A 136,611-nucleotide genomic window follows, 5' to 3' on the forward strand; every position below is an offset into this window, starting at 1 on the left:
GAGGTAAAGTTCAGAATGCACAAGATACTATATAAAGTCTTCAACTAAATCAGGTAGTAATCTGGAGCCGAAACTGTGAGAATTCGACTCTTTCAAGCCCTTGGTGGCAAAAGATAATATGATTGCTCCTAGAAGAATTGAGCTGTTTAACATTTGACTCATCAGCGAAGTATTCGATATTAAGAGGCAGAAATTCAGAAGTAGCCAGGTAGGGAAGTTATTTAGATAGACTTATCTGGCTAACTTGTGCAGGGAATCCAGCGGTGCAGGCATGCCAGATCATTTTTTAGTTAACCGAATATATCCGGCTAACTTTAGACCTGTTCAATCGCAGGACTAACTCATCCGGCTACCTTAGCAGGATAAGTAGCTTCTCCCAGTAACGACCCCCGTCTCACCCACCTCTTAGCTGGCTAACAGCCCGATAAGGAGTTATCCTGTTAAGTGGTGGCCCCTAAATGTAGTCGGATATTCAGATGCTGCCACTTAGCCAGATAAGTTGGAACTTATCCGGCTGAGCGGTGCTGAATATCGACCGCTGCTCGTCCACAGTTTGGTGACATCCAGGACTGAAATCTCTGGCGGATTATCTTGTGCAGTGTTTTCCATTCTCCCTGGAGGCCTTTTGCTGCCCCATGCTTTGTTTCTTAGACAAGAGCTCAAGATTTTGACTGCTATCACAACTTCTTCTGGCAGGATTGCTCTTGGAGCCTGACAAAAACCTCCCTGTGCATTCTTTTTTTTAATTCTATGATAAAGAATGTACGGGTTTCAAGATAGGAAGGGAGCCAGATGTTTCCCGTGTGACTCAACGTAAACAGAAAAGTGTTTTTTATTGATGCTTATTACTGCTGCAGTTCAAATAGGAGCAGCCGTTTGGCTCCTTCGGGATTTATCGTGTTTGTAGGGATTTAATTTCTCTTATTCAGCGGCTTGTGGCTTTGCTGGTGCGCAGTACATTTTGTTCCCTCCTCTTTCTTGTGTGCTGTAGCTTTCTCTTTTGTTTTTTTTCCTTTTCATGGCCTCTGCACCTATTTATAGATCACTGCCTGAGGTTATGATGATTTTCGTTGTTTATTTAATTGAATATTTTTGTGTAACCTCTTGTAACATGTTTGAGCTTTACTGTTGTCAAGATTTAATAAAAATCATGTTAAAACATAATATAAAAAATGTAAAAGACCGGGCACGTCGGTCACAGTGTTCACAAGCCACCTCAGCTTTCGACCAGGCCCTGATCTGGTGACTCTGGCCCAGGATAATCTCTTGGGCCTCAGGCTGAGCCCCTCACTCCCAGTCACTCCCATTGTCCCTGTCTGGGCCTGCTGGCTCTGGTTGCCAAATGCCCATTTGTTGTTTTTTTACCAGGTAGCCCAGTTTTCGCCTGTGCTGTTCAGTGTTCATACAGGGGCATGGAAGGGTAGGGATGCACATGGGGGGCAAGGGAGGTGAGACAGCGAGGGGCACAAGGGAAAGAGAACAGGACACAGAGAGGGGGGGGGAAGGGGGAGAAAATGGAGAGGCAGACACATGGGGGCATGGGACGGAGCAGAGAAAGAAGGGGCCACGAGGGAGAGAGACACGAGGAACCAGGAAGGAAGGGAGGGGTCAGAACAGTGGTTCCCAACTTTTTTTGCAGGGAACCCGGGGGAAAGACTGAAGAGGAAGATTTTGCTGATAGCAGTGGCAACGGCTGTGACTCGTTCCCGTCTTCTCTCTACAGGGAATCGAAATTTGGCAGCGGGCCACAAGGGAGGGAGAGATGAAAAGCTGGAAAGCGTTAAAAGAAATGGGGAGAGAGCCAGGTGGGGAGAGGGAGAAAAGGACAAGACGACTGAGTGGGAGACTGGAGGGCTGGGATGGGGTGATGGAAGAATAAGATACGAGAGATGGGATGAAAGGTAAAAAAAAATTAAAAGAGATAGAATAGACAGGGAGGAATGGCATGGAAGGGAAACAATGTCTCCTATTCTACAACTGAATATACCCGGATAAGTCAGAGTTAGCCGGAAATGTGGTATCTGCTTTAACTGTAGACCTGCCCTATGGCAGTTACGTGGTTAACTCTGCTCCTCCCCAGAACGCCTACCTCCCACCCCAGGAACGCCCCCGACTTACCCAGTTAAATTCTAGCCGGATAATCCTCTTAAATATGCGGCTAAACTTTTGAATATGTGCTCCGTTCTTTCTCTCTTTCTTTCCATACCTTTCTTTTGTATTATTCTTCTCTTCTCTCCCTCTTCACCCTTGGATGAGGAATGACCAAGCTCTTGCGGCTGATAGCTGAGAGATGCCGTGGCGTGGAAACAGCCGGGCAGACCCATCACGCCTTCCCTCGCCGACGTCTTCTAGTTTTACGATTTTTTTCTCCCTCTCCCTCTCCCTCTCTCGCCCTCGCTCTACCTCTGCTTCTCAAGGCTTCGCTCTTTCTCTCTCCTTTCCTCTCTTGCTCTGCCACCAGCCCTTTCTTCTCTCAGCCTGCAGCAGCCAGGGGTTTCTCTCGTCCTCACCTCATCCTCTTTTCTGTTGAGTGACGTGCAGGCACCTTAACTTCCTGGAGACTCTGACCGCAGCTCCGAGTGCGAGGGCTGCAGAGCGCGGAGGCTGGAAGCCACATTCACACAGGGAGGGAAGAAAGCCAGAAGAAGGCAGGATTCTTTATAGAGGACATCATCAGTGAAAAGGAAAAAAAATATTCTAGAGAGCGGGGAGAGGATAAGCGAAAAAAGAAAAACCCGCAAAAGGAGCAGGCACAGAGAGGGGGATAAAGAGGAGGAGAACGTGGAGTGAGGGGACGTGGAACGGAAGCCCCTCTTTTCCTGTGGGTGAAGAGGTCCATTTGCGGAGCATGTGATGGGTGGGACCCTGGTTCCAGTACCAGCCGTGCTTCTTCTCGCCATTCTTGCCGCAGCTGCGCCCAGAAAAGGTAAAAAGGAGGGTCCTGGTGCTTGGGGGGGTCTGGCTGGCCTTCGTTTGCTTTACTGTGCTTCACCTTGAAACTTAGCAGGCGGAAGGATTGTTCCTTCCTAGAATCCCATGCGTGGAGGAATAGCGTTTGCTTTATCACACACATGTCTTAGAGATATAACAGAACATTTCAGGGCATCTGAAAAGCCGCAGCTGATTCTGGTCGTCAAAAGGGCGCGCTGGCAGATCAGGCCTTCCTCTCCAAGGTTTAGCCGATTCTATACTTCATCCACTTACTGACCTCATATCGGAAATATTTTTTTAACCAGGTGATCCAGGTGAGCTGTGCCACAAGCCTTCAGATCATCACTACCACCCTGTTGTAAGGCTGCTAAATGCCGTTCCTCACCATAATATATCCGTGGGTTACAGGCCTCTCTGCTATAACAGTTTTTATTATAAGGCTGTGGCACCTCCCGTCTCCTATTCATCTCACTCTAATGTAAGCTCATTGAGGGCTTGCTCTGTTATAACACCCTCTTCTGTAAGGCTGCTTCACTTCTCATCCATCTTTCACTCAGTCACTCCTTTTTCTCTCTCCGCCATGACAGAATTGTCATTGATGTGAAAGCATTGAGTTTACTGCTTGGTGGTTCTGGCGACGCTCCCAGAACAGTACAGGAGATCTGAGTATGGCTTGAGGAGACACTAGCACGGGCAGCTGGTATGGCTAGCAGAAAGAGGCTGGCATGAGGCCAGGAGCTTTTAGGGAATCGGGTCCAAAAAAGCTGCACCTCCAGGAGCAGAGGAAACCCAAAAAACAGTGACAAAAATATTTTAGACAAGTGTGAACTGTAAACATGTATGGGGCATTTTATCCTGAAAATAAAGCTTTACATCATAATTTGTGTATCACACACAATAAGACGGCCAGGAAGTCCTGCCGTTTTTTTTTCACCTTTTTTGCAAAGAGAAATACCCCCATAATTGAATGTGGCAGAGTTCCCTCAGTAAAAGTCCGCATCTCCTCGGCAGTCTGTACAGTTTATTGCCCTTGTACAATATACTGATGTCCTCAATGGACAGTTCATGTTGCAGCAGGAGCAGTGGCCTCTGTTCTCAGCACTTGTCCTTACTGCGCAGTGCGTATAATGCAGAGCTAACGGCAAAGCCCTCCGCGAGAGCAGCAGGCTGTGGCCTGGACAGAATGAAACCCTCAATACGCCGGGTCGTGCTTTATTTCCATTTAAAACTAGCAGTCAGATTTATTTAAAGCTTTTCATATTCCGTCCAATCCCAGACATGTAGCTCTGGGTGAATTACATTAATAAAACATCAAGCATTTAAGGTGACAGACAAAGCCAATAACAGACAACTTGCAAATGACTGAAATGTTATAAATAAGTTTATTTTTATTACTTTTATGCAATGGCAAATATTTGCAGGCAAACATTATTCAGTAAGCGTGCAATTCAATTATTTTGCTCAAGGTTCAAACATAAAGAAGAGACATAATGGGGTCTAAGTTAGGAAAGATATCTACTAATGCAATCCACATATAGTCTGTTATACTATGATAATACAATAAAGAGCTGAAATGTTTTTATTCTATGTTAGAATTAATGTACATCAGGTTAAACACCCATCTATTTTCCAAGGTCCTAGAAGCGTGCAGGATAAAATCAGACGTCCGCTCCCTGTGTAAATGCCCCTATGTGTGTGTGTGGTTTTTGGCGTAATGTTCACGGACATCTCAGCAGTAGCAGTGGCGCCTGTGAACGGGAAGCCTCTTTGCCACAGGATCATGTGCCTATGATCCCCTAAGGACAGAGATTGAAAGAATGAGTTGGGACACATCAGCTGTTTGAAAAGGTCTCCGTGCAGGGCAGGTAAACCCGTAAGCCTGGAGTCACCGGGTGCACTCTTTTACCTGCAGGCGGAGAGCAAGGTGCACACATAGTGGATTTTCCAGTGCAAGCGCAGAGCTTTGCCCACTGCACAGACGTAGCTGGGGTAATGCACAAACACTTTGAAAATCTACCTAAAGTTAGACGGGCACAAACAGAAACAACCCGGGTAATTTCTGCCTGAAAATTCACCTAAGGTTACACGGGTGCAAAGTAGCCACAGATGTTGCCGCTAAGCAGCTTATTCACAATGCAAATTCGCTCAGGTATTGCTGGCAGGCCTGCAAGCAACCGTTTGGCTCTGTTTGCTTAATTCTAATTTGGCCTCTGGAATAAAACAATTTTGCTCCAGTGATTCCACTTTTCAGCTGGAACATGAATGCCCTAGACCATCCCAAATCAGTTTCCTTCCTCTGTTAAACTCTGGCTACATTTTATTCCTGACCATCCCAGCCTCGCCCGTTCTGTCCCCAAACCTTGATCCCCCGCTGCTGCCATCTCAGGATTTGTATAGTGGCCTGACTGACATAACCTCTAGCAGAGCCAAAAGAGAATGTAAGATGGACAAAAATACGCGGACCTCCTCCATTACACGCTGGGCGATCCTCACCCGAGTCGCAGGTATCACAAAATTGATCTCTTACGAGAAATGTCTTGAACTTAGGCCTTTCTTCAGGAGATTTTCCTTTTTACTGCAATTAAAAGCAACAGAATGAGGTTTTATATTTCGTATTCGCAGTACACCATGCTGAGCCTCTTCTTGCTACCCAGTTGTCTGCAGTGTCCTGTACCTCACAACATCTCACGTCTCCTCGGAGCACAGCACAAATTGCTAAGGCACCGGTGCAGTCGCCCGTGATACACAGGAGATGTAGCAGGTCTGACTGGAAGAAAGCCAGGAAATGTATTAAAATAAAGTCGTGAGGAGTGCCAAGTTTATTCATGACATGCTAAAAATACATAGAAACATGAGGGCAGAAAAAGACCACATGGCCCATCCACCCTTATAATTCCCATCACTTCCTTATAGAAACAGAGAAACACGATGGCAGAAAAACATTAAGAACATATTTGTGCCACTCCTGGAACAAATATCCCAGATGACAATATATATATGAAAAATAAACATCTAATTAAATAATAACAAAATTAATTATGAATAGCAATCATGTCCATAAAAAGGATCTGTGATCTTGTGACTTTCAGGGAATTGGCAGAGCAAATATCATCCCCGGGGACTGTGAATTACTGAGATGTCTGTGCAGGAGATCCGACTTTTAGAAAAGTCTGTTCTTAGAGGAGGAAGGGGGGCTGTGAATGTAGGAGAGGTTTGTGCGTTGTGTGGCTGAAGCTGTGGCTCCGAGAAAGCGAAGCTTTCAAAAAATTAAATCAACCAGTCGAGTTGTGAGCTGGGGGAAGCAGCCTCCCTGACCCTTTGCTTAATGAAAGCAGAGACGAACGGCCATTTTTCAAAACGTTGTGTTGTCTGACAAACCTCAGCAGAAAAGGGAGGCTCGGGGTTTGGCCTTCAGCGATATTCCAGTCCTCAGAAGCGCTACGCAGTGAAATGAATTATTGTCACTGCTGATCCATAAAGGGCGCCGTCCAGTTACACTGCACGGAAAGAGAAAGCAAAGGAGATGAGATTTAATCCCATATCTCTGCAATGCAGAAACCCCGCTCACTTTTACAGGAAGAGAGGCCCGGCTTTACAACTCATTATGCCCACTTTCTTAATGTCTGGCAGCAAAACGGTTTCACGAAAGATATTCCAGAGGACACCCTGCCTGCGGCCTAGCAGTGACGGGTATTTTTTTTTTTATTTCACTTGGCCAGCGAAATTCACCGCATATTTCCAAGAAAAAGTCTCCGGCGTTCCAGAGTTAGGGATCAAGTGAAAGAAATGCGAAAAGCTGGTGCACACAATTTTGACACGGCGCAGAATTTTCTGGAAGGGGGAAATAATCCCCAGGAAAATGCGGGCAAGCAGAGGTCTGAGGAAAACGCCCTGAGGGACTGAAGGGTCAGGTTAGAAGTCCCCTGCTACTTTCTGTACAAATTTCACTTCCACGGTTTTTCCGTGGAGACTTTCCCTTCCAGAAGATGCAGAAGATTAAACCCTTGGGTGAAAGACGTGTCCTTTCAGAAGTGGTTTAAACAAAGCTCTTTCTGTTCCTTACTGACGTTTAAACCTGAGCCTTGTCCTTGGAAACTCTTTCCCGCACCCTGTGCACGGTTGCTGACATTAAGGATTGCGCGAAAAGCAACAGACAGTTCCTTTCTTGCAATGTTGGGAGTATTTGGCAAAATCTGCAGCACTGCTCTCTGGATGCTTTAGTGGGAGAATTTGCACAAAAGTTGGAAAATGCAAAAATAAATCGCTGGATCCAGGGCATTTCACTGCTTAAAAAAAAGAGACATTTGTGAATAGAGGGTTAAGGGTGAATTCACCATTTTTCACCGGTTTCATTAAAAACACATTTCCCATCAACTCTCTGGCAAAAAAAAAAAAAGGAGAAGAGCTGACAGGAGGCATCACCCCTGCACTTTATTACAGGGGCGAAAAGCCCAGTGTTTGCATTTTGGCATTTCACTGGCTGAATGCACTAGCCATGTTGCCCAGCTTGCCTTTCCTTGCCGTATCTGTGGCGGCGAAGGCCTGCAGGAGATTGGTTAGGACTCGGAGCACAGCATCGACCCGTCAGCAGTCAGACCTGGTATGCACTCACCCTGAATCTTGCATTTGACATAGAAATTTACATTAAATAAGTGCGTAAATAAATAGGAACACTATGAGTGTTTTTACATTTTTTTTTTCATATTTCATGCCTTGGCTTTCATTAGATAATTGCCCTTGCTGCTTCAGATGCCCTTTGGCTCAGGATATCTATTGGCATAGGTATCTCAGAATAACGCCCATTGCCAGGGTCAGTACTGCTGAATTAGTGCCAAGAGGTGATCGCTGACGGCTTGCAGTAAGATGAGCACTCGGCCAAAGCTCTCCCGTGTGTTTGTAGGAGGTCACGACGTGGCAGAGACAGGTGCCGTGAGGACCGTGCTTGAAAACCCTTTCCTGCTCCCCATGCCCCTTCTCGTAACATCTGAAGATATTTCTTGACAGGAAGGGCGATGGGAGGTAGGGAACAGCCTCTCGATAGAGGTGGTGGGGGGCAAGCACGTGGGATCCTTAGCAATGGGGGAAGCAGAGCGGAAACTCTGAGATGAAGCAGGGTCTGAGGGGTAGCCAAACATGCTGCCTAGATGGGCTTGATAGACACTGGTGGCCATTATCTGCCAAAGTACAGTGCAGTATCTGCTGTTTGCACGTATAATACGAAGGAACCTGTGTCGGAGGAGGAGCAGTGGCTGGCTGGACACCTTGCGCTTGAAATGGCTCTTATCGTCTGTCTGTAAGAGCTTGGCTTGGCAGTCGTTATCTGACAGTGAATGCCTGCTACAGCTCAAAGCTGCCTATGAAGTTCAAACTATCAAAACAAGAAGGAGTAGGAATGTAAAAAGAAAATCTTTATTTTACTGAAAGTGCTCATCCCCTTGTCAGCAGTAGGAATGTGCGAAATGTACCTTACTAGTTGTTGGTTATTTATATATATATATATATATATATATATCTATACCGACATTCGATCAGCGATATCACATCGCTTTACATTCAGGTACTGGAGGTATTAAGGTGTTCTGTAGCTTTGGTGGCCAGAGAAGGGCGAAACTCTTTTCTCCCAAAAACAGAAGCCAATCCCTTATCGTGAGAGCACAGAAATGTGACGTTAACAGCAAATTCCTGCGAGAAAAGAATGGCTTATGGATCGCACGCTTCGGTGAATTTGGGGGCAAAGAGTAAAAGCAAAAAAAAAAAAAAAACAACCAAAAGTTCATTTCAAAAAATAATAATTCAGCAAAGTGTGAAACTGTCTCTTGTGGCTTTTTGGTATGAAACCTGCCAGCGGGATCCCCCCGTGGATCTGCCAGCCGTGAGCAGAGCCTTCACAACGGGTGGGGAAGATGAGCAGCCATCCTGGAGGCCCGGAGGGGTCTGTGAGCATGCAGGCCCGAAAGGGAAGGGGGGTGTGTACAAAGCAAGCCTCCGAACCTACCATCACCCCTACAAGCCATGGTCATGCCGAAGCAGGTGATGAGAAAATGGGGGTAGAAGTCAGAGAGCAAAATGGCCACGTCAGGAACAGTCCAAAATAGTCACATTTGCAAAACCCGCTGCAAGTTTCTTTGGGAGAACTGGCTCATGGTATACGGCGAAAAAGTCAAGTTTCTTCCACTTTTTAAGAATGATTTATGTGCAATAAATTAATAGCAGTTTGTGCCGTTGTACATTCATTTGCGGCTGGCTCTGTTCCTAAATGTGTCTTGGAGATTTATTGTTTGAAAATCACATGGTCACACCTGCCAGCCTGTTGAAGGGTCGTAACCGTGACTGTACGAGACTCTTTTATGTCCGTCTTACGGGCACCAGCAGCAGATGAATGCACAGAGACACAAACTGATATTTATATATTTTACATCAATCATTTTAAAAAAGGAATAATCTTTTCAGGTTAACAGGTGTACTATTTAAATAGCTGATCGTCTTGCACAACTGGTCGGGTGTTGAGTGCGATTAATGTATCAGAGATACATGAGCGCAGCTTCCATTCCTTAGAGAGATGTAGTAAACCTGACCGTGGTGATGGATGTTTGAATGTCATATTAGGAAGTACCCTTCGCGCTTTACATTGCCTTTCTCTTTAAACCTTGTCATTGCAAGCACTGGCTGGCCCGTAATCTCCAGGAACATCATACCAACAAAGCAGAAGACAAACAGAAAGAGACTGCCCAGCCTGGCCCCTAATGCCTGTCCACACTGTTAAGAATAATCCCAGCCAGCAGCTGTAAACTATCACTCCTTATCCTTCCTACTCTACCCTCAGGGGGAATGCGCATACAAGATCCCCTATGGATTGATTGATTGATATGATATTTAATACGTGTTTAATCATATAAGTATCCCAATTTTTTTCAATTTGCAACTTGTATTTTATCTCCCATTATTTATATGTGTTTTGATCATTTAAGTATCCCAATTGTTGTTTTTGATTTAACTAGCTTGTATTATTTTTAACTATCTCAACTGTTCTTTAGATATAACTAGTTTGTTTATTATTCCAATGATCTCAATTGTTCAGTTGTAAGGCGCCGTTGCTATTCGTTATGTTAAATGGAAACCGATGTGGTGTTACTAAACGAATGTCGGTATAAAAAAAGCTGCAAATAAATAAATAAATGATGCTTTATAAGGTTGTCCCTCCGGCAAGGGCCTCACCCAGCACCCCTCCTTTCCCATGTCTAACCACAAACAGGCCAATGCCATACCATCGCGCCTGCACGCGCGTCCATAACCCCCGATGCAAAATGGGTTAGCGCATCCAAAACGCACGTCCAACCCAGCGCATAGCCTAATAGCGCTCATCACATGTCAATTCACGTTGATGAGTGCTATTACCTATTTCCTCCCGATGCAAAAAACACAATTTAAATATTAAATCGAGCACCCAGGAGAGGTGGATCGGCGCGCATTAAGAGTGCGGACACTCAATCATGAGCGCCTGTTCACACCGCACCAATATTGCATTGGCCTGAACGCTTGTAATCATCTAAATAGCTACCAGTACTAATGTGACTGGTGCCGGAACATTTCTGGATGGTACCCCTCCGGCCTTGATCCGGCTGGTCTTCGGGGAGCTGTAGACGATACCAACCCAGGTGCTCCCATGGCCTGCTGTGTTGCAAGTTCATGTTTTCACTACCGCCTTACTTTTTAGCAACCATTTTTAGCAACTGTGCTTATCCTGTGCTGAACTCCGTTACTGTTTTAGCTTCCACCATCTGCTCTGATCAGTCGTTCCACACAGCCACCGCCCTTTCCTTGAAATGAAACTAATGAGAAACTGTTATCAAGAGAAATCGCATTCACTCTCTTTGGGTTTTCTTTCGTTCTTTTTTTTTTTTTAGAATTTCCTGAGATTTCTCCAGGATTGCCTTAGAGGTTACCCTTTAATTTCTGGAGACTCTGGGACACTCCTAGAGGGCTCGTAATCCTAATCAGAAGGCTAACACTGGTAGCCCATAGACTGACATGCTGAAGACGTGAAAATTCTAGCCCCTTTTCCTCTGTACAGACCTCTCCTCCCAAAAGTTCTTTGGAGGTTCTTTTTATGTCTTTTTCCTTTATTATCTTTGAAATTGTAATGATCTTTCCCTCCCACTTTCTTTCTGCTCCGAAGATTTAGAACAGGGCTCAGTAATGTTTATTGGCAGAGTCCCAGAAAGCTGCCGCCTGTTGGCATGCGGTGGTGGTGGTGAGATATCGTGTCCTGAGGGTGTCCTGCCTCCAGGGGAAGGGGGAAGCTCAGTGGCATCCAATCTCTGGATGGGGGTCTGGATTTCCCCCCATGAATCCTGATTTGCTTTCCTGCCCGGCACGCTGCTCCGACTGTCCTACAATGCCGGGGCACGGCGACCATTTTGAAAATGCTCACGGGTGCCAGCACTGAGGGTCAATGCAGAGCCAAGCAGAATGGGCCGGAGGGAGGCTACCAACCTTTGATTTAAGAGATGAAGCTTATTCCATCAAACAATACTCCCCAAAAAATAAAAAGATAAAAATACAATTGGAGCGGTTTGCAAATGCAATAAAAAGGCAGAGTTTTGCCCTTGTCTGCCTATTTGTCAAAACATTTTGCATTAAATTTTAGAGTAAAAACCCTCATGGAAAATGATATTTTTTCTCTTAGATCTTCTGTAGTTACATTGTAAATGCCTGCGTGAAATCTTTACCCCCATGTAGGAGAAATGCAGAACGTTTCTTCACAAAAGTGTTTTATGCGTGGACACTGCTTCTTAAGGTTCATAGCAAGAAAAAATCTGTCAGTTGAGCTTTCAGGAAGGGGTCAATACAGTCTCTGCATGTGGCTGAACTGTGCGTTGGGTCGATCCACGTTTTCTGATGGATCAAGTTGTGACTTGCATCTGACATTCAGCCACAGGTGGCACTGAGGTCTCTGTAAAGGGCCTCTGTTGGGTTGGAAGCATTCACGTTGCGTTAAACGCTATGGATTTCTGAGACAATGCTGCATAACCTTGAGGATTTTTTTGCTCACTGAGATGACCTTCAGTATCTCACTTCTGCCTAACCCAGTAATAATCCTTAACCTTCTACACGGAGGCACCAAGAAAGGCCATTTCTATCATCGGTTTATTTAAAATAAAAAAACGATAGAAAATGGATGGAAAAATGTCATTTTAAGGAGGGCATGAAACAGGCTTGATTGGCTCTGTTTTCCTGGATTATTCCTGTTATTATTACATAGCACAGCTTGTGTTTATCACACTGCACAGAATAATTCACATGAGTACAATATCCCTAACCCTTATATTTGACGCAAGGGAGTTAATGTAAGTGACTTGCTGAAGGTCACATTGCCCTCTACGCTGTGCCGTAAAGAAGCATGCAGTCAGGCACAGGGGAGATCCAACAAAATAGATAGTGGATAACGGCACTAGTTTGATTCAGTTGCTATCTAATATGGCCTTGTTTTGGAAAAGTAGAGGGCTAGATATATGAGGGGGATGTCGTTGCCGGTGCTTTGGACTGGGGGTAAAAGTTAAGCAACGCCATTGTGTGTTAAAGAAGGAAGTCTCTTATACACAGGTATTTAAAAATCCAATGGCCGATATCATCTAAATGCTATGAAATATATTTCTACAGCCTGCATTCAATGACGTAGGGTCACTCTATTGACGCAGTTTCTGAAAACTTGGAGGATGTCTAATTGATTTATGTATTGTTGCCTCTTTTTACAACAGATGAAAAATTTTATACCAGTAATCCTCCCCGAAGAAGCCAGTTTGGTGAAACAAGGGTTGAAAGCATTAAGACAAACACATCATAAGGCAATTTTTTGTAACTCTTTAAGCATTTTCAGGCATAAGTATCAAAACAAAAAATAAGCAGCAATTACGTATCACAACGATTTCCAGGTTCTCACAATGGTGAACCATGCGGCCAGGAGTAACTGCCCCACTAAGGGCCGAAATGTAACAGGTATCAGGGAATCCTGCCAAATCCTCCGATTAAGATAAGAGATAGAATGTGATAATAATACGACGCTAGGCACGATTCGGAAAGGGATTGCACTTTACGCTAAAAACATGAAGGAGCTTCGTTTCCTGAGATACAAGATTTTACTTTGTGCAAGGAAAACATTTCTTAAAAAAATAAATAAATGAAAGAAGAAAAGATAGAAATATTTTTGTGTTGATTTCCTGCTGAGACCCAATTATAGTGGGATTATTTGTTACCGGGCTCCTTTTGGACTATATTTACAGGGTAGAGCCAAACCTCCCCAGAGCCAGCCTGAATGTGTCCAGACACTGACATAGCTCAGGAATTTTGCAAACCTAAGGCCTCAGTGAGGGGGGGTCAGATCCAGGTGGTGAGGTTCATCCTTGGCTGCTTCCGTTTGCTCCGCAGTTCTTGGGTGCCTCATACCCTACCTCGCAAGCCATGTCCTCCAGGAGCCTGAGATGAGATTGGGCTTCCAAAGTTCAGTAATCCTGGAGATAACTGAGTTCTCTGCCGGCTGTGATGCCCTTGATTGGACCAATGAAAGAATGATCCACATCTGTGACATCCCAAGAAAGGTCCCCACACATGTTCCACCTTTTGGCAGTACATATTTTAGTCTGGTACAAATACATCACCTTACTATCATACCTGGGACCCATCCCACGAGTCCCTGCTGATCCGCACACCTCAGGACTCATTGCTTCTCTCCTGTTATTTTTCAGGCTGGCTAAATATTACTGAGTCACCAATGTTTCAGCAGCCTCCTCCGGAAAGCACAGAAAGGATACTGCCTAGAGAATCAGGTAATGGTACCACTGCTTCTTGAGGTCCACACGAGAAAAGGGCTGTAGGGGTAAGGCTAAGTGGCCAGGGCTGCTCTCTAGCAACACAGCTGGTATGCAGGGAAATGGAGTATGTCCTGGTTATAAAGGTCAGTGCCTTCAGTAGCATAGCATCCCTCATTACCATGTTGGATGTTAGGAGACAGAGGTGACCTGGTTATGAAGGACAGTACCCAAACACTGTGCTGGGATAAAGAGTGTGCTCTGATTATGAAGGACAGCACATCCAGTGCTTCCAGCACTCCTTCATAGGGGAGTGCTGGAAGCACTCCCCTATGAAGGAGAGTGCTTCCAGCAGCACAGTGGCCTCTAATACCCTGCTAGGTACTGGGAGATAGTGTGTCCTGACTATGAAGGAGAGTGCTTCCAGCAGCACAGTGGCCTCTAATACCCTGCTAGGTACTGGGAGATAGTGTGTCCTGACTATGAAGGAGAGTGCTTCCAGCAGCACAGTGCCACCTAATACCCTGCTAGGTACTGGGAGATAGTGTGTCCTGACTATGAAGGAGAGTGCTTCCAGCAGCACAGTGCCACCTAATACCCTGCTAGGTACTGGGAGATAGTGTGTCCTGACTATGAAGGAGAGTGCTTCCAGCAGCTCAGTGCCTCCTAATACCCTGCTAGGTACTGGGAGATAGTGTGTCCTGACTATGAAGGAGAGTGCTTCCAGCAGCACAGTGCCACCTAATACCCTGCTAGGTACTGGGAGATAGTGTGTCCTGACTATGAAGGAGAGTGCTTCCAGCAGCTCAGTGCCTCCTAATACGGTGCTGGGAGACAGAGCGTGTCCCGACTATGAAGGAGAGTGCTTCCAGCAGCTCAGTGCCCTCTAACACCATGGGAGATAGTGTGTGTCCAGTTATGCAGGACAGTACCTGCAGGAACACAGCACCTTTAGCGCCAAGCTGAAAGTTTGTTGGAATTCTTAAGGTGACACAGACGGTTCTTGCTTTTTAGGTCACACTCTCTTATCTTGGTGACATTTTGATAGCAACAGACAGGAAGATGTGTGGGTGGAACATTAAATCTTCTTACACCTGCATAAAGTAGAAGGGGTATAAATATTTCTATTCAGTTAAAGCCTTTTGTTGGTTTTGAAATGCGCGAGTGGGTTCATTCTGTTTCCCTGCCTGGTTGTATCTGGCTATCTCGCAGATCAGAGAGACTGGGAGTAGAGCAGAGCGGGAGAGAGTAAATCAGATGGAAAATACAGGGCGAGTAACAGAAAGTAATGAGGTGACTGAATAATGTCTCTTAGCAATGGAGAGCAGTCAGCTCCAGGGTTACTCAAACGCCATAGCACCCAGCTAAGGGTGAGTGGCGTCCCGCTGACCCTGGCCCCGCCACCGGGAGTGGCGTCTGAGCTGAAACAAGTTCCTTCTCAGTAGCGCAGGCCTGAGCAGCACCAGGAGGCAGCGCACTCTCAGCTGAGCATCTCCCGTTGGTCATGAGGCTCCCAGGGACCGCAGCAGGATCCTCTCATCAAGGGGACACACAATATTAGAAAAATGCCTCACCTCTCTGTTTGTAGTCTTTCCTGTCTATCTGTGTCTCTGCTGTGCCAGCACACCGTGCCGCTCTGTCATGCTGCCTCTCATTCTCTTTCTCATTCTCTCTATCCTTTGTGAGCCTGGTGCTAGTGCCAGGCAAAATGGTACAATCTGCTCTTAAAAACCAAAGCACTGACCTCATAGACAGACATGATTTCATGGTGGAAAGTCAACCTGCTGTTTGCAAAGGGAAGTCTTGACTTACCAATATACTACGGTTTTTTTGGCGGCTTTAAATAAAGATGCGGACAAAGGTGAGCCGTGGACCCAGTGAGGGATTCCAGAAGACATTTGACAAAATCCCTCATAAGAGATTCCTCAGGAAACTGGGAGGTCATGGGATCAGAGGCAGTGTCCTGTTGTGAACTGGTAACAGAGGGGAGGACTAAGTGGTCAGTTTTCTGAATGGAGAAAGGTTATATTGGGAGCTGGGCTTTTTAGCATATTCATAAATCATCTGGAGAAAGGAACAAGTGACAGTAGGAAACTAGGTTTCTAAATGGCAGATTGAATTTAATGCGGACAAGTGCAAAATAACGTAGGTAGGAAAATGAATCCCAACTACAGGTACACGATGCTGAGTTCCATGTTAGGAGTCACCTCCCTGGAAAAGGCCCTCAGAGTCCTTCTGGTCAACAGGCAAATAAAATGTTAGGAATTATTTGGACAGGAATAGAGCAAAAAACTAAGAAGATCATAATTAGGGTTGTCAACCGGCTCCAGAGTTTCAGCACAGGTTGATCCAGTCCTGGTTTTACCCCACTGCATGCTGGGATGTATTCTGATATATCTATTGCATTCCCTCAGAAAATCAAGACTAAAAGTACCTGCATGCAGGGGAGTAAAACTAGGACTGGATCAGCCTGTCCTGAAAATCTGGAACTGGTTGGCAACGCTGATCCTTGCTACGGCCCCACCTTGAGTTCTGGATGCCATTCTGCTCACTCCATCTCACAAAAGATATAGCGGACGTATAAAAAGATACAGAGAAGGGCAACAAAATAGATAAAGGGGATGGAAAAGCTCCCTTATGGAGAAAGGCTAAACAGATTAGGACTCTGTAGGCTGGAGGGGGATATGACACAGATCAGGGGCAGTGGAATAACTTTCTTACATACTGTAATTCTTTGCATAAATCATAGGGAATAATTATTTATACCCAGACCAATCAATACAAATCTTGATGCTAGCGAACCAGACATAGTGGTAAAAGAGGAAAAAACCCCAGAATTATTAATAGAAGTGTTGGTGCTAAGCGACTGTTTTGTACTATGTGTGGAGAAAGAGAAGGTCAGAGTATCAAGAGATAGAACCAGAGACCGAGAAAATGTGGCCTAAAGATACAGAAACAGTTGTAATTGTTTGGGCACCATTCACCTGCTTACCAGCTCCCCTCGATATGCTGCCTGTATAACTGACACTGTGCAACATAAGAACTTGCCATGCTGGGTTAGATCGAGGGTCCATCAAGCGCAGCATCCTTTTTTCCAAAAGTGGCCAATCCAGGTCAAGTACCCAAACATTAAATAGATCCCATGCTGCTATAGTGCAGTAATAACCAGTGCCTATTCCCCATCTGTGCTTGTTTATTAACAATATATGGACTTCTCTTCCAGGAACTTGTCCAAATCTTTTTTAAACTCAGCTATGCTAATTGCCTTAACCACATCCTCCGGCAATGAATTCCAGAGCTTAATTGTGCATTGAGTGAAAAAGAATTTTTACCATTTGTTTTAAATGTGCTACTTACTAACTTTAAGGAGTGTCTTTGAAGTTTTTTAAAGCATAAATAACCAATTTACATTTATCTTTTCTATTTCACTGATGATTTTATAGACTTCTATCATATTGCCTTTCAGCCATCTCTTCTCCAAGCTGAGCAGCCCTAATCTCTTTAACCTTTCATTAAAAGGAAGCTATTCTATCCTGTTTATCATTTTGCTCACCCTTCTCTATCTTTTCCAGTGCCACTATATCTTTTTTGAGATGCGGTGACCAGAATTGCACACAGAATTCCAGGTGCAGTCTCATCATGGAGCGATACAAAGATATTATTGTGTCTCTTTCTCTGGAATAACTCACTGTGTTTTATCTTGGCTCCCAGAACAGTCTCTTGTGCGTCTGGTGAACGGGAGCAGTCAATGTGGTGGGACTGTGCAGCTCCTACACCAGGGGGAATGGTCACCCCTCTGCAGTGAGTTTGCAAAGCTCACCATTGTCAGCATCTTCTGCCGGGAGCTGAAGTGTGGGAAAGCGAAGAACTCATCGGCCGACATGGATGCGAGAGGACCCCACTTGCCAGGGAATGACACAGTCACCGTGTCCAAACACAGCTCAGCTTCCTTCCTGAGCATTCACTGTCCTGGATCTGAGGAAGGTCTTGAAAACTGCAGCACAACACGCCTGGGCCCTGGCTCCTGTCCCAGTGGGAGAGCTGCCGTTATCACCTGCACAGGTAAGGGAGAGAGCTTGATGTACAGGGACATGGGGTGGAACCAAGGCTCTTTGATTGGCCAGGACCGTCAAAGAGGGGATCCTGCTCTCTGATTGGTCAGGACAAAGACATACGACTCCTGCTCTCTGGTCAGGAGTCTGGAATGGGATTTAGGGTTGTCAATTCATCCCAGGTTGACTGAATAGGCTGATCTAGTTCTGGCTTTGCCTTGTTGCATGCATGGAGTTATAATCCTTAGGGAAAGCAATGGGACAATCAGAACTACAATTCCATGCATGCAATGGGGCTAAACCAGGCTGGAACAGCCTGTTCAGTCGACCTGGGTTGAGCTGGGAATCCTGTTTGGGGCACAGACAAGAAAAGAAAGACTCCCTTTACATTCATGTGGAGGACCCCCAAGATTTTATTTATTCATAATTTACATTTCTTAATCACTGCTACTGCCAAGCTCACAGCAAATTACAATCATAAATCAAGCAAACCACAATAAACACCTCAATAAAATCAAAATACAACCGATATCAATCGTGGATACAATATAACTATAACTCAATATTAAGCATCCAGGGATCTCCCATCTGCCTCCCCTTCATTACAACTCACAAAATAAATATTGCTGGTCTCATTTAATCCATCCTTCAATAAATGGCCACCTCCATTCTCATAAGAACATAAGAATTGCGTTACTGGGTCAGACCAAGGGTCCATCAAGCCCAGCATCCTGTTTCCAACAGTGGCCAATCCAGGCCATAAGAACCTGGCAAGTACCCAAACACTAAGAAGATCCCATGCTACTGATGCAATTAATAGCAGTGGCCAATCCAAATCACAAGTACCTGGCAAGTACCCAAACATTAAATAAATCTCAAGCTACTATTGCTTAATAGCAGTTTATGGATTTTTTTTCTCTAGGAACTTATTCAAACCTTTTTTAAACCCAGTTACACTACCTGCAATGAATACCAGAGTTTAACTATGTGCTGAGTGAAAAATAATTTTCTACAATTTGTTTTAAATGAGCTACTTGCAAACTTCATAGACTGCTCCCTAGTCCTTCTATTATCCTAGAGAGTAAATAACCCATTTACATTAGTTTGTTCAAGTCCTTTCATGATTTTGTAGACCTCTATCATATCCCCCCTCAGCCGTCTCTTCTCCAAACAGAACAGCCCTAACCTCTTCAGCCTTTCCTCATAGGGGAGCCGTTCCATGCCCCTTATCATTTTGGTTGCCCTTCTCTGCACTTTCTCCAGTACAGTTATATCCTTTTTCGGATGTGGCAACCAGAACTGCACACAGTACTCAAGGTGCAGTCTCACCATGGAGCGATACAGAGGCATTATGACATCTTCCGTTCTATTAACCATTCCCTTTCTAATAATTCCTACCATTCTCTTTTCTTTTTTTGACTGCCACTTATCATCGGGTCCATATCAGTGGCACACTTGCTGAAACAACCAGGCCTTCACTGCCTTAGGAAAAACTAAATAATCATCTTGATGCCTGATGCTCCTTGGAAGGCTATTCCCCAACTCAGGTGCCACCAGAGAAAGTGTTTGCCCCTGGTCCACTGCAGCGGGGCTACCTGTGAGGAGTGTAAGCCTCTAAGTGGGACATAGACAGATGATCTTGCAGTGAGATAATCATCATAAGTTGTGGGGCTACACTTGATAAAGACTTAAGTAGCGACCCTTTCTCCCATCCCATTAACAGGATGCTTTTTACATTATTCTTTCTGTCACCCTCTCGGTTTCTTATTTCCCTTACTTTTCCTCTCGCTCTGGTTTTCACTGCTTGCTTCTCTTTCTTGCTCTTTCACATTCTGTCTGTTTTTCTCTCTCTGTCTCTCTCATTTGTTGCAGAGCACCGGGAGCTGCGTTTGGTAGGGGCCGGCAGTCGCTGTGCAGGTCGGGTGGAGATTGAGGTCGCTGGAGACTGGGGGACAGTATGCGACGACGCCTGGGATCTGCGCGACGCCGATGTCGTGTGCCATCAGCTCAGGTGCGGCTCTGCACTCCAGGTCCTGGGAGCCAGCTATTTTGGGCAGGGAGCAGGCCCAATCCACCTGGACGAGGTGAACTGCACTGGAAATGAATCTCACCTCTGGGATTGTCCCGCCAAGAGTCACCATGACTGTGGGCACAAGGAAGATGCTGGCGTAGAGTGCTCAGGTGAGAAAATCTGTGCAAGGCATCTCTCTCTCTCTCTCTGTATGCTGTTTTACTCTTCAGGCCCAATTTTGCTTAGTTTTAATTTTAAAACATTCAAGGCTTGGGCACCTAAAATCCCAAATTGCTTATTTTGCATGGACTAACAAACAAAGTCTAATTGACTGCTTGCAAGGCAAATATTAAATGCATAGAATCTATACGCCTGGAACCTACAGAGTGGCCAGAAGATGACAGACATTTCAGCAGAAAGTGAGGCTGTGAATATCTAGCAGTTGTGTCCATTCCTAGTTACACAGGACCTACAGAGTTGGTAAAGCTTATGTTTGTGGCATGGAGCGATGGATTCTCAGAGAATCAGAGGAAGCATCCTTGTGAGAGCTCCTGACCCTCAGGGGGTTTCACTGAGATGGATGCGTGAGGAGCAGTTTAGAAGAGAAGGCACAAACACATTAAATCCTTTGCTGCAATTGTTTTATGAAGTTTGGAACCATTCATTTCCCCCTCAGATGCTGAATTTAAAGAGTCGTGAAACTGAAGCCACATCCTTTCAGTGGGAGCTTGTCCCATGATGGACCAGGGCTACGTCTGGTCCATGCATCACACTCCTGTCAGCCAAATGTAAACCCACTAGCTGGAACAGAAGCACCTTAAAACGTTTTCTACATTTTTACATTTTTGACCCCTTAAAATGCTCTGCCATGCTCCCCTGGTTTGTTTGTTGGAGGTAGGGATGGGAGAGATTCATATGAGGGAGATTGGGGAGCCTTTGCTTTATAAATAATCATTTAACAGAACCAGGTGTTGCTCTGTTACAAACAAAGCCCTAATCTCTCAATTAAGGGAAGTTTCTTAGCAGTAGTAGACGTAGGAAGAGGACCTGGTGAAACAACGCCAGATCTCGCTGATTCCATCAGCACAGTAGTGACTTACAGCAGCTGGAGCCCAGCGGAGCCCATGGCTTTAAAGTATGCAGCCACTTCCTTTTCTGAACAAAAAGTTGGTTTCGATTCTTCCTGTGCGGCTTTGGCTGGACAGAGCCCCTGGGGCTTCCCCGCAGGCCGGTCCCTCGACCCCAAAGCTGCCAGGCACTCCGAGCTGCTCCTTTGCTTTATGATAAGTTTGCAACACTAAGAATTCTGGGATTCGTAGTCTTGTGTGGGCAGAAGTAGGACAACAGATGAGAAAATGCTTAGAGAGGGGAGTTTTAGAAACTAAACTGACTCAATGTCCCTCTGACTCTGAAGTATCAGCCCTCAGCTGGTCTCTCTAATCTCCTTTCCTTAAACGTTTCTGGGTTCCCTATGTCATTTATGACTTGGAGATAGTTAGCAGCGCTAGGCCTGTTGGGGTGACTTTCTGGATCGAAGCCCTTAGGAACAGCTGACCCAGGCAGGATTTCCCCGCAGTGCGCGTGTGGAGAAGTCGTTCTGATTCAGAACTACCCACCGTGCCCTCGGATGTCAGCACTAGTTTGGTATTTGTAACCATGTTGCCCCCCCCCTACCTGTGTTCACTGTGGGTCTCCGTCTCCCCGCAGAGCACCGGGAGCTGCGCCTGTCTGGCGGGCGAGACCGCTGCACTGGCCGTGCAGAGGTGTATTTCAAGGGCACCTGGGCCACCGTGTGTGAGAACATCTGGTTCCCAGAGGATGGGGACCTGCTGTGCCGCTTCCTAGGGTGTGGGGCTGTGGTGTCGCGGCTTCGGTTCCACCACACGCTCCCAGGCAGGATGAGCTTCCTGTGTGCACAGGGCACAGCCTCGCCCTGGGACTGCCAACAATTCTTTAACAACAGCAACGTGTGCGGCCCGTCTGCGGCAGTGGGAGTCATCTGCGCAGGTAACGCAGGGCCCTGGGGAGGCCTCGTTCACTGTGTCTGAGGTAGGACCGGAGGTGTGGCAACGTTTTCCCGTGAAACAGCAAAAAAATGAAGTCTTTCTGCTTGCAAAAAATGCCCTAAACATTTAGACCTATTATTATCAAATCCATGTTGTTTGTTTTTGTGAAAATTCATAACTGGGCTTTAATTCTGCCTTGGGCTCACAAAAAAATTGCCATTTCTTGCAATAACGTTTGCCAGGTGTTGACTGCATAAAGATTTAACATTTAATCCTACAATGAAAACTGTCAAGCTAAATAATTTGAGAGTAAAAGTGAAGGTTTTGTATCCTGAGGGGATTATTACTCAGAGAGGATAAATGTGAAGTATTAGATCTCAGTCCCTGGCCTTGAAGGATTGCAGGGTGAATGTGGGACGCGAGGCATGCAGGCTGGGGAAGTTGGTGAAGAAGGATAGTGAGTAGGGTGCTGATGATGGATCCCCATCGCAATCATTACAATATTCTCCCATGTGTAAAAGGCTGGCCTGGTCAGTGGCAGTGAGAGCAGGTCAGCAGCATGGGGACACAGTAAACATGCAACCCTAGCATCTACAGCTGCTCTTCCTCGCCCTTCTGAACTTCTAGTTACAAAAGACGAGGGCATCATGGGGGAGGAACAGGGAGCACATAATCACCAAGTCCCCCACCTTGCTGCTCTGTGCCAAGTTTGCTTTTAGTACTGGGTCCCAAGGAACTGAGAGGAACTAGAAGGAGAGGAGGGTGTGATTTCTTTATTTGATTTATATTCCACCTTTCAGCCGCTTCAAAGTGGATTACATTCAGGTACTGTTTTTATGTATTAATTTAAAAGGTTTTTATACTGCCTAGCGAATAGGTTCAAGGCGGTTTACAGTAAAACATACAAAGCAACCACAGTAAAAATGAATAAAACAACAATAAATAAAAGTCATAAAATACATCATAAAAATGAGTAAAACATAAAGAAATAAACATCATACAATAAACGAAGAGCAGTGAGGAGTGAAATCAATCAACAGGACCAGCGGTAGCTTAAGGTGAAGGGCAGAGTCTGTATGGAGAGGAGTCGAGGAATTTGGGGAGCTGGGGGAAGGAAGAGGCGGGGAGGGCAGAGAGGAATCCAAGAAGAGTGGTAGAGGAAGATTATCTTGGCGGGAACCTTGCAAGGGAGGAAGGAGGAGGAGATGGAGAGTAATTTAAGGGGTGTGGGAGATTGGTGTCTGAGGGCGAGGAGGAGGAAACAAGGAAATCTGGTTGGGGGCAGAGAAGAGAGAAGTGGGAAGGGATAGGTAGAGAGGAGCTTGGAAGAAGCAGAAGAGAGGGCAGAGTGAGGGAGAAGGAGTAGTAAGAGGAGGATGCACACACAATATTTGATCCTCTTCTCGTTTTAAAATCTTACATTTGGCTGTGTGGGTCGTAGATGACATTTGTTCAAACTGTTTTTTCTGTGTGGGGCTGGACGACTGTGAGTTCTTGCTTAAGCAGGACACAGGACAATTTCTTTACTAACAGGAGTGTCCTGAATAAAGCAGGCTACGACCTCCCTAAGAGCAGGTGTTACCCAGTGTGGGTCACGTAAGGATGGCTGTGCAGGCCCTGGCTAGGGATTGTTTGGAATTTTAGGTGCCTGGGTCCTTTGGATATGTATCGCTTTATTTATTTCATTTCTATTCTGGGGACCACAAGTCTCAGCGGATTACAAAATTAATGGCAGTCCCCGTAACTCTTTCTAAATGTATTTGCTTCATGGTTTTTTGTTCTTTCCTTCTGTTTCTCTTCTCACTATTTCTCTATCTCCTTCTGAGTCCTGGTTTTACTCATCTTGCCTCCTTCGCTTTGTGCTTTCTTCTGCTTTTTTCTCTTCTTGCTTTCTCTGTTCCCTGTAGTTTTTTTTTGCTTTTTGTCTGTCTGTCTGCCTTTCATGAAATAATCTAATTTTTTCTTTCTCTGGTGAATTCCAGGGTCTCTGGGCTTGTTAAATATGACAACTGCGATGGAAGAAACTGAAGAAGTCACTTCTGGAGCCGGCCAGACAATAACAGGTGAGAGACAGGGAGGCTGGGATGGGAAGCCCCAACAGGTAAGGAGCTAGGATCACTATAGCATATTTCTTGAGGGTATTTGCCTTCTGCCTCACACTGCCCATTTGATATGCTGCAGTGACTGGGGGTGGCAGAGTGGGGGGTTTCTCACTCTGCCCCTGAGGTGTGCTATGGTGATGGGGGAGGGGTCTCTGTATCGCTCCATGGTGAGACCGCACCTTGAATACTGCGTACAATTCTGGTCGCCGCATCTCAAAAAAGATATAATTGCGATGGAGAAGGTACAGAGAAGGGCGACCAAAATGATAAGGGGAATGGAACAGCTCCCCTATGAGGAAAGACTAAAGAGGTTAAGACTTTTCAGCTTGGAGAAGAGACGACTGAGGGGGGATATGATAGAGGTGTTTAAAATCATGAGAGGTCTAGAACGGGTAGATGTGAATCGGTTATTTACTCTTTCAGATAGTAGAAAGACTAGGGGACACTCCATGAAGTTAGCATGGGGCACATTTAAAACTAATCGGAGAAAGTTCTTTTTTACTCAACGCACAATTAAACTCTGGAATTTGTTGCCAGAGGATGTGGTTAGTGCAGTTAGTATAGCTGTGTTTAAAAAAGGATTGGATAAGTTCTTGGAGGAGAAGTCCATTACCTGCTATTAAGTTCACTTAGAGAATAGTCACTGCCATTAGCAATGGTTACATGGAATAGACTTAGTTTTTGGGTACTTGCCAGGTTCTTATGGCCTGGATTGGCCTCTGTTGGAAACAGGATGCTGGGCTTGATGGACCCTTGGTCTGACCCAGTATGGCATTTTCTTATGTTCTTATGTCTCACTCTGCCCCCGAGGTGCTAAAGCTCTCCCTGTCACTGCTGAGTTCTCACAGTTATGAAAGGCGTGAGATACAGGGTGGAGCCCGGAAGATTTACAGGAGATGATGGAGAAAGTCCAAATATTTGAAGAATAGGGAATAGTGAGAATAATAATTAAATGTATGTGAACGGATTACAATAACCATTTCCTCTTTTTCCTTTTCTGATCTCGGTCTCGCCCTCGTGTTTCCCAGAAGGCTCTGGCTCGGGGAAGGAGGTCACGGGCTCCCCCAGGAACGCCGCCCTGCTGAGTATCTGCATTATTCTTGCTGTTCTCCTGCTGGGGACACTGCTGGCCTTCGTCTTCTTCGTCCTCCGGAGGCAAAAGAAGCCAGGTAACTGCTGAAAGCTGCAAGCACAGAAGTCCACCCCCCGTCTCTGACTCCTCTTCCCCAGTGACCGAGGCCTCCATCAGTCATGGGCCCACCCCAGGCATCGCTGGAAGTCACAGTGACCGCCCTCTCTCGGTCCCCCAGAGATAAACGCTGTGAATCTCATGACCCTGTGCACACAGCCTCTGGGGAGCCGGATGCCACCCCCATGCCCTGCGGGGTCTCCAGCTCATTTCTCGAGTCTCTCTTTCACTAGTTGCTCCAATCCTGGTGAACCACAGCCTGCAAACGTCCAACGTGTCCTCCACAGCGAGCAATGACTACGGAAACCCCACCAGCCTCGCTGAAAAGGCTGCAGGTGGGCGCTGCTCCCCTCTTCTCTGCCTGCTGCTTTCCTCTCCTGCCCTTCTCTGCTTCCCGCTCGCCTCTTGCCCCTCTCTTTCCATCTTCTTCTGATTTGCCCTCTGACCTTGATTTCTTTCCTCTTTAATTTAGTTCCGCAGTGTCCCTGTCCTCGGTTCCTCTTCTTGTCCCTCGCTATCGCCTGTCCTGCACTTTCTTCTCGGGCTTCTCGGCGTAACGGGTGCTTTTTCCCTTTCAGTGCCCGCCCTGGATCCCAACCAGCAGGACTCCGATTCGGATTATGAAGATTATGACTTCAGCAGTAAGCCCCCGCTGGCCCTCTCCACTTTTTACAGTGAGAAAATCCTCTCGGCTCAGGACGCTACTCGGGGGGCTCAGCTGGGTCTGGACACCTTCACCTCGCGGGTGAAACCGCAGTCTTTTTATGTTGAGAATTTTATACTCGGACCGGATAAAGAGTGGGAAGAAAGAGCCCTAGAAAAAATGTTTATTTTTAAAAATTTGTTCAGCAATAAAAACGAGAAAATGTAAGATTTTCTTTCATATTTTTCTTTCAGATTCACTTCGTTACAAACCAATAAATGAGAATGTCCAGCAGAGGAACGTCCCCATGGCTTCTCTTCCTGAAGGTTGGGAGCAATGTGCTACTTACTTAAGAGATAAAGAGAAGATGAGGCAGAAAAGGATAGAGAGAGGGGGAAATCTAAAACGATGACAGTGAAAAAAGTGAAGAGAGAGAGATTGGGAGAGGGAGCTAACCTAAGCAGATGAGAGAGATGGAAAGAAGCAACCACAGAAGTAGGAAAAGAAAGAGAGACTAGAGCGAAGCGGAAGCGAGAAATAATGTTAGAGGTAGATACAGAGCAAATCATAGGGCCGAGAGGAGGTACTGAGCCTGGGCAGTGGCAAACCTCAGAGAGGCCGGGCGGGCACTCGGGAACAGGAAGCAGCCAGCGTTCTCCCAGGGTTGGGCCCTTGGGTGTAGGTGGCCACAAAGATTTACTGCATGGAGGCAGGAAGCAGGAGACCAGAACTGAACAGAGCCAAGGACCCAGAAATGGAGCAGAAACCAAGAGACAGGAAAAAGGCTAAGCAAACAGTGGTATCATGGAGCAAATTCTGTTAGGTGTATCAGGCTAGGACTCCTTATATTCAGCTCGTTAATAAAGGGCAAGGGGTAGTGAATACTAATAAGGACATTGCTAAGGGCCCAATAGACTGGTGAAGTTGAGCAAATTACTTTCTGTCGGTTTTCCTTTAAGATTTCATGAAGGGCCGTTAGTTCCATCTGTGATAAATTCTCCCAAAAGGTTTCTGCCCCTAGCTACAAATCTATTGGGCAGTTATATGGCCTATGCGAAGGGAGAGTGTCCGCTCCTTTTTTTATCAAAGACATCCTGGTCTGCCACCTACTTTTTCGGCAGTTGTCCAGACCCGTCTTCGAATGCCAGGCAACATGGATTGCCTGACTTCCCACTTTCGGGCCCTACATCCTGGGCCTCTTCATTAGGCATAATATATCGATGGGGACATCACCTGCTGGGTTTTCCAGTTGATGTGTGGCTTACGTCATTCCAGCCAAGGAAGATCTAGAATGAGCAGGAAGTTTGGCCCTCTGACGAGGTCAAAATCTTGATCCTGACAAGGAGGAGCCATCAATAGTCTGTACCATGATGCTTAATTCTTTGTGCCATATAGGGACCAGGGGTTGCTGAGCAAATGTGAGATCCAGGAAACAAATAGATAGGGCCATTACAGAATCAATTATGGCTAGAGCAAGGATTCCATTATCCACTGGGGCCAGAATTTCCCTGGGAATGACCCTGATTCTGGAGTATTATGGAAGTGTCCTGAGAGCCCACAATAGAAAGACAGACCCTCTTGACAGAGTGGCTCCTCTTCTTCCTCAGAGAGGAAGCATTTAATGCCATTGACTAGCATGGGCTCCTTGGAGATTAGTGGTCTGTTGCTAGGGTCTAACTGTCCCTTCATGGTTCGTAAATCTTTTTCTTGGCTTTGTTCTCCCAAGTGTCTCTCAGCTCTGGCACATAAGGTGAGTAAGGCTTTTGAGTTAGCTGGGAGTTCTAGCCAGGCTAATTCATCATTGATATGAGCCACTAGACCCCCACTGGAAGTGAGGGGACAGGTTTGGTTCAGTCAAGTTCAGATCATTCACTAACTTGTCATACTTTATTTATTTAGCCATTTTGTTTTTTACCGCTGTTCCAAATAAAGATCACAACGGGTCATACTCCCTGGCATATTCAGTTATGCTCCACTGGCCCTGTTGGAGCCCCAAGATCTTGATTGACACCAACTGAATGTGATCTGGGTCACTGACAGCCTGGGAGAGGGCAATCCCAAAAGGTCTGTTTAGTTCAGGATTGGATTGTATCATTCCAAAAATGGTGTTGCCTACCCCGGGGCCTTCTTGGTGAGCAGGTCAATCCTAAAACTCACCTTGACAGATACAAGTGTGGGTACAGATAAAACCATAGCGTGCACTGGTGCAAGAAACCCTGCAATTGATTTCTATTTCTGCCAAGTCTTTTGGAAAGTGGCAATCATGGTTCTAGAGGTGGAGGGCCCAGTAAGGACTGCTCACTCTGATTGGGGAAGTCCACTTTCAGCTATAAAACGTGAAAGCTGATCCTGCATCCATAACCTCCTTTAGATATTTGGGTCTACAGGGAGCTGTTCCATTTTAGCATACCTCGGTTTGGGCTGGTCCAAGCTCTCACATGTCTCTTTGCCCTCAGCAGAGAGGAGGTGTCGTGCCAGGCAGGGGCATACCTCAGAGAGACTGGGAACTCAGGAGCAAATGTTCTGCATAAAGCAGCTGCCGTTCCCCATGGGTTGGGCCCTTGGGTACAAATGGCCACTGGGACTTACCTAGTGGAAGTCTGAGATTCTTGTCTCATATGGTTAAACTAATCCTAAAATCTAGTCTCCTCCTACATTCATCCTTGATTGGGTCATGTTCTGCTTATCTGCTGATTCTAGAAGCATGTTTGAAATCCTTTTGGTTAAAGTAATGCTCAACATCTGTTCTGGTCTTCACCCATTAGTTAAAATAATGCCTGAGAACTATTTGGTTACAAATCTCAGGCCTACTTTTTGATTAATGTCATAAATGGCTTCTTAGATCTGTCTTGATTAGTGATATTTGTTAGTTTCTTGCCACCTCACCTCAGGACATTCAAAGAGGCTGGTTTTTCCCATTGATTTCCCCAAGAAAATCAAAATGACAAATCCATGCCGGCAATGGGGCAAAGTCAGGACAAAATCAGTCGCTTTGGTTGACCTGAGGTGAGGCAATAACCCTTTTATTCATTGTCTAGTTCAAAGCACTTCTGAGACCTGTCTTTGCCACACCTTTAAGTTGAATGCATGCCCAAGTTAAGATTTTGTTAATTATTTATATCTCTACGAGCTGCTTAATATTGTTCTTCCTTTGTCTCCCTTTCTAGGTAACCAGGATGTTGATGGATCTGATTCTGAGGCAGCCTTGCCAAAGAATGTGCCAGAGCGAGGAGAACATTACCACAACCAGCCGAGCAGAACTGCTCCTCCACCTGCCTCTGGCCCCCACACAGCTTCCCCCTGTCCACCTTCTGCTGCCTTCCACCAGGGTAAGAGGTCTTCCTGTATAATCTCACCTGCCCCCTTTCTCATTAGTCTCATGTTTCTGTAATCATTAAAGTTCTTATTCTGTAATTTACAGTTGTGCTTGACATAAAGCAGACTAACGGCCTAGTTTGCTGAAGGTTATTTTTCCCCTTCTGTATCTCTGTACAAAAAGCTTAGTAAATCAGGCCTGAGGAGGATTAACATGCGCTTGGCTTGTTTCAGCCTCACAGGCTGCAGAGGACACGTCCAGCACCTCATCTGAGGAAGAAGGCTGGTATGAAAACTTCCATCCTCCTCAGGCTGGGAACGTGCCCCCCCTCACAGGTAAGAAACCCAGCTGGGGAAGAAGGGGTCTCAGCAAAGAGCAGGAATGAAGGGATAGGAACAGCCACAGTCATGCAGGCCGATTCCGTAAAATGTGCGGGAGAGCCGGCGCCCCTTCTCCCGACGTTCACCCAGGTACCCCTCCTGGGCCCGCGATTCTGTATTCGAATTAGGTGTCGCGCAGGTCTGACAACTGACGCGCAATTTTACCGGCGTCGGGTTTTCGAACCCGCTGACGGCCACGGGTTAGGAAAACGGATGCCGGCAAAACTGAGCATCCATGTTTTTTAACCCGCTGACAGATTTGAAAAAAATTATTCTTTTAAATTTTTGGTGCCTCCGACTTAATATCACTAGAATAGTGATTAGGGTGATTAGGAAAGCAGTATTTTCTGCTTTTCTGTACACTTTCCCGGGTTGCTTGTTCTTGGGCGGGCGTTAATTTCTGAGAGTGAAATGTGCGGCTTGACCACACATTTTACTTTCAGTATCCCGGGCGACTAACTAATAGGCTCATCAACATACATTTGCATGTGAAGAGCGCTATTAGGTTGGCTGCGCGTTTGAGGCGCTATTACTCCTTACAGTATAAGGGATAATAGATGCGCGTCAAAAACGCGCGGCCAAACGGGTACTAAACACTGCGCTCAGCCAAGCGCACTGTACTGAATCGGCCTGATGATGCGGGAAGAGCAAACTCTAGAACTGAATGTGTTCTTGTAAAATGGAGGTTTTTTAAAAATTGACCTTTCCTGTTTATAAAATCCTTCACGTGCAATAAAGTGAGGCCTAGAAGCTGCAGGCCACGATGTTGACGGAATTATTTTCTCTGCTTTATGTAGTAACCGCAGTTCCTTCCCTGGGCCGCAGCCCGCAGGAAGATTCCACAGACGGTGAATATGATGAAGTTGACTCTTCAACGTAATAAAGGTGATCATGGCAGGATGTCTTCCAGAAGCAGTGCCTAGCACATGGGTCTTCACTGTCTGCCTCCATTAAAGAGGGAATTTAACAGCATTGTAGGGTGTGCTTGTCTCCTCCCCTTCTGCATGAAGGACGTCACAGCCACCGTGCAATGCCTGGAGCCCCTTCCCAGCTACCCTGAAAAACACAAATACACACCCAGACAGCCCTCCCTTCCCATCTCCAAATTACTCACCCACTTATCAACACCCCTTCCAACCCACCTCTGAAAAGTACACCCCAACTCCTCTTCCCACCCCCCTAAACCCTGATTTCCCTTTCTTCAGTGTTCATGCTTACAGTTAGACCAATGTTTTCATTCTCTCCCCACCCACTCACTACCTGCAGTGCGAGAGAGGCCAGCAAGCCTGTCATGGATCGCACTTTGTCACTGGTGCTCAGACATCAGTAATTCATTGTCCCAGGACTGAGTCACAGCCCAGCAAGCTAAGGGTGTGAGTACTGAATCTGTCAGGTCTTAGGAGGAATGACCCAGTGGTTAAACCATCGGACTGTGATGCGGGAGATTTTTACACTGCCTGCCTGTGCCTGAGTTCTAATCCAGGCCGATGCGGTAAAGTGCACCAGCCTAGCACGGTTGAGCACGCGGTTTAGACACGAAAGACTAGCATCTGATGCAGTAAGGAGATTAGCACGTCCAAAACACATGCCCTATCAAACACATCCCCAATAGCACCCAACACAGGTAAATTCTATGGAAACAAAGACATTACCTATCACCGCCCTATGTAGGAAAGTGTGCGCAAAGGCTGGGTGACCTGCGTCCACTTTTGTACGCCAGAAACTTAACGCCAGCTCTGGAGGTGAAGTAAAATTTAGTTGTAGTCAAGGGTTCATGAGACAAAAAAATGTTGGACCTCTGTGCTGTGAAAAATGTGGCCCTTGTAGGGGTCACTGTTACTGGGATCGGGGTACACCACCCCAGGAGTTGTGTAGGACTGCAAAGCAGGACCCTGGGCTGAACAAGGCTCAGTCTTCTGTCTAGCCAGCTCCCTCCTCTGCAGGTTGAGCCTTTGGGTTTTGGGGGCCAGTAGGTCTTTGCTGCAGCAATACAACATGGTGAGTCCAGGCAGAAGCAAGGCTGGCACCATGGACAGAGACAGGCTGGAGCACGGCTGGACTGGAGATTGGAGCTGGACACAGAGCAAGGGCTGGGGCCGAGTACAGTCAGAAACAAGCCAAGGTACTGAGCATGGACTGGGAGAGACACAGGTAAGGCAGGATACTGGGCAGCAACTGGAACCAGATACAGGCTAGAAGAATACAATGTACTTGCAAGACAAGGGTTGAATATCAGGAACAAGACTGGGCTGTGCACGGCAAGACCAAACAGAGACAGGACTGGACAAGGCAAGACAACACAGAACAAAGAACATAGAAGCCTGAAGGCAGCAAGGCTGGAGGCCCATAGACCACTAGGCTATAGGCCCAAAGACCCTTAGGTATAGAAAGGCCAAGACAGGCCCCAAGACAGGATACAAGAGCAGAACAGACCTGGAAGCCACAAGTCAAGGAAAGGCCTAGAGTAGACCACAGGACAAGGAGCAAGAGAGCAGAAGGCCCAGAGGCCACAAGGCAAGGTATAAGACTAGAGTGGCCAAGTCACAGAGCCATTAGTGACTCCATGAAATGCAAAGTGGTTCTGGCAAGGTAGGGATAATGGGTATGGAGCTTGGATGTGGTGTGAGCAGTGAGAAGCTTGGCAAGGCTGGAGGTTAAGCTCACTAAGAACCTCTTGTGGAGTGGAGGCTGTACAACAGGCTGAATCAGGTGGCCAGTGAGGAGATGGCTTAGGTAACCAGGAGCTGAGCTTACTGGAGGCCTCTGCTGGTGGGGAGGTGCCATAGCAGGCAGAATCAGAGAATGGTGAGGCTGCATGGAAGACGAAACAGAGACAGTAGGATAGGGTTGTTTAGAGAGATTAGTATAAGATTTAATTATTTGGGGTTAGAACAAAAAATAAAAGCATGTATATAGGGAGTAGTGGAGCAGAGCATGATGATTTGCTAAAGGATATCTTGAAAACCATGGGTGATTCCTTTCCTTTTCTTAAGCAGCACAATTGCAGTTTTCTGTAACTTCATGTAAGCAATGCACTAGGAACGCTCCATATAGATGTCCTTGCGCCTGATGCAATATACTTCTGAGCACCAGAAACGTACATTTCTCCCTGACATGCTCCCCTTCTGTACACTGCTTCAATTTCTCTCTCAGAACATGGCATCGGGTGCACAAGAGATGTGGATGTGCACGTTAGGAAAAAGGACGCTCATGTTGAGTGCTCATTTTTGTGTACGTCTTATTGTATCGGGCTCTCAGTGTGGTCCAGGGCAAACCATGTTCTCTCCCTGAGTCTGAGTTCTAATCCCAGCTCTGTGTCTGATTCTCAGTGTCATCCTGGCCAAGCCATGAGCTCTAATCCCAGCTCTGCTTCTGACTCTTAGTGTGGTCCTGGGCAAGCCATTTTGTTGCCCCTGTACCTCCAGTACTCATAGGAAAACATGGTGTTTGTCTTAATGGGACTTTCCTGGTCAACATAGGTATTTCTTTTTTTGGGATTTCTGTGCACATCCAAGATGAAATGATTCTATCTTGTGACTGCATCTGCCAGTTTAAGGGCCTGAGTAGAGGAGCAAGAAACCAGCTGTGATTATCAGAGCCAGCAGTAAGAAGACGTCCCCCTTGCACCTCCTCACTTGACCCCCATCTCTTGCTTTTCTATCCGAGCCTTCCACTCCTCCCTGAGATTTTCATCAGAGGTAAAATACAGAAAGGAGCAGATGCTCTGCCATATTGCTGGAGCCTGGTAACCTGGGAAATGCCAGCCCTTTCACAGGTGGTCTTGTGTTTAACTGAATGGTCTACAGCATTTCTCACAGTAGGGTTCAATTAACACAGACATTTGTGCTCTGCTTCGTTTTACAGGCTACACCCTGAGAAGTCTGAATAGGGCACGAGGGTATTCCTATCCTTGCCTACTCTGGCCCACGAAGGAGAACAATCCTGAGGCAAGACCCTCACCAGCGCCCCAAAACCAAGATATAACCACATCTCTCACCCCAGCAGACTCCTTCCAGCTTTAAGTAACTTGCAGTAATCCTCCAGAGAGCAGCTCAAAGTGCTGGAGACAGGCACAGCACAGGACAGCTAATCAAGTTACAGAGCCGTCCGGCACCGGCTTTGCCTTCTGAATCCCTCGCTCCTTTTCCCTGGCAGCTGTGCCCAGCACAGGGGGCAGAACGCAGAGTGGAGGGGCCAGCATGGGGCTGCCCTCCTCACATCTGTGCTGAGTTCTGCCCGCTTGCATTTTTGTGCTCATTCTGGAGACTGGGATGTAAGGCGACTTCTGCAAAACTCTTCCACCATCTGCAGACCAGCAAATGGGCACCCTGGAGTACCCAGGGAGCGGCAAACTTGAAATCAAAGCCGGCTCAGAGAAACAGAAGAAAATCCTTTTTTTTTTTCTCTCTGATATTAAACTCATTTCTGGAGAATTTCCTTCCTGCTGTATTTTATTTCTGGGGGCTACAGCACAAAGAGCTTCCACGTGCTGGGGTCTTCCCGTCCCACTTACTGCAGTTATCAGAGCGATAGTCCTTCGGTGGAGAGGCACAGCCCACGGCTCCTTCCAGTCCCCAGTGTGAGTGCGCTCTTAGCCAGCGGAAGCTGCGTGATGACGCAACCAAAGAACGGTGAACGCTGCCTCTGCAGCATCTCCAGCTCTTGCTGGCCCAAGAGCTAGAAATCAGGCTTGGGAAGTGAACTCGCCGCTCAGCCATAAGGCCAGCCTACCGGGACACTTTTTGCCCGGCTGCTTTCTCCAAATAGCAGCAGCTGCAGCCTAGCACCGAACACAAGACTGCACGCTAGTCCCCACACAGGCTCCCTGCCTCTTCCCAGTCAGGCTTGGACTGGAAACCCATGCTGGAGGAGGTGGGGGCCACCATGGGGCCTGTGAGTGTTCACTCGCTCACAGTCTCCATGCTCTCTGGCAAGAGGGTGTGCCTCCCGCTGTTCGGAGATAGCAGCCAGGCCCGGGACCGTTTTGTGCAGCTCCACCACTTTTGGGAAAGAGCTGAGTGGATGCAAAAGAAGGACAGAGTGGAGGTGTATGGAGGGGGAGGTGGAGGGACTGGAGACGTGGCAGGAGGAAATGTGATAAGCAGGCAGTCGACAGATTGCCAGTAATTATTTTACCAATTTAAAGTTCCTGCTAGTCACTGACCTTCCTTAGATAAAAATAACCAGCCTGGCCAAATGCTAGCCGGTTGGCAACCCTAGCTGGTATAAGGGAGAGGGAAGCGGCAGAAGATGAGCAAATTGTCAGAAGAACTAGAAGGCACTTTTCAGATCTTACACACAGGTCACATTAATATCTCAAAATTGCAGAGATTTTTATTTTCTGAAGAATGTATCTCAAGCGACAAATAAATGTATTGTAAATAAGATGACTAATTTGGTGGGATTTATTGTGTATACATTTTTCTCTAATGTGTATAAACAGAGAAAGACTGTGAAAATAAAAGTTTGCAATGTTGTCTGCTGAAGGAGAAATCACTGATGGAGAATAAAACACAGGTCAGAGGCTAAAAGGGGATCTACCTTATACCTAGCTTGTCCATAGACACAGTCAACTTTATCCATCTGTCTGTCCAAAACCATGGTCAACTTAGTCTACAATCTATCCAACTGTCTGTTCAGAGTCATGATCAACCTACTCTACAATCTGTTCATCCATAGACATGGTCAACTTATTCTTCAATCGCTGTCAGTCCATCCATTCAACAGCCATCTATCCTTCCACCTATTGCATCAGTTTATTCTATTTATTCATCCATCATCTATCCACTTATTTATCCAGCTTGTTTAATAATCTTCACTTCTGGTGAGAATGGTAAAATACACGTGAGAGCTGCGGGATGGAGTCAAAAACAACCATTCCCTAAAATTTTAGGGAATGGTTGTTTTTGACTCCATCCCGCAGCTCTCACGTGTATTTTACCATTCTCACCAGAAGTGAAGATTATTAAACAAGCCATTTACAAATATTGGCATGTTTTACAAATACACAATGTTTTTCAATCCTTTCCACGGATAACTTTTTCCTGTGCTAAAAACTTATGAGACCAATTGGTCCCTTCAGATTTTTCCTCTTCATCCGATACCATGCTTGGGAATTCAGGTTCTCATAGATCAGCCAATCTTGTTCTGTGGGTGCAAATTCCATGATTGCTCATGATTTTTTTAGAATTACCATCGGGCTTTAAAATTTATCTTAAACATCTTCTTTCCTCAGGGAAATATTTCTGGAACTATCAGACAAATTCTTACTTTCTAATCATAAAAAAGGGAATTCAGACTTTTAAAGTACAAAGGCATTACGTTGCTTGGGTCAGATTCAGAAACAAAGGAAGATAAGAGGTTTGCTCTTTCAATAATTTCTGGGCCTGATGACTCCAAGAATTTGGTCAAATTAGCCCTGGGTAAACTTTCATTAACTTAAGGTGCCACTTGACCAGGGAATCGAGATGAAGTTGGTAAACAAGAAATCTTAGTGATTGAAGGAAATTTATCGGGCAAAACATGTAAAATGTCAACAAAATATCTTCTTAAGGTCACCAAAGGCAATTCCCCAATGACTTCAGGAAAATTCAGAAATTGTAGGTTAAACCTACGTGAAAAGTTTTCTAGAGACTTAGGGCCGGATTTTAAAAGGGTTACACGTGCCGGGCCTATTTTAAAAGGCCCGGCGATGCGTGTAAGTCCCGGGGCTTGCAAAAAGGGGAGGGGCGGGGAAGGGGCGGGGTCAGGCTCCCGGCACAGCGGCCATATTCTCCGCTTGGCCGGCTGAAGTAAGTTTCCAGATAAAAAAAAAGAAAAAATCAAAGTAAAAGGTAGGGGGGAAAGGGTGTGGGAGGTAGGAGAAGGGAAGGTGGGGTGGGGGGTAGGGAACGGGGGAAGGCAACAAGGCTCGGCGCGCACAAGGTGCTCAATTGTGCACCCCCTTGCGCGCGCCGACCCCCGATTTTATAACATGCGAGCACCTGCTCCAGTCACCTGTAAAAGAACAACAATAGATAGTTCATCCTTGCCCTTTGATGACCCCAGTGATTTGGGATTTCAACTGGATTCTCATTTGACCTTTAAACCTCAAATCAAGGCAATATTGAGATCTCATTTTTATAAGCTTAAAACGTTGGAGCACTTGACATATATTTGGAGAGGGGATGATATTAGAACCATGGGGTAAGCTTTTGTGTTAACTGCAATGCACTTTATCTGGCACTGCCTAAGGGTCAAATCTGAGCCTTTCTGATGCTACAAAACTCTGCCGTTTTGGGGATGAAGCCAAGAGAGCATGTAACCCTATTATTCAAGACTGCATGTCTACCTGTGTCACAAAGGGTTACATTTAAAATACTTACCTTGCTATTTAAAGCCATCAGGAAGGAAGGATTGCCTTATGTAGATAATCTTATTGCTGTATACATAAGACACATAGCAGTGTTACATGCAAATGTCCTGGGGCTGTGCGTGCATTCTCTGCCCTTATTCTAGTTGAATTCTAGCTTTTAAGTTTTTAAGTCTTAACCCCTGATTATCCCACTCACATTATTGATTTTAACCATTTATTTAATAAATGAAATTCCTACTTGCCCTGTATGTTTATCACAGCAGGCATGATCTTTTAAATGATTTTGTACAGTACTGTATACCGCTATAGAAGTATAGTAGAGTCAGCCTCTCTGTATATGGATGTTTCTCTACTTGTATGTCTCTTTCTGTCTTTGAGCATCTATCCATGTTTCTGTCTCCCCTTATTGTGGGTGTCTGAGATACCACAGAGGTTGATTTGTGAGGTCTCGGTGTATTTGTCCATATGTGCTTGTCACTGTGCCTGTGCCTATCTATAAGAACATAGATTGAAAGGAATGAGGTAGACCATAATAAATGTCTTGGATAACAAACAATATCTTGCAGACGGTCACACTCTATATGTGGCAGCTGGGATGTAGGCTTGGCAAACTGGACGAGCAAGTTGATCTTTTTCTGCAGTCACTTACTACTTTAGAAAATAACGGCAGATAAAGTCTGTAAGGCTGGTCAAGTCAGTCCGTTTGGCATTTCTGATATAATAATGCAAATTCTATTTGATCTCTGGATTTCCATCTGCTGGGAATCCTCTGAGCCTATCTCAGGCCTTCTTGAATTCAGTTTCTGCTTTTGTTCCCACCACCTCTCTTGGGAAGCCACTGCTCTTTCTGTGATGAAATATTTTTTAATGCAGCTCTGCATCTCATACCATGACCCCTGGTTCTAAAACTTCCATTCCACTGAGAAATGCTGGCCTTTTTTCTAATCTCTGTCCATCTCTGGAGTGGTTCTGTGTGCTGGATTAGTAGCAGTAAGGGGACCGACATATCAGGCAGGTTAAGGACTCCTTCTGTCTGTGCATATGTGTAGTGAAGAGAGGGGACCCTCCGTGGATCTACGGATATGTACTTGTGGCTGCATGCACGCATATCTGGCCACCCTTCAGAATCACCGCTATATGGCTCTACTTCCTAAACCCTTTTTGAGCTAGAAATAAGAGGTAGGTCGTAAAGGGAGGGGTGCACCATTTCAGAACAGCTCCTCTGCAGAGGTTTCTGGAATAACTAGGCCCCCTTCCTGGTATAAAAGCAGGTTGCATCAGCGCTAGCATGTGACATTTTTAGGCAGCAACAAGAGGAGAAGGAACTATTTTTCCTGAGTTGATTTTCTTCCTGTGCAATTGCACTAGGCCCCATTGGTCTGGAACTTGCATCTAATGGGAAGGGGGTCTAACTGCCTTGATGGGACTCAACAGTGAACGTCCTAGGGCTTCATAAGGGATCTTTGGACTTGTTATTGTGAGGATGCCTTCTGTGATTTCCCTGGTACTCCTATTTCAGAGGATTTTTGGGGGAATCCCTTCTCTAGATTAGATAAGGAGTGGAGGAGATTCCTCTGTTCTCTGTCTTACCCACCGTGAAGGGATCGAGGCGACTTGCTGCAGGAGAGTTCCACTTTTTGCCATTTTGAGAAGATTTATCTTGTGTTTTGGAGGGAAGGTTTGCTGCCACCCTTCCTGGCCTGAAGTGGGAAAGCAGAAAGCTGTTTTCTTCCTTGTTGCCTGAAAGCGTCTGTGCGTCTTCTGGAGAAAGAGAACTGTGAGTAAGATCTTTTATTTACAGTCGGAGGCCCCCACCCTGGGGAGAAAAGATACAAGTGGGAGTTTGGGCAGAGACTGAGGCCAAATATTTAGTCTGCCAGTATTTTTGGAAGGGGATTTTCCACCCACATTAAGGAAGCTCCTGTGCACCTGGGAAGCCTCCTTCTTCCATGCCTTGGAGGCGAGTGCTGTCTCTGGCCCAGCTACTGAGCTACGCTTGCACAGACAGAGAACATTTGGAGAACTGCGATTACCAACTGTTTGTGCCAAGAAGAACTCGTATGAAAAGTGCCATTACTTGTACTGAACATCTTTACAGTGAGGTTTTGTTTTGGACACCCAACTCGAGAGTCCAAAGCACTTTGTTGGCCCTCGCATTCCTTGATCTTAAAAATGAATTGATACTTCCCCAGGATAGTTGCCCCCACCACCATGGGCCAGATCCTGACCCCCCTGGGGCCTATGAACAGTGACTGTGAGGGAAAGGGTTGCGTATACGCTACACTTGAGTGCATATTCCTGGATGGAGCGGTACGAGGACTGACGCACTCGGCGGGTCTGTGGATGGGTAACAGCGCAGAGGTGATGTAAGTGGGATTATTGTGTCGGTCTGATACACCCACACACCCAGAACCAGCGTCTGCCCTCGTGTCTGGGAAAGTCAGTCCTTGAAAAACAACCTGTTGTCAGCAGCAGGCAGGAAGGAAGGGGTAGGGTCCCCCTCTCCCGGAGGCAAACCAGCATCTGAGGTTAACATTTGACCTTTTCTACAGCACCCTAAACCCTCACCACATATCTTCTCCAATCAAGTGCCTTCATCTCTCTCTCTTTCCACTTCTGTCTGAGATCAAACATCTGCCACTTTCTCAGAAGAAAGGGAGGCAGGCAGACTCAGATGAGAGCAAGAGGCAGAGCTGGGGAGGAGAAAGATCGACAAAGGGAGCGAGAATGCGACACCAAACAACGAGAGAACCTATTTATTTATTTATTTATACCGAGGTTGGAAGAACATCACATCGGTTTACAAGTAACAGGAGGGAGAAATACATAAACCAGTAGAACATTATGAATCTGGGTAGGAACAAGAGATATATAAACAATATAACCTAATAAACCTGTAAAAGGATCACTAAGAACAATGAGAGGGAAGGGGGGGAGAACAGAACAAGCTGGACTGCTACAGATCCCTACAACCGAACCTACCCCCTAGCAGAATCCCTCACATCATCCCTCCCCTCGCCGTGAGCCCACGCAGAGCACAGACCCTCACCAAACGCAGAACAAAGTAGCACAGACTAGAAACAGAAAATGAACTGCCAACCCCAAGAAAGATGTAGCAAAGTTAGAAAAGTGATATAGAAGGGCAGCAACAATGATACAGGATATTGAACAGCTCCCCAAGGAAGAAAGGCTGAACAGGTTAGGGCTCTTTAGAAAATCATGAGTGGGCAGGACACGGGTAAACTGGGAGTGGTTATTTACCCTTTCAGATAAGAGTAGGACTAGGAGACATCCCATGAAACTCGCAGGTAAGATTTAAAATAAACTGAGGAGAGTCCTTTTTCACTCAGTGCACAGTCACGCTGGAAAATGTGTTGCCAGGGAAGGCTCCTAGCGTTACTGGATTTAAAAAGGGGTTTGACAAGTTCCTGGAGGAAACGTCCATGGACAATTATTAGCCACCACTATCCCTGGGAGTCAGTAACAAGGAAATGGATCTACTACGCTTTGGGATCTGCCCAAAGAGAAACTATTGAGCTGGGTAAGCGCCACTTTCTATCAATTTAGCAATAGATTTTTCTTGTGACCCAGACTGGCCAGGGACAGTGGTCTGAGACCGGATGCTGGGCTTGATGGCCCTTTGGGCTGACCCAGCGTGGCATTTCCTATGTTCTTAAGAGGCCGGACTCTGCAGGCAGCGCAGCGCTGGCGAAATAGCATTTCCTCCTGCGCTGGGCAAACTACAAATGCACATTTCCAAAGCTGCCAGAGGAAATAGAAGCCTTCCCACAAAAGAATGAGCAGGGAAAACTCCTTATAATCCTGGGAGGGGAGGGGGAGGCAGAAATAACAGTAGAAATATGTAGATTCCTACCCCAGGTCAGAGAAGCATAACCAGAGGCAACACTGTTCAGCACCAAAACTTGGTAATTGTCCTTTCTTTACCAATAATCAGACATTTTTAGGTGGGTAAAGCCGTCTTTACCCGCATAAAAACACAGTCCAATTATTTCCCCTCCTCACATTCACAGCACGGTCTTATTATTGCTCCTCTCTTCTGCGCGTGGCCACAGCCTATGTATGTTTATCCACCAAGAAAAAGGGCAGAGTTAGGTTAGGGACAGGAATCAGATCATGCAATCTCCGTGTGTATTTTACGGTGCATATTTCGAGCCTCCTTCAAGACAGGCACAAAGTATGTAGGTACTTAACACTGCTTTCCATGTGATTCTGCTAGATTTTCAAAGGGAAACTCTGTAAGGGAGCTTCCCTTTGAAAATGAGCTTGACGTTTACTGTGAACTCCATGGAGAGACTCATTAGGGAACGATTAGGAAACGGAGGCTGCGCATCAGACACACACACCTGGCACGTCTTCCCAAATTCCTACCAAAACCAATCCTAATCTACCTGGTAAAAACTGTGAACTCCTCCCCACAGCAAGGTCACTACCCAGACCACATCAGGCCTACGCTAAAAGAAAAACCCTCACCGGACTCCTCAAAATGTACCACAGCCACCACCCAGAATCAAACCTGCCCAGAGTGGCCAAATTCTTGGAGTCTGTGGTCACCAAACAGCTGCAAGGCTATTTAGAAAAGACCAACAAACAGGACCAGGTCCAATGGGGTTTCCATACAGGGTTTAACATGGACACTGTTCTACGAACTTTATTAGATGATGGATTATGGCGGGTCAGGTCTCCTAATCTCTCTTGACTTCTCCACCGCATTAAACACAATCAACTACCAAATCATTCTGATTATACTAACAAACGTATGTATCCGGGAAAACGCAAAAAGCCGGTTTGAATCCTTCCTTCCTGCAGGACCCAGGAAACAGACTGGAACGCCAAACCCTGGCCTTTGAAACGGGCTGCTCCCCACTATCACCCTTCACGGCTGCTGGAAAGAAATGGGGATTTAAGGTACATATATCTATGCAGCTGACATTTAAATCCTCCTGCCAACATCAGACACCTGGGAAGAAACCACAACAGTGCTAAAAAACTGCCTGAAGGAAACAATCTGGATGACTAACAGTAGACTCCTGATAAACAGGTACAACACAGAGATCCTGTGGGTGAGTCATTCACTGGGGCGCAACAGTGCACCCCCACTTGTCTTGAACGATATCACCCTGCACCCACAACAGAAGCATCCTAGTGTCTTTGAATAGTGAAGCAACCAAGCCCTTTCCTGCTACCAGCTGACCTCAAAACAGTTATGCAAAGCAAACTACTTGCACGCTTAGACTATTGCAATGCCACCTACACAGGACGACCAAAAAAAAAACAATGAACAAACAGCAGGTACTCCTCAATGCCACTGCCAGAACAAAAAGCAAAAGCACGCCTCCCCCTCTTAGTCTCCTTTCCTGGCTTCTCATTTCACTACTTATTAAATTTAAGGTCCTGCTACTCATAGTCAACATTCAGTAGTCAGGTTATCACCACCTGTACACTCAGTGCCATGCTTTCATCCAGGCACAGCGGGTCAAGGTGGAGAGGGGTGGCATCCATTTCACAAGTAACATCTGGACCAGCCAGAACTCTACGCATGCCCACTCCTCCATGATGGCAGACTGGTAGCAGCTGGCTGAGGCAAGGGCGGGCACTTGCTCTAACAGGAAGAGTGCACACCCAGGTGATGGATATCAGCCATACTCTGGTCAATATCTTAATAAGGGATGGCAACTAGACTGGAGAGACAGGACAGTTGTTCCTGGTTTGGGGTTTTTTTTAGTTACAGACAGTGGAGCTAATACGAAAAAGGCAGTGGAGAATGAAGGCTATAAAGGGATTTGTTGTTTTGCACATTTGTTGCACTTGGCAGGAGAGGATACCCTGGGGGCCAAGGAAGAAAACTGCAGCTTATTCCTGAAGGAAAAGATAGGGAAGTGCAAGAAAATAGTGGGATTTCCCCCAGAACATGAAGGTTAGGAAGCTGTGGGGGCAGCTCTGCACCGGCTCATTCAGGATGTAGGCACCAGGTGGGATTCTACTTATCTGCGTCTGCAGAGGTTGATGGAGGAATGCACAGTCCTTCATGACTTGTCCCTGGAAAGCAAAAGTGTGGATGGCCCCCTGGGGTATCATAAATGGCTGCATATGGTGCAGATGATATGAGTCTTGAAGCTTTGCAAAGATTACACAAGAGCCACCCTGGGTGAGGTCTGCCCCATGGTCAATATGCTGAAGGCAAAGTTAGAGGGTTCCTGGCAGGAACAGGGACTGGCCCCGGAGATGATGCTGTTCATGAACTCCTTGTACATGCTAGCAATACTCTGTGACCCACAGGTGGAAGGGAGTATTACCCTCTGATCCTATAGTCTAATTCACTGGAATAAGATGCTGATGGCTAGGGTGTGACAATAGGAGTGCCGTAGGCAGAGAGACAGTAGGGGTGCAGAATAGGAAAACATGGGCACCTTATGTAATACTGTCAACATGAGCAGCACCCTGTGATCTACCACTTCCTCCATGACCTTTATCTGCCACCTTGTCCCTTCATGGCCACTGTGGAATAGGTTCTCCCAATGCAAACTATAGCTACAGCAGTTGGCAGCAGAGGAGATTATCCCCTCCCAGCAATGGAGACCTTAGCAAATATGACAGTCACACATTATTTCGTAGAGCCCATTGAGGACATGGCCACAGATCCATTGGCATATTGTGCACACGAGGCTGCGTTCTGGCTAGATCTGTCTAAGGTGGATCAGCATGTCCTCTTCTACCCACCAACCAGCATGACTAGTGAATGGCAGGGGTCAACATGAATGCATATCTTTCACAGCTGGCATCAGAGTTGGTGGTAAAGTTGGCCATTATGAAAATAAACCTCCCTCTCCTGGGTTTCCCTGAATTTGAATGTTAATGGTAGGAAGACTGAGGGTACAAAGAACCAATGCCACAGTTTTTTCTCTCAGCACCTTGCTGTGTTGTTGGCAGTTGTCCAGCCCCACTCCTCACACCCTGCCTCTCTCCCGGTTCAGCTCCTTGGTGTGTTGTTCTGCCATTAACTTACCCCCTTCAGTGGAGCAAGGTGTGCTGACATAACGTGTGTTTTATCAGCACTGGGATCCTGGTTAAAGTGCAGTAAAGTTTCCTGCTTTTAAAACAATAAAAACAATGAAAGTGTTTCATGCCCACAAAACATGATTTCTGTGCACATAAATACCGTCTGAGAGACTCTCCCGGCCATGCAAGTTAAAGTGTGTGATCAGCCTGTCCTGAGCACACCTTCTAACTCAGCTATGGGTGCACGCTTTTAGCTCTGAGTGCATCAGGAGTTCCTTGTTTTGTAGGCTCGTTTTAAGGCAGGGCTTATTACATTGGCCCCTAAAATTTTTATGTGAATAGCACAACCAAGCCAGTGCAGTACTTGACATTAAAAAGGCAAATAGTCCCTTAAGTCTCTTTTCTCATTTCTGGTTGCCTCTGCTTTTGTTTTCTCACTTTCAGAGTGTATTGTTTGTTTGTTTTCTCTCTTTGCCTCCTTCTCCCTTCCTCAGCCAGAGGTCAGCTGTCTTCTGCCTCCTGCAGGGTGCTAGCCTGTTAGTTAACTCTCCCCATAAGCAAAAGCACTTGAACTGAATTAACAGCAGATTCACCAGCAGGAGGGCGCCACAGTGACCAGGACCCAGCCACGGTGATTGCAATGAGAAGTAAGCCAGACAGACTGCAGAAATAGGTGAGAAAAGAAATGCTTGAATTACAAACGTCACCTGATCCGGGAACGCAGATCTTCATCAGATCCAGGTGGAAATGCGGGTAAGAGGGTGGATTCTGGTTTACTTTTTCATTCCCACACTCAGCTGTGTTGTTGTGTTAATCGCCACCTTCACCAGTGTGGTTTTTCTTTATTTTTTTTCTCATTTTTAGCTGCAGTCAATATTCGATTATGACTCTTGATCAGACGGCAGGAGCACGTTGCCCAGGGAGGGGCGTGAATTAGTTGCCCCTTTTGAAAGTTTCGTTTTAGCCTTTTCTCTCCTCCTGGTGCTCCTCTCCACTAGGCTTGGGTTGAAGTGCTGCAGTGTGGGGTAATGAGAAACTCAGGCCCAAGGAGCTGAAAAACTAGGCAGACCATGCTTGGTCCTTTTCCTCCCTCCCTCCTCTCACCTAGTGACAGGATCTGCAGGCCTGAGAGGAAGGAAGGAGCCGACAGAGGGTAGGGCCAGGGTGGGGTCTGGTGAATCCCCCCACCAGCCCGGAACAGCCACTGGCCCTTGACAGGTGTGCACAGTGTTCCTGTACCCCAAGGCTAACAAACATGTGGTATGCGCCCTGACCCACGACCTTTTCAGCTCTGCACAGAAAACCTTAATGCTGGAGCCAAGAACGGCAAGACACGAGCAATGGTGCCAGCTCTTCCCCTATTCTCGTGGGAGCAGAAATAATTTTGCATAGGGCTATATCTCGGGGGAAAGGGGGCGATTTGAAATACTTTTTTTGGTTTACTTTTCAGTATTAAGAACATTGGTATATCTGTAATTATTCTCCAAATGATCCATCTTCATAGCTTACGCCTCAAAACATCACTAGCATTTCAGGTCACATCAGCCAGGGTTACTTGCAAGTTTAACCCAAACTCCTTTTCCTATTAGTCCTTATTTTAAATGTAAATGTGAATAACCAGTTTAACTTTAATTCAAATCTGCTCACCATAAGAATTTTCCAGTTCAGGATGGAAAGTTTTCAGCTTTCCTTGCTTGTGATGGTTAAGGTGTTTTCTCCAGTGCTTATTATAATGCCCTCCAGTGATAAGATCCACCGTACACTTAGCACACAGGTACAGCTCTGTGCACTGGTATCAGACAGCGGGGAAAGAGATCAGCCTGTCCTAGATCAGAGAGTGAAACAGCTACAGGGAAGAATAATAATTACTTCCCATTCTTAAAACAGCATTTTCTGAACAAATCCATTCTTAGAATGGCTAATGCAACGATCTATATGCAGAAGACTGGACGGGATCTTTCCATATTTAAAGGTGGCAGATTACTGGTAGCAACCATAGCCCAGCTTTGAAATAAAAGATCTACCCTACCACTTTAGAAACGCTTTCAAAACATGTAACCGCCCATTGATCTTTCTGTTCCAAGGCAATCTCAGAACGCCTCTGGTATGACTTGGGGTCTTATTCGGAGACAGAGGTGCAGGGGTTGTACTGACCATGGCAGAAACGGGATCCTTTGCAGGTGGTGACAGGATGATCTAGACTTGCTGCAGTCCATGAGCTTGGCAGATTTGGGCTTACAATAACTCGCCCATGACATTTTTGGATTAGCTTTCTTGAGAGAGAACATGCTGGTTTTGATGCAATTAGTGACTGGAAATTTAAATACCCGAAAATATATAATAAAACAGTATCATTGTTTATTACAAAACTATATTATTAAACACATTAAACCCTGTACACATATTCTATTTTGGTTAAACTATTTATCCCACCTCCTTTTTCTCAAATATCTAACCCCCCTTGTTACTTAAATCCCTCTTGTATTGTGAATTAATTGTGAATATTGTTATCATGTTATAATGTAAAATAGTTATAATATTCCTTGTAAATAGTTATTAAGTTACCATGTTATAATGTAAATAGGGCGGACCCCGCCCTATCTCTCAGTTTCCTGTAAACCGATGTGATATTTCGATCGAATGTCGGTATAAAAAAGAAAATAAAATAAATAAATAAATAAATAAATGATATATATATTATATATATATATATATCAGTTCAAAAATATGTGCAAAGAAATTTGTATAAAAATTAAACGAAATTCTTTATCAGTCAAACAAAACTAAGAATACACAAAATCATTTTTATAAACAAATTATATATAGAGAATGAGGGAGACATTTATACACATATAATAAATAAACATAACAAAATAAATTAATATTTTTTTTTCTAAATTACACAATACATCCAGAACCACTGAAGGCCATAAAGAATCAATAGCGGACTTTTAAATAAATCCCATCACTGGAGATTTATTTATAAGGATGTATTGTGTAATTCATTTTTTTTTCAAATAGCTTTTGTTTTACTTTATTGTACCTGTATGTGTTTATTAAAAAATTGCTTGTGTTTTTTTGGTTTGTTGGGTTAATAAAGATTTTTGTTGTATTACTATTAAAATTATTTGTATAGATTTTTTACTTATATATTGTTTATAGATTTAATTAGATCTTTTTGCAATAAATGGTTGTACCACTTGGTTCTATTTTGGGGGAGTATGTTTACTTCGCCAAGTGCTTTGTTTTCAGCCGGAAACGTAGCCGGCCGTGAGCCGGATCCTTTCTTCCCGCGTCCCTCCGTGCGGGGCTGGTGTGAGGGCTCTTGCCCTACCTATGCCCCTTCGGTCGGCAGCTTCCCCTCGGCATTTGGAGATGAAAACGAATCTGCTGGCGAGCGAGGGAGTGAGGTGTGGCGCTGAACGAATTCAAAGAGCTGAACGACAGGCGAGGCGGCGGAGTGGGTGCCCGTCCGCCCCCGGCGCTTTGCTCTCACGTATGGGACGCTGCACCCTCTGCCTCCAGAATAGGACGAGGCTGGCAATAGCGACCTTTCTGCTCGGGGGTTACCTGTCTGCACGCACTCGCAGCCCTCTCCGGTCTCTGTCTGGGCTCTCGCTACACGTTTCCTGGGCTGTTGGCGATGGTCAGCAACACCCAATGGCTCCCCAGGGCAAGGGACGAGTGCCGTGATCTGAGGACCAGCTGGGCATTCCCTGCCAGGGTTTCTCTGCAGATGACAGAAACCCGGGATTCTTGCAGGCTGGGATCACCTGGCACCTGTTCAGCACCAACGAGATGCAAAGCAGCTGAGGCTTTTGAGAGCACAAAGCACGGACTCACTTCAGCTTCTGTGAGAGAAATGCAGTAACATTTATTGATTTTTTGTGTAATGAAATGCACCAATCATTTTCTGACAGGGACCAATTACTGGGATTTAACCTGCACTGCGCGGGTAAATTCTGAAAATCAGAGTCACAGAATTACTGCTGATTTTTCCAATGTTTGGTCTGTAACACACGTGAAATAAACGGACGTGCACCCACATGCACTTCATTTTCTGCCGGGAGGAAGGCGCTCTCCAATCACATGAACGCTAGTCCGCAGAGTTTGGGGGGTCAGGACGCTGCCCGGAGTGCGCCCCCCGATCTTGTGTAACTCTCACTCGCCCTCCCCTCGCTAGGCTGAAGGCTGCTTCCTCTCAGCTTTGTGGTTTGTGCCAGCGCTGCCCCTGCCTGTTTATATCTGAAGACGGTCATAACCTGTTCATTTAATTGTCCCCAGTTTTAGTTTGAGTTTTAAATCGATTTTTAGATTGTATTTTTTTGTAATTTTACCGCCTACATACCTTGTATTTGCTTTTTTTCTTGATTTACTTAATGTTATATTATTTCTTTATTAACTTCATGGGTTTTTTTTATTTACACTTTTTATGTATATTTCTTCTGGCCCTTGTTATTGCATTTTTTTATCTTCTTTATTGTAAAGTGCTCTGAGCTTTGTTTGGGAAGGCATTTTCAAATGCAAATAAATTATCCCTAAAAGAGATACGATTCGAATATTATTAAGTACTCGCCCTCACTTAGAGGTCCGACACCATTCTTAGGGGTGAGTGGTGTATCAAGGTGCACTAGGTTTGTGTGCTTAACTGTACTTGTGATTTCATAAGGATTTGGGTGCCCAAAACACATACACACAAATTAGCATGTAAATCTCATGTTAATGAAGGTGTTAGCTATTTTCGTAGGGAGGTGCATTAAAGCCTTGAAGGCTTAGCTCATCTTTTTGTTAGAGGAGAATGTTAACTCACAAGTTAATCTAGGGTATAGTTCCCCATTGTGATCCTGGACCTGGGTTTCTCAGTCTAGGGGTCCTGAACCGGATCCAGGATAGACCATTGGATCCCGGAATCTCAGGCCAGCGATCACACTGGCACAGCACCGGAGACTACTAGCCCCTGAAATATGACTTAACATTATTCCATCTCTGACCCAGGATTTAAATTTGCAAGCCTAAAAAAAAACAAACCAGGCTAAACATGGGGTGCCAAAGTCTAGTAGAAAACCTCTATCCCCAGGACCCCCGACTCAGAAATTCAGAACTGTGTGTGCAACTGTCTGTGGTCATATAAGCTCTTTGGGGTAGGCATTTATAGTAGCACAATTGTCACCACTGTAGCAGCACTGCTGTATACCCAATTGTCTATCACTGTCACCCCCATGCTTCTCCAGATGTGTCTCATTTCGGTGCATGAGACCCACCATCCTTCCACCATGCTCCTGCCATGCAGCTCCTGTGTGGCCAGCACTTCTGCTATTTATTTATCTATTCAAATTTTAAGTACCGCCTGCCAATCATGTTAGCCAAGCTGGGGTACAAAAAAACAAAACATACTGGGAATAAAATAAATTCAATAATAATTAATAAAGCAGGGGATACAATAAAGCATGACTACAATTAAAATAAAATAAAAAAATGTAAAAAAGAGTAATATAATAATATAACTACAAATAAGAAAAATATAACTTTAGTCACAAATAAGGTCCATACAGCTACCAGCTGTTTGTCCTTCAGAAGGATCTGGAGAAGCTTGAGGCATCAGTGATAGACAGCTGTGCATACAGCCAGGGCCGCACGATGCTGACAAGTGCCTGCCCCAAAGGCAAGCCTGTCTAGCGTGCCTTCTCATTCTTATGCACGCATACTAATGTTTGGGCGTTCTTTTTAATGCTATAGCAGTTTGTATTGGCAGTTAACTCATTTTTCAGCCCATGTGCAAAACAATGTGCACCAAAGTCTGGTGTACGTTTTTTACTCACATTTTATTACATCGGCCTCTGAGCGCTAAAGGCTTTAGGGAAGGGAGCGTTAACATTTTATAATTTCCATCATCTCTATCCAATCACTGTGCTGGGTTTTGCTAACTTTAATAATATAACTCCTGATCATAGTTTTGCACATTTTAGCATATCCCCTTCAGTGCTTATAACAAAAGGCATTTTTAATCTTAGTATTTACAACACCTGTAATGAAAATGAGAAAAAAAGCAGCAATAATTTTCACTTAAGTATAACTCTGTTTTCATCCTTTAAATGGCTAAAAGCAAAATGCAGATTTCTTTTTTCAAAAATGGAATAAGCAAGGCTATTGCCCAGGGGGGCCTTACAATGCAGTGCAATTAGAACCGGCACCGGGCAGAATTCTGGAGTAAGCTAATTTATTTAATTCATTTATATATTTATTTAACTGTTTTTATATACCGACATTCGATTGAGATATCACATCGGTTCACATGAAACAAGAAACCAATAAGGCAGGAACTGCTTATTTTACATTGTAACTAGGTAACTTACATTGTAACATGGTAACTTATATGGTAACTAGGTAACTTACTTGGTAACTAGGTAACTTACATTGTAACATGGTAACTTACATGGTAACTAGGTAACTTACTTGGTAACTAGGTAACTTACATTGTAACATGGTAACTTACATGGTAACTAGGTAACTTACTTGGTAACTAGGTAACTTACATTGTAACATGGTAACTTACATGGTAACTAGGTAACTTACTTGGTAACTAGGTAACTTACATTGTAACATGGTAACTTACATAATGGTTGAGGGTGGGATATTTGATAACTGATTAGTAAAATGAACAACAAAACTTAAAAACACAGTAACTTGAAGGATACATGATAAATAGATGTTAATGTTTAGGGTGGAGATCGTGAGGAACATTTAAGGAACATTTAATTTAGATTTAAACCCTAATTAGATGGTTTAAAAAAAAAACAACCCTAAAATGTATCCAGCGGGCGGTGAAAGGCTGTTTTGTTGTAATAATGTTATTGGGGGTGAGTACAGGGAAAATTAGTAACGCTGGTTATTCCACCAACCACTAAGAATGAAAGTCAGAGCAAAACTGTTCTGTTTTAAAATACTTTTTTTCTATGAAGAATGACTCGACGCTGCCCCTTTCATCAGGTGATGCTTCCAGACATTTCCCCTCTCCTGCTGCACCAGGCCCTCTTCCTCAGCGTCTGCCCACAGGACAGTGAGGCTGCAGGGGGATGCGCTGATCTGCCCGGGCCTGGAGAGGTGCCCCCTGCACGGTGCTGCCACAGCTGCCACATGGGAGGGGGCTGCTGGAGATCAGACTTTAGTAGCCAAATGTTACTCTTCGGCTAACAGGAGAAATCTCCGACATCGCAGAAAACATCAACATTATACTATTGTATCATTGAATTTCATATTATAACTGTACATATTATTGTACTATTGTATGTATATCCTCTATTCTTATTAAGTTGTATACGTACGTGTATATATACAGGGCCTGGATATACACGTACGTATACAACTGTCCCTGTCCCCTATTGTTCGTTCACTTTATCTCTTTATCATTTGTTAACTCTCACGTTATCTGTTGCTAATTCTTCGCCAGTTCTCCCCTGTTCTCCCAGTTCTATGTAACCCCATGTTTCTATGTAATGCCTGGTGCAATTTTGTTTTATGTAATGCCTTGTGCAATATTGTTGTTACACTGTAAACTGATTTGATATGTTACTTTCAACAGGAAGGTCGGTAGAGCAAAGTTAAAAAATAAATAAATAAATAAATAAATAAATATCCCCTATAATGCATGCATACGTTCTATTCTTATTAAGTTGTATACGTACGTGTATATATCCAGGCCCTGTATACGTATATCCCCTATAATGCATGCATACGTTCTATTCTTTTCAAGTTCTATACGTACGTGTATATATCCAGGCCCTGTATACGTATATCCCCTATAATGCATGCATACGTTCTATTCTTATCAAGTTGTATACGTACGTGTATATATCCAGGCCCTGTATACGTATATCCCCTATAATGCATGCATACGTTCTATTCTTATCAAGTTCTATACGTACGTGTATATATCCAGGCCCTGTATACGTATATCCCCTATAATGCATGCATACGTTCTATTCTTATCAAGGTCTATACGTACGTGTATATATCCAGGCCCTGTATACGTATATCCCCTATAATGCATGCATACGTTCTATTCTTATCAAGTTGTATACGTACGTGTATATATCCAGGCCCTGTATACGTATATCCCCTATAATGCATGCATACGTTCTATTCTTATTAAGTTCTATACGTACGTGTATATATCCAGGCCCTGTATACGTATATCCCCTATAATGCATGCATACGTTCTATTCTTATTAAGTTCTATACGTACGTGTATACATCCAGGCCCTGTATACGTATATCCCCTATAATGCATGCATACGTTCTATTCTTATCAAGTTCTATACGTACGTGTATACATCCAGGCCCTGTATACGTATATCCCCTATAATGCATGCATACGTTCTATTCTTATTAAGTTCTATACGTACGTGTATACATCCAGGCCCTGTATACGTATATCCCCTATAATGCATGCATACGTTCTATTCTTATTAAGTTGTATACGTACGTGTATACATCCAGGCCCTGTATACGTATATCCCCTACAATGCATGCATACGTTCTATTCTTATTAAGTTGTATACGAACGTGTATATATCCAGGCCCTGTATACGTATATCCCCTACAATGCATGCATACGTTCTATTCTTATCAAGTTGTCTACGTACGTGTATACATCCAGGCCCTGTATACGTATATCCCCTATAATGCATGCATACGTTCTATTCTTATCAAGTTGTATACGTACGTGTATATATCCAGGCCCTGTATACGTATATCCCCTATAATGCATGCATACGTTCTATTCTTATCAAGTTCTATATGTACGTGTATACATCCAGGCCCTGTATACGTATATCCCCTATAATGCATGCATACGTTCTATTCTTATCAAGTTCTATACGTACGTGTATACATCCAGGCCCTGTATACGTATATCCCCTATAATGCATGCATACGTTCTATTCTTATTAAGTTGTATACGTACGTGTATATATCCAGGCCCTGTATACGTATATCCCCTATAATGCATGCATACGTTCTATTCTTATCAAGGTCTATAAGTACGTGTATATATCCAGGCCCTGTATACGTATATCCCCTATAATGCATGCATACGTTCTATTCTTATTAAGTTGTATACGTACGTGTATATATCCAGGCCCTGTATACGTATATCCCCTATAATGCATGCATACGTTCTATTCTTATCAAGTTCTATACGTACGTGTATATATCCAGGCCCTGTATACGTATATCCCCTATAATGCATGCATACGTTCTATTCTTATCAAGTTCTGTTGTTGACGTCCCCCTCCGAGTTACTGTGCACCCTGCTCCGTGCACTGCGTTCAAGTTCCCTGGAAACCCAATACCGGTCTAGAAAAGCTTTAAAATAAATAAATAAACGGTTGAGCACTGTGAATAGGCCAGAAATGTCGTCCGAGCAAAGAGAATCCTGAACGTCAGTCGCCGGGGAACTGTGGCCCTCATCTCCCCTCTTTCCTTCCACCACTAAAGCTTTCTTTTCTCCCCCTTTCTTTCTCTGTTTGATGCTTTATGTGGTTACTGCTTATCCAAAAAAAAAAAAAAAAAAGGCTCTGGGCAGTCAACATATAAAACAGAACCACTAAAATCAAGTTACCCTAAAGAAAAAAAGACTTAGAAATAATAAATGCCTGGGGAGTTTTCTTTTCAGTTTTCCCCAAGAATTTATCAGTTTTTTTACAAGAAGAAGAAAAATGATTTTTATCTGGAGAGATGTCAAGTCATTTTTTCACTGATTTCTCCCATTTTTTGTGGTTGTAATAAACACTGCTAAATTCCTGGGTAAAATAAAATAAAAACTAAAAATGAAGGTGTCTACAAATACCAAATAACTATTACGTAATCTGAATTCCATAAAACACAACTAATAGCTGCAGATCAGCGAGTCCCCTTCAACCCTCACCAATCGAAAATCTAAACAGTAAAGACTTTCTGAGCCAGAAAGCAGCCGAGTCAATGAGAAACAGGCAGGGGAGAGAAAGGCTGAGAAACCGTGCAAGAAAATAGAAATTAATCTGGAAAAGCCAAGACAAATACGTGTTACACTTACAATGAGCTAAAAACTCTACACTTTTCCTTATGACTGTCCAATTTTAAAAAATAACCTCACTGGCTGCTCCGCTATGCAGCGAGGAGGATTGATTGAGGTTGTTACTCTTCTTATTTTCTACCCTAAGCTGCATTATAGAAGTATTGTCACACAACTTTAAAAAATACCAGCTTTGTCTTTTCAGCTGTCCGTGCTGTAATCATGCTTCACATGTATCACTGTGCTCTGATGAAGATCCATTCTTCAGCTGTCTGTGCTGTATTCATGCTTCACATGCATCACTGTGAGGCCTGCGTGGGGCTCTGATGAAGATCCGCTCTTCCGCTGTCCGTGCTGTATTCATGCTTCACACGTATCAGCGTGAGGCCTGTGTGGGGCCCTGATGAAGATCCGCTCTTCAGCTGTCTGTGCTGTATTCATGCTTCACATGCATCACTGTGAGGCCTGTGTGGGGCTCTGATGAAGATCCGCTCTTCCGCTGTCCGTGCTGTATTCATGCTTCACATGTATCACTGTGAGGCCTGCATGGGGCTCTGATGAAGATCCGCTCTTCTCCTGTCCGTGCTGTATTCATGCATCACATGTATCAGCGTGAGGCCTGCGTGGGGCTCTGATGAAGATCCGCTCTTCCGCTGTCTGTGCTGTATTCATGCTTCACATGCATCACTGTGAGGCCTGCGTGGGGCTCTGATGAAGATCCGCTCTTCCGCCGTCCGTGCTGTATTCTTGCAGCGTGACACCTGCATGGGGCTCTTATCTTCCCAGGAATGATGTAAGAATTATAAAACCAGGGAGGGCTTGATGATTTCCTTTGCTTTCACCCCAATCTTGATTCTCTCATTTGTGCAGAATATGAAATTATTTAAAAAATAAAAAGAACAGAGGGAAGAGAGCAGAGTCAGGGTGGGGGAGAAGCTGTGGGTAGAAGGCAGGTAAAGCCTTGACATTTCCACATTAAAGGAAGCGGGACTGCCTCTGAGGTTCCACCTGGCCCAGCAGCAGGAGGGTTCCTGACCGGTGGGGTCGTCAGAATGGATGGCAAAGTCAGTAATAGGATGAGAAGCAGCAGCCCAGGCGCCTGCACAGCCGCTCCCTCTAGCAGAGCTGGCAGCCCTGGTGGAGATCCGCGGCCCTCCCCGAGTTGACCGGGTCAGTGCTGCAGGTTGGCGGTGGTAGCAGGTGGCAGGGAAGCCACCGGGAAAGGCCACACAGGGCCTGAGGAGGTGGGAGGTCGGGGCAGTGGCCAGGCTCTGGGGTGAGAGCTGGGAGTAGAGGGGAGGCTCTCTGGTGAGAGCTGGGAGTGGAGGGGAGGCTCTCTGGTGAGAGCTGGGAGTGGAGGGAAGGGGAGGCTCTGTGGTGAGAGCTGGGAGTGGAGGGGAGGGGAGGATCTGGGGTGAGAGCTGGGAGTGGAGGGGAGGCTCTGGGGTTAGAGCTGGGAGTGGAGGCTCTGGGGTTAGAGCTGGGAGTGGAGGGGAGGCTCTGGGGTGAGAGCTGGGAGTGGAGGGGAGGCTCTGTGGTGAGAGCTGGGAGTGGAGGGGAGGGGAGGATCTGGGGTGAGAGCTGGGAGTGGAGGGGAGGCTCTGGGGTTAGAGCTGGGAGTGGAGGGGAGGCTCTGGGGTGAGAGCTGGGAGTGGAGGGGAGGCTCTGCGGTTAGAGCTGGGAGTGGAGGGGAGGGGAGGCTCTGGGGTGAGAGCTGGGAGTGGAGGGGAGGCTCTGCGGTTAGAGCTGGGAGTGGAGGGGAGAGGAGGATCTGGGGTGAGAGCTGGGAGTGGAGGAGAGGCTCTGGGGTTAGAGCTGGGAGTGGAGGCTCTGGGGTGAGAGCTGGGAGTGGAGGGGAGGCTCTGGGGTGAGAGCTGGGAGTGGAGGGGAGGCTCTGTGGTTAGAGCTGGGAGTGGAGGGGAGGATCTGGGGTGAGAGCTGGGAGTGGAGGCTCTGGGGTTAGAGCTGGGAGTGTAGGGGAGGCTCTGGGGTGAGAGCTGGGAGTGGAGGGGAGGCTCTGGGGTGAGAGCTGGGAGTGGAGGGGAGGCTCTGCGGTTAGAGCTGGGAGTGGAGGGGAGGCTCTGGGGTGAGAGCTGGGAGTGGAGGGGAGGCTCTGGGGTGAGAGCTGGGAGTGTAGGGGAGGCTCTGGGGTGAGAGCTGGGAGTGGAGGCTCTGGGGTTAGAGCTGGGAGTGTAGGGGAGGCTCTGGGGTGAGAGCTGGGAGTGGAGGGGAGGCTCTGGGGTTAGAGCTGGGAGTGGAGGGGAGGCTCTGGGGTGAGAGCTGGGAGTGGAGGGGAGGCTCTGGGGTGAGAGCTGGGAGTGGAGGCTCTGGGGTTAGAGCTGGGAGTGGAGGGGAGGCTCTGGGGTGAGAGCTGGGAGTGGAGGGGAGGCTCTGGGGTGAGAGCTGGGAGTGGAGGCTCTGGGGTTAGAGCTGGGAGTGGAGGGGAGGCTCTGGGGTGAGAGCTGGGAGTGTAGGGGAGGCTCTGGGGTGAGAGCTGGGAGTGGAGGGGAGGCTCTGGGGTGAGAGCTGGGAGTGTAGGGGAGGCTCTGGGGTGAGAGCTGGGAGTGGAGGGGAGGCTCTGGGGTGAGAGCTGGGAGTGGAGGGGAGGCTCTGGGGTGAGAGCTGGGAGTGGAGGCTCTGGGGTTAGAGCTGGGAGTGGAGGGGAGGCTCTGGGGTGAGAGCTGGGAGTGGAGGGGAGGCTCTGGGGTGAGAGCTGGGAGTGGAGGCTCTGGGGTTAGAGCTGGGAGTGGAGGGGAGGCTCTGGGGTGAGAGCTGGGAGTGGAGGGGAGGCTCTGGGGTGAGAGCTGGGAGTGGAGGCTCTGGGGTTAGAGCTGGGAGTGTAGGGGAGGCTCTGGGGTGAGAGCTGGGAGTGGAGGGGAGGCTCTGGGGTGAGAGCTGGGAGTGGAGGGGAGGCTCTGGGGTGAGAGCTGGCAGTGGAGGCTCTGGGGTTAGAGCTGGGAGTGGAGGGGAGGCTCTGGGGTGAGAGCTGGGAGTGGAGGCTCTGGGGTTAGAGCTGGGAGTGGAGGGGAGGCTCTGGGGTGAGAGCTGGGAGTGTAGGGGAGGCTCTGGGGTTAGAGCTGGGAGTGGAGGGGAGGCTCTGGGGTGAGAGCTGGGAGTGGAGGGGAGGCTCTGGGGTGAGAGCTGGGAGTGGAGGCTCTGGGGTTAGAGCTGGGAGTGGAGGGGAGGCTCTGGGGTGAGAGCTGGGAGTGGAGGGGAGGCTCTGGGGTGAGAGCTGGGAGTGGAGGCTCTGGGGTTAGAGCTGGGAGGGGAGGGGAGGCTCTGGGGTGAGAGCTGGGAGTGGAGGGGAGGCTCTGGGGTGAGAGCTGGGAGTGGAGGGGAGGCGCTGGGGTGAGAGCTGGGAGGGGAGGCTCTGGGGTGAGAGCTGGGAGTGGAGGCTCTGGGGTTAGAGCTGGGAGTGGAGGGGAGGCTCTGGGGTGAGAGCTGGGAGTGGAGGGGAGGCTCTGGGGTGAGAGCTGGGAGTGGAGGGGAGGCTCTGGGGTGAGAGCTGGGAGTGGAGGGGAGGCTCTGGGGTGAGAGCTGGGAGTGGAGGCTCTGGGGTTAGAGCTGGGAGTGGAGGGGAGGCTCTGGGGTGAGAGCTGGGAGTGGAGGGGTGCTGGGTGGGAAGTAAATAGGAAATCTCTGCTCAGCCTGATGAGGACCCCAAGGTCTGGGAGCAGACTGACCTGGTCAGTTGGTCTTTTTCTGCTGTCATCTAATGTGCTGCCTTCTTCCTGTGAAGGAAGGGGGGTGGGGATGGAGCAGGCTGAGGGGGTGAGGAGGAAGCAGCCGGTGTTACTCATTTCCCCCTGACAGGTGGAGTCGGTTCCCGGCACTGTACTTGCACCGTTTCCCCCCACGGTGGAGCACTTGACTCTCCAGCGCTGAGTTCAAATTCCCCCTCTCTCTGTCCCCAGCACAATCTGCCTGTCACCTTCCCTCGGGTCTTCCTAAGGAGGAGAGCGGGAGAGAGGAAACAGAGGAGCAAAGAGAAGGAAAAGCAGCAAAACAAGTCAGCACAGCAGGAGAGACACGAGCAGAGAAAGAGAGAAGGGCAAGGAGAGAAAAGGAAACAGATGAAGTAAAACAACTGGAAAGGAGAGGAGATGGAAGGAAAGTAAAGACAGAGAGAGAGAGAGAGCGTGGGGAAGCTGCAGGTGGGAGCCCTGGCTTCTTGTGCGATGGGACCCGGGGGCCGGAACCGAAAGCCGAGCTCCGCCGGTGGTGAGAAATCTCTGAGTCACGGCTTCCTGCCGTCGGGGAAGGGGTTTCAGTACCCAAACAGGTCAGCCTCCCCCGGCCCGGGGCAGGATCACAGGACCTGGAGAGCCCTGGACAGGCCGGGGCCGTCCCTGCCCTGCGCCTCTGGCCGGGCTGCTGCAATGTTACACTCCCATCCTCCAGGCTTCTGGGAACTGGGCAGATACTGGGGCTCCAGTAACGGTGAGTCACAGCTACCCCCTCCCCCTCTGCACCCTCACACAGGCATATATACAGGCAGACAGAGGCATGCATACACGTACATATGCACACCTAGAGCACAGGCATATATACAGGCAGACAGAGACATGCATACATGTACAAATGCACACCTAGAGCACACACATATATACAGGCAGACAGAGGCATGCATGCAGGAACATATGCACACCTAGAGCACAGGCATATATACAGGCAGACAGAGGCATGCATGCAGGAACATATGCACACCTAGAGCACACGCATATATACAGGCAGACAGAGGCATGCATACACGTACATATGCACACCTAGAGCACACGCATATATACAGGCAGACAGAGGCATGCATGCACGTACATATGCACACCTAGAGCACACACATATATACAGGCAGACAGAGGCTTGCATACACGTACATATGCACACCTAGAGCACAGGCATATATACAGGCAGACAGAGGCATGCATGCAGGTACATATGCAAACCTAGAGCACAGGCATATATACTGGCAGACAGAGGCATGCATGCAGGTACATATGCACACCTAGAGCACAGGCATATATACAGGCAGACAGAGGCATGCATACATGTACATATGCACACCTAGAGCACAGGCATATATACAGGCAGGCAGAGGCATGCATGCAGGTACATATGCACACCTAGAGCACAGGCATATATTCAGGCAGGCAGAGGCATGCATGCAGGTACATATGCACACCTAGAGCACAGGCATATATACAGGCAGGCAGAGGCATGCATGCAGGTACATATGCACACCTAGAGCACAGGCATATATACAGGCAGGCAGAGGCATGCATGCAGGTACATATGCACACCTAGAGCACAGGCATATATACAGGCAGACAGAGGCATGCATACACGTACATATGCACACCTAGAGCACAGGCATATATACAGGCAGACAGAGGCATGCATACACGTACATATGCACACCTAGAGCACACGCATATATACAGGCAGGCAGAGGCATGCATGCAGGTACATATGCACACCTAGAGCACAGGCATATATACAGGCAGACAGAGGCATGCATGCAGGTACATATGCACGCCTAGAGCACACGCATATATACAGGCAGACAGAGGCATGCATACACGTACATATGCACACCTAGAGCACACGCATATATACAGGCAGACAGAGGCATGCATACACGTACATATGCACACCTAGAGCCCAGGCATATATACAGGCAGGCAGAGGCATGCATGCAGGTACATATGCACACCTAGAGCACAGGCATATATACAGGCAGACAGAGGCATGCATACACGTACATATGCACACCTAGAGCACAGGCATATATACAGGCAGACAGAGGCATGCATACATGTACATATGCACACCTAGAGCACACGCATAAATACAGGCAGGCAGAGGCATGCATGCAGGTACATATGCACACCTAGAGCACAGGCATATATACAGGCAGACAGAGGCATGCATGCAGGTACATATGCACGCCTAGAGCACACGCATATATACAGGCAGACAGAGGCATGCATACACGTACATATGCACACCTAGAGCACACGCATATATACAGGCAGACAGAGGCATGCATACACGTACATATGCACACCTAGAGCACAGGCATATATACAGGCAGACAGAGGCATGCATACACGTACATATGCACACCTAGAGCACAGGCATATATACAGGCAGACAGAGGCTTGCATACACGTACATATGCACACCTAGAGCACACGCATTTATACAGGCAGACAGAGGCATGCATGCAGGTACATATGCACACCTAGAGCACAGGCATATATACAGGCAGACAGAGGCATGCATACACGTACATATGCACACCTAGAGCACAGGCATATATACAGGCAGACAGAGGCTTGCATACACGTACATATGCACACCTAGAGCACAGGCATATATACAGGCAGACAGAGGCATGCATGCAGGTACATATGCACACCTAGAGCACAGGCATATATACAGGCAGACAGAGGCTTGCATACACGTACATATGCACACCTAGAGCACACGCATATATACAGGCAGACAGAGGCATGCATGCAGGTACATATGCACACCTAGAGCACACACATATATACAGGCAGACAGAGGCATGCATACACGTACATATGCACACCTAGAGCACAGGCATATATACAGGCAGACAGAGGCTTGCATACACGTACATATGCACACCTAGAGCACAGGCATATATACAGGCAGACAGAGGCATGCATACACGTACATATGCACACCTAGAGCACATGCATATATACAGGCAGACAGTGGCATGCATACACGTACAAATGCACACCTAGAGCACAGGCATATATACAGGCAAACAGAGGCATGCATGCAGGTACATATGCACACCTAGAGCACAGGCATATATACAGGCAGACAGAGGCATGTATACACGTACATATGCACACCTAGAGCACAGGCATATATACAGGCAGACAGAGGCTTGCATACACGTACATATGCACACCTAGAGCACAGGCATATATACAGGCAGACAGAGGCATGCATACACGTACAAATGCACACCTAGAGCACAGGCATATATACAGGCAGACAGAGGCATGCATACACGTACAAATGCACACCTAGAGCACAGGCATATATACAGGCAGACAGAGGCATGCATACACGTACATATGCACACCTAGAGCACAGGCATATATACAGGCAGACAGAGGCTTGCATACACGTACATATGCACACCTAGAGCACAGGCATATATACAGGCAGACAGAGGCATGCATACACGTACATATGCACACCTAGAGCACAGGCATATATACAGGCAGACAGAGGCATGCATACATGTACATATGCACACCTATAGCACAGGCATATATACAGGCAGACAGAGGCATGCATACACGTACATATGCACACCTAGAGCCCCAAATAGGCATGTGCACACCGATGAACCAACAGAAAGTGCACACAGCCACCTGCACACTCTCGCAAAGACACACAGATACATTTACACTAACACTCACATTCATATGCACATCTAAACCTGTACTCGGACACCTAAACCTTTACAAACGCAGCCACATATAATGGCAGATAAACACACATACACATCGGTCTACATACACCATACATACCAAGCTGCACAAGAGCAGAGACACAAAAACACTCATATTCACAGAAATACACATTCCAGCACAGACACAAGCTTGTCCCCACATTTCATTCATGAATGGTCCACTTGCACAGCTCACAAGATTCACTTGCACAGCTCACAAGGCGTTATAAGGAGGGCTGTGGCTGAGTTCACATTAATGCCAGTGAGGACAGTTTTACACTGTCTCAGTGCACTGCCCAGGCAGAGCTTGGCAGGTTGCACATCCTGCTTCTCTGCAACTGTTAATCCTGCACAGAACGTGACCACCTCTTCAACCATCACTTGGAATGGCAGCGCCGACTCGGGGAGGAGGGTGAGAAAGGGAGAGAACTGACTGAATCTCCCTGGGGAGGAATTAGGGGGAATATAGGGGATGGTCAGAGATAGTGGTGCTAATAAGGGAGAGAGGCATGAGAGAAAGGAGTATGACGGGTGAGGTGATCACATTTGCAGATGACACAAAATTGTGCAGAGTAGTTAAATCACAAGCAGATTGTGATAAATTGCAGGAAGACCTAGTGAGACTGGAAAATTGGGCATCCAAATGGCAGATGAAATTTAATGTGGATAAGTGCAAGGTGATGCATATAGGGAAAAATAACCCATGCTATAATTACACAATGTTGGGTTCCATATTAGGTGCTACAACCCAAGAAAGAGATCGAGGTGTCATAGTGGATAACACATTGAAATCGTCGGTGCAGTGTGCTGCGGCAGTCAAAAAAGCAAACAGAATGTTAGGAATTATTAGAAAGGGAATGGTGAATAAAACGGAAAATGTCATAATGCCTCTGTATCGCTCCATGGTGAGACCGCACCTTGAATACTGTGTACAATTCTGGTCGCCGCATCTCAAAAAAGATATAATTGCGATGGAGAAGGTACAGAGAAGGGCTACCAAAATGATAAGGGGAATGGAACAACTCCCCTATGAGGAAAGACTAAAGAGGTTAGGACTTTTCAGCTTGGAGAAGAGACGGCTGAGGCGGGATATGATAGAGGTGTTTAAGATCATGAAAGGATTTGAACAAGTTATAAGTGATTCTGAGTCAGGGCTGCACTAGGGTTAATGGCAACCTCCCCCCCCCCCCAAGTGTTTACCCCTGCTCCCCAGTCTGTGGAGTGGATTAGCAGGGGGATGAGGGGGGTTGCACACAAGATGGGGTTCCTACCTCCCACAGCATCCTCTCCCCTTCTTCTTAACTCCCTTCCTCCCATCCCCAGAATCTACCTGCTTCCTTAGAACATAAGAACATAATAAAATGCCATACTGGGTCAGACCAAGGGTCCATCAAGCCCAGCATCCTGTTTCCAACAGAGTCCAAGCCAGGCCATAAGAACCTGGCAAGTACCCAAACATTACATAGATCACAAGCTACTATTGCTTATTAATTACCATCATAGCAGTTTATGGATTTAACCTCCAGGAACCTATCCAAACTTTTTTTTAAACCCAGTAACACTAACTGCTGTAACCACATCCTCTGGCAATGAATTCCAGAGCTTAACTATGCACGCAGGGAAAAATAATTTTCTTCGTTTTGTTTTCAATGAGCTACTTGCTAACTTCATGGACTGCCCCTGGTCCTTCTTTTATCTGAGAGAGTAAATAACTGATTTACATACACCATGTCCCAGATAAAAAAAATTCAACCTAAGAAACTCCATTTCATAAAAAGGTAATAAGACCCATTTTAACTTAATTCTCCTATCACATGTATGAAGAAAGGCAAAACAAATCAAGGATCTTTAGCCTGGAGAAGGGAGGAAATTATGTGGGATGGATCGGGTAAATAGGGAATAAGACTAGGACTAGGGGACGCTCCAGGAAACGAGCGGGAATCCCTCCACATGGAGGATCTGTTTCCAGGGGCATGTGCCCAAGAGGGAAGGATTCCACATTCCATTCTGGTTGGCAATTTGACCATTACAAATGTAGATAGCTGGGTGCTGGTGGGCTTGAGGATCGCTTGGTAACTTGCCAGCCTGGAGCGAAGGTAACGGACCTCACACATCAGCTAGATAAGGTTTTAGAGAGTGCCGGGCATGAGCTGGCTGGTGAGCTGCATGTGAGGACCGATGACATAGAAAGGTGCAGGAGGGAGAGTCTGCAAACCCGAAATCCAGAACGTCATCGCTATATTCCCGGAAATGCTCCACATTCCACAGGCAGGGCAACCGAGGCAGGCTGAGCTCCAGCGCCTCAATGCGTAGATGAGACGATGGCGCAGAGAAGAGGATTTTGGATTCGTTAGAAATTGGGGAACATTCTGAGGAAGGTGGAGCCTATTCGGAGAGGGTGGAACCTGGCTGCTGGCACTGACATGTAAAAAGGAGACTGAGCAGCTTTTAAATGAGAACATGTGGGAAAGCTGATAGTTGCTCAGAAGTGCATGGTTCAGAGGGAGGTATCTTCTTCAAAGGATACTGGCAAAACAGGGAAGTTAGAATACCCCAAAAGAGAGGCTATGGTAAAGGTTGAAGCAGCCCAGATGTTTTTAAATAAATAGCTCACAGATAGAAATGATGCCAAAATGCCTGTTTTATCTGCTGTTAAGCAGGTTGTGAATACAAGTAAAATATAAATACAAATAAAAAATATACTTTAAAATATCTGTATACAAATGTCAGAAGTCTGAGAATAGTAAAACTGGAGAGTTAGAATGTATGGCACTAAATGAATATAACAGCTATCTCGGAGACCTGGTGGAAGAAGGATAACCAACGGGACACTGTGATGCCAGGGTATAAAGGGTATAAATTATCTCAATCTGAAAGGACAGATCAAATTGGTGGAAGCCTGGCACTAAATGTTATGGATGGCAGGATAAAGGTTCTGCAGGACGCAAACTGCAGGCTGGAATACTTATAGCTAAAAATTCCAAGTGTGACTGAGAAGAATACAGTAGGTGGGGTACACTATTACCTGCCTGGCCAGGATGAGGGAACAGGCTGTAAACAATGAACAGATTAGACTGGCTAATACAACTGGCAACACAATAATAATGGGGATTTCAATTACCCCAATATTGATTGAGTACTCTAAATATCACTTCAGGCTATCCTGACTGTTTCATGCAACAGCTGCTAATGAAACCAATGGGAGGGAAGCATTTTAGATTTAATTCTCAATGGATCACAGGACCTGGTCCAAGGGGTAAAGGTTGTGGATCTGATTGGTAATAGTGATCAAAATACAATTACATTTCACATAATGATTGGAGGCCAAAAGCTAAATAAAATTGCTGCAGTAGCATTTAACTTTAAAAAGGGTGGCTATGATAAAATAAGAAGATTAGGGGGTCATTTATTAAAATGCGCTAAGGCATTTTCGCATGTGTTAAGGGCTTATCGCATGCGAAAAGCCCCATTAATGCATGCGATTGGCCCTTACTGCATGCGAAAATGTCTTTAATGCATGCAATAGCACCATATTGTATGATGCGATGCAAATTTGAAAAAGAGGAGGAGTTAGGGGAATGCCAGTGTGTGAAATGCTATTGCACAGACTTAACTACACCTTTAAGGCTCCTGAGGGAGAGGGGGAGGGAGGGAGAGAGAGAGGGAGAGAGAGAGAGAGAGAGACTGGCCATAATGTCTGTTCCCTAGACAGGTATTTATATCTCTATGGGAGGCCCACCTAGTAACTCGAGGTGAGGGTTAGGTATTTGTGTAGGGGGTTAGGAGCCACTTTGACATTCAATGTGAGACGTACGAACAGAACAGTGGTCTTCCACTCTTCCTGCCTCTTAGGCAGTAATAAGCACGCTGGAAGCTATTATGGTTTCCGCATGGGCAGTAAGGTTTACGCCTGCAAAGTGAGCGTTCAGATGCAGGTAAAGCTGTGCATTGGCCTGAACGCACGTTCATCTATAAGTCAGTCACTGGCAAGCTTAATACTTTTTTTTTCCTGGCAAGACAATAATAGTCAAGTAATGTGAGAATTCCTCTTTGATTCATAGCTGTGCAGCTTATCTTGTGTCCTCATTACCTGTCATCACATGAAGAGGGATGGTGCTGCTGGAAGGGAAGCAGCTGCTGCTGGCCTGGGCTTTTTGGACAGCTGTTTTGTCCAACATTAGTGCTGTTTTCCATCTCCTGCCTTCCTTTCCAGCACTGAAGATGCACTGTATAACCCGCAGTTGGACGCGGGTTGTAGAGGTGAATCTAATGGCGCTCATCACATTCAAATGCATGTGAATAGGCTATCAGCTATTCACTCCCAATGCAAAAAAAAAAAAAGTGCATCTAGGACGCATATTTTAGCGATCAGAAATTAATGCCTGCCCAGAGCAGGCATTAATAGCTGAGTGCTCCTAAAACTAGTACAGAAAAGCAGAAAAAATGCTTTCCTGTACTGCCTCCTACTTAATATCGTTGCAGTATTAAGTAGAAGGAAAAATCTTTTTCAAACAAATAAAAAAGAAAAAGCACCTGCAGTCGGGTGCAGGAACTGGACGCCCAATTGAGAAGCGTCCGTTTCCTGAACCCCTGGCTGTCGCCGTTTAGGAAAACAGACGCCGATAAATTCTGCGTCGCTTTTCCTAACTGGCAGACGCTCACGGGCTCTCGGTATCAAGGAGGCGCTAGGGGCTAATGCGACCCCTAATTTAAATATTGCATGGCGCCCCCAGGAGGGGACGCGTTAGGAAAGCGGGCGCTGACTGCTCAGGACTGTTCAGCGCCCGCTTTCTGCGCATAAATATTGCATCGGCCCCCGAGGTGTGTAGAAGATGAGCTTCTGAGACCACCAGGTCAGCTTTTCTCAGCTGACCAATGAGGCACCATTGCCGACATGACCTTGGTTCCTGCCCAGCCTTCGGTTTACTTTAGGACCAGTACGGCCACCCGAATGAGGCACTGCAGGAGTCCTTGTGTGGATCCCTTTTCTACTGGGGCGTTTGCTATTCCATTAGACTGTAAGCTTTACTGCGCAGGAACTGTCTCCTCTGTGGATTTGCACAGCGCGGGATACGTTTGGCAGTGCTGTTGAAAGACAGAGAGATTGGACCTTGATCTCACTGGTCCTGGAGGTGTTTGGATCTCGGATGCAGGGCTCTTCCTCTACCAGGGATCCCTGGGAATTGAGCTTCCTCCAGCAGGTTGCGTGGATGCCACAGACCCCCAGTAATGGTAAGAGCTGCACAGATGCTCCTTTGCGGCCGGGGGTGGTCCATTATTTCGGTGCAAGTCAACGGTCTCTGGCTGAGCCGCAGACGCCCTGCAGCGCCCTGCACAGAGATGCTTGCGGCTTTGCTACCTGTTCTTTCTCGCGGCTCTCATGCTCCTCTGGTGATTTCTGCACAGAGCAGGATCTCTGCTTCCTGCACACTCTCTCACCTCAAAGGCACCACAAGAGGAGATAAGGGAGTAAATATAGAAAAAGAAGAGAGAGAGCCGCAGCAGTTATTTTTTGAAACAGCGGAAGTTATTTTTGTCATGAACTGTTGTTCTGTAATCTATTTACATCATTGGCTCCGTTCAGTAACTGCTACCAATAAAATCAGCACTGTTGCAGGAAATGGGTTTGGATTTGGATTTTGCTTTGCTTTATACAATACACTTCAGTTCAAATCAGTAAGATCACATTTTTTTTCTTCAGATCTGTATTATATTTCAGAGGAGATTATTACTTCAAAGTTTGGAAAGCTTCTGCAACTGGTGGTATCATCAGAGCCCCAGGCAGGCATCACAGTGATGCACATAAAGCATGAATACAGCAGGGACAACTGAACAGCGGATCAGAGCCCCATGCAGGCGTCACAGTGATGCACATAAAGCATGAATACAGCAGGGACAACTGAACAGCGGATCAGAGCCCCAGGCAGGCATCACAGTGATGCACATAAAGCATGAATACAGCAGGGACAACTGAACAGCGGATCAGAGCCCCATGCAGGCATCTACTACTTATCCCTTCAATAGCTCTACTCAACCTGCACAGTGCAGTACATGCTGTATATGCTTAAGAGAGAGCCCTTGCTCCATAGAGCTTACAATATAATTAAGGCAACAGGGCTGTAGTGGGAGAATGAGAGGTTAAGATTTGAAAGCAGCCTAAAACAGGTGGGTTTTTAGACTGTGTTTGAATAAGGACAAACAGGGAACAGGACACACTGGCTCAGGAAATCTATTCTAATTGTACGGAGCAGTAAAGCAGAAAGCACATGCTTCACACCAATACATATAAAGCCTGAGTACAGCACAGACAGCTGAACAGATCTTCAACAGAACCCCATACAGGCTTCACACCAATACATATAAAGCCTGAGTACAGCACAGACAGCTGAACAGCAGATCTTCATCAGTCTGGTTGCCGAACAGCATGGCATAATGTTCCTGGACCCCTGCAATGACCATCTCATTATCCTGCATGCTGAACTTGATAGCCTTGAGACGAGGGCATCCTGCTGCTTGCCTGCCAGAAGAGGGTGCCACTTCTGCTTCTGGAGAGGTGTCCTCTCTTTCCTCACTCTCCCTCCCACTCCCCTCTCTTCCTCCTCACCTCCTGCCCCCGCCCTGCCAACTCCTCACTACAGAGTACCTGTGCCAGCACACAGAAGAGATGGTCTACTGTCAGCCATTGTGGTTCAGCAGCCCTAACTCTAAAGCCCTCCCTGATGCTCTGCTCGTATTCCATTCTCCTTGATGCAGCCTCCTGTCATGGTCCAGCTGCTGCCCCTTTTCATCATGTCTCATCTCCTGATCCAGATTCTGGTGTCTCATCTCATCTTAGCTCATACTGCTGCTGTCTCCATGCTGCTGTGCCTCAGCTCAGCTCAGTCCATGCTGCTGTGCCTCAGCTCCGCTCAGTCCATGCTGCTGTGTCTCATCTCAGCTCAGTCCATGCTGCTGTGCCTCAGCTCAGCTCAGTCCATGCTGCTGTGTCTCAGCTCAGCTCAGTCCATGCTGCTGTGCCTCAGCTCAGCTCAGTCCATGCTGCTGTGCCTCAGCTCAGCTCAGTCCATGCTGCTGTGCCTCAGCTCAGCTCAGTCCATGCTGCTGTGTCTCAGCTCAGCTCAGTCCATGCTGCTGTGCCTCAGCTCAGCTCAGTCCATGCTGCTGTGTCTTCTCCTGGGCCTTTTGCCTCCATGCTGCGCACTTTGGTTCTAGTGCTGAACTCTGCTGCCTTGGCCCTTAAGCTGTCCCCTTACAGAGGCCTGAGAGGAACAAGGCCGCGATGAAAGTTGGAACTTTGCATTTAAGAAAATAAAAAGTCACGATTAAACAAAATTGCTTATTTACCGTAGATACAGCAAAGGAGAGAGAGAGAAGGGTAAGGCCAGCAGAGGGAGGAAAAGAGCCGAGAAACTTTACTTATTCACAGTTCTCTGAAACCCTCTTATTCAGGTAAGGGAGCCAATCACATGTTTTGGTAGGAGAGCTGTAAAACAGTGTGAGAAAGTCCTGCATCCTGAAGACACAATGTCAACAGGATAAGTTCTTTTCGTGCTTCTTTATTAATCGTAATAGCATGGATAGCATCTTTTATCCAAACAGTATCCCACCACGCTGTCGGTGTTATTAGCAGGGTCTTGATTTAAGAATGATCATTACCAAGCTTCTTCAGAAACTCATGAAAGTGTCAGAAAGGGAAAGAAACAACAGTCCCGTTCACAAATTACAGCTGGATGGAGATCAAGTGAGCCCCCCAGGGTCACCCAGAGAGGCAGTGACAGAATACAGACACGGGGAGATTACAGGATGCCCCAGGCTCATACTGAGATGGAGATGGGGGCAGCCTAGCCATGCACCTTAGGTGTTCTTCTGACCCAAAATTACCCACAGCCTCACATCTGAGCGGGTAATTATAACCTTTCAGCTTTGCCTGCAGTATAAGCTCATTCTCCATGCTATTCAGTATTTATTCAAAGGAGACACGGGCTCCACTCTTAACCTCTCATGGTTGGTGGTTATACAGTGCTGGCCAGTGACTCAGTTCCTGGAGGGAGATGTTTTGACTATTCCTGGGTTTTGCACTCACATCCCAGGGTGTTGTGGGATTTGTAGTCTTTCTTCCATTTAAAATCAGCACTACAGGTACCAGAATGCACCAGGAGGTAGCAGGTCAGAAAGCCAGACCTGGTCTTCAGTGTTTCTTCAGGACCTGCTCATTCAGCAGCTCCTTACAGCAGAACGTCTTCTGGGGGTATAAAATGGTAACATCTCCCCCCGAAACGGGGGACCTGTAATGCTTTATTTTTAACATATATTCTCTTTTCAAAACTGACGACGGGTAAAACTAGGCATTCAGCATCCAGGGCGGTCAAGTCTTCCCTTCTTCTTCCTCTCTCCTCCTCCGTGCCCTTTCTCTCCCTAGCCACAATACCCCCTCCCCCAGCATCATCACAAGTCTGTCAGCCCCCCATCATCCTCTTCCCCAGTGTGATCCAAGCTACCTTCTCCTTCCACCACCTGCCCCCTCCCATCCTCCCAGTTCCTCTCTCCCTTCTGTAGCCCCAATTCTCTCTCTTCCCATTCCCAGTCCTCACCTCTTCTCCCACCCCACCCCATGTAGCTTCTCCTGCCCCGGCGGTTCCGGCTCCGCACTACGACGTGCACGGTGCAAGCGGGTCCCACGCCACTGGTGCAAGGTCTTCAGGGGCCCCTTCCGGTCCATACCACAGGAGGCAATGAAATCCGACTCTCCTCCTGCCGTCTGTGGGAAGAGGCGAAGGCGAGAAGGACTCAGAGGCAGGGGGCAAGGATCAGCAGGCAGGTGATACTGCTCTCTCCCTTCTCTCCTCTTTCTGGTCTTCCATCCACTGCATCCCCCCCCTCTCCCCCCCCTCGCCCACTCCTAGCTGCGCAACCTTTCTGACAGAAAGGAGAATTTCTGATGCATGAGAAAAACATCACATGGAGTTTGATTGTGGTTTTCATAAAGGAAACGAACACAAAACACAAGCATCCTTAGTGAGGGGAAAAACTCTCACTGACTGGAAGAGAAGCAGGAGATGAGCTTCTCTGTTAGATGACTTCGGGTTTTTGCTAAACCCAGTTTTAATGATTTGCTCAAAATCAGGAGGTGGGCAATGCTAGACCTCAGGAACGGCAAGGAAGTCAAGATTTTAGGGCAAGATATACAGATATACAAGGTATACGCAAGATGTACAGGTTCTCAGATGAAAGGCGTGCACCTACTGTCCCGGAATATAACTCATCTTGAACTACCAATGAAAACCCTGAGCAATATCTTTAAAAAACCCCCAAACATAAGCAATGTGGATATCCTGAGAACCAGACCTGAGGCTGGAGCTGCTTTAAACAAGGGGCTTTTAGCAAATCAGTGACGAGATATTTCCATGTCAGAAGAACTTAAGATTTGCCATCCTGGATCAGATCCAAGGTCCATCAAGCCCAGTATTTCAACAGTGGCCAATCCAGGTCACAAGTCCCAAAGAATAGATAAGCAGTGCCTTTCCCAAATCTGCCTGGCTAATAATGGTTTATGGACTTTTCCTCCAGGAACTTTTCCAAACCCTTTTTATACCCAGCTATGCGATCTGTTTTTACCACATCCTCTGGCAACAAATTCCACAGTTTAATTATGCACTTAAAGGTAGATTTTCAAAGGCCCGCAGGCGCACATGGACACGCCGATTTTATCACAGGTGCGCATCGCCGTGCGCATGTTACAAAATATGATACCCACGCGCTCATGCATGCCCGATTTTGTATTGGCGCGCGCACGTGTGCGCGGGTCGCGACTCGAGCGCGCAGAGAGGGGAATATTTGTAAAAACCGCGCAGCGACATGAGTAGGCCTACCCCAGCTCCCTCCCAGTCCGCTCCAATTAAGGAGCAGACTGGGGAGGAACTTTCCTATCCCCCTACCTAGCCTCCCTCCCTTTTCCCCTCTCCCCCCGAGCCCTAAACCTACTCTAACTGCCCTGGATTTTTTTGTTTAAGAACTTGCGCGCCTGATGGAGGAGGAGTAAGTCCCGCATGCTGGCCGGCTGCTGGTGCGCACTTTCCCAGGACAGACAAATAGCCCCCGCCCGCCCCTTCTACAAAGACCGGCACTTCCACACCTATCGGGGGATACGCGAGTGGCCCCAGGCTGTTTCTAAAATGCGCTCGGCGCACGCACGGCTCGGCCATGTGCGTATCTCCCGGTTTTTGCGCGCACTAGGCTTTTAAAATTGGGCCGTTAGTGAAAAGATGCATGAGAAAAACATTGGCTTTTCCGCCAAGCCTTCTCTGACCCCCCAGATACACACGAGTCTGTCCTTCTTCCCTGCCAGAACGATTGACCTCTCCTCTACCTGAACAATGGACTCTGGTACTTCTAAGCACATGATGATTTAACCTGTTTTTCTCGATTGTACTATATTTATAATTATCGCCAGTTTTTAACCTTTCCAGCTGTTTAAGCTTCCAAGTTCTTACCCCTTGTTTGAATGTAACTTTGCCTCTTCCACTTCATTTGCTTATTCTATTTTATTTATTCTAGTTGTCTCTCTAGTTTTTACCCTGTTCGATGTAAACCGATCCGATATGGTTTCTTACTATGAAGGTCGGTATAGAAAAGTGTTAAATAAATAAATAAAACATACTTTTTCTGATTTAAGTATGCGAGCTGTTAATTTCATGGAGTGATCCCTAGGCCTAGCATTATTTGAAATGGTAAATAACTGTTCTGGGTTTACATGCTGCACCTCACTCGTGATTTTGTTGATCTCTGTCACATCTCCTTTGAGCTGTCTCTTCTCCAGGCTGAAGAGCCCTAACCTGTTTAACCATAAGGTTGAGCCAGACCTGGTTTTGATCCATTGCAAGTTAACAGAGAAGAGAGTCAAAAAGCAACATAAGATATGTGAACCAGCAACAAAGAGGGATGGGCAAAGAGAGTAGATAAATATAAGTGAGAACAAAGAAATCAATAAATGCTATTAATAAAGCAAAAGTAGATATATTAAAATCAATTAAATTAAATACAGAAATTGAGTCAATTAAAAATAAAATATAGAACAAATTGTGTACTAAAAGTAAAAAATATATAAAAATAATGATACTAGATTAGTAGAATAAAATAAATCAAATAAATTACAAAATAATGATAAATGACTAAAGTATTTAAAAAGTTTCTAAGTGATTAATTTTTATTTTGATTAATTTTTGCTTTGATTTATTTTTATTTTTTATGTTTTTATTTCTGGAGGGAAAAGTCAAACGGTGGGGCAAGGGGGTGCAAGAGTTTCCTGGTAACTGCTAGTGCAGTGGTCCCCAACCCTGTCCTGGAGGCCCACCAGCCAGTCGGGTTTTCAGGATATCCACAATATACACACACATATCCTGGAAAGAGGGGAAACCCTAAAAGATGGAAGGTTATTTTATGTTTTAATAAATTGTTGGAATTAGTATTGGAACCTGTATGTTGGGCTATCCAGGATGATAGAGAATCAATGAGGAAAGCAACAAAACCTGTCATGGATAAAGAAGCTGAGATATATCCTCAGCAGTGTAGACCAAAATAACTGCTCTTTACCTGCCATCATCTACAATGCAGTGTGCTTGGATTTTCAGAAGGCGTTTGACAAAGTCCCTCATGAGAGGCTTCTAGGAAAAGTAAAAAGTCATGGGATAGGTGGTGATGTCCTTTTGTGGATTACAAGCTGGTGGAGGGGGTGGACAGTGGAGTGCCTCAGGAATCTGTATTGGAACCCTTACTTTTCAATATATTTATAAATGATCTGGAAAGAAATACGCCGAGTGAGATAATCAAATTTGCAGATGATACAAAATTGTTCAGAGTAGTTAAATCACAAGCAGATTGTGATAAATTGCAGGAAGACCTTGTGAGACTGGAAAATTGGGCATCCAAATGGCAGATGAAATTTAATGTGGATAAGTGCAAGGTGATGCATATAGGGAAAAATAACCCATGCTATAATTACACAATGTTGGGTTCCATATTAGGTGCTACAACCCAAGAAAGAGATCTAGGCGTCATAGTGGATAACACATTGAAATCGTCGGCTCAGTGTGCTGCGGCAGTCAAAAAAGCAAACAGAATGTTGGGAATTATTAGAAAGGGAATGGTGAATAAAACGGAAAATGTCATAATGCCTCTGTATCGCTCCATGGTGAGACCGCACCTTGAATACTGTGTACAATTCTGGTCACTGCATCTCAAAAATGATATAATTGCGATGGAGAAGGTACAGAGAAGGGCTACCAAAATGATAAAGGGGATGGAACAGCTCCCCTATGAGGAAAGACTAAAGAGGTTAGGACTTTTCAGCTTGGAGAAGAGACGACTGAGGGGGGATATGATAGAGGTGTTTAAAATCATGAGAGGTCTAGAACGGGTAGATGTGAATCGGTTATTTACTCTTTCGGATAGTAGAAAGACTAGGGGGCACTCCATGAAGTTAGCATGGGGCACATTTAAAACTAATCGGAGAAAGTTCTTTTTTACTCAACGCACAATTAAACTCTGGAATGTGCTGCCAGAGGATGTGGTTAGTGCAGTTAGTGTAGCGGTGTTTAAAAAAGGATTGGATAAGTTCTTGGAGGAGAAGTCCATTACCTGCTATTAATTAAGTTGACTTAGAAATTAGCCATTGCTATTATTTATTTATTTATTTATTTTACAGATTTTTATATACCAGGGCACGTAGATAACATCACCTCGGTTTACATTCAAACATTAATTCAGCATATCGCTTTACAATGTAACATAATAACTGAAATAATATAATACCATGTAGAACTTTGTATAAAAAATAAAAGTCAAAAAATGAGTGTCTGAGGAAATAAACTAGGAAACCCGGCGCAAACAAGAGTACGCCGGATTTTAATAGATACGTGCGTAGCCGTGCATATCTTTTAAAATTCGGGGTTGGCGTGCGCAAAATTGGCAGCCTGCGGGCGCCGAGCCGCACAGCCTGCCTCCGTTCCCTCCGAGGCCGCTCCGAAATCGGAGCCAGAAGCAGGAGGCTGGAGTGCAGCACACGGCGTTCTCAGGCAGCAGGGAGTCTCCAGCTTGTCCGACCTATGACAACCCCTGAATGACTAAAATGTTTTGGGGTGTTTTTTTTAAACGCCACGGAGATACCCGTGAAATCTTGGGGCCTTTATCATGCGAACGTACGTGCACAGCTCTGGCTGCACTGAGAACCATTTGTGCTCTGCTCAACCAATTTTGTGCCTGGTAACGCTTATGAACCATAAGAGGAGCTACATGCGATAACACGTTACCTCACAGGAGTGCGGGGGAAGGGCTCCATTTTAGACAAGGTGGTGCAGGCAGCCCTCCTCGTGGCCATCACTGAATGCATGGATATGCAATGTGAGTTTATAATCTTTTTCTGTATTTTCTCTTTCAAATAAAGGAAACAATAAGAAATGATCTCATATTTTCCATTTCCTCTCAAGGAAAGAAAGCAACAGACAGATAATGTATTTCCTGATGTTTCTCTGAGATGAGTTTTCCTGTAACACATCTGCCATGAAGCAGTGAGGACTCTGTATAAGGCTGGAGCATGCCTGCGGTGCTTCTGCTATGATCCAGCAGGAATTCTGTGCAAGGAGTGAGTGTTACTGCCATGGTACGTCGGGGACTCGGTAAGAGGACTGAGTGTTGCCTGAAAGCTCTGCAAGCTTTCTCTTTGCATGCTCATACGACTGGGTATGTAAGCACCAAGCTTTTGACGCACTGTGCAACCACAGAGGAAGTCATTCACCTTCTCTTCTCCTGTCTTGCAATCCTGTTTGGCACCAAACCTGTGAGTGGCTTATGAGCGCTTTGCCTTCCAAGCACTGAACTCTGGAGCCCAGAAGGCCGGCAGAGGGAGAGTTAACCCTGAAGATGTGGACCGGGCTTCTGACTGCTCTCCTCTCCCTGTGGACACTGAGTAAGTAATCCCTGTCCTGCAGAGAGCAGGCGGCCCATTCGCTTTCATCGTCAGACACGAAACCTCCTAATTAGCTTTAACGGGTGGCAGCTTCTGCACATGTACCGCTTGGTGCTACTTCATGGCCTAAGCTTGCAAAATCCTCATTTTTTTTTAAATTCTCTTTAGAAATTTAGAATACATTTACTCTTAAATAAGCACATAAAAGGCGGCGAGGAAAAACTGTTCCTCTGTTTACACTCTCTGCCGGGTTTGTTTTTACCGACAATGATGGTTCTGATTTTCAAAGTTTATTTTTTGTTTCCAACGTTTGGGTGAAAAATTTGGGTGACAAATGTTACAAGCAAAGATGGAGGGGGAGGAAGTGGGGGTTCTTTGGGTCAGATTTTCTGTGTTTGCAAACCAAATGTCTTTTGGGCCATGCTGGGTGCTATGTGATTAGGTAACCTCTATCCTACATGGCAATGCCTGACCCGGAGCCTCACGGTCAGTGCCGACGTTCAAATCCTCCAATTTCATTTCTCTCAAACTCCTTTGTTGATATGTGAGTGTGAGTGTGTGTGTGTGTGTATGAGTGTGACTGTGAGTGTGTGAGTATGAGTGTGAGTGTGTGTGTATGAGTGTGTGAGTGTGTGTGGGGGGGGGGCGGTGTGTGTGTGAGTGTGTGTGTGTGTGTGGGGGGGGTGTGAGTGTGAGTGTGTGATTGTGTGTGAGTGTGTGATTGTGTGTGAGTGTGTGATTGTGTGTGTGTGTGTTATTAGGTTTAACCCTAAAATGTGAGCGACCCTGTATAAGCTGTGACATCTCTTAAAGCGCCAGCGTAAAAGGTGGTGCAGATATGAGCTTTCCTGTTCCAGATGTGAGGGAAGGTCCTGGAAGCCCTCAGAAACTCTTATGTTGTAACTTCACAACCTACAGAGGTTCCAGATTTCTCCAGAACCGGGGTGGTGAGTTCCTAGAGCTCAGCACCTAATTCCAAGAGGTAGCCAGAAGAGGTTGTGGGAACTGTGCAGTGCCAGTAAAAGATTATTTAAAACACAAGGTTGTGTTGTATTTCAAACATTTTGGGGCGATTGCTGTGAGTTTTTCAATGCTTTCATTCAGGTACCGAGTGATATAGAAAACCTAGCGGAAAAGTAAGAGGATGGAATGTTAGGCCCGGTATTTTTGGGTTACATGAAGTCCTGATTTCAGAAATGTGCTTATGCAGTCAATATTTTCAAACCTTGCAATAGTTTTGAAGCAGAAAAGTGATTTGATATTGCCATAAAATCAATGTAAAAGATAATTTTGGCTAAAAGGCAGCGGATGCTTTGGCGTCGTTGATGGTGACCTCATGGGCCAGCCTCTTCAGCTCTGCCTTAGTACGAATAGCTCTATAATGCTAGGGTCCGCTTCTTCAAAAAAAGGTGACCTCCATCACCTCAGCAAAGCATACCAGCGTCTTCTCCTAAAATATCTCCAGAAGCACCAAACCAGGAAATAGATTGCATCAATAGAGCCCTACCGGAGGATCATGCGTCTCCTAGGGGTCCTCTGTGTAGATCTTGTGCATCACTGATTTGTCTTTTTTTTCTTAACACCACACAATTAAAGATCTACTGCTTCAATGTTTAGGTTCCGCAGAGCTAATATTAGACTCAGCCTCCTTGAGACTGCCAACATGGCTCCCTGGGTGACGACGGCTGAAGTCCCATCTGTTCATAGAGAAGCATTCAGTGTCTTGCCCACACAACAAGTCCCACACAAAAACCTGCAGTCCATAGATGCAAATATCTGGCAGAATTACGTGACAGTTTTCACATCCCGAGAAAGCTTAAATTGCTCAGAGTAAGACTTCATGGTGAATACGCAGTGCACATCTTTTGTGTCGTGTCGTGTGACGGCATCAGTTGACCCTGATGCTTTCTTTTTAGTTTCTTGTTGGGCATCAATATGCCAGGGAGACTTTGAGAGCTGGTTTACACTTTCATGACCAGGTTGGCCCCGTCTTCAGATATAGGGAAAGAACCCCAGAAGAAGGCACCTATGTGGCTTCAAAGGATCGTCGGCAATAAGAAGCTGGACAATTCCTGTGTTCATCTAGGAACCCATGGAGGCAAGGTGAGATGTGCAAACATTAGTGCTGAGGCTAGGGCACTTTGAAAGCTCTAACGTCTCTTATTGCACCAAGAATAACAAAGTTCTAGAAGTTGAAGAACCGTTTTTACTCTAGGACAATTTCTGTAACATTATTATTGCTGATGCGATAAGAGATGTCAAAGCTTTCCAAGTGTCCATCTGAGGCTCTCCCTGACCTGCCCTAAGTTTAATTCTAATGCTCGCCTTGCCCCTTTAACGGGTGCTCTGCATCCATTCTCCCACTGGGATGGAGCTCCCTAAGGGCTCACGACAGACAAGACATTTTGTTAAGAAACAGAAGTGGAGGGACATCAGGAAATAATTTTCTGGACGCTGAATGTAATTTGCCTACTTATACTGACAACAGGGGGCTGCCGTCACCCGGTTCCAGGAGGGAGACTTCCTGGCCAGTCCTGGTTTTAAACTTCCACCCCAAAGCAGTGTGGTATCTGAAGTCCCTGATTGTGCACATTGACATCAGCACTGCAGCTCCCACAATGCATCAGGGCGGGGTGGTCAGAAATCCAGGACTGGCCTGAAACCTCCCTCCTGGTACTGGGTCACTTGTTATTATCACTTACAGAATCTCAGTCCCAGTTTTATTATATTTGCTTAAGGAACTATCATGTTTTTCTGGACATGACGCGAATTAGAAGAATCTAAAATTATGCTTTCAGCAGATTTGGGGGGTGTAAGTTTATGACAGCCCACTTAGGGCTGAACTCTGCACGGACAACGTGCAGAGTTCAGCCCGAAGTTTCAAAGTGGACTTCAGCGCATAAGTTCACTTTGAAAACTGGCAGGACCACAGGTAACCTAGCGCGGCACAGGTAGGCGTAAATATCAAGACAGACTTTTGAAAATCAAAAGTAGATAGTCCTGCTATAATTATAATCATAACTATAATTAATATTTAAGTAGTTGATGTTTTTCTGGTTTATGGTTCCGTTTCTTTGCTAAGCTCTCTGTTCCTCCCCCTATACCTGTTCATTGTATTTTCCACCTGCTGTTATGCTGTAAACCGATATGATGTCGCCACGAATATCGGTATAGAAAAGTTCATAAATAAATAACTAAATAAATGAGTTCCTCGCGCCAATTCGGTTCCCTGGAACGCATAAAAAATATGCGTGAAAATTGTTCACCCCTATAATTTTAATGGGTTCCTAAGGGACTGGAATATTTGGGGACTTCATTTAATAGTGATGTGGAAATTATGGTGTTAAATAATGTGGAGTTTTCACTTATTTTCTTATGAAACATGGCCATGAAAGAGTCACCTGTGCATCTTTTGCAGTGGAGCTGACCTGACTCTGTAAACATTGTCAGAGAGCCTCAGATAAATTAGGTATCAAGGATCAGCCCCTGTTATTTTCACTGTGATTTTTGGGTCGAGGTGGATTGTCAACTTTCCAGATGTTTATGGAGTAGGAAAACCCCAGAACAGAATAGAATTGTCCATGGAAAAGTGAAAGAGTAAGTTTTCCAGATTTATATAACCATCATCATGGGGGACGAGTATAAGGAATGACTGGCAAATACCTGAGAGGCTGAAGAGAGAAAGGCGTTTGGTTTTTCCATTCTCTCTTTTGATATTTGTTGAGTTCGTACCACCTGAAGCCTTGAAAGATTCAGCTCGGCAGATAGAGCGAGCCCTATGTGACCTTGACGCCGTCAGGACAGACACTACTGAGAGTTCCTCTCCCTTCCATCCTTTATTTAAAATGAATAAAATGAGCTTAATTGGCCATCAGGGCAAGTTATAAAACATTTAGTGGAAGGGGATTTTTTTTTTTTTAACCTTTCTCTGTGTTAGTTGGGAAATACACTTTGCCTCCTTCCCTTTCAGTGAATCCCATTGCAGTACTGTTTGAAAAACTGTGGCATTTGTTTCGCGCAGTAAACGAGGAAGCTGATCTTGTGTCCGGCTTTAGCAGGCTGGAGATTCCTGGGCTTGCTGCTTCTGGATTTCATAAATTACCGAGGGAACACTGGGCTGCTCTTGCAGGGTGGGTAGACGACGCGTGTCCCTTTTGCAAAGGTTTTTATTTGCTTCGGCGTTAAGTCCAATCCTTTCAGAGCCGCCCGTACATATTCTATAGCAAAAGAGTGCCCATGATGGCAGGAGTAATAAAGCGGCACACGTCACATAGCAAATATTAGGGGAGAAAGTTTGGGAATCTGGACTGGGACCTTACTTGTCGCGTTGTTATTCTGAAATCTTTGGCCTTCCATCAGGGACGGATTTAGGATTTTGCCACTTCTATGCCCTTTTCACTCCCCCCCACCTCCTGTAAGGATCTGTTTCAGGGTGGCAGAGGGCAGTTCTCCGCTGAATGAGCAAATCCTAGCCAGCGCGCTGCCCTGGGCACAGGCAGAATGGGTGCCTACTGACAAACCCAGGCCTGCCCTCCACCGAGACTCTTCCCGCGCTCAGGAAAACGTCTTGTGGCCTGCGCCGCCATTAGCCTTGCTGCCTGGCGGGATGGTCGGACGCTCGGTGCCCCAATCTGAACCTGCAGCCGCTGAGAGAGGGGACAGGGTTAGGGGACGGAGACGGATCGAGCCGCACGTCGGGCTCTCTCTCCCTTCGCTTTGGCTTGTAAAACCTCGATGCCATCGCCTGCCCTGGTTTTCATGGTTTTTAAAGTCGCACTGTGACTGCCGTTCCATAAAGAAACTTGGCCAAAAAAACACAAAAAGCAAGAAAGGAGTGGAGCGTTTTGTGGTCTGCAGGGGCGACACGAGCTCCTTTCTCTGCAGGGCCCGATATTACCTGAGCCGCCCCCTCCTGTCCCCTGGCCCTGCCGCTCCCTTCTTATCGTTGCACCTGCTCCTTTGAAGAGATCTGCTCAGGCTGCAAGCTAAATATATCTCTGTGGCACGGAAGCCATTGAAAAGGAAATGGAACAAGAAGGGAGAGGGGGCTCGTGTTTTCGGTGAGACCCCACCCTGCTTCTACTTGAGGGGCTGTCGCTTGGGAAAAGTGAGCGGCAGCAGGGCCCCCCCCATACAAGAGCACAGCCCTCTGTTAGCACTGCACAAATACCCGCACGCTCTCTGCCCTGAAACCCCCTACCCACCCCCAAAACACGCACACGCACACGCCTTCCAGTCCCAGACATACCCAGCCTGAATGGCCTTTCTGGAAACACTTAGTATCAATCTCCGTATTAAATATATGGGTCAAAAAAAGCCTCATGCTCATCCCTTTGGGCTGGATTTTTAACTCACTTTCCATGCGTAAAACCCTGCTTTATGCAGGTAAATCAGGCTTTGAAGCTCAAGCTGTGGGTTCTGCAGGCAGAACCCGCTTTCATGCCGACTTTCGCCCGACGCGGGAAGAAGCAGAGTTGGGGGCAGGGGAAGGATTTCTGCGCCACAGAACATGCGCGCCGCAATCGAGCGCCCGTTTCGTTAACGCGCCGGGTCCCCTGTGCGCCTGACGCAGTATTGAAATGATATTGCAATCAGAGTGGCGTAAAAAGAGGCGCACTGGGGGAGAATTGCACCTTTCTGGCACTCACGTTCATCGGGCGTCTTAATGTTGTTTTGTGAACCCTTGACTGGGAGTTAACTTCACTCCGCCTGCAGAGCTGGAGTTTCATTTCCCAAGTTAACAAATGTTGCAGTGGGCCCCCGTCCCTGTGTCAGAAAGTAATCGCTGATACCTTCATTTGCATGGGATTTACATGCGCGGGCGCTATCCGGTTTGTGGCCGTCAGAACGTGCGTTTTAAGCGCATTGATCTTCTTGCTGAGTTGGTGGCTATCATTGCACATATGAAATATGCGCACTCAGCTGCGAGAAGAACCATGCACTCGGTTGGGCGAACCTTATTGCATCGGCCTGACAATTGCCCCTGCTTGGGACCAGGTGTAACTCCGTGTGCGTCTGTTGGCGCAGGTACCAGGGATGCCCACAAATTTTCAAAGCGGACTTAGGCGCATAAATCTGCTTGGAACTGCAGGAACACCGAATAAGGTGCACACCTGAATAAATGGGTCTTTAAGTCTTTTCTAAGCTTGCTTTCCAATAGCCGTTGGCAGTTGGTTCCATACATTTGCTCCTGCTGTTGAGAGCACGCGTTCTCTGCTTTCAGAGAGTCGGATGAGTTTATGGCTTGGGATATCAAGTAAACATAGACCTTCTGACCTGAGATTTCCTTCTGGTCTGTGTAATTTCAGTAACAAATTGATTACATAAGGGGAGTCATTGTTCAAAGCATTATGTATAATGGTTAAAGTCTTGAACTGTAGACATTGCTGGAAAGGGAGCCAGTGAGGTAACTTTAGAACCGGAGTGATGTCATCAAATCTGGAGGTTTCCAATATTATTCTGCCAGCCGAATTTTGTACAGCCTGAATTGCTTTCATGGTATCCAGTGAGAGACCCAGTACTCTCTCTACCCCCTCACCATAACCCATCCCCAGTACTCTCTCTACCCCCTCACCACAACCCATCCTCAGTACTCTCTCTACCCCCTCGCCACAACTCACCCCCAGTACTCTCTCTACCCCCCTCACCACAACTCACCCCCAGTACTCTCTCTACCCCCCTCGCCACAACCCACCCCCAGTACTCTCTCTACCCCCCTCGCCACAACTCACCCCCAGTACTCTCTCTACCCCCCTCGCCACAACCCATCCCCAGTACTCTCTCTACCCCCTCGCCACAACTCATCCCCAGTACTCTCTCTACCCCCTCGCCACAACCCATCCCCAGTACTCTCTCTACCCCCTCGCCACAACCCACCCCCAGTACTCTCTCTACCCCCTCACCACAACTCACCCCCAGTACTCTCTCTACCCCCTCGCCACAACCCATCCCCAGTACTCTCTCTACCCCCTCGCCACAACTCACCCCCAGTACTCTCTCTACCCCCTCGCCACAACCCATCCCCAGTACTCTCTCTACCCCCTCGCCACAACCCACCCCCAGAGTACTCTCTCTACCCCCTCACCATAACCTACTCCCGAGTACTCTCTCTACCCCCTCGCCACAACCCACCCCCAGTATTCTCTCTACCCCCTCGCCACAACCCATCCCCAGTACTCTCTCTACCCCCTCGCCACAACCCATCTCCAGTATTCTTTCTACCGCTTTGACACAAGCCACCCCAGCACTCTCTCTATCCGTCCCCAGCGCTCTCTTTACGCCCGCGCCACACCTGTCCCCAGCACTGTGTCTTCCATCCCCAGCGCTCTCTTTACGCATGCGCCACACCTGTCCCCAGCACTCTCTCTATCCGTCCCCAGCGCTCTCTTTACGCCCGCGCCACACCTGTCCCCAGCACTGTGTCATCGGTCCTGCTGCTCTAAGATTTATTTATTTTTATTTATTTATTTCAAATTTTTATATACCGGCATTCGAGACAGCAGTCACATCATGCTGGTTCACATAAAACAGGGGTGCATAGTAAACATAACTATAACAATGGTGCTGAAAAGGCAGTTACATATAACAGGGTGATAAGAACTTGGCTGAGAAGGAAGAGAAAGGACAGGATTAATTCACACAGGTAAACGATAGAAGATATGGTTAATCAAGATATGGTTAATCAAGGTGTAGTTGGAGATTAGTTGACCATGTTGGTGTCTGGGAAAGCTTGTATGAATATCCAGGTCTTTAGTCTTTTTTTGAAGGTTGAGATGCATGGTTCTGTTCTGAGATTTGAGGGGATGGAGTTCCATAACGGTGGAATGGCTGTAGAGAAAGCCCGGTCTCTTAGTGTGCAGTGTCTGGTAGATTTGGACGGTGGTACCTGTAGCGATCCTTTGTATGCATCTCTCCAACCCTGTTAAATCTGCAGCTGAGTAAGGTTGCAGCAGGCTTCACAGAAGCCACCCTTGAATTACATCTAGAAATACCTGGTGGACTCCTGAATTGCAGTCAGGGAGGGAAGAAACCATTTTATCCCTAATATAAAGTTATATGCCATAAGTGAATTTATGCTGTGCTTTATTCTCTTGTTCTTGTGATTACTGTAGCTCGCTTGGAGTGGTGAGCAGTTATGCTAGGCACGTCGGGGTCCATCTTTACACCAATGGCAGAATTTATACCACTGATTGTCAAAATCACAAAATGCACTAGTAAGACCTTCAATAAATATTCTTACTTCTTTGCATGAAATTCATTATATCCGCAGGTTAGTTTTCTTCCTTCATAACCCTCTTGTATGAGGCTCTTTCCTCAGTAGCCTTTTTAGGCAAGGCCCTATCTAATCATTAGTCCAGACTTGCACTTTTTAAACTTTTAAGCTGTTGCACATAAAGTGTATGGTGTTCCTCTCCTTGTAATGAAATGTAGGCATTACTTTTCTTGCAGCCCAACATGATCACGCTTCACTTTTCTTCAGGGGCCTCTCCTGCCTTAGAGTGTCACCATCTGCCTCATAAATCTGTCTACACAATACACAGCAGAGGGATCAACCAGGGTCCAGCGATTTGTAGAGCTTTAACATTTTCATTTTTACTGCTACATTTTTATTAACGAATGAGATTGGGGAACTAGAAGCAGAAACTTTTCAATAGGTAGAAATAAACTTACTCATGTAGACCTCTTTACTGATGGTCACAGCGTTTTTACTGGTAGCCTAAGGTCATCTTGGTATCTAAAACACCGATACTGCCGAACGTGTGTCATCATTATACTGGCATGGAGACCATGTGATAATAACCCACCCATGGGTGCAGGTTACATGGATCAAATAACACATTTTATTCTTAAATCCAATGTATAAACTGTTTCGCCTACTTGTACTTATGCTGATAATTGATAATGAAGGGATTTCTGTGTGAGAAAAAGACTCCACTCAGGTACACTAGTGAAGTCGCACTGTGGTTATAATCTGTACTTCAGCTCACTGATTTTAACAGCATTATTACTCAATAAAAAAAGACTCCACTCAGTTACACTAGTGAAGTCGCACTGTAGTTATAATCTATCCTTCAGCTCACTGATTTTAACAGCATTACTACTCAATAAAAAAAAAAAAAGACTCCACTCAGTTACACTAGTGAAGTCGGGCTGTGGTTATAATCTGTACTTCAGCTCACTGATTTTAACAGCATTACTACTCAATAAAAAAAGACTCCACTCAGTTACACTAGTGAAGTCGGGCTGTGGTTATAATCTGTACTTCAGCTCACTGATTTTAACAGCATTATTACTCAATAAAAAAAGACTCCACTCAGTTACACTAGTGAAGTCGGGCTGTGGTTATAATCTGTACTTCAGCTCACTGATTTTAACAGCATTACTACTCAATAAAAAAAGACTCCACTCAGTTACACTAGTGAAGTCGGGCTGTGGTTATAATCTGTACTTCAGCTCACTGATTTTAACAGCATTATTACTCAATAAAAAAAAAAAAAGACTCCACTCAGGTACACTAGTGAAGTCCGGCTGTGGTTATAATCTGTACTTCAGCTCACTGATTTTAACAGCATTACTACTCAATAAAAAAAGACTCCACTCAGTTACACTAGTGAAGTCGGGCTGTGGTTATAATCTGTACTTCAGCTCACTGATTTTAACAGCATTATTACTCAATAAAAAAAGACTCCACTCAGTTACACTAGTGAAGTCGCACTGTAGTTATAATCTATCCTTCAGCTCACTGATTTTAACAGCATTACTACTCAATAAAAAAAAAAAAAGACTCCACTCAGTTACACTAGTGAAGTCCGGCTGTGGTTATAATCTGTACTTAACCATCCCCAACTGTGGAACAATTCACAGCATTGGCCCATTGCAGATGTCATTTGTATTGGCTCAATTTTGAGGGAACATATTGCATATCTCATACTCTGATATAGAAGCTGTTGAGTGTGTGGATCAAACTACCCAATGCTATTTCCCCCCCCCCCCCCCCCCGTGAAAATGCAAACTTATTGGATGTCCGTGGATATGTGACTATTTAGGATGCTCCAATGTTGTCTAATGATGCTGCAGATCTGAGAAGACATGACTGTATGTCACAAACCAAAGGTCTGCCGCTAAGAGGATTGTCTATTTGTTGCAATAATTGATCATAGTCATTGTACAAGGCCCGTTGCTAAGCTTGTTTTACCGCTGATATTGGATATCCTCTATTTAAGAAATGCTCCGCCAACTGGTAAATTCTGTTTGAACTGGACAGGGTGAAAACGCTGACAGAACAGTAAACTGTTCCTTTTGTGAGGCTTTCTGTATATGGTAGTGCACAAAGTTCCTTGCTGTTTTTAAATCAAGATATCAAAAATAGGAATGGCTTCTGCATCATAACTCAAGGTAAATGTTGTACTTTGTTGATTCCACCAACCATAAAATTCTTGCAGTGCCATTTCTCAGCCACGCTTTGTGTGTGCAAAGTTGCTACAGTATTTTATAACCTGCAAGCAAATGATATGCACAGATTATAAAATGCAAGTATATACGCATGTAAGCATGCTTGTGTAAGAAAAAACTATGTCTTCCTCCATACCACACCACACATTTTACCCAAATACTGCCACAAATGTGCTGTGCTCAAAATTGTTCGCAAAAATATTTGCCACATCAGGGGCCATAACTGCACCCACTGCAGTACCCTGTATCCTAACCTTAAAATGTTGTTCTCTCACTATCCCTGATACATGGATACACTTTATAACGTTATGTTAAGGCTAAAACGCCTGCTCCTCTCATTATCCCTGATACATGAGTTACATTGTAGAACTTTATCTGGCTAATATAACTCCTCCTTGAAATACCTCTGGAATGTCCCTAAGATAGATCCAGAAGTCCTTAAAACCTTTTACTGAATGTTGATAAAGACGCTATAATAATGCCCAACTCTGGCCTGAGTTTTGCCCTCTTACATAGGGCTGCTTCAGGGGCTCTATGAGGTGCAGGTGTTTTATCCATAATATAGTTATATGGTGTGACCTGTGTAAGTGGGACAGTGAGGATTATTTGGTGGCTGGCGTAGATGTGCCTGAGGCTAACGATATTGTCCTTACTACACAGGAAGATTTTTACTTCTGTATATTTTCCAGGCATAAAAGTTCTCAAAGGGATGAGCGAGAACGTCCCTGGCTGCTTCCTGCACATTATTGCACTGCTCCCTGGGGAAGCCTACACGAGACATTTTCAGTTTGGTTCAACTTTTTGCTTCGGCTTTTCCCCCGGCATGTTTTATCAGTTCATTTCATTTATTTTGGAAGTCCATTTCCATTAATTGGCATTCACATGCATAGAACTGAATTCTTTGCGCACAGGTTTTATTAATAAGGGAAGACATTTACATGCATAAACTTCCAAAATGAATGGAAAGAAATGCAACCCCACTGCTAGCCAGTGCTGTCAGCCCTTACCCTGATCCTGTCCTGCTGGGGGGTCCATGGAAGAGGGGCCACTTTGTGCTTGGTGCTCTGCTTTCATGGCACCCCAGCTTCCATACTGCAGACGTGAGGTCGTGTATAAAAGTGTAACTTCACTGCTTCCTCCTAATGAGGTTTTTCTCTTCCTGCAGTGCCCTGCCCCAGCTGCGGAGGACCCGGGAGTTCCTCAGGTACGTGTCTGGCAGTGCCCTGGCAGTGAGGGCATCGTTGCCACAGAGGAATTCAGGGCCAGGGGAAACATCTGCCTGGAACGGGACGGGAAGAATTTCCGCCCGCGTCAGTGAGAGCTGCAGAAAACTCACAATAAACCCTCCTGATGCAGCCACAGTCCAGCTTAATGCACCCGAGTCCCACGTTGGCCCTCATTGCTAGGGTCAGTGGACAAATGCAAAAAGCAAGAATTGTTTTGGATAAAGTCCAGATTCCTGCAGAACTTTGGCCCGGAGGCAGCAGGAGGAGGCGGACGATTCTCCTCCTCCTAATATCCATTCCCTACCTTCCAGGGAGCAAAGAGGCTCTAGCAGGTGCATGAGCCCAGCCCCCGCTGGGGTGGGATACCCCGTTCTCCCCTGGTAATCACTCACCTGAGTCCTCCTGCAGTGACACTGCTTTTGGTTTTATTTTGTTTTAGGATTTTTTTAAATTAAGAAAGCCAGATAAGCAGGCCTTTCCTGCAGTGCTGTACTTCCCTCTGCTTTAGACACCCTCGCACTACCCCTCTCACAGACTGGACAACGTGCCAGGCTCCAACCCTGGCTCACACTCATGGAGTCAGAAAGGATTATTTTGGCTACAGATGCACGAAGAGCTTGAGACACAGGCGGGAGGAGGGTGGACTCAGTGGGCCTCTGGCCTTTAAGAACATAAGAAAATGCCATACTGGGTCAGACCAAGGGTCCATCAAGCCCTGCATCCTGTTTCCAACAGTGGCCAATCCAGGCCATAAGAACCTGGCAAGTACCCAAAAACTTTGTTCAGCTTCACGATGTAATAACAGAAAGCTAGGAGTAGACTTCCATCTATTTCACTGGTGCACATAACCAGATGTACTTGCTGATGTGTCTTGTGGGTTTCTAGGTGAGCAGGAGGAAAGGCCTTCCAGCGGTAACTGCACGTGTGTGGGCAGGTTGGAGCTGCCCTTGAACAGCACCTGGAAGCCTGTGTGCAAAGATCCCTGGGACCTGAAGACGCTGGAAGTCGTCTGCAGGAACTTGGGCTGCGACCAGCCCGTTGGCATCTTGTCCAGATTGAACTTCACAGAAGAGAAGGGATCTAAGCTGAGCGTCTTCAGTGAGGCACTCCAATGTCAAGCAAACGAAACGAGATTGTTGAACTGCGTCTCTTCCAGAAGCAAAGCCAACTGCACTCATGAGGAAGACGCCATTGTGGTGTGTACAGGTGGGTCCTTAGACTCTTCTACGTTTCTATGGGGGCTGCTCCATTTAGTTCCAGAAATGAATAGTAATGAAAACCGAAGTGCAGTGTGCGTCACCACAGACCAGGTACAGCACAGGCAGCGGCAGCATCACAAGCTTTCCTTACGTGCACACAGCCCTCCCACAGACCAGGGACAGCACAGGCAGCGGCAGCATCACAAGCTTTCCTTACGTGCACACAGCCCTCCCACAGACCAGGGACAGCACAGGCAGCGGCAGCATCACAAGCTTTCCTTACGTGCACACAGCCCTCCCACAGAACAGGGACAGCACAGGCAGCGGCAGCACAAGCTTTCCTTACGTGCACACAGCCCTCCCACAGACCAGGGACAGCACAGGAAGCTACCTTCGTGCACACTGTCCGAGGCCACATCTCCGGGAGGAAGTGACTGGGATTCAGGACAGAGCACAGGCGGCTGCTGCCGCCGCTACAGTGACCCAGCGCAGAGAGGTTCTGGCTCAGCGGAGACGTCCCACTGGCCCCCTGTTAGCAAACAATCTGCTGTCCTGCTTAGCAAGGGACCCGGTGTCACCTGGGAATGGGGGAGGGGGGGTGGCAGTGTAATGGGGGGGGGGGGGGGGATATTCTGCTGTGCCACGGGGAAAAATGGAAATATTTGGCCAGGAACCTGTATAGGGATGATTTATTCTGGATTTGTTGTCATTTCAGCATCACACTGTACTCCAGCGCTAACAACAACAACCCCTACACCTACAAAGCCCCCAGCCCCAGGTAAGAGACCCCCCCTCCCCATTCCTGGGGGAACGTGCGGTGATGGCATTAAAGTGCTTTCCCTGCAATCTCACCTTCTTTCTCCCGCTCTTTTCAGTTATTTCTTCCTCCCCTTCCTCTCGTTCTGGGCCCGATGTAAGAAGGAAGGAAGTAAAATTGTGCCCTGAAACTCCAAGCAGAGAGTTTAACCCACACAGTAAAAAAATAAAAAAAAAGGAACTCCTGATGCAGTGAGCCGAGGGTTAAAAAGCAGGCAAACTCGAGTTAAAATGCACACTCAGCCTTCTGCCTCGACCGCACATGCATTTTACCCTGGCAGGGAGAAGGAGTCTCCCGGACCCCTTTGTGCGCACAAAACCCAAGCACCTTTAATGCACATAAAAGTCTTTTCTGTGCAGAAATCGGGCTTGGTGTGCACACAGCATGTTTTCTGCAGGGGCAGGTGCCGGAACGCCAGACTGACATTAGCCCTGGAAATCTTACTCCAGCTGGGACTGGGAGTTGCGTTTCCAGTGCTAAGAAAACACGAGGGAAGCCAGTGCCCCTCTCTGCTCTGAGGGGGTCATAGCTAATGCCATCGTTGGCATGGGATTTGCACGAGAAGGCGCTAACCTGTGCACACGGTTCTGGTGAGCACGACGCCTTGCTGGATTGCCACATTGCGGGTTAAACTGTCCACTCTGCTGAGCTCATCTTCTTAAGTTGCACTCTTTGTCCTTCTCTTTTTTTAACTTCCTTTTATCAGGTTGGGCCCATGTACTAAGTAATTCCTTTAACAAGATAGGACGGGTGGAAGCACCCTCCGTCCCCTTCTCTCCCCTCTCAGTGTTTTGTGCCTCTCTCCCTCTCTCCCTGCAGGTCGCCCCAGGTTCCGGCTGGTGGAGGGGAGCGTTACCTGCTCTGGGACGGTGGAGCTGTACCTGCGGGGCCGCTGGGGGACAGTCTGCATCGAGAAGCGTTGGAAACCCTACTCAGATAGCATCTGCCGAAACCTAGGCTGCGGGTCTGCCTTACAGTGCACGCACCTGGAGGTCCCTCGGGGGCTCTCCCCTGCTTTCTGGCAGGAGCAAGGCTGTGCAAACCTGAGCAACACAGAGCAATGCTTCCAGGAAAGCCAGAGCTGCAAGAGCCTGCACATTATCTGCTCCAGTAAGATTCCTCCCAGTATCTATGATAATAAGTTGTTTCTAAAATGTAATGCTGAAGGTGCTTATCTTGTTTTTGCATTGCAACCGTATTTATTAACTTTTCCTGTTATTTCAAAACACCCTGCCTACAATGTTTAATCACATGGGAAATCTCATGGAAATGTATTTATTTTAAATAAAGCGTATTTCCTTTTAAAACCCTCCCCCCCATCCTAATTCTAGCCCTTCACAATGACCCCCGGGGCCTTATTGCACTCTGCCTCCTGGCTCCATCAGGACCATCTCCGGGCAGCCCTAGATCCACACGAGATTTGTCCTTCTGACAGCCCCTCTGGCTCTCAGGCAGATTCGGCTCACGTGTTTACCAGACAATAAGAAGCACGGGGGAACGGGCTCTCCGTGTTGCGCGCCCGCTCTCCCAACGAGCACCCAGTCACCTCTCCTGGGCACGCGATCCTGTATTTAAATGAGGGGTTGCATTAAAAAGGAGGCACTAGGGACAATCCCCACACTAGCGCCCCTAGCGCCTCCTTATTAGCGGAAACCCAGGAGAGGTGAACTTAAAAACGCTAACTCCCCGACAGTGCGCACTAACTCTGCCACGTTAGTGCGCACTAACCCGAAAATCTGGGCCCCCGACAAAAAAAATCCCTGAACCGTGGGAAAAACAAAATTCCTCCGAAACGAAGCCTGACACGAAATTCTAAGCCGAATCACATCTCTGTTATATTCTGCTTTTTATCACAGAAACACTTTTCAGGCTTGGCCGTGCATTTTTTTTTTCGGTATCCCGGGTGCATAACTAATAGCCTGAACTATGGCTGCAGTGTGCGGATCATTGGCCTCGGTCCATAGGACGTGTGTCCTGTTAGATGGTTTGTCCCCACCATGTAACTTGGCAATGGCTGCGTGTAGCCCCATCAGATTTGGGGGATAGGTAGGTTCTCAGGGGGAACATCATTAGGCCCTGGAGTTTTTCACAGATGATGAGGGACTGAGGGGAGGGAGTGCACACAAGAGGCAGGGCCAGCTTTCCATGAGGCAAACTTGGGTGACAGCCTAGAGCAGGGGTGGCCAACGTCAGTCCTTGAGAGCCACAAACAGGCCTGGTTTTCAGGATATCCACAATGAATATGCATGAGAGAGATTTGCATACACTGCCTCCATTGGCCTTTTCTGTGCCCCCGAGAGAGCTCACAATCTAAGCTGCTACCTGGGGCAATGGAGGACAAAGTTAACTTGCCCAAGGTGGGAGAAGAAGTGCAAGGGTGCTGCCAGTGTATTGGGGAAAGCACCAGTGCTCGGTGATCTGGTTTCAGTCTCTCTATTTACTGTTTCATGTATTTCTTACAATGTGATATTTTGCTTTCCGTGAAAAAGCTTAAAGCACCTCCAGCCTTTGAGTCTGAAGGAGCAGTCCAGGGGTCCTCTCCGTCTCTTTGTGCTGCTCTGGCTCTCTCTTGCACCTGATGTCCTGACAAAGCCACTCAGGACTCTGAGCACGGCGTTTCGGAGCAGCACTTCTTGAGCTGATCTAGCAAGAGAGGGAATGCTGTTTACCCCTCCCCCTGCACAATTTCCGCAACCTCGGGCATTCGTGGTGCTCGGCAGCGCAATCATTCTCATTTAACCCGTTTCTAAAATCCCTTCCTCCTCTCCAGACTTTCAGCCCAAGGTGGCAACCCGGCTGGTGAACGGAACAAGCAGGTGTGAGGGGAACGTGGAGGTTTATCACAACGGGAGCTGGACGGCTCTGTGCCGCGGCGGAAACGAGATGGACTCCAGAGGACAGGAGGTCTGCAGAGAGCAGCGGTGTGGAAAGCCAGTTCCAAGGGCCGGAAGTGAAGGCTCATCGGAGCAGTCACGCAGAGGAGTGCGCTGCCATGCCCGCAGACTAGAGGAGTGTCACCACTTCGAAAGCATCTCCTCCTGCACCCCGGCCAGAGTTGCATGTAAGACCCGTTTCTCTGCCAGCCCTGGGGGGTGCCTTCCACCTCCAGCAGGAGAACGTTCCTGGAACCACCGGCATTGCCTGCGACCCGTGGTACATTAATGCAGGGGTTCTCCTGCAGGCCACAGTCGAGGGTGCTCTCACCTCGGTCGACTTGAGATTGAGAAAGCAGCCATTTGAGGGTTGAGTTCTTCTGTAGCTTTGCGCTCTGGAGCTTGTGCCTTCATGGCGAGTTGAATGCTTACCCTTTTGTCTCCAGTTAAACAGCTCCAGTCACTGCTCCTAATGTGCTGTCCTGAAGTACTTCAGCTCTCAGTCAAGTCCTCCAACAAAACTTATATTAATATAGAGTCCTCTTGCAAACTGAGGAGAAGTGTACAAGCCAGAATCTCAATTTTATTGCTTAGGACATCTTTAACCTGATGTTTATCAGACAGAACAGGTCTTCAGTTTGAATTAGGCCTGAAAAGTCAAACAATGTGACTATTGTCCAGTCCTGATCACATGCAGTAAAGATTCACTGAATAAACTCTAAGCTCTGGGCTTGACCTTAGCAGTAATGTTGGAGTAAAATCTGTGCTACTCCTGAGGAATTTGGTGTGCTTTTGAGAAATTCCTATGCGTCTGAGAATGCATAATATTTTATGCACATTTCCATATAATTTAAAGATCATTACTTTTTTAGAACCTTGCACTATTTTAGGTAAATTTGGCTCTTCTTTTTGAGATGTTTACCGATTTTTCAAATTATGTCACGTAATTTTTAACAAAATTAGCAGACTTTTTCATGGTACAACGAGGTTTTCCTTAGCAAACCAAACAGTTTAAATGACTTTTCCATGGGCTTGGCAGTCCTCCTTCCCAACCAACCATCCGTGAGCTGCTTGCACGCCTCTGCCGAGGATCTAGAAAGCCAAGACAACAGAGCTCGGCTCCATTACTGGTGAGGGAAATAACTCCATTGTCTTTCCTAGGTGAAGACCCTGGGCTGAAAAAGAGCAAAGGGTTGGGGGCCGGGGACGTCATGAGCATCATCCTCGCACTTCTCCTCCTCGGATTCATCTTGGCCGTCTGCGGACCTCCCATTTACAAGAAAGTCATGAAGAAATGTAAGTGAACAAATCAGGCCGGTTGCAGGTTCTTTCATTTAGAGACAGCTTGAAATGACCCCAGGAGTCGCAGCTCCCACACCGTGCAACATCTCACTTTTTAATGTCTTCATAGTGGATTGAATTCTTTCAGCGCTTCCCTGGCTTCCCAAGAAGCAGCCATGTTGGGATGAGTCACAAATGACATCATACACATTCCCACTGTTAATCAACTGAAATCCAGGAAGACGTTCTTGCCATGGCTGCATTCAGATGAATAATATTTAAATACTGTATGCAGGAAAAACCATGGCTGATCCATTTTTAATGTAGTACTTCAATTGAACTTTTTATTTGCTTTAGTATGTGTTCGAACTCCATAATACAAACTGGACTCAGATTAATAAATTGCACCTTAAAAGTGAAATGCTTAGTGCATGTAGAAGGCTGCTGACCATGCAAATGATTATAATGTTGGTTTATCAGACCCTGTACAGTATTGGGCTAGTCCTCTTAAAACAAGTGCCACAGTGCCAGTTCCCTTCTAGAGATGCAGTAGAACACAATGGGAAGAATAGGGGCGGAAAACAAATAGTTCACCCATGAACAATACTGAGATAGAAATAACATGTATTGCAAACTCAAAATATTTGTAGGCGAATGATCTTCATATAAATAGAGACACTGACTACACGTATGACTTGAAGTGACTGACTTCTTAGTGGAATGTGTTCAAGTTTATAATCATAGGTCACCGCTGGCAATTCTTAAATTTTTTGTTTGCATGTAAAAACGTATCTTGTTTATGAGATCCCAGCATGAATTTCAAATCTCTTCACTGTATCAGTGTTTCAGCATTCAGCGTGAGAATCTGTACATTTCGTCAGCACCTTGGCGTTCAGTATTGTGTTCAGGTGAATTATTTGTTTTGAAGTACTGATGTTATTCACCAAGTGGGTTTTTCATTCTAACACTGATGCATCTAGTGGCAGAAACGAGTGTTTGACATTGTACATCTGTTTATTTATTTATAAAAGGTATATTCCGCTGATCCACATATCTCAGCAGAGAACAGGCATACATTTATAATAAACAAATAATAATATCAATACAGCAGGCTGAAAACCAATGCAATAAAAAAAACCGTCCATTGCCTCAGGAGCAACAGATTGTGAGCCCTCTGGGGACAGGGAAAAACCTTACAGTACCTGAATGTAATCCACTTTGAAGTGCTGGAAAGCGTAATATAAATACAAAAATAAACAAACATAAGAGCATGTTTGCAGGCCAGGGGCAGGCTAGGTTAAACCTGTGTTTTAAACTTCCATCCCATTTGCATTCTGGGATTTGAAGTCCTGCTCCATTACAGCTTGCGTCTTACATTTTAACTTCACACGCATTACCTGTCACCTTACTCTTTCCCATTTGGCTCTCATCAGGAAATTACCAAGCATGGCTTATCTCCCTTCATTATGGAATCATCAGGCATCTTAACTCCTACAGATACAGATTTATTTGGTGAGCCCTCATGCCTGGCCTCCACTATTTTCCAATGTTTCACACATCCCCTTCCTTATACAGGTCAGGTACTGAAGTCACCTGCTCTTCCAGCACTACACTTGGTTCAGTCACTATTTGTCACCGAAAAAGCAAAACTGGGCTCTTCAAAAACTGGGTTTTGAGCATTACAACCAGCCTTGGAGAACCCAAGTGTCCACCACTCTATATTAATCATAGGACCTTGGATCTTTGCTTTTTCTTTGATGAGAGGGAGACAAATGTCCTTTAGGAAATTAAAGATTTATCATAGGGTAGATTTAAAATAATCTGATCAGAGTCTGTGGCCTACTACTGTTTCAAATTATTTTTTTCCTTTTACCTCCTTTATTTCTCTCTCCTAACCCTTATCTCCGTTTCTGTATCGCCCCTGATGTTTTTGGTTCCGTCTTTCTTTGTCTTTGTCTGACTCATGCCATGCTTGCTCTTTGTTATTGCAGACAACAAGAAGAAGGAACGCCAGTGGATTGGTCCAACGGGAGCAAGTCAGAGCAGTAAGAATACAGAGCACTCTAGAAGATAGCCTGACCCTAAACCACAGAACTGAAACTCGACCAACATGATGCTAATCCACCAAACTGATCTCATCCTTCTCACACATCTTTCTATTCCAACCCCTTTCTCTTTTTAACCAACTTAATCCCATCCCAACAAATCTAGCCCTATACCAATGAACCCAATCTCAGCAAACTCAGTCTGATTCCAAGCAATTAACCTGATTTCAAAAAAGCATGGGATAAGCAGAGAGGATCTCTGAGGGAGTGATAGGGATTATAAAGATGAACAGTTGGTGTGGATGAGCAGACTAGCTAGGACATATGTCTTTTGCTGCTGTCATGTTTCTATAATTCAGCCAACCAATTCAGTATCATCCCAGTCACCCTATTTTTCACTCAGACAAGCTTATCTTAGGCCATCTGTCATGTTTCTATGATTTCAATGCAAAAACTAATCAATTGAATCACAAATAAGCAACATCATTCAAACTTAACCATAGTGCTCTCTACACAAATATTCTGAAATTAACACGGCTAACTTCACCCTTACTCAAACTACCTGATCCCGAAACCTCACCAGCCTGATTGCATCTCAGCTAACCTGATACCAATTTACCTAACTCAACCAATCAAATGCCAACCCAAACATATTCCAGAGAATCTTATCCCATTCCAAACAACCGAAGGCCTACTCCCTCAGCTTGATTCGACTCAGATAACATGACCCTAATCCAACCATAATAATCCTTACATTTCAATTCTTACTCAATTTCAAACATATTTAAACCCTTCCAAACACCCTAATCTAAAGTCTTTCAGTCTCATCATAATTCAACTATAACTTGATGACAAAACTCTACCAATATGATCCCTATCCAACTTGATTTTAACCAAGTCAACTATATCATAGATTCTCAATTCTAGTCCTGGAGGGCCACAAACTGTTTTTTTTAAGGATGTCTACAATACATATTCATCAGCTATTTAATTAGTCCAAGAACCAATTAAATTAGCATATTTTGGATATCAGATTATGGCCTTTGAGGTTGGGTTTTGAGAACCCCTGTATTAGACCATATCAGAATGATAGCATAATATTGAAGACATGGCAAGGGCCACTATGTAATAGCTGTGTAACAACGCTTTAACACAGAGATGGGCAAACTATGGCCCATGGGAGGCTTCCATCTGGCTCGCAGTAACAAGCCAGGTCCTGGTCTGCAGCAGCAAAAGCAGGGTCACTGCTGCAGACTGGATAGCAGCCTACCCTGTTTCTCTGCTAGAAACTCTGAGGGAGCCCCCCAGGCAGTCATTCCTTGTCTGAAACTCCAGGGGAGAAAACCTCCCCAGGACTCTCAGTACCAGGCCAGGCCATTAAAGTTTGTCCACACCTGCATCAGCAGCTCATTTACAATATACCACATCCTAGAAAAGTGTAAATGAGTTAACCTTTCTTTGGAGCAAACTTAAAATAAGACTATGCCTAGGTTTCTATTATCAAATCATCTACTTTCTCTGTCATTCATAGCATTTAATTAGTCAATTAAATAATACTTTACTGAAATCCAGAAGAGTATTGATGCTAATGCCAATTGCCTGCTCTGTCTGGTTTTGTTTTGTTTTTTAAAGTTTCATTCCATCGCAACACGGTCAACCGTCACTCCTATCTGCAGGCCCAGAGTGGTGATAATGAGTACTCCGAGGCCCCCAAGAAAAATTCCTACCTTTCTGCTTATCCAGGTGAGCATATCTGTTGTTTAATTACATCTTGTGCTCTGGTCCTTTGCTAGGCAGGCACAGATGTGGTTCATATTTGGATGGCACACCTCTAAGAACTGCAAAAGGTGCTGCCTTGACAGGTCCCACTTAACAAATATCACACCAGCAACCTGGCATGGTGGTAGGGTCATTCTTCTTGCACAGGCCAAGCTGACTCAGTGCAGTAGCACAGATTTAGGGTATGATTTTCCCTCTGAGACAATTTTGAACTAATGTCCACCTCTCCCAGCAAGATGGTTGGGGCACGCTATCCTTTGATTCAGTAATGAACCAGTACCAAAACAGTGTTAGGGAGTAAGGATGTGCAATCATTTAAAACGAAAGTGCAAAACGCGATGAATAAGGCTAATTCATTTCATTCAGGGGGCCCCGAAAAGAATCGGGGGACCCCCCAAATAAATCAAACCTTATTAGTTCATTTCATTTTAAACAAATGCATTGGGCTTAGATCTAGGCCCAAAGCCAGGGCCTTGCCTATGGCATAGGCCAAAGCCCAAAGCAGGGGACGTGGCCTATGCCCTAGGCGAGGCCCCAGCTTTGGGCCTAGCTGAGGCACCAGTGTTGCACTTGGGCATAGGCTGAGGCCCAAAGCAAGAATCATTGCCTAGGCCCGAGCACAATGCTGGGATCTCAGCAGAGACCAGAAGCCGGGGCCTCAGCTGAGGACCCCCCCCCCCCCAAAAAAAATAAATTACCTGATTTTTTGGGTTCAGACCCTGGGGCCTTGACTAGGAGGCCGGTTCTTGATGCTGTGAGACACCAGAAAAACCACAGCTGAGTGATATCCAGAAGGCCTTGATACCATCTTTGAGTACCCAGAGCACACACAGGTTTGTCAGTTGTGGGGAAATCTAAATACAACAAACAGGTCGATAAAGTAAGAGCGCCCGCTCTCCCGATGTGAGCCCAGCTTCCTGTCCTGGGCGCGCAAATCTTTATTTAAATGAGGGGGTCGCACTAATAAGGAGGTGGTAGAAACAATAGCGCGTTCCTAGCGCCTCCTTATTAGCATAGAGGCGGCTGTCAGCTCATCCTGACAACTGACGCTCTATTTTACCAACGTCGGTTTCCGAACTCGCTGACAGCCACAGGTTAGGAATACGGACACTGGTAAAATTGAGCGTCCATTTTTCTAACCGCTGACCGGCTGGCAGATTTTTATTTATTTTTTTTAATTTTTGTTCCTCCGACTTAATATCAGTCAGAGGGTGTACAGAAAAGCAGTATCAGTACGGTATCAACCTGAAAGTCTTTTTTATTCTGATTTGTTGCATAAATGTACAGTTTGTCAAAAAACAAAGTGCTACAAAAATGGGTAATAAACAAAAAAGCAAACCCGCCTATGTTAAAGGAGAACCTGCCTATCTAATGACAGGGTGTGTTGGTTTTGCAGCCCTAGAGAGAGCCACAGACAGAGCCTCGTTTCCGGTGGAAAACTCTTCAGACAGTGAATATGATTTACAGATGGCCCACAGGCTGTGACTGTGGCAGCCACTGCAGGTGAGCCCCTCTCAGCTGCTGCCCATCTGAACTGCCAGGATAAAATGCCCTGCTCTCCTCACAGCCCCCCAGACACATCTCACTGCCCATAATACCTATGTTACACTCAGCGGCGGATTCACGAGATGAATAAGAGGAAAGGGAACGAAGGGAGGGTGTTTGAGAGATGGTAGGGGGGGATGAGAGAGAAAGGGGGGACAAGGCGGTGAGAGGAGTGGAAGGCTTGGCAAGCGAAGCTAGGTGGAGTGCAGCTCCTAGTAATTTCATATTAAGGATAAAAAGCCTGGTCTTCTCACTGTCCCCCGTGCAGAAGATACAACATATAACTTTATATTAAAGATAAAACACTCCCCTCACGGTCTATGGTACATAAATTATGCTGTATAAAGGAAAATTGATTCTTACCTGCTAATTTGCGTTCCTGGAATACCACAGAGCAGTCCAGACCCATGGGTCTGGTTTCATCCCTACCAGCAGGTGGAGACAAAGAACAAAAACCTTTACTGTCATTGTGCTTCTTAAGATAGTGGTGCCACCTGTCCCCAAGCCAAGATGATACTAAACCATAAACAACTTCACTCCCAAACCGAGCAGGGGAAAGGTTGAGCTCCCAAATTTGAGCCCTCGATTCACGAGTTATGCTTTAGAGCTGGGCCCCCTCACTCTGTAATAGATAGCTTATGCTTTACCAGGGAGATTGAGGCTACAATGACACATTTTGTCTGCTGTGCTTTCTTGTCAGCAGGTAATTTTGCTGGAGGAAACGTGAACAAGAGAAGCCCCCGGTTCTATAAGAAGAGAATTATGATTATTCTGCACGGAAGAAGGAGCAAATAAGCTTGTAAAGAAGCCCATTCGATAAGTGACTCTTCGAGGCTCCCATACCTTATCTTGCACAGTGCTCTGTATAATTGTCAATACTTTATAATATTTGTTTATTACTGGTTATGTAGATAGTTACTCTTAAATGGAAAATAAAATGTAAGGCCTGGCACCCGTACGATCACCATACGTCCCCCTAATAATGAAAGCATGGCTGCTTTTTAGTTTGTGCTTAGAGGTGACGGGGTCTGTCTTAAAATAAAGTGTGTCCTTCCTTTTTCTCTTAGTTTATCTCTCGCTCTATGGTGGGAAAGCCTAGAGGGAGGGGTATAAGCCCCGTCTCCTGTTCACCCCCACCCCTATAGAGGCACCTATAGACACTGTATAGCGCCTGGGACTCCTATAATGGCCCCTCATGGGCCTGCTTTGGCAGGTGGTGCCTGAGGGTGGGGGTGGGCAGGCTATGGGTGGGAATGGGCGGTGAAGGAGTGTGCGAGGTTCTGTGTGTGTGAGTGTGAGTGAAGGCTGTGAGTGAGTGAGGTGTTAAAGGCTCATGCTTTCTTTCTTGCACAATCTGCTGTGTCAGGTTTTCTCCCTTCCTTCTCTCCCTGCCCCCCCCCCCCAAACTATCTTAGAATCACAAATATGACAGCAGAAAAAGATCACATGGCCTATCGAGTCTGCTCAGCTCTGCAGTTCCTACCACTCCCTCAGAGATCCCCTGTGCTTGTCCCATGCTTTCTTGAATTCAGATATTGTCTTTGTCTCCACCAGGGGAGGCTGCTGCACGCATCCACAACCCCATCTGTAAAGAAATGCTTCCTTCTCTTACTCCTGAGTCTACACACACACCCACACCCACACCCACCCACACACACTGCCCAGCCCTCCACTCCCTTACTGCAGTGCAGCCACTGCTGCTACAAGCTTTCCCCACTGGGCATTGCTGCCTTACCACTTTCACATGGCGGGCAGAAAGAGGGAGCCAGCAGGAGTCAGGCTGCCATCTGCATTATGCGCCAATTTTCAAATAGCCCGTGGACTCGGAAGGCACACAGACACTTTTAGTGCACACACTTTACGTTAATATTAAAAAATAAAGCAACTATAGACTTTGCACTTGCTTTTTTTGTGCAGAAAGGAGTAAGCATGAGTAGTTATGAAAATGCCATGTCCGTGCACTATTTTCCTCCCCCCAGGGAACACCTTCTCACAATCCGGCTGAAAGTGTGCATGCAATGGAACCCCTGGGCGCTTGTGAAACACAGGGAGGCGGTACCCAAGCACTACTATCTCCTCTAGATGCCACCTGAGCAGGACTCGGCAGCAGGAATCTGGCCTGCAGCTCTGTCCCATCTGTGCCAGCACTGAGAGGAGAATCCAAACTCGTGGGCCGGCATGAGATCGGCAGACAGGAGATGCCAGCAGGCGAGGTCTGAACCTTCAGGTACCGGAGACGAGTTTTATGAGAGTTTACCAATTACTAATAGTAGGCCTGCAATTTTCAGCCGTGCAGTTCTTTCAAACACTCTAGGATGTAAATCACATATATGCAAATATACTCATGAATATTCATTGCGAAAATCCTGAAAGCCAGCCCTATGATGAGACAAGTCAGAGCCGATGTTCAGTTCAGTTCACCAAGTTTTTAATATTTGAGCTTCATCAGAGATGTGCAATATTCCGACAATTAAACTGCTACATGCTTGTAAGTAAATATTGTCATGTTAGTGGATGAAACGCCATGCATAAAATCCATGGTTTCCAAAACCTTTACAGTCAGACATTTCAGTAGAGGTGAGGGATGTCCTGGTGAAAGCTCCAGCCAGCACAAGTTGCAGTGGCACTCTACAGTGCAGGGTACCCCCCTAGGTTTTACCTTCGTAGGTGCTTTATATTGTGGCCTATGGGTCATGAACCAGTCTGCTACTTCCGCACTATGATGTTCAGCGCAGGAAAGGCCTTTAAGGCCTCCATCTGATGGAGGGGAATGACCTGAGCGTCCCATTTTTACCCAGCTCCAATTAGAATGGAACCATCTAGTGCTGTTCCTCTGCCTGACACACTCTGGTGTTTTATCTATTATATAAATAAAAGAAATTAAATTATATCAAAATTGTTGTCAGTAAACATCTGCTATGCCAAGCCAGCAAAATTAAATCAATTTCTTCCAATTTGCACTTGGATAAGCTCACAATAGCAGTTATGACCTCTACACAGGGCATTTACTCATCATTAAGCTCAACTTGTATAGCTTCAGTGGGTGTTTTAGTTCTTAGCCCGTTATTGCTGGGAGCAGCATTGCTCGCTGGCAAAGTCCACCCCAAGCGCCTGGGATATGCACGCACCACTGCTCTGTCGCATAATAAGAAGGATCATACTCAAGGTTGTCCAGGCAGATACTGTCAAGTGTCTGAATGATAAAGATTTCCTTCATGTTACCGGCAGAATTCTCCTAGAATTAGGAAATAGGGACAGAAATCCAACCTATCAGCCTTCCCATCCTAGAGGCAACAACCTACCTCCAACCCATTAATAGAACAGGGGTGAGCAGCTCTCATTAGCCAAGAGCAGCACCAAGGCACTGCAAGAAGAACATTTGAAGCACAACAGCCTGAAACAGCAAATCTCTAAACAGAAAACCTTTCTGTTGTACAAGCAGCATGCATGAAGGGCGCCCAGGGAAGGGAGGGTTTACTTTCAGAGGAGAAGAACGTCCATGGTTAATTCACGGCTCTGCCGCTCACAAACTGTGGAAACCATTTCCTTCCCTCAGCGAGAATCAACGCATCCTGTAGTGAACAACACGAGGCACTCCCTAATAAACGCTCCAGAATTACAGGGGAACCTGTCTGCGAAGGCCCTGACCTGCCACTTTAGCTGGTGGTCTCAGTGCACCACTTCTCAGCAGTAGTCTGCACCTTCTCTCTTAATAAGCTCTCGGTGCCCCGGTGATTTCCGGTAACAGAGAGACACACTCGCGTAGATGTTGCATCTTGTTCTTTATCCGCCTGCCTTTAGCTCTGCCTCCAAAGACTAGAAAGCAATCTAGCAGTTTCCCCAGCCTCGTGCAAGAGGGAGTCCTCAGAGTTCATGGCATGCCAAGAGAGATTCCCCCGATTCCCTCCGCCAGGGGCTCTCAGCTTGCCTGCTATTCTGTGCGGTACCTGGACCAGAAAGAGCCTGCTGGGGATGGTTGCGGGAAGCCTGAATATTGTGGGTAGGGGAGTGGCTGGGATCCTGGGTATCTTGGAAGCTGAGGCTGGTTTGGGTAGGGGCACTGGGGTCTTCCTCCAGGGACATATGGAGTCAGCTGAGGAGCTGAACCCCCAAACTGTGCTTGTGGGTACCCGAGGCCTCCTGACTGAGGCTGCAGAAACCCCGGGCCCCCCGGCTGAAAGTGGGGGTACCCCGGGCCCCCCAGACGTGGCTGAGAATGGCCGTATTGGAAAGAGGTTTGAGCTCTATGTTGGGAAGTGGGAGGATCGCTTGCACCACGAGTTCCAAAGAATGGAGCTGGAGTTAAACCTCCTTGTGCTACTGGCCCAATGCGCATGGGCTGTCCTGGCAGGAACGGAGATGGATTATAAGGTAAGGGGAAGGAAGGTGGGGAATGGCTGGGAGGATTCATCGGGGGGTCTGGTTGGCGAGGGAAGGAAGCGTCTTTAGGAGGCTCCTTTTGTGGGGACGGCGCCTCCTGCTTCCGCAGCGTCTCCTGGAGCTTCTCAGCTTTCACCCGCCGCAGGTAGGAGAGGATCCTTAAGGAGACAAAGTCGTCCAGGAACGTTTCCAGGGGAACAGCACCTTCCAGAAACTTTTCAGCCAGAGCCTGCAACAGAAGGGAGCATTTACATCTACTGAAAAGTAATGGCGAGGTCTGGCTGAGCATGCGGCCGCTTCCCCAGCCATACAGTGCAAGTGACACAAGCACACGCGCACTATATTCACTGTACAATACACTTACTGCTAGTGACACAAGCACACGCGCGCTATATTCACTGTACAATACACTTACTGCTAGTGACACAAGCACACGCGCGCTATATTCACCGTACAATACACTTACTGCTAGTGACACAAGCACACGCGCGCTATATTCACCGTACAATACACTTACTGCTAGTGACACAAGCACACGCGCGCTATATTCACTGTACAATACACTTACTGCTAGTGACACAAGCACACGCGCGCTATATTCACTGTACAATACGCTTACTGCTAGTGACACAAGCACACGCGCACTATATTCACTGTACAATACGCTTACTGCTAGTGACACAAGCACACGCACACTATATTCACTGTACAATACACTTACTGCTAGTGACACAAGCACACGCGCGCTATATTCACTGTACAATACACTTACTGCTAGTGACACAAGCACACGCGCACTATATTCACTGTACAATATACTTACTGCTAGTGAACTTTGGCAGATTCAGAATTTAAAGCCCTCATTTATCCACAGAACAGGGACAGCACAGGCAGCAGCAGTGCAAGTTTCCCTCAAACTCACCTGCAAAAAAGCCACCTGTGCCAATGCACTGAACCTCCCAGTCCTAGAGGTGACAGACTGTGCTTTCCTGGGCCAACCCTAAAGGTGCAAACCCCTGAGTCATCCAGTCCAAAAGGTGACAATCTCTGCATCCCTGCACCCATCCCCTGAGCCATCCAGTCCTAGATGGCTCTGTACCCCTGTGCCAACCCCTGGGCTATCCGGCCCTAGAAGTGACAGGCCCTGTATCCCTGTGCCCAGTCCTAGAAGTAACAGGCTCCATCCCTGTGCCAATCCCTTGCGTTGTCCAGTGCCAGACATGACAGGCTCTGTACCCCGGTGTCAGCCCCTAACTTTTCCAATCCTAGAAGTGACAGGCTCTGTGCCCCTGTGCTAGTGCATTCAGCCATCTGGTCTTATGGATAAAATGTTTATCCCCATACAATCCCTCATCCCCTCCAGTAGCAATATTTAATGAAAAGAGAAAAGCAATAACTTAAAACTCAAACTGACATCCGATTCCTCTTCAGTTTTGCTTCCTTCACTTTGTATATGGGATAAGATGGATTCAGGTCTCAGCGGGCCATAAACGTTTTCTGGCAGACAAAAAGGAAATAAAAACAGGAAGTTTCAATATCACAGCCCTTATCACAAGGAGCCTGATATCCACCTGCTTTGAATTAAAGAAAGCTTTTGTGCTATGAAAACTCCCTGCCTGTGCTTTTGCTGCTCATCCTGATGGACACAAGCTCCCCTGGAGCTGCCTCCACATCTACGCACTGCTCCGAGCGTCCTCGAAGTCACCTGAGCTGCTCCAGCTGCCAGCCAGGCACTGGGAGCTTGACCACATCTGCATATTTCTCCCAGCTGCCTTGGTGGTCGACTTCCAAAATCACCACAACTCACTTTGAGCCTGTGTTGCTCCCACCCTATGATCCTCAAAGCAGCTGGCCAGGTTCTGTGGAGATTGCAGTTCATCCGTATATTGTTCCTAGCTGCCTCAGAGGAGACTCAAAGCCCCTTGGGCTTCCACCAAGCCAGGAGACGCGTGCCATAGCATTTCCTCAGGGCTGTACCTCTCTTTGTTTCCTATGGCTCCAGTACATCCACTTTTTCTGATGCTAATCCTTCCCAGGCCTGTTCCCTGCTAACATCAAGCCTACTCTGTGCATTCTTGATCTCACCTGCCATTCTGTTTTCTGCCCTGACCACTGCTCTTCCTCGCGTCCAGCCATCTCCACGCTCCCTGGTAGCATCTCATCCTTGACGCTGTCATCACTCCTCCATCTCTCTTCTCCATATTCTCCCACTCTCGGCTGAGAATATCGGTCCCAAACCTGACCCCCCAGGCAACTTTCACCCCATCTGTGCCTATCAAACCGTTACCCCTCTAATCTTATCCCAATTCCCCTCCTCCCTTCTCATGTTCCCTGTGGAAGGCCGACTCTGTTTCCAATAAGCAATAAGCATGCCTATACCGATGACGTCTTTCTCTCTCATACTCTTCATCTTCTTGCCTTGACTGAGACTTTCCCTGCGGACTCTGCTTCAGTTGCTGCTCTCTGTCGTGCAGATTATCTTTTCTCCCATACACCTCACACAGTAGGCCGCGGTGGTGTTGGAACTGCTGCTCTCCCCTCCCCTTTTTCCACCTCACTCCCATCACCTCTCTGAGTAGCTGTCGTTTATCCACCCCGCCCTCCCTCCTCTCTCGCTGACTTTGACTCCTGGCTTTATTTCTTCCTTGAACCATCTTGGGGACTTCACCTCTACACCGATGACCCTTTTGACTCTTATACCTTAAAACTCCTTGCCTTAACTTCCTCATCTGACCTCCAGCTCTGCTCTGCTGTCCCTACTCACCCGCATGGAGTCCTTTCTTCCAGCTGCTGTGTCTCAGACTTCTCCACTTCAGCTTCCTCTCTCGGACCATCATCTGATAACTGTCACTCTACACCACCTTCCCCAGCTACCACTGACACCTTCAGAAATTTCCAGGCTACCGACCCTTGTATCGTCGACACTTCTGTCTTATCTCCTCCACTACATTGTCTCAGTAAGCTCTATCGGGACGGATTATTATACGTTTTTGTACAGCGCTGCATCCATTGAGTAGCGCTATAGGGACTCTTCCACCCCCCCCCCCCCCCTAGAAAAAGGATCCACACCCTGGGGAAAGAGACTGAAGGAAGAGCTAGCCAGGGTCCCTGCCCCGAAGGGACAATAAATACGTTTCTAGCCTGCCTCCCGGGATGGGGTTGCGCTACAAAAGAGAGAGTGTCGTCACATGCACATTTGACAAATGACTGAGACAAACACGTTTGCGATACAAGACGCTGGCTCTCGCACACCTTCGCTTATTGTGACGTTTCTAAACGCTTTGCAATAAGTCAGGCAGGAATTTTAACTACCGGTAGTTACTTTTTGAGAACCTCTTCCATCTGGGACGCTGACATTAGCCCCAGCAAGACAGTGAAGGCTCTTCTTGCCCCTCCTTACCCAGTTTGCTCCGTTTCCGCTGAAGCTGTGTGAGCAGGTCCTGGAGTTGCTGGTACTTCTCAGAGAGGCTGACACGGCCAGAATCAAGATGCGGCTTGAACTCCAGGTTCTGCTCTGCCCAACGCTTGTTTGCGGCCAGAGTCATTTCCTTCTCCAGCTGCACACTTTGAACCTGAGAAAATGACAGCGAGCGAGAGGGAGAGCCAGAGGGCGAGAGGAAGAGAGGAAACAGTAAAAGCAAAAGAAAACCAGTTAAAGAGGGAGAGAGAAGAAGAAGAAGAGAATAAAATGTTGGAAAATATACAGAGAAGGGATTGATAAAAAATAAGAGAGAAGGAGAGCAAGGGAGAAATGGAAATAGCAAGAAGGAGAGAGAGAGGGGAAGGAAGTGACCCAAAACATGGAAATACATCAGCTCATTAGTGCATCATGTTCAAATGTTTGCCCTCGCCCTGCTTCTGTCTCTTTCACTCTCTTGCGGTTTAATTTGTACCTCCTGGGAGTCCTGGATGAAATGGTTGAGCGCCTCGGAGTTCTCCTGCAGGTTCTGGAGCTGCTGCACGCTCAGGTTTCTCAGGGTATCCCTTGCCATTCTGCCAACCCCTGCGGCCAGGACAGAGAAGAGTTATACACCAACACTGGGCTAATTGCCAATTATCTGCTTCAGCTCTCTGCAAAGTGGCCTCACTGCCTGCTGGAAGGTTGTACGGCAGCTGCTGGGGGTGAAGGACAAGAGATCCCAGGCCCTGTCTCCAGGTGCTGGCAGGGGGTCGGGGGATACACCACCAGCTCTTTTAGTGACGCTGTTTCAGGGCACTCACCGAAGAAGCTGTCAGTGGGTCACTGCGAGCAGGTCCTCCTACCTCCAGTGGGGGTGAAACATCTTTCCACCCGGCTGCTCACACTCCAGCAGGGCTGCCCATCGCAAACGTTCTGAATCCAACGGTCAGCTGCACCTAAGAGGGAGAGGAGAGCCGTGTGGTGCCAAGTGACACAAAAAAAAAAAGGACCGTAACTAGACTGCTGCCAGAGGGCAGGATGAGCGAGCACTACCAGACTTATCTTCAGTACTGAAAGGCATAAGCAGTGCACATTCCAGTCACTTCACTGGCAGCCAGGGCCCCCTCGTACACTGCTCAGACTCCTTGTATTAATCTTTAAAGCTTTGCATGATCTGGCCCCAGAATATCTAAAGGAGAAATTGTACCCTTACCAACCGGCTAAGATCTGCCCAAATGGAAATCCCTTCACTACGAGTGGCGAAACTTCAGAGTACTAGGAGCAGGGCACACTTTTTATGCAGGATCAAAAAACCGGAATTCTACCGGATTTAGTGCCGTTTTGTAAAACATTAAAGACATTATCATTTAGTAATGCTTATCTGTGACTTGGACTAATAAACAAGCCCCTGAATCTCTCTCCTTTTCCCCTACCACCAGAGAACTCTTGACCCTCCCACATGGCTCGTTCGCCTTCCTTCCTCTCACTTCCGTTGGACTGGGGATGGCCCGCAGGCCGGTTTTGGGGTTCAGGATATCCACAGTGAACGTGAGTGAGAGGTCTCGGGAACCCGGACTGCTTGCAACGCACGGGGACTGGGGAGTTGCCTACCACTGTGCTAGAGTACGAGACTTTGCGCTTTCCAAAATCTGGAGCAAGGCCGTGTTACCTCACTTTCACAAAAAAAAAAAACGCTAAGGCATGGCGCTTTGGCTACACCTTCCCTTACCGTCCCCCGGCAGACACTCAATCTTTCTGACCGATCTACCTGAACCGTCAAGTAAGGATTGTAAGTTATATATCCTGGCTCCTCACCGCTATCCACTGTACATTTTATTCATCTCTCATTGTAAATTGTAACTGTTGAGTTAAAAACTTGCTTTCTAATCACGTGTGGAAAAGGGTGGAATATCATTTATTTACTTTTGTAGACAACTCGATAGAAACAATTATATTTTAGATTAGATGGTCTGTTAAATGCTGTTTCTGGGTTTAGGATGGTGACTGGTAAGTGGGGTTTTCTCTTTATTTTATGTTATGCTACATTTTAATTATATATTTTATTTTCATTTGATTTGTATTTATGTACAATTATTATCTTATATGCTGTAACCTACTCCAAGCACACTTCAGTGAGAGAAGCAAGAGATAAATCTCTGTAAGAGAGTGTATGTCAGACCCTGCTTAAAAGTCCAGGACCGGGCATTTAGCCTGGTCCACCTTAAGATAGCCCAGAAGGGAATCTTGGTCGCAGGGCGTTTCCCCTGAGGTGATAGGGATAAGGAGGTAGGCCCCAGAGAAGATAGAGGGCTCCAGACCAGAGTAGAAGAAAGCAAGAACCAATGCCAAAACTACTGCATTTCTGTTTCCAGCACTGCTGAAGTAAGCAGGTTTTTGCTTGTAAATAACAAAACTCTGTAGAAGAAAAGCCATGGTCCAGGTTGTTTTGTATTCTGGCAAGCCGATGAACGCTCATGCTGGGTTACATATGCTGTCAGGAGTGGGATGCTCCTGTTCTGAGCGGCTGCACACCAGCCCACATCAGCAGCGGAAAAGATGAATTATTTTCTCTGGGGTTTGCCTGCAGCAACCGTATTTACAGCAGCCAAGGGGGGTAGCCCCGCCTGGATAGACAGGGACTTAAAGTCAGTCAGAGCCAGAAAGGCTAGGGGGTTTTCCATTTTTATTCCCTGAGACAATGGGAAGTTGTGTTTCGTGGGCTCCTGAATACAAGTAAGGAACTGCAACAGGAAAAGCCTTGGTGGTGCCAAGGCTTATTATGGGGTGGGTAGTGCAGACTCTTACTAAAGGGTAGAAGCAACTCCAGAGAATGGATCAAACCCGACATGAATACTTTAACTAGCAACAGGGGGAGCTCTAACAGATAGCCCAAACAATGCAAGCCACCATAACACGTGCAACTCTATTGCCTCTGGTCTTGTTTAACAAAAAAGACAGGAGAAGACCAGATGTTTTCTTAAGGAATTTTGAGAGAACTGCCTGAATGGCTGGCTGGCCAGAAGCCACCTGGACCACCTACCTGGCAAATCAGCTTGTAGGCAAAAGCTAAGTTGCTTGTCAGGCTGCCAACCCAGTTGGAAGATCCAACTATTCGGAAGTCAAAACTGCCAACACTTCTGGGGTGAAACCCTACAGCCAGGGAAAATCCACGGAGCCTTTTTCATCAGCTAAAGGATGACAGATTGAAGTGGATAGAGCCAGAGGCAAAAAACATGCCTTGAAGTATCTTACCAGGTCCTCCTGGCGTAGCTACTGGACAGGCTGGATCAACCTAAGTAGAAGTGGATGTGTTGGCACCTAGAGTTCACCCTGTAAACTGCACTGAAGTGGTGGACCCTTCAATCAGGCTGAAATTTATACCAAAACTAAATATGAAAACTAGAAAGGCAACCCACATAGGGTCCCTGGCATGGTAATGAGGGTGGAAGACCCCAGCAAAAATCCTCTGAGCAGGACAGCTCTGCTTCTGAACTCCTGTCACAGACCCCAGGCCAGACAACTTGTTTTAACTATGGAAAGAGAGGTCATCTGGCCAAGATTGTCGCTATGAAGTGAGAAAATTTATGGATGTGAATTGGTGACAAAGCCGGTGCTAAATGTTAAAGTTTGCGCGAGCGAGCTAAACCTCCAAAGGAGGGAAAACCACAGGTCTGTTCCCATTGTGGCGTGAGAGCGCAAGTTGTCAAGGATTGCCCTTGGCTCGAAGATGAAGAGTGGGAGCACAATCTGGCAAAGCTCCACAGCTGTAATTTAATTAATAAACAAGCCCCTGAATCTCTCTCTCCTTACGCACTTGTGATCCCAGATCCTTACCCAAGCTCTGGTAGATTCAGGGTGTGGAAAGACCCTAGACAGGGTATATCAATTACAAGAAGAAAGCGACACTCACCTGCATACATGGTGACCTGCAAACAATAGCCACCAGTCAAATTTAAATTACAACTCTGGCGGGGCAAGGCAATACAGAAGTGTGATATTTCCCGAGCTTCCATAGCCTGTTGTTCTGAGGTGTGATTATCCTCAGTTTGACATTGTGTGGGGCAGCTTTTGGCCAGTCAGGCCAGCCCAGACTGCACTGAGACCTGTCTTCTGGAAGCCTCTCCATGGGACAATGCAAACTCATAGAGCAATTAGCTGAAAAGACAGACCATGGAGGCAATGCCTGAGGTCCCATTTTTCAGAGACTGCTATGGACAGAATTCTCCTGAAGATAACAGGAAAAGTGGTGTGCTTAACTGGGAAAAGGCCCGCCAGGGACTTCAGTTTCAAATTTGCATGGTGACATGGAACAGAGGGAACTGTGGAAAAAGAAATGGCCAGTTCCAGTTCAGGGGGGGAAGGAAAATAGGACCTAACAAGGTCAAGCTGAGGGGAAGGGTATGCAAAGGAATGTATGTCAGACCTCTTTAAAAGTTCAGGACTAGGCATTTTGGTCCACCTTAAGATAAACCACAAGGAAATCCTGGTGGTGGGGGCGTTTTCCCTGAAGCGAGAGGAACAAGAAGGTAGGCCCCAGAGAGGATAGAGAGCCCCAAAAGAGAGTAGAAGAAAGACAGAACAATGCTAAAACTACTTATGTTTAAACTGCTGCATTTCTGTTTCCAGCACTGCTGAGGTAAGCAGGCTTTTGCTTGTTAATTTGCTTGCAAATAATAAAACTCTGTAGAAGAATTGCTGGCATCCAGACTGCTCTGTCCTCTGGTAAGTAAAGAACTGCTCACACTATTACAATTTCAGCTGTCAGTTGTACCTGCAGATCTCTCCTTCTCCTTTTTATCCTTAGTTGGGAAATGTACTCGGGTCAGCCTGCAGCTGACCCTGGGAAATGTACCGCCTCCTCACTGAATATAGGTGAGAATACAGCAAAGCCCTGCTAATCGTTTGTCCAATTAGCTGGAGAGTGTAGCCACGTTATCCTGCTGCTCGTATCGGGCTACCCCCTCTCATTTATATCTAAGAATATGCCATAGACCTACGGCCGTTCCATGCATGTTTTCTGCTAATGCTTTTGATTACTACTACCTCTGCTAGTGGCTTTTCCAGGCATCCACTATCCTCAGGGATATCCATTATTTACTAATCATCAGGACATGAATTGACTGCCAAGCAGGAGTGGGACATGAAGGCAGCCCACCCAGTGTGATAAGTGGCAGGGAACGCAGATAGTACCCGCGGGTGCACGAGCAGAACCCCACCTTACAGTAGCGCATTCAGTTCTGCAGGTCAGCCCCTTGTACGGCCATTGAGAGCATGGAAGCAGTTCCGAGAGGTGCTACCAAAATGGTACAGCATCTGCAATCCAAACCCTACACAGGAAGGAGAAGAAACTAGGAAGGGGCTAGGGGTAAAGAAACCGAATTCCTCACTCATTACCAGCTAAGCCGTAGATTCTGCTGCTTTTGTTTGTCTCCCTCGGTTTTCTCACCCTTTGCTAAATAAAGCCCTGCTGAGGTAAGCAGGCTTTTGCTTGGTAATTTTTCCTTTTTCTTCGCAATTCTTTGTAATATAACTTGTAATACGCTTATATATTTGAGCAACATCATCCCGGGCTTGTTCCTCACTGACTGCTGGGGAAAGCTCATCACACGTATTAAAAAGGTTCTCCCCCATAGCTCGTTTGTCGACCTTTATTTCTATGTATCCAAGGGACTAATACGGTAATCGCACTACCTCAGAGAAAAAGAAACACAAGGACAAGGGAGTCACAAAATGAAGCTAGAAGGAGAGGCTCAGAGGAAATATTTCTCTCATGAGCCAGATGCCTAATTTTACACTTTTTGCACAGAAGTTTCCAAATGCTTGAACATTCTTCCAGATGTTTCAAATCACCTTTCAATGTTTCCACCTCTGTTTCTACCTAGTTGCAGACTTTTGCAGAAATGGAATATCTTCTCTTAAGTACTTCTGCAATGTTACTTTCTTGTACTCTTTCCATAGCATCCAGCTTGTTTAACAGGTCTGCTACATGGAGCATATAGGTAACGGCTAAAGCCTATTGCACCTTCCTGATCCACTCGTCACCTCAAGTTTTTCTTCCCTTTCTGATAGTCTGGAGTCCTGTAATCTCCTTGCACTTCACCGTTCTTTTCTTTAATGGTATTTCCATAGCTTTGCCCACTATTGAAGTTAGACTGATGAAGCCATAATTATCTGCCTCCTCCTTATCCTACTTTCATTTCTTAAGGTAAGTCCATGATTCACCTCCCCTGCCAATCCAGGGAAAGGAAAACTCAAGAGTTTGAACCAGGAACCTTCTGCATGGCATACTGGATTGGCCAAATGATCTTTAGTCTGCCAACAGGTTACAGTGTTAGTGGTAGCTCTATTCAATGTATATTAATGATGTATGTACCGTATATACCAACAGATAAAACACACAAAATTAGTGACCAGTATTCCGTCCCCATTCCTAGTTATGAGGCCTAAGCACAATACTAATGTTAAGTGCAACAGAGATAGGCAACCAAAACGATGTGGGGTCTACACCAAAAGAAATAAGTTGAAACTGGAGGAACTAAATATTTATATCCTAGAGGACAGAAGAAACAGGAGATATGATCCAGACTTTTAAATACCTGAAAGGTATTAATAATGAATAGGAATCAAACCTTTTCTGATGGAAAGGAAGCTATAGGACCTAGGGCTCATGACAAGAAGCTTCAAGCAGATAGACTCAAGAACAATGTCAAGAAATAGAAAAAAATGGTGGATGTCTGGAATGACCTCCTAGAAGACATGGTGAGGACAAGAAAGATTGTGGAATTCAAAATGGCATTAGATAAACACAAAGGGTCCATAGTGATTGGAGCAAGGAAATGAAGAACCATGATAATAGGTGGTAATTTTGATGTAATATTTCTGCAAGGGGGTAACCTGCACAGAGCTGCAGTTATAACCCTAAATAGAAGGCATGGGGGTAACCTGGCGCAGCAGTTACAATCCTAAATACCTTGCTGGGCAGATTGAGTGGAACTTTTGGGTCTTTTGCTGTCATTATTTACTGTTAATACAAAGTGGTGCTATATATAGCATTCATGATCAGAAGCAGACAACACAATGCACTAATCTATTATGAATTTGCCTGCATGCTGAGACATCACATGTATGTTCTCTGCTAAGAATAACGTTCTTAATCATATTTTGCCCGTATCTACTATTAGAAGTACATGTAAACATCCACTGTTTATGTAAAGATATGTAATCTATAATTTTATTTTACTACCTTGTATTTTTTATCTTATCGCTTTTATGTACTACTTTGGCAACTCTCATCCAATAAAATGTCCTGAATCTGAAAGATGCATGCTAGTTACACGGTGTTAATAATTATTTACCATTGCTAACAGGAACATGGTGTTCATAGCAAAGTGCTAAGTGATAATATACAGTGTCAATGACAAGGTTAGGGAGCCGGTGATAAGGCATGCACTCAGTACTAATGACAGCTGCTAGTTGCAACACAAATAAAAGATTCACAAATAAAAACAAAAAAAAATGATACGGGTATAGTTTTATGTATATTACTTTTTATTATTTAGTGCACTCCAGTGGACCAATACAGCACACCAGCGCCCTGCCTGCCAGGGGCTTCTTTACTACACGGGTGTCTAAGAGAGAGGCGGCGGAGGGCCCACGCGCACTCCCCTTTATTGTCAGGGGGTTCCCATCACCAGTGTCCCGCCGCCCCTTCCCACCAATCAGTGCGCAGCGTGCCCCGGCGTCATCAGCCGCCGTACAAAGGCTTGGGCTGAGCACCTCCGCCAGGCACGAGGTCCAAGCGCCCCCCACCCCCCAGCAAAGCAAGGAAGCGAACCTCCAGAACTCACCCCCCGCCGCAAGGAGACCCTGGGTGCCACCGCATCCGGTTTCGGTTCTCAGACCGGAAGTCGGGTCGTTCCACCCAGCAGGGGGATGGTGGCGGAGGCTGGACATCCCGGACTAGTTGTTCACGGATGACGCGGACAAACCGTCCATCCTCAGCGTTCTGAGAACGTTCGCCGCGAGCTCTCGTCACAAAGCCCTCCCCCGCTTTCCTTTAATAAATGCGACGCTCCCCGTCTCCCGGCGCCTGCCCTATTTGGTATCGTCTGCATTTTGCCTGAGCCCATGACGTAGCAGTGCCAAACATAGGATATTTACACGTGTGGTAGGAAATGAGTCCAGAAACTTTCAAAATATGTTGCATTTATTTTCTCACTGATGCAGGCTAATGGCGACGAAAGCTTGGGGTTAGAGACAGAAGAACTGAATTGTTAACTCCAGACCAACCTGTTTGCCTTTGTGTCACTTCCTGGGTGCAGGAGACAGGCACTCGGGTGGGCGGCCTGAGCGGGTCCTCCTGCAGCTTCGCCTGCCACTTCCTGCTCCCTTCAGCACATGCACTTAGCTGAGTCCTAATTCTTTCTGAGGCGGATGGGGGGAGTGCAGCAGAATTTTCTGCTTAAATATTAGACTTCCTGGTCGCAGATCTGTCTCTTTCTGTCCTGGTTCATGGCACCAGCAGCCCCCAGAGAGGCAGACTTCCTGGCCCATCTCCCAGTCAGCACCAGCAGTTGTCACAGAGAGAGCGAGGGTTACATGTGGTACTATCTCCCAGTCAGCACTGCTATCTTATTTTATCTGTACTGCACTATTTCATTTAAAAGAGTTTTTCTTTTTTCAAGATGACCCCCGAACAAGAATGAGCCTACCCTAAGGAATATGCCTCACAGACCTTGTAGAAAAAAAAGATAGATCTGCTTTGTTCCTAATATGGTACATTAAAAAAAAAAAGCGCGAGCGCGTACTTTTGTTCGCACACCAGGCGCAAACAAAAGTACGCCGGATTTCAATAGATACGCGCGTATCTTTTAAAATCCGGGCTCGGCGCGCACAAATTTGTGCACCTTGCGCGCGCCGAGCCTTGCGCGTGCTGCCCGTTCCCTCCGAGGCCACTCCAAAATCGGAGCGGCCTCGGAGGGAACTTTCCTTCCGCCTCCCCCCACCTTCCCCTCCAGCCCTATCTAAACCTCTCCACCTTTATCGCAAAAGTTACGCCAGCTCGAGGCAGGTGTAACTTGCGCGCGCCGGTGGCCCACTGGTGCGTCATCACCCGACCCGGGGGCTGGTCCGGAGGCCTCGGCCACGCCCCCGGGCTGGCACCATGCCCCCCGGAAAGCCCCGAACATCGCGCCGCCCCCCCCCCCCCCCCCCCGACATGCCACCCTAGCAAAGCCCCGGGACTTACACACATCCCGGGGCTGGTGCGCGCCACCGAGCCTATGCAAAATAGACTCGGCACGCGCAGGGTTTTTTTTTAAGGGTTACGCACGTAACTTTTAAAATCCGCCTCGATATGTCTACCTCTCATTATAGTGCAATATGCAAATGTTAGGGACAATTACATTTGAAAAAAAGTTGTATATTAATATCATAAGTTCTTGCAAAAGAGGAAAAAACAATGAAACAGGAATTAAACTATGTATTCTATTTCTCTTTTGTCTTTTAAAAGTTATAAATTGAAATCTATAGCAATAACTTAAGTGGAGACACTAAAAAGAAATACTCACATTTGGATTCTTCTGTTTACAAAAAATATTCCATTTATTCATAAATTGCTTCTATTAAAATACAGGTTACGCAGTATTGAAAAATGGATAAATGTATAATTTACTGAAAAGGTTCAAATTATATTTTAAATAGCATTTAAGCAAAACATTTACGGATATCATATCAAAATTTATCAATATGCAAACTATTCTTAGCAAAGCTTCATATGCAGAATCAGGTATTTAACAAAGCCTGTCTCTTGTAGAAATAGCCTAGTGGTTAGAGCAGTGGACTATCAGCCAGGGGCGCCAAGGTTCAAATTCTGCTGCTGTTCCTAGTGATCTTGAGCAAGTCACTTCCTCCCCCCCCCAATTGCCTTAGGTAATAATTTAGATTGTAAGCCCTTTAGGGATAGAGATATACCTACAGTACCTGAATGAAATCTGCTTTGAATTGTCTGAAAAGAAAAATATAAATAACACAAATAAGAGAAAGGCAAACCTCTTCCTGTCCATCTCCCAGTCAGTGACAGCAGATAACAGAGAGACAGACTTATGGTACCAAGTCTCACCACCAGCCCATATAAAGAAAGGCAGACCTCTTATAGTATTAATAAGGTATGCAATATGACAAATTCTTTTCACTGTTGGCTCAGTTCTTTAGATCAGAATTTACATTCACCATGGACTACCATACACAACAGAATACATTTTTGGATATTGCCATATGTAAGTAGGGCTGTTCATTGATTACCAACTGTAAACCAAACAAAAGACAATCTACATTTTCAAAGCCACCATCCTAGATTGTTTAAATGTGGCCTACCAACTAGTCAATTTTTTCGCATCAGGAAAATTTGTTCTGAGATGGCTGATTTCAAAACCAATGCTCAAGATTTAACTCAGCGATTTTTATCCAGAGGGTACCCTAAACAATCAATACGAAGAGCATATTTATGTGCCAGATATTCTGATAGTTATTACAATTCAAAGTAGTTGTTTCTACAGACACAGTCACCTGCATCCTTCGATACTCAAGCTTAACTCAAGAGGAAGCACACATAGAAAACACTGGCACATATTAGCCGTGCATAACACATTTAGTTCTTCTCTGATCCCTTTTCTACAAGCCCACAACATAAAAGATATGGTTGTAAAAGAAGCTTTATCTAAACTACTGCATGCCATAGATTCAGTTAAAGGACACCATAGCTGTCAAACAGCAATTTCTGTGAAATAACAATTACTGGCAACACATGGATTCATCCCAGTATTGGCTACATAGTAAATCGTACAAGTTATTCAGACTGTACCATCTGTTCGGTTATCTATGCTTTGCAATGCCCATGTGATCTGATTTATATTGCCTGCACTAGTCAAGCTATATGGACTAGACTTACAGAGCATCGCAGTTGCCTACATACTCAGAAGTTGTCAGCCCGCATGTGTTCTATCATCCTTTGCAAGGGGATCAGACGATTTCTTTATCACAAGAAATTGAACATCTAGTGATCGGAAACTACTTGCTGTTATACTTGCACTCCAAGAGTGGTGCCCTGGCTAGAGGGCGCTCAACACCGATTTACTATATTCACAGATCACAAGAATCTGGAGCACCTCAAGGAAGTGCAATTATTAAACCTGAGACAAGCCCACTGGGCATTATTCTTTGAACGATTCAACTTTGAGTTGCGTTACCACCCAGCCTCCAAAAACCTTCGTGCTGATGCACTTTCACACTCTCTCGAGCCTGAAGATACCCCAGACATCCCAAGGCACATCATTGACCCGGCCTGCGTGTCCCTTGCAGTAACTACAACTGTACTGGCTGGTAAAACATCGTCCCATGTCGGCTACGTGAACGCTTACTCCGCTGGGCCCACGATTCGAAACTGGCTGGCCATCCTGGTCGAGCACAAACCCTAGAAATACTGAGGCGTTTTTACTGGTGGCCCAGCAGGGTGTCAGACTCTCGTAAATATGTGGACTCATGCCCAATATATGCACAACAGAAACCACCCACCAACCAGCCACAGGGACTCCTACAGCCACTACCAGCGCCCACTGAACCATGGGCTAGCATATCTACAGATTTCATCACCAATCTTCCACCATCTTCTAACAACACTGTCTTCTGGGTCATAATTGACCGCTTTTCCAAGATGGGACAGTTCATCCCACTCCATGCCACAAAGAGCTCAGAACCCAACATTAATGAGTAAATACATGGATGGAAAATTCTGTTTGGAGACTGAATGCCTTTCCTCTGATAATGAAAAGTGCAGAAGAACTTACAGGTAAGTCTCAGACCAGACTTTGTTTGTGTTCTTAAAAGCAGGGAGGGGTCACCTTTCCATAAGCATAAAATGTTCTGTTTGGATAAGGTAATCTATTCAATTGGAAGAAAGCTGGTACCAGGTGAGACTGTTATTCCTGAAATCACTTTTCCTATCAGAACTTTCCATTTATAATCTGCCCTCTTGCTCTTGGAAGTGCTCTGCTACAAACTGTATGCCAATCAGACTGATTTTGAACAATTTACCTTGATTTCCTACGCACCCTCGACTCAGAAAGTCACATTCTTTCATTCCCAGGGATCAAGGGGTGATCCAGGAAACTACAGACCAGTGAGTCTGACGTCTGTTCCAGACAAAATGGAGAAAATATCATAAAGAACAAAATTGCTGAACATATAGATAAGCATAGTTTAATGGAACAAAGCTAACATGAATTTAGCCAAGGGAAGTCTTGCCTCACAGATTTGCTATATTTTTTTGAGGGTGTAAATAAACGTGGATAAAGATGAGCCAGTTTATAAAGTGTATCTGGATTTCCAGAAAGCATTTGACAAAGTCCTTCACGAGAGGCTTCTTAGGAATTTAAAAAGTCATGGGATAGGGGGTTGCCAACTGATTAAAAGATAGCAAACAGAGAATAGGGCTAAATAGTAAATTTTCCCAATGGAAAAGTGAATAGTAGAGTGCCCCATGGATCTGTTCTAGGACCACTGCTTTTTAACATATTTATAAATGATCTGGAAATGGGAACAATGAGTGAGGTGATCAAATTTGCCGATGACAAAAAAAGTATTCAAAGTTGTTAAATTGCAAGAGGATATTGCAAACTTGGGAGACTAGGCATGCAAATGGCAAATGAAATTTAATGTGGACAAGTAGAAAGTGATGCACTTAGGGAAGAATAACCCAAATTATAGCTACAAAATGCAAGGTTCCACATTAGGAGTCACCACTCAGGAAAAGGATCATTGAAAATACATTGAAATCTGCTCAGTGAACAGCAGCAGCCAAGAAAGCAAATAGAATGCTAGGGATTATTAGGAAGGGAATGGAGAATAAAACAGAGAATATCGTAATGCCTCTGTATCGCTCCATGGTGCGACTTCATCTTGAGTATTGTGTGCAGTTCTGGTTGCCACATCTCAAAAACATTATAACAGAATTAGAAAGGATACAGAGAAGGGCGACCAAAATGATAAAGGGTTTGGAACAATTCCCTTATGAAGAAAGGCTAAAGGCTAAAGATAAGAATATTTGAAATGTCAAATGACTTTACTGCTACTCTAACTCTCAATTAATCTGTGTTCAAGTTATTCAAGAAATACTGTAAAGATGCCATTGTAATCAACTCTATTTGTTCATTGTAAACCGATGTGATATACTAGTTCGAATGTCGGAATATAAAAACAAACAAATAAATAAAGAGGTTAGGACTCTTCAGTGTTTGCATCCATCAGTCACAGACAGCTGCGACCACTCTGCCTTACCTCTTTTTCTCCCTTTTCTCTCTCTTTGGGCAAGATGGCTATCTCCAATGCCGAGGGCCTCTGCGTTTCCAGACCAGCATGGACGTCCCCATCCGCCAAGCTCATTCCCGTGGCCTAGGGTGCGAGCGCGCACATCTCCGATGGTCAAATACACGTCATGGCGGGAACCTCGGGGGCGGCCCCACCGCATGACATCAGTACTTCTGGGTATATCTAGCCTCCGCTTCCATTACTAATTTGAGTTAGCAAAGACTTCGCTTCGCTACTCTGCCTGCTCTAAGCTGTACACTTAGACGCCACTTTCACGCTAAGGGCCTCGCTCCAGCAGAAGCTCTAGACACCCGCTCCTCGGGGGTCTCTCGCTTCCAACTTCCTTTCGGGGTCCTCACTAACCAAGACAACTGCTCCTTGGGGATCTTTTCTCTCTATTCATTTCCAGGATATCGGACCATTGGGTACTCGCTCCTCGAGGGCCTATATACTTCATATCCTGCACCACGGACCTTCGGTCTCACCATTCTACCATCAGGAAGATGCCTTCACTCTGTGAATACCTTTATGATTTGGCGCTCCAACTCCACCCACCAGCCGCAGCGTTACCTGCACTGCGGGCTCCTGCCTATCGTGAACATCTGGGTGAGACTATACTTCTGAGCCTGTTGAGCGTATTGGCACTTCGTGGATCAGTGCCTTACCTTCCTGCTTCACCATCTATTTATAGCAGTACAATAAAGACTCTATCCATTCTGCTATCTGTGTCAGCCTATCGCAGTGGTTCCCCACGGGGCTCCTCCCCATAGGCGGAGACATCTCCATTGTGACCAAGGGTCCACAATGCCTCAAACACAACAGATTGCTAACTCCATGGACTCGGCTCAGCTCGCAGCCCTGCAGGCCATCTCTGGCCTAGCCCAGCGGATTACAGAACAAAAAAAGTCTTTTGAGAACCTAGCTACTGCCTTCAATCAGTTAAACACTCAACTGAACTCTTCAGCTCTTCCTGTGAAGGAATCGCTGCATCAGTGGTAACCCTTAAGACCACTGTGCCTTTAACTACATCTACCTGCTTCATGGGTGAAGCCAAGATGTGCAGAGGGTTCATCAATCAATGCACCATGCAATTTTCATTTCAGCCTACCCTCTTTCCCACTGAGACTTCAAAGACCATCTATATCCTGTCATTCCTTGAAGGAAGAGCCCTGGCCTGGGCTTCACCGCTATGGGAACATGAAGATCCTATCCTGAATGACCTACCAGAATTTCTACAACTTTTTAAGTCTGTGTTTGATGACCCGACTCGCAGACCTTCGCTGGATCCACCTTGCTCAACCTTCAGCAAGGTAACAAGCCACTTACAGACTTTGCTATTGAATTTAAGACTCTAGCATCCAAACTGCATTGGGACACTGGATGCTCCACAATAGGCCTCTGTCTTTTTCAGTACCCAGTAACTGCTCCTTGCCTGTTCCAGCTTCCAGTCCTCAACGCCTTGCCTATTTCTGTATTGCATGTTCCAGACTCTCTGCTCACTACTTTTTAGAAGTTAGAAAATGCCATACTGGGTCAGACCAAGGGTCCATCAAGCCCAGCATTCCTGTTTCCAAGCAGTGGCCAATCCAGGCCATAAGAACCTGGCAAGTACCCAAAAACAAAGTCTATTCCATGTTACCATTGCTAATGGCAGTGGCTATTCTCTAAGTGAACTTAATAGCAGGTAATGGACTTCTTCTCCAAGAACTTATGCAATCCTTTTTTAAACACAGCTATACTAACTGCACTAACCACAATCCTCTGGCAACAAATTCCAGAGTTTAATTGTGCGTTGAGTAAAAAAGAAACTTTCTCCGATTAGTTTTAAATGTGCCCCATGCTAACTTCATAGAGTGCCCCCTAATCTTTCTACTATCTGAAAGAATAACTAACTACCTCCATGTCTGCCCATCCCTGACCAACTTACCCAGCCTGTCCAGTTAAGTCCTATTGACCCCCAGAACTCAAGGGCTCAACATGCCAGGAAGAGGGCTGGCTAGGCAGAAGTCCAGCCCAACTTTCACCATGATGTTCTGCCGGCATACCCAAGTCCTACTTGCCTCCCAGAACCCAAGGTCTGAACCTGCGGAGGATGGGGCTGTCTAGGCAGAAAACAGATCCAGCTCCTGCCTTGTGGTCCTACCCTGCTTCTGAGAGTGTATTCCTAAACCCCACCAGTTATGACACTTACTGACTTATCTCATGTTTTCATAATCTCTAGCATTTTGTTGGTATCTCTAGCATTTTCTTAAAATGTATCTAGTCTCCAGTGAAAGCAGAAGCAAACATTTAGAAAAATTTCCAGTAGGCACCTGAAAACCTTTGGAAAGTATGCTGAGGGGTCCAAAAACAATGTTTTGGGGATAGCATGGGCTTACTAGATTCCTCAAAGGAGTATTTCAGTTTTGGATTTATGAGTGTTCCTAGAGCTGCCATGGAAAATGCTGTGCAAGTGCATGGTACAAAACCTACTGCATTTATGGTGTTAGAGTCACCCTGGTGTACCCCATACTCTAAATCAACCCCTAGGTTTGAAAGTTGGCAAAGTTGATAGGTACCCAGATCCTTTGGAAAGGTCTCTTTGCCTTGGCTGTTTTGGAATATCGGGCTCATTGTGGTTGTTTGGCATATGATTGGAATGACTCAGAATAAGATGTAATCTTAAAGTTAGATATGAAGGTTGTTTTTAGGCAATGATAAGGTCTTGAGATTTCACATTATGTGTTTGCAACCTTGCCACAAGGGCGTTGTAAGTTATCATTGTTGCATCAATCATGTTTAGTTTTCTAATCGGGAACACTAAGTAAACGATAACTGTCGTTTGGCGAGTGTGCTGAGCTGTATATAAGGAATGTTCATCACTGGTTGCCTCACAGTTGGGATCCAGGATTAGTTCTTTCGTAGGTAATTTGGACAGACAGTAGAACCATGAAGTGGCTGGTGCTTCTGGCATTAGTGGCACTTTCAGAGTGTTTGGTGAAGTAAGTTCTAGACTTTTTCTAATTTAATTTTAAGTTGATCTTCTTTTAGCTAATAAGCATTGTAATTGGTTTTTCCCTACCAGCATTAAGTGGAAGGAGTAGAATGTGAATCACATGGGAAACTAATAGAAAGAGTGCTAGGTCCAATGAAGAACAGAGAGGTCTCGGATTAGAGGGCGGGGCTAGAGGATGCGCTGTGAGTTAAAGGTATACAGAATGCCCTTCCTAGAGTGGGATGGGGAAAACACTAGGTGGCAGAGTGATTGGGGAAGGGGAGCTCTTTCCTGTTGTAGAGCACAGCTCTAGGTGTTTAGAAATGAAGATACAAATCAAGTCTAAAGGTGTGCATTAGATAAGTATCCATCAGAAACTGTTTTGATTTCCAAACTATCTTTTTTCTCTTACCTTTCTATCTCTACTCCTCCCTTTCTTTCCTTATTATCTAATTGCCATTTCCTTATACCACTGTTTTAATTTCATAAATCCTGCTCTCTGTTTTTTTCCTTCTTTAATCTCCTTTCTTCCTCCCACACTCACATTTTTCTACTTTCTCTCTCTCTCTCTTTATGGTGGTCAGAGTTCCCCTGAGACGAGGGAAATCTCTGAGACAGAACCTGAAAGAACATGGCCTGTTGGCGGATTACCTCAGGAGGCATCAATATAACCCAGCCACCAAGTACTTCCCCAGCCTAGCACAAGTATCCAACCAGCCACTTGAGAACTACATGGATGTGAGTAGTTATCAGTCCCATGCAGCTTTCAATGCCCATTCTTTAGAACAGTGCATTGTGCATTTGTTTGTACAACAGAGAAGTGTAGGTTTGCTTTTTGCCTGGAAATCCCAGGAAAAGTGAGTATTAACATCCTAAATGCTTTTTTGTTCAACTATAGTTAGCAAATATAGAGGGTCATTCATCAAATTGCGTTATGGCATTATCGCGGGCGTTAGGGCCCTAATGCCCACAATAATGCCATAACGCATGTGCTAAATAACGCATCGTGAAATACGTATGCAAATTTTAAAAATTTAGTCAAAAGGGAGAAGTTTGGGCAGTGCTTATGAAAATGAAGGGTGCTTAATGTTGTGTGCGATAGTGTAACGCACACTATCGCATGATTTAACACCAGAAATAACTATACCTTTTTTCCTGCCATTATGCTGTGCGTTATGCCCAAACCAGGATTTGCTCGCAAATCCCATGTTGGACAGGGGGAGAGGCAAGGAGAGGGGAGAGAGAGAGCCTCTGGTGAGTCGCACATATTAGTCAACTTTTTATACCACTGTAAGAGGGGCCATTCTGAACTCAGGGTGAGGTTTTGGTGGTGGCCTAGGTTTTTCGAGGGCAGTTTTACATATGAAGTCAGAGCTACGAACAGCACAGTAAACATCAGTGAAGATTTTATGTGATTTGGAGTGATGAAAGGTATAAAAAGATGAGATTTGTACAATGTACTCTCAACCTAGCTTGTTGCACTCTATACCTAGTTGCTATCAAGCTAGGTTGAGAGTACAATGTACAAATCTCATCTTTGAGTATGTTTCATCACTCCAAATCACATAAAATCTTCTCAGATCTTTACTGTGCTATTCGTACTTCTGACTGTGCATGTAAATCTCCCCCCCCCCCCCCCCCAACCTCACCCTGAGTTCTAGTTACCCCGCTTACAGTGGTTTAAATAGTTTCCTTATGAGAGCCTTATAAAGAGTCTCTCTCTCTTGCTATACGATGAGGTATCTGGAAAATTACCCTAACCACACCCCTTTTTTTTATCATGGGCACTATTCTTGCAAAATGGTGAATCTAGGTTATAGTATTTCCTTTTTTACATAAATAGAACTGTGTAATGGCCACCTGCTTTCCTTGTACATTAGTGCTTGATGCTGTTAATGGATGGCAGCATGCACTGTAATGTGTCTTCAACATCTCACCTAGCGACTAGAGAGGTGCAGCCTCGCATCTCAGGAAAATTCTGGGGTGGATCTTCTTCATGTACCATATATCCACTGGCGCTTTATTTTAGCATTAATATATATATTTTTATGCTGTGTGTGACAGTAAACCCATTGTGCATTAATATTAGAGTGGCTTGTGCTATTAGTAGATAGTTGCATGTAGATTTTTTTTAATGCTTTTCAGCATGCACAGAATTTAATGGCACTGTTTTCCTTTGTATAATCCAATAGATTGAGTACTTTGGAACGATCGGTATTGGCACCCCACCCCAGACTTTCACTGTGATCTTTGATACTGGCTCGGCCAACCTCTGGGTCCCATCTGTCTACTGCTCCAGCTCAGCCTGCTGTACGTAATCTCTCTCAGCTGAACACCACCCTCAACTCTCCTAACCCTAAACTGGCTCCATTTCAGCGGGTCAGGCTGCTCCAATCCTAAGTTTAGGATTTGTGGTTCTGAGTTCTGACAGAAAAGCAGGACTAACAGAAATGGAACCAATTGATAATCCTAACCCTAAACCATCTATTCTCAAAATGTCATCCATGTTCACAAATGATGAAAGTCAGCGAGCTGGGGCAGCTCTAAAGGTCAGATTCAGCAAGGAGTTTGCTATAAGGCCAGAAAAGGAGAAGACACTTGAATGAAATCATAATTGGGGCTGGAGGGTACTGGAAGCCATTAGTAACAGGTGGGAGAGAGAAAAAGGGAAAAAAATGGATAAAGTGCGTAGCTTGCTGGGCAGACTGGATGGGCCGTTTGGTCTTCTTCTGCCGTCATTTCTATGTTTCTATAGAAGATAAACTATATAGTTACTATTTATAAGCACTCAGGCAGATGGCTGTGTGGATACATTAGACAATGGGGGTAATTTTCAAACGGATTTACACACATAAAAGCAGCATATATTGTAGCAGTTTTCAAAAGCCCATTTACTGTAAGTGCTTAAAGCTTGCTTACCTGCATAAAACCTATTGATAATTCAATAACATATCGTAGTAATTTCCAAAAGCCCATTTATGCAAGTAAAGAAGGTCATTTTAAAAGAAGTTACACATGTAAATGTAACAATTTTAAAAAGCTGTTTATGTGCATAAAGTGCACATACACGTGACTATGCTATGGACAATTCAATGGTATGTATTGTAGCAATTATAAAAAGCTCGCTTATATGGGTAAAGCGCATTTACACGTATACAACCCAATTGTAAGCATGTAAATGCTTTTTAAAATCAGGATCAAAGTGCATTTACACATGTAAAAAACCCACTTTTATGCATGTTAATCCTTTTAAAAATTACTCCATAATACCTACAGTACCTGAGCATAAAAGTGAAAAAGTGAAATATCAAACAAATTAATAATAATAATAATGATAATATTTTTTTAATTACTCCCAGTTTGTTTACATTGAGCAGTGTGAAAAGACACAAGGACATCATTAAAAAAAAGACATTTGAATTTAAGGAAAATCTGTTTTAGTGTTAGGATGAGCAGGCTTTGGGGATTTCTTTCCAGCTTTCTGGTAGCACTAACTGTGTGGTGTGACAATAAATCTGCTTGGCATTCCTGATGTAGTGAGTTGTGAAATGTGGTGGCAGAGTGGAAATGAAAGAAAGTGCAATCTTTAACTTCATGTTAAGATCTTTTCATCAGCAGGGTATTGGCGAGGGGGAGGATTGAGGGCTTCCTAATAGCTCAGGTATGGAAGTTGCATGTTTCGTTTACTGCTGGTGCTAGTGGTTGAAAGCTTAAGTGTTTTAAGTTCAGATTCTGAAATCCCTAGTTGGGTAGTGATACTGGGAAACCAGTGTGGTACAATTATAAGTAAATGCAATTTTAAAGCTAAATATTTTAAGTTCAAAAACACTTTAACATTTGACATAAAAAAAATCTAGCATAAGATGTGCGGATGCAGTGTCTCTGGAATTGTATTAGATTAAATGAGGAATTGTCTAGCCTTCTGGCATGCCCTTTACTTTGTAATACTGGATGTTAGATGCACTAATGTGCTACTTATTTATGGATATGTTGATATAATATTACTAAGGTAGCTTGGAGAGGTTCTGGAGGATAAGGACCTGTCTGATAGATCCTTGGAGCAGGGAGTGCTTCACAGGACTGGAGGATGTTTTTCCTCTTATAAAAGTGATAGCAGAGAGGAGGCTGGAAATTACAGACCGAATAGTGGTGGGAAGAAGAATGTAGAGTTTTTTGAAGGAAAGGATAGTGATGCATCTTGAATACAGTGCTTGGCAGGATGTGAGGCAGCAGGTTTTTACCAGAGGAAGATCATGTCAGATGAATTAGGCAGTTTCTTTGATAGGGTTAACACAGAAATAGATCTGGGATGGGCACTGGATTTCTGAAAAACCTTTGATAGTGTCCTATACAGGGAGCTCATTAATAAACAGAGCAGCCTTGGGGTGGATCCCAAGGTGGCGGGCTGAATTAGGAAATGTCTGAGGGGGGGATGACAGAGTGTAGTGGTAAATGGAGTTCACAGTGAAGAAGATAAGGAGCAGAATGCCTCAGTGATCAGCCTGGATCTGGCTCCGTTCATATCTTGTGAGGCATATTGTGGAGAGGTTTGAAACATAGAAATGACGGGACCAGTGGTCTATGCAGGCTTCCCATGATAGTATCTGCCGCGCCGTGCAGGTTACCCCCATGTATCAGTCAGTTTTGCTTAACGTGCTTTGCTTATGGACTTGGCCATAGAAGCACTCCTGTGTTTTTTCCCTTAACGTCTGCGCATCACTACCCCAGTACATTCGTCCACCTCCAGATTTGTCTTCTGGGGCCCCGTAGTCTCACAGGAGCAGCCAGCCCCTTGAGGATCAATCTGGAAGATGGCTGGAGCCTGCTCGTAAGTTAGATAAGGTCCCAGTTGTCTCTTGTGGAGATTAACAGGAACATTGCCTCTAACCTCAGAAAAGCAGAGTGTGTCCTTGTTTCTGTTTTCTTCTTTCACTGATGTAAGAAAATAAGCATTTTTGAAAGGAAAAAGAGCGTACAGTGCTGGGGAAAGGGTGGTAAAGAGGCAGGAGAACCTGTGGGAGTGGGGGACTAGTGTTGATGTTATGAAGGATTTGTAGCCGACTCTGAAAGGGATCTTTCAGAATGAGATGCAATGCTGTAAATGAAGATGTTTTCTTGGTTTTCTCCCTAGTAAGTTGCGCCACGGAAGTACTGACTGTTGAGAATACTCAGCTGAGCAGCTCTCTGCTCGGCTCTTTCCCAGTTCTTGGTTTCCTCCCATCCATCCTAGAGTTAGGCACAAGATGTACCCTGGGTGCGGTGCACAGAGTTCATGTGTCAAACTTTCTATCCACAGCAAACCACAACAAGTTCAACCCTCAGCAATCTTCCACCTACCGGTCAACCAGTACTAGTGTTTCTATTGCGTATGGCACCGGGAGCATGACGGGATTCCTGGGGTACGACACTGTGCAGGTCAGTAGGGCAGAGAGCCACCCTCTTAAATGGAGGAGTAACAATGATAAAAAGAGAGAAGCATGGAAATGGAAAGAGAATGATAGGAAGAAAAAAAGAGAGAAAAGGCCTGATTTAATTTTGGGGCAATAATAATGCAAAAAGCGCTGAGGCATTTTTGCCCAGTTCTTAAATTTAGCCTCAGTGCTTTTTTGTAGGAGATTTAGCTTACACGGTTTTTTTTGGTGTGGATTTTTTGTCTTGTTGAAGTTGCAGAATGGATTGTTTAAAATTAAACAAGTGGACTGTCTTGCTTTGTTTTCCTGTTTTCACTTTAAACCGATATCTGGTTCAAGAAAAGCTTTCAACTTAGTGATGCCTTCAAGAATATGCATATATTAGTAATGCATGAGATGTCTGGAGAAGGATATTGCTTGTAGCAAACGTATGCGTCCATAGATTACGATGTGTAAATAGTACAGCTAGAATGTTATTGCAAGGATGGCTCATGCTAGGAAAATAAGTAACGAAGGAAATGGTTGATGCTTGTCCTGATAGGTTGGCGGCATTGAGGACACCAACCAGATCTTCGGCCTGAGCCAGACTGAGCCTGGCTCCTTCCTCTACTATTCTCCCTTTGATGGAATCCTGGGTCTGGCTTACCCGAACATTGCTGCCTCGGGAGCCACTCCCGTCTTTGACAACTTGTGGAACCAGGGCCTAGTGCCACAGGACCTCTTTTCTGTCTACTTGAGCTCGTAAGTCACAACTGGCAGGGATGGAGGGATTAGTAGGCACTGAGAAGGATTTTTGTTGGGAAATTCCCTCTGCCGTCTTATCAAAATGCATTTTATAAAACTACAATTTATTTTTTTTTAATAAAAGGGAGAATTGGGAATATGGAGTTGGAGGACAGACGAGGGGATAATATCGCGCATACGTTACATCAATTTTCAAAGCGGAAGAGGCGCATAAGCCTGCTTTGAAACTTATATTGGCAGAACTACATGCACACGATTACACCCGCTATTAGGTGTGCCTAATTATGCTGAGAGAATTTACTCATACACTTAATAAAATCCGAAATGCCTCTCCCTTACGTGTGTGAAAGGACATGCATGCAGGGTGTCTGCATATCATTGTTCATGGTATTGGTCATGCGATTTTCTAAAGGGCCATTTCTGGGGCCAAAGCACTTTGTTTACTTCCAGAAGGCCCTTTGAAAATTGCTCTCATTATGGATGGGAATCCGATACTGGAATTGTTATTGGATTTTGGAGGTATAAATATACAGTTCATGGTTTCCTTTTGGTGTTTTGCGCACATGGAGAACTCTCCAGCTTACTTGCCTCCTCCTGCACTATGATTCATGCATCATTTACTCCTGCCAGGAAACAGCACATTACTTCCCATGGGGAGTTTCAAAGACTTTTCATAATGAGAGTCTGAGACCCTACCGTGACTGACATGGGTAGAGTTACCAGATGAGTCTCTGTCACTTAGGACAGTCTTTATTTTATCTCATGGTATGAACAGAGATGTAATCTTGCTTTATCAGAGAAATTCTGAACTATATTTTCCTGCATGCAATAGAGCAAAACCAGGACTGGCTCATCTTGTACTATGTGATGTGGATTCATCTGATAAACCTATCTTTGGAGACCATGATGCCAGAAAAGTATCTGATTTTTTTCCATTGATAAGCAGGCTGAATTAGCCAGATGGGTTGGGCCCTGGAGCCTGGGAGACCCATCTGGGGAGCAGTACGGGACTGCAGGGCCGGTCTTCCACCAGCTATGTCCGCAGGTTGAGCCCTTGGATTACGGGGGCTAGTAGGTCTCTGTGGTGGCAGTACATCATAGTGGTGAGTCCATGCAGGCAGAAACATGATTAGGCATGGCAAGGCTGGACAGGTGAGACTGAAGACAAAGCAGGCTTGGCAGGTAAGAAAAGGCAGGCAGGCTTGGCAGGCCAGACAAGGCAGGAAGGCTGGATATTAAGCAGGTCCTGGAACTAGGCGAGACAAGGCAAGGGCAGGACTATGAAACAGGCAGGACTGAGTACTGGAACAGACAGGGCAAGACCAACAATACAGACTAGGACAAGACTTAGACAAGGGAAACAAAGAACACAGAAGCCCGAAGGCAGCAAGGCTTGGAACAGACAGAATAGGCTCAAAAATACTGGAGAGAGAAGAGGCCAGGGGCCTTAATACAGGGAACAAAGCAAGATAGACCTAAGAGCCTCAAAGCAAGGCAAGGCAAGAAGAAGGGTCAGGCCATGGAGTCAGGAGTGGCACCATGAGAAGACAAGGCTACTATGACAAGACGGGTTTATATAGGGCCGGGACTTGGGTGTGGCAAGGGCAATGAGGAGGAACTTGACAAGACTATGGATGAGGCACACAGAGGGCCTCTGCTGGTGGGGAGACATCACCCACAGATCATGGCTAATTCAACCTGCTACCTAAGGAAAACATTGTTTATGGTAAGCAAACTTACTTTATCCAAATGTTGACTTATGTATATGATAAATGCATAGTTCACGAGGGAGCCCCATTCATAACAATTGTATGTCCTTTAGTGATGACCAGAGTGGCAGTGTGGTTATCTTTGGTGGAATTGACTCATCATACTACAGTGGAAACCTTAACTGGGTGCCTGTCTCATCTGAAGGATACTGGCAGATTACCGTGGACAGGTAAGTATTATTGATGCTGCTGCACCTCCCAGAACAGGAGGTTTCTGAAACTTGAAATGCAAGCTAGTGATGCTCCGAGCATAAAACAGTTTAATTCACAAACATCAACTCTGAAGCTACTAAAGGGAAAATCAGTAACAATGTAAAGCTGCTTGAAAAACTTGCTATTAATGCCCCCTAGATAAAGTAGTGAATGAAACATGTGGAGATGCACCACCTAATGCAGAGTAGGAATGGCTGGGCTGATCAATCTCGGACCTGAAAAGGTTTTGATTAATTCTTTTATGTTCTAATTGACCTTCAAATTCTGAACATTTGGTAATTAAAGCTAATAAACTAACCCAATGGCATAGAAAGTAAGCTGAAGAAAAAAGATACTTATGTTTCCATGGCCTGTGATCTTATAAAAAAAAAAGACAAAAGAACAGAAATAAGAATATATCAAATAGATAAGTTATGGTTTGTGGGTGAAATGCATTCACTAAACTTGGAGGCCAGGTCCTAATTTAATCTTGATCTAGGTTCATGTCTTTTTTTCCCTGAGGATCTTGATTTTCTCTATTTTAGGATCCTGGAGGAGTTCTAATTAATCCTATTCTAGAGCCATGCCTTAGCTCTCAGAGGAGGAGGATATGATTTCAGGCATAGTATTGCCTGAACACTGACATCTTTATTCTATGACTGAAAGTAACGTTAGAGGTCTCATTGTGTTTAATCATTGAGGTACAATGACTCTCTTTCTCCCTCGCTTAGCATCAGCATGAATGGACAGGTCATTGCTTGCAGTGGTAGCTGCCAGGCTATTGTGGACACTGGAACCTCTATGCTTACTGGTCCATCCAATCCCATCGCTAATATCCAGAACTACATTGGAGCCACAGAGAACTCTAATGGAGAGGTATACAAAGATATGTCTATATCTATAGTGATACCTAGCATTATATACACAGCCTCTGGTTTCCTGCAGCAGATTTTATTCTTGACAGATTTTTAAAAATTACATAGCAATTTTGTGGCAAATGTGCAGAATTTTGAATAAGGTTTCACATCTCTCACTTTGCAAAAAAGCAAATTTTGTATTAAAAGCCTCTCACATAATTTTAAACATTTAAACTATATGCAAATACAACATTTGCCGTTTACAAAAATCAGCTTTTTATCAAGTAGAGCCTCTGGTTTCCTGTTGCTTGATGTTACCCACTTAGAGAGTCCATCAAGCTAGGTTGAGAGAACATTGTACAAATCTCATCTTTGTGTGAGTTTCCTCACTCCGAAGGTCATCAAATCTTCACAAGAGAGCACTGTTCTGTTCGTACGTCTCACGTTGAATGTCAAAGTGGCCCCTAACCCCTACACTACTACCTAAACCTCACCTCAAGTTACTAGGTGGGCCTCCCATAGAGATATAAATACCTGTCTAGTGTGAGGGCATTATGGCATGGCCATAACATTTTTCAAAATTCTATGGGAATTTTCTAGAAAATTTGCATAATTTTTCCTAAAGTTTCACATCTCTCACTTTTTTTTTTATTAAGACCCTTTCATATCATTTTAAAATATTTAAACTATATACAAAATTGACCATGTACAAAAGTCAACTGTTTATCAAGTAAAGATATATAGAGTCCCCCGTTTCCTGCAGCAGATTTTTCAAACATCTGTGGCAATTATATAGCAAATTTGCATATATTTTGAATAAAGATTCATACTACTGTCTGTACAAAAAAGCCAGTTTTTATTGGAAACCTTTTACAAACCGGCACGAACAAATCGAGCGTAGATTTGTGGTGCCGGTTTGCGCGAACAAATCTGTGCCTGCGTGCAGGTTTTAAAATCTGCCCCTGACTGTTTACTCTGTCCACTCCAGTCTCACTCCTTCCCCTCTTGTCCTCTTCTTGGAAATAGGGGTGGGCATAACAACAGGAGGGAAGGATCCAAAATAGGGAGAAGAGAAGTTTGGCAAATTAGTCTGCTCTAGCCTCAGCCTCATCCTCCTCTTCTGTTCCCTGCAAAGTGCCTGGGAGGAGAGGGGCTGGAGCATGGAGTAGAGGGATTCATTGCGGGAGCTGGGACAGAAGGCTGATGAATTAGTCCTGCACACAGTGTAATTTCCTTCAGATGACCAGCATCATTGTTGATTGTGCCAGAAGTTGTAAATTATGAAGCAGTTTCTCTCAAGGCATGCAAAATCACAGAAGCCTGAGGGTACTGTTTATATTTATCGCGTTGTCTGTTAGAGTTATTCTAAAGCACCACCCACCTCCATTACTAATCTCCATATGAACTAAACAGGACTGATTAGGAATAATGAGCACTATTATGCACACTTACTGGCATTAGAGCTGTTGTGAATACTGTCCTGGGCAGGTATAAAATATTACTGATACATATTCTATCACCAATATCTAGCCCGCCTTAACATGGCATTCTTAGATTGCTTAACCACTCCAAACAGGACTGATTAGGAATAATGAGCACTATTATGCACACTTACTGGCATTAGAGCTGTTGTGAATACTGTCCTGGGCAGGTATAAAATATTACTGATACATATTCTATCACCAATATCTAGCCTGCCTTAACATGGCATTCTTAGATTGCTTAATCACTGCTGGAACTACGATGCTAGTGAATCTTCCTGTCCTGTTATTCATCCTATCAGTACATGATCAACTGTAACAACATCAACAGCATGCCCGAGATCATCTTCACCATCAATGGCATCCAGTTCCCCCTGCCAGCCAGCGCTTATGTTAGTCAGGTAAGATATTCTATTCACTCTTTCTGTTCAGTATTAAAGCAAAGTCTTCTTTCTCAGGTTGCAATCTGCATTCCTGTTAAAGGACAATCACCATTTCCTCTAGTTGAAGTCAGTGTGCCATATAACATGATAAGTGTGAAATCAAATTGCAATTATGTTCAGTTGTCCAAGGTTGTATATTTACTATGGAGAGAGACATTGTAGTTACTAGTGATGTTATGGATGGCATTCATTTTCTCTCAGCTGTTGTAGCAATGTTTAACTTACTTTGTACACCACGGATCCCAAATTCTACTGCACAGATAAACCCAGATATTGCCTTTCAGTTCTTTCTGTCTTCTTTTCCTCTTTCCAGACCCAGAGTGGATGTACCAGTGGCTTCCAGTCCATGAACCTGCCCACTTCCTCTGGGGAACTCTGGATTTTGGGTGATGTCTTCATCAGACAATATTTTGTAGTTTTTGACAGAGGAAACAATCAGGTTGGCATGGCCCCCGTCGCTTAAGCCAGACGTGTTTTCAATAATCCAATCACAGAACAAACTGATTCTTCCAGCCTGTTTTGGGAGCTGTATTTACTACCCATGATGTCCTCAGTGAGCAGGCATGCAGAGACTGATACTTATGGCACCCTCATATGCATTGATCCCACTGCAATGTTAATTAATGTAGAATAAAGAACTGTTTAAAAGCAATACAAAGTCTCCATTTCTTTATTTAATAGTCCATTATCTAGCGCTGATAGACATTGTGTAATGGAGCACAGCCAACATGGATTTACCCAAGAGAAGTCTTATCTCACCCATCTGCTCCATTTTGTTTGAAGAGGTTAATAAACACATGGATAATGATGGGTGAATAACAGTGTATCTGGATTTTCAGAAAGTGTTTGACAAAGTCCCTCATGAGAGAGTCCTCTGGAAATTAAAAAGTCTTATCATGAATTGGGAACTTGTTAAAAGAAAGCAGAGAATAGGACTAAACGGTCAGTTTTCTAAATAGAGGAAGGCAAATGGTGAAATGCCCCAGAGATTGACATTGGGACCAGTGCTTTTTAACATGTAACCCCTGAACCAAGAGGCCGCCTTCCCAGCCCTGGGGATCAGGGTAATAACTCACCCAGCGTGGGGTAGATAGGCCCGGGACGGGTTTCCCTGTAAGGCTAAACTTGCTAAACACACTTCCAAGCACAACCCATAAACTCCAACGTCCACACTTCACTTGTGCTCCCAAAAGTAGAACATTTATTTTAAAATACAAAAATAGCAACCAAGACAAGATCAAAGCAAAATCACAGTCCATTCTCATATTCAGTCCACAAAAATCACAGTTCAACAGTTTACACTTTCCAGCTGTTCATTTGAATCCCAGCATCTTTACGGCACAGGCTCCTGTGGAGATTTTCAGATTTTTCTCCATATTCTCTAAAGGCCCTGGTGATTCTCTTCACAATTTTAAAACAGACAAAACTGAATCTATTGTACAGATCTGGCAGGTTTAATTGACGTATAATATTCATATAGGAAAAATATCACCTGGGAGAAAACTGTACTTTGAACAGGCTCTCAGTGGGCAATCTCAAAATCTACTAATTGCAATCAATCTTATATAGTTTTTCTAAAATCAGATTTATAGACAGAGGCTTATTACTAAAAAAATGTATAAGCTCAGTACTCAGTAATTTATACACTCATTATTCAGAAATTTATAGACGGAGGTCCAAACGTTTATAAATAAAGATTTATAAACCCGTTACATTCTTTCGTTGCTAAGCATGTCAGAACATCTTTGCTCTGTAATCTTTCACTGGATTCCTCTTATCGTCCTTTCCCAGACATCTGACGTTAAAACCTTTTTGCACAACTATAAGGAAGTCAAACATGCTAAACATATTTTACTAATTGCTAGTTTCTACACTGCACTGCATTGAACAGAGAGGTACAATTTCCTCACGTTTCTCCTCTGGGGCAGTCTCTCTCACTTCCCTCACCTCTCTTGCAACACTCTCTTCCCGTTTGGGGACCCTTAGGCTTCCTAATAGTATTTTCCCTCTTTCACAGAGGTCACAAAAATTACTCACAGTTCAGAATCAGTGCATATCCAGGCCTCAGACTCGAGGAGCAGCCCTAAGATCTGTAAACTACACAGTGTCAGTCCCGGGCCCTGCAGCTGAAATAATCAGCCGCAACCTTTCTCCTTAGGTCCAGCCAGCCCCCTCCGGCCCCAGCACAATTCCTTTCTACAACTTCCAAATCCTAAATCTATCTACTCCTTGGGATCCTGAGCAGAAAATGTCAACGTATTTTCAAGGAAGACACCTAAATCCTTTCCCTGAGTGCTGACTCCTAATGTGGACCCTTGCATTGTGCAGCTAAAATTTAGGTTTCTCTTCCCTAAGTGCATCACTTTGCACCTGTCCACAATACATTTCATTTGCCATTTGCATGCTCAGTCTCCCAGTTTTGCAAGGTCCTCTTGCAATTTCTCACAATCCTCTTGTGATTTATCAGCTTTGAATACTTTTGAGTCATTGCAAATATGATCACCCCATTTCCAGGATGTTTCTAAATATATTAAAAAGCAGTGGTCCCAGAACAGATCCCTGGGGCGCGCCCCTATTCACCTCTCTCAATTGGGAAAATTTACCATTCAGCCCTACTCTCTGTTTTCTCTCTTTTAACCAGTTCCCAATCCACAATAGGCCACTGCCCCCTATCCCATGACTTTTTAATTTCCTAAGAAGTCTCTCATGAGGGACTTTGTCAAATGCTTTCCGGAAATCCAGGTACCGCCACCATTGGGAATAACTCTAAAAAGGTAATATTTTTCGTCAAGCCGCTATCCACCCAGTCCTCCAGCCATGGTTTCACGCCCCATTGACCCTGCGCATGCATGTTATAAAATCGTGCACAAATCTACGCCCGCACGTAGGTATTAAAAGCTGCCCCATAGTGTTAGACACAGTAAGTGTCCGGGCTCCTGAGAACTTACCAGCCGCGGCTCCAAGCCTTCAAACACGTCCGGTCCCAGACGCTCCGGCAACCTCTGCTCCATTTCAGTTATGACAGCTGAACAAGGTGCCCTCCCTGTCTGCTGCTGATACTTT

General features: G+C 45.8%; 4 protein-coding genes across 12 annotated transcripts; 3 read left to right on the forward strand and 1 right to left on the reverse strand.

Annotated features, from left to right (window-relative positions):
• Positions 1-2,263: 2,263 nt before the first annotated feature.
• Positions 2,264-34,820, forward strand: CD6 (CD6 molecule). Of its 5 annotated transcripts, none has more exons than XM_029574689.1 (14): positions 2,264-2,926; positions 13,674-13,754; positions 17,448-17,798; positions 19,661-19,969; positions 21,507-21,806; positions 23,788-23,868; positions 24,936-25,076; positions 25,330-25,431; positions 25,675-25,770; positions 25,994-26,065; positions 28,907-29,068; positions 29,289-29,390; positions 30,233-30,320; positions 33,300-34,820. In XM_029574689.1, the coding sequence occupies exons 1-13, from the start codon at positions 2,854-2,856 to the stop codon at positions 30,313-30,315; spliced, it is 1,953 nt and encodes a 650-aa protein (XP_029430549.1). In that variant the 5' UTR covers positions 2,264-2,853; the 3' UTR covers positions 30,316-30,320; positions 33,300-34,820. The 5 variants fall into 5 exon arrangements, with proteins under 5 accessions (XP_029430549.1, XP_029430551.1, XP_029430550.1 ...); XM_029574691.1 differs by having other exon boundaries at positions 25,675-25,737; XM_029574690.1 differs by having other exon boundaries at positions 24,939-25,076.
• A 40,067-nt stretch (positions 34,821-74,887) lies between these two features.
• Positions 74,888-99,596, forward strand: CD5 (CD5 molecule). Of its 2 annotated transcripts, none has more exons than XM_029574956.1 (11): positions 74,888-75,318; positions 86,936-86,974; positions 87,882-88,202; positions 88,911-88,973; positions 89,832-90,122; positions 91,783-92,073; positions 93,047-93,181; positions 95,158-95,211; positions 96,844-96,954; positions 98,387-98,493; positions 99,236-99,596. In XM_029574956.1, the coding sequence occupies exons 1-10, from the start codon at positions 75,273-75,275 to the stop codon at positions 98,473-98,475; spliced, it is 1,440 nt and encodes a 479-aa protein (XP_029430816.1). In that variant the 5' UTR covers positions 74,888-75,272; the 3' UTR covers positions 98,476-98,493; positions 99,236-99,596. The 2 variants fall into 2 exon arrangements, with proteins under 2 accessions (XP_029430816.1, XP_029430815.1); XM_029574955.1 differs by having other exon boundaries at positions 74,889-75,318; positions 99,239-99,596.
• A 1,345-nt stretch (positions 99,597-100,941) lies between these two features.
• Positions 100,942-114,762, reverse strand: VPS37C (VPS37C subunit of ESCRT-I). Of its 4 annotated transcripts, none has more exons than XM_029574961.1 (6): positions 114,605-114,762; positions 107,179-107,271; positions 106,809-106,918; positions 106,316-106,487; positions 104,330-104,412; positions 100,942-103,144 (listed from the first exon to the last, which is right to left on the reverse strand). In XM_029574961.1, exons 3-6 carry the CDS (start codon positions 106,905-106,907, stop codon positions 102,467-102,469), a joined length of 1,032 nt encoding a protein of 343 aa, XP_029430821.1. In that variant the 5' UTR covers positions 106,908-106,918; positions 107,179-107,271; positions 114,605-114,762; the 3' UTR covers positions 100,942-102,466. The 4 variants fall into 4 exon arrangements, with proteins under 4 accessions (XP_029430821.1, XP_029430817.1, XP_029430819.1 ...); XM_029574957.1 differs by lacking the exon at positions 114,605-114,762 and adding an exon at positions 114,163-114,333; XM_029574959.1 differs by lacking the exon at positions 114,605-114,762 and adding an exon at positions 114,163-114,219 and having other exon boundaries at positions 107,137-107,271.
• Positions 114,763-122,530: 7,768 nt separating this feature from the next.
• PGA3 (pepsinogen 3, group I (pepsinogen A)) lies at positions 122,531-134,200 on the forward strand. The gene is made up of 9 exons (XM_029575240.1): positions 122,531-122,658; positions 123,236-123,389; positions 124,844-124,961; positions 127,948-128,066; positions 128,604-128,803; positions 130,629-130,745; positions 131,499-131,643; positions 133,408-133,506; positions 133,862-134,200. The coding sequence occupies exons 1-9, from the start codon at positions 122,606-122,608 to the stop codon at positions 134,009-134,011; spliced, it is 1,155 nt and encodes a 384-aa protein (XP_029431100.1). The 5' UTR covers positions 122,531-122,605; the 3' UTR covers positions 134,012-134,200.
• Positions 134,201-136,611: the final 2,411 nt, after the last annotated feature.

The sequence above is a fragment of the Rhinatrema bivittatum genome, chromosome 13 (assembly GCF_901001135.1).
Source record: "Rhinatrema bivittatum chromosome 13, aRhiBiv1.1, whole genome shotgun sequence".
Lineage (NCBI taxonomy): Eukaryota > Metazoa > Chordata > Amphibia > Gymnophiona > Rhinatrematidae > Rhinatrema > Rhinatrema bivittatum.

Coding starts and splice junctions, on each gene's coding strand:
- CD5 (XM_029574956.1), top strand. CDS start 75,273: ATGTGGACCGGGCTTCTGACTGCTCTCCTCTCCCTGTGGACACTGA. Junction 92,074..93,046: donor CACCCCGGCCAGAGTTGCAT/GTAAGACCCGTT, acceptor TGTCTTTCCTAG/GTGAAGACCCTGGGCTGAAA. Junction 93,182..95,157: donor CAAGAAAGTCATGAAGAAAT/GTAAGTGAACAA, acceptor TTGTTATTGCAG/ACAACAAGAAGAAGGAACGC.
- CD6 (XM_029574689.1), top strand. CDS start 2,854: ATGGGTGGGACCCTGGTTCCAGTACCAGCCGTGCTTCTTCTCGCCATT. Junction 25,077..25,329: donor CCGGAGGCAAAAGAAGCCAG/GTAACTGCTGAA, acceptor CTCTTTCACTAG/TTGCTCCAATCCTGGTGAAC. Junction 26,066..28,906: donor CATGGCTTCTCTTCCTGAAG/GTTGGGAGCAAT, acceptor CTCCCTTTCTAG/GTAACCAGGATGTTGATGGA.
- PGA3 (XM_029575240.1), top strand. CDS start 122,606: ATGAAGTGGCTGGTGCTTCTGGCATTAGTGGCACTTTCAGAGTGTTTG. Junction 130,746..131,498: donor TGGCAGATTACCGTGGACAG/GTAAGTATTATT, acceptor TCCCTCGCTTAG/CATCAGCATGAATGGACAGG. Junction 133,507..133,861: donor CCAGCGCTTATGTTAGTCAG/GTAAGATATTCT, acceptor TCCTCTTTCCAG/ACCCAGAGTGGATGTACCAG.
- VPS37C (XM_029574957.1), bottom strand. CDS start 114,268: ATGTCCAGCCTCCGCCACCATCCCCCTGCTGGGTGGAACGACCCGACT. Junction 106,488..106,808: donor TCATCCAGGACTCCCAGGAG/GTACAAATTAAA, acceptor TCATTTTCTCAG/GTTCAAAGTGTGCAGCTGGA. Junction 104,413..106,315: donor GCGGAAACGGAGCAAACTGG/GTAAGGAGGGGC, acceptor TTTGTCTGCCAG/AAAACGTTTATGGCCCGCTG.